General features: G+C 37.8%; 4 protein-coding genes and 2 long non-coding RNA genes across 6 annotated transcripts in view; 4 read left to right on the top strand and 2 right to left on the bottom strand.

Annotated features, from left to right (window-relative positions):
* Positions 1-2965: 2965 nt before the first annotated feature.
* On the top strand, positions 2966-20802 carry LOC139135126 (uncharacterized). Its single transcript, XR_011552934.1, has 3 exons — positions 2966-3298; positions 18325-18653; positions 19864-20802. It is a non-coding gene; the product is annotated as an uncharacterized lncRNA (long non-coding RNA).
* Positions 20803-22581: 1779 nt separating this feature from the next.
* LOC139135124 (uncharacterized) lies at positions 22582-48805 on the top strand. The gene is made up of 14 exons (XM_070702376.1): positions 22582-22792; positions 28823-28984; positions 29215-29273; positions 30509-30611; positions 31224-31343; positions 32548-33259; positions 33777-33957; positions 34909-35104; positions 35524-35910; positions 44551-44610; positions 45209-45290; positions 46008-46054; positions 47573-47764; positions 48237-48805. The coding sequence occupies exons 1-14, from the start codon at positions 22705-22707 to the stop codon at positions 48290-48292; spliced, it is 2445 nt and encodes an 814-aa protein (XP_070558477.1). The 5' UTR covers positions 22582-22704; the 3' UTR covers positions 48293-48805.
* Positions 48806-55050: 6245 nt separating this feature from the next.
* Positions 55051-70642, top strand: LOC139134295 (uncharacterized). Its single transcript, XM_070701187.1, has 13 exons — positions 55051-55181; positions 58418-58581; positions 60741-60806; positions 61792-61888; positions 62226-62336; positions 62821-63520; positions 64052-64235; positions 64752-64941; positions 66357-66413; positions 67024-67111; positions 67617-67663; positions 68442-68599; positions 69174-70642. The coding sequence occupies exons 1-12, from the start codon at positions 55115-55117 to the stop codon at positions 68594-68596; spliced, it is 1926 nt and encodes a 641-aa protein (XP_070557288.1). The 5' UTR covers positions 55051-55114; the 3' UTR covers positions 68597-68599; positions 69174-70642.
* Positions 70643-88968: 18326 nt separating this feature from the next.
* LOC139134381 (uncharacterized) lies at positions 88969-111952 on the bottom strand. The gene is made up of 13 exons (XM_070701241.1): positions 111688-111952; positions 110933-111105; positions 109672-109938; positions 108910-108985; positions 107876-107937; positions 107145-107262; positions 106425-106483; positions 105442-105562; positions 105163-105266; positions 100223-100387; positions 99561-99662; positions 98084-98143; positions 88969-90488 (listed from the first exon to the last, which is right to left on the bottom strand). The coding sequence occupies exons 1-13, from the start codon at positions 111827-111829 to the stop codon at positions 90405-90407; spliced, it is 1533 nt and encodes a 510-aa protein (XP_070557342.1). The 5' UTR covers positions 111830-111952; the 3' UTR covers positions 88969-90404.
* Positions 111953-112106: 154 nt separating this feature from the next.
* On the bottom strand, positions 112107-116956 carry LOC139135127 (uncharacterized). Its single transcript, XR_011552935.1, has 4 exons — positions 116822-116956; positions 115432-115549; positions 115020-115054; positions 112107-112137 (listed from the first exon to the last, which is right to left on the bottom strand). It is a non-coding gene; the product is annotated as an uncharacterized lncRNA (long non-coding RNA).
* A 26312-nt stretch (positions 116957-143268) lies between these two features.
* The window catches only part of LOC139134296 (uncharacterized), a 37416-nt gene continuing 36505 nt past the window's right edge, over positions 143269-144179 (top strand). Inside the window, exon 1 of the mRNA XM_070701188.1 lies at positions 143269-143359. Within this exon, the coding sequence (XP_070557289.1) occupies positions 143293-143359 (67 nt within the window). The 5' untranslated portion in view covers positions 143269-143292. The remainder of the gene's footprint in view (positions 143360-144179) is intronic.

Consider the following 144179-nt stretch of genomic DNA (forward strand, 5'->3'; position numbering starts at 1 on the left):
GACCCTGGCATTTCATCAAACGTAAAACTGTTTTCAAATGCACACGTATCAGCTGTTATCATTTTAAGTACAATCCGGCAGTAAATACTAGAGAACTGATACAAAACAGGTCCAGAGGTCCTTTGAGATGCTAAGAGGTTACATTTACATGTAACGCATTCATGACATTTAGGGAACCTGAAAAGATTATCTTAATACTGCAAAGCAAACAGCAACAGTTAGTTTACCAATACACATCGAACCGTCGGTTAAATCTCATGACGGAGGCATACTATTTTTTCCACGTGTATTACCTACCGTTTTGAAGGCAATCAAGTGCTGACTGTCCCTTGAAAGCAGTACCGTCTTTAAACTTATTGTTTTGCACTACACGTTTTACTTGCAGGCAACATTTGCAGAATCTGTAAGTGAGACTCGAAGTTTTCGCAATGTAAAGAGTCAATGGAAGTTCATCGACAACTTTGCCTTTTGACACGGCTAGAAACGACTGAACACATGTTACACATTCAAATTTTGATCGTTTCATAACAGAAAAATCTGGTTTCGCTACAATGAACAACACTACGTTAAGTACAACTTCAGGGAACAATACCGTATGTTCAAACTTATGATAAATCAAAGGCCGGAGCAGCACTTTTGAAGTCGACATAGAGTACTGCATGCGTTTTCATCTTCTCTGTACGGAAGATCTCAAACAAGTTGTCTGTCTGGAGGTAAGATGTGCAAGTGTAAAGGTGTACACGTGCTCTACATCAACACCTATCATGTATAAGCGTATCTGTCTGCACATGACTGTCCGTCCGTCCGTACACATATGTATGTGAGCGTATGTATGTATGCGTATGTATGTATGTATGTATGTATGTATGTATGTATGTATGTATGTATGTATGTATGTATGTATGTATGTATGTATGTATGTATGTATGTATGTATGTATGTATGTATGTGTGATGTGTGTGTGTGTGTGTGTGTGGATGGATGGATGGATGGATCGTTACTTCGTTATTTCTTTGCTCCCTAATATGTGCATGAATTCACACATGCATGCTTATATGTATTTATACATGCACATACACGTATACTTGATAGCAGGATTGATTGGACTATGGATGAATGAGTCGATACACAGATTGATGGATACATGTACAGGGAGGCAGAGATTCATGTATCTGTAATTCAACAACACCTGAACCTGTTGCTTCAGTCCGCCTGTACGCTCATTTGGTCAATAAACCAATATTCCTTCTGTTTGTTTATTTTTCGACATCAGAGAAATCACTACAGTAATTTCGGTTCCTTCCTTAAAAAGGGCGATTGTTATCGACCATTTGCCGACACCTGGCTGTATTCCAAAAGAAACTCCAGAATGAAGTCATTGAAGCTTGGCTGCACAATGACTCAAATTGGGTCCAGTAGTGGTATTGTTTTTTCCGGAATTCTCTGTTTGATCTCACTTGAGGCGGTGAAACTGTTAAGTCTTTCCTGAACAATTAGCTACTTTATTCGTTGCCAGTGGCTGTTAAAAGAGAGAGTTTTTTGACCTGCCTATCAAAACACAGGAGAGTGTCAAGGAAAATCAAGCGAAGCCACTGTTCAATCTAATTTTGTGTTCACCCGAATACTTCGGACTTTCTGAAAGTAAGCTCAAAATTAAACTCTCGCAAAACCATAGTGATGACGCAACATACTATGTTGGTCCTCTCTGATTCCAGCTTTCATAGTATTGCGTACGGTTTTGTGTCTAAAACTGATTGAAGTTTTCAAAATGCATGAAACTTGATTAACTGATATAATTACTTTGCATACATACATACATACATACATACATACATACATACATACATACATACATACATACATACAACGCAGGAGTGAACAACAGTGAAGGTATCGTTGGCCCAATCATCCTTCCTGTTTCCGTTTACCAGCGCCATGAGATCGAGATGGAGTGTTGTTACATTTTTCAAAGCGCACGTGGGCGAAATGTACAAACGAGTGTTGTTTTTCGGTAAAGAAAAGAAACGAAAGTTATAAACAAGAGGTTCTGAGAGACATTGATTCGAAATGTGAATCTATACCATCACCTCTTTTGAGTCTTTAGGATTTCGTGTTTGCAATGTACACAGTCCAGACAGTCGCGACTCTAAGAGGTCATCAGGGGGTCAGTGTGCTATGGTGTGAGGTAATTGATGGCATCGCTTTGTCAACACTGTTGCTCTTTTTTGCATGAAGGGTACCGTCGGGACAAGTGCAGAGTTAATGCCGTGCTAAAAAGGTACGGCGAAACTCGATAGCCACAAATATGCGATGTGCGCCACTCGTGACAGTATGGAGCTATTTTTAAAGACCGTAATAAAATGGAACTGGCTGTTCCTTCTATTGCCTGTAACCCATACACCCTGATTTCACATCGGCATGAAAATTCGACGGCAATCACTTAATTGTAATTAGGAGTGTATGCGTATTGTGTATATAAAGTGTCCACTTCTGTCTGTGTCATTATCTGTGCACAGGTCTAAGGTATCTATCTGGCTGTCTGTCTGTCTGTCTGTCTATCTATCCATCTATCTATCTATATGCACACAGGTATATATATATATATATATATATATATATATATATATATATATATATATATATATATACATATATTGATTTATTTATATATAACACATGTTCGTGTGGTTATCGGTGTACTTTCTCGACATTATTGGAAAATGAAACTTCGATATAAACTTCGATTCTCAACATGCCTGATCTCTTCAATGACAGTTGTCATTTAAGCTGTCCAGAAAAAACTAGTGTGATTCGCAGATTTTGTGGCATCTGAAAAAAGTCACGGTTGGCCACTTCTTCGTATATGAAACGTAATGTCTTAGTTTGACGAGATTCGAAAATGAGGGGGAGGGGTGAATAGAAGTAACTGTAACAGCAACTAAACTGGCCAATCATACTTGTGTGTACACCAAAGTACTTCTGTCACGACGAATCAGTTGGTATTTCGATCACACACAAGATAGATAGCCTTGCTCATGTCCGTTTACAATTAACCTCCTCATTGGCGCTGGGTAGTCGGTAATACGCGCGGTGTTTGCGTTTGCTCATTTTCGGAGATCGTAGTATCCACTGTATCGACAGCGACCCTGCATTTCCGTCGGAACCAGCTGCGAAGTTGGTGATTTACCTTTGGTATCGTTACAGCAGCTATCGGGAAGTCGGCCGTTCACCTGCTGGCCGCAGAAAAAACAACAACAACAACATCAGAACTGCGCTTCAGAGAGATTCACGGAGGAAGGTATGTTGCACTCGTAGAGTTTAAACACTTGCTAATGGCCACAAGTGATGAAGACTATACTTTAAACATTTTCTTTCTTGCTTCAGCGAAAGGCCCTGAAGCATTAGGTGGCTGATTCACAACAAAGCACCAAGGCCTGGTCCTTGATTATTATAGCCTCCACATTGAAGCGAAAACCCCCGTCATATAATAGATAGGTTTGTTCATCGTTCAGTTCGAGCAAACGTGCAATTATATTCAATAAGATATGTAGTGAATGGGAACTGGGCAGGGGACTTGAATTGCTCTACCCTATTGACCAACAGAAAGTGCATCAAAGTTCCTTACCACGTTTTGTTGGGATATGGATGCGGCATTATAATCTACGTTTCACTGCGTACATGACTGAATCCACCAGCGAAGATACACCAGCTGGGAAAATTCGTCCATTTTTCTTGTGTTACCGAAAACTTGCGAATCAAAGAGAGCAAGTCAAAGCGGTTTTCGTTGAAGTGCACGGCACCACACACAACGACTGGACGGGTACGCTGAAATACTCTGCCAGCCGTGCGCCCAGACACGCATGCTGGGCCGAGCAATTAACGCGTCCGGCCTTCCACCTGGGCCGTCTGAGACGCGGATGCCAAACACCAGGAGTTCAAAATGTCACTCAGATCAGCCCTCCGTGGGTCATAGGCCACGCTGATTTATAAAACTTTTGCACATTATTTAATCCCCTTCCAGTTTACAATGGGTCGTTCAAGGTATCGCTATCGGACACAACGGAAGATTATCTCGGTGAAAAATAGATATATGGATTAACTACAGGATTAAGTGACATTTGGATGCTCACCGTATCGCGTCATGCATGTATAAGTTCGTCTCCTTTAAGTGATAAATGACATCCGTTCTATTTCAGAGGTCGCTGTCAATAGTCGAGTATTAAAACATCAGGCATAAACAAAACTGATAGGTTTGTTCGTCATCTTGAGCCTCTTACAAAAAATGATGCGACGACGCGGTTTTTACTTCGTTTTCGTTTTTGTCTTTTCCGTATAGAAGATCAAGATACTGACACAAAAAGTTTAAAAGCAGTTTTAATATGCAGCAGTAATTCTGACAAGAAGCAAGATCGAAACGATAGCTGCTGCACTGCTCAGAATTGTACGATGTTTACATGTGATCCGACTGATGCTAACATTTTCTGCCGGCCTTTGCACGCTGTCATTTCGTTAAGGTAGTATGCGACTCGAAAGTGAAGGACTTGAACTTTCGCTCAAACTCTCCTCAATGAAACTTTCAACCATGCCCTTACCGAAGCAAGAATAAAAATCAGGAGTCATCGTGCAAGTTCAGAGTCAGAGAAACAAATTACCTAACATTTACGGTATTTAAAATTCAAAATGGCCGCCATCCTTGTATTAACTCCAAAGGGAAAAATAAAATTCTCGATTTTCAAAAGACTACGGTGGTGAAACTTTTTCTGTCTAACAGTGTTAAAATGAGCCTCCACGAGTGGTAGATCAGAAAAGTATGTGGAGAAAATTGAGAGACAGAAAATATATAATTCCGAGGTTCATTCTTTCTACCTTTAATAGTTTTCAAGCGAACGTGAGCATAATCTACATTTAAATTGATTGGGCATACACATCACCCAGACCATATCTATGCAACGTAATAGACCGCCCCGTCTGTAAACAAGGAATTTTCGAACAGCGATGGCGATATTGATTTGAGTTGTTCTAATATTGCCAGGTGCCGCCAACTAAGCTGTTCGTGCAAAAAGGTGTTCGTGCGAAGTTCTTCAGCGGGCGGGCAAATTTCAAAACTAATCAGCGGGCGGGGAGAAAATATCGATATTTACTGTGGGCGGGGGAGAAATTTCATTACTTTCAGCGGGCGGGGAGAAAATTTTTGACAGTGGGCACCGGAAAATACGTAGAGGGAGGGGAAAGCGGCGTGGTTGATAGAACTTGAGGAGAAATTAAGCGCCTAACTTAGAGGGGAGCAATGTTCCAAGTATACTGCTAACTACTGGCATGGTTTTGTGTTGATCTGGGTTGCCTAGTGGGCATCTAGTTGGCAATGGGGAATTATAGTAGTGGGGAGAGGGCAGCGGGGAGCTTGAATTGTTGTGGGGAGTGGGGAGCGGGCAGACCATAGATACTGGAGGGCAGTGGGCATCAAAATTCAGCGGGAGGGCATATTTTCCGTGTATGCCAGTGGGAGGGCAGTTACGAACAGCTCTACTTTCCCCTCCAAATTTTAGGTCAAGGTCAAAAATAAGAAAAATCGGTATATCAGTCTTCAAAACATGTTTTGTGATGATTTTGCGAAATTCATGAAATTTACCAGTTGGCGGCACCTGTATTGCATCGAGTAGATTCGTCCTTGGCTGTATTTCAGCAATGGGGAGCGCTTTGGCGTTTGATCGCCCCCGAAAAAACCGAGCTGTCCTAAATTTGGAAGGTTAATTCAAGGGTCCTGCAAACCCAAAAGTACGTTCGATCGCGCGCAGTGCCCCAGTTAGATGGCAAGATTGAGACTTAGATATAAAGGTAAACCATTCGTATGATCGAACTTTGACACAGAATCGTTGACGAGTTTTATCGCTATCATATTGCCACAGTGTAAACCTTACAAACGATTTATCATCAAAACTAAGTTTTGTTTACTTGCTAGTGGAGTCACTATCTACTAACTGAACTTTTACGGCAAAAATGTTATTTCAACCGTACAGCAATCATATACATCGGTTGAATCTTTACAGAGAGAGAGAGAGAGAGAGAGGAGAGAGAGAGAGAGAGAGAGAGAGAGAGAGAGAGAGAGAGAGAGAGAGAGAGAGAGAACGTTTGTGAGTGGCGTAGACACTTTGAGTCTTGTAAACACTTCCATATTGTGCAGATTATCTGTACGTGTTTATTTATTTACAATCGTTTCAATGAAATGAGGAGAAGCAAATATATTAACTACACCATCCTTTACTATGCTTGTTACAGCCATCAACGTTTATAAGACTTGTTCGACAGGTGTGAAAGATTTCTGGTGAAAGATAATACACATCGCGTAAAAATCTTATACATAACAAATATGCAGGTAGATGTATTCTAGACTGCACACTTGCTTGCAACCACGATGAAAGAGAAATACCCAGAGTCTGTTGGATGCACTATTTAGCTCGTATGACTCTCGTCATGTTTAAGGAAGAAGTGAGGCACAAGGAGTAGTAGACAGTGTTGCTTACACAAATCTGACACTGATCGCAATCTATCTCTCTAAGATTCGAGTATGATAGTTATCAGATCACCAATAAGGGCGTAGAGATTTTAAATCAAAAAGAAGCGCATGCACAAGGCATTTCATCGATGAAATGGTTTGCACAAAAAAAGTCGGTCTTCAAACAGTTTCTACCACAGACTATAAATCAGATCTTGCCATCGTCTAGTGTGGGCTTGCTCGTAAACTGAGTTTCGTACGTCTGATACGTGACAAATTCAGAGGAAATGCTGTATGGTACCGAAGACAAGGCAATGCAACAACGCACTATCCCCTGCCCGTCCCCATTTGAAGTTTTTCTTCTTCCCGATATTGATGCATCCAATACACTTTCCGTAATTCTTATTACATATAACCATACCATCTCTATTTATTTATCAATCAAATATGTGATATCAATCTATAAATCTGACTGCCTGTCTATTCATCATTCGACCTGTCTATCTCAGTATGTATGTATGTATGTATGTATGTATGTATGTATGTATGTATGTATGTATGTATGTATGTATGTATGTATGTATGTATGTATGTATGTATGTATGTATGTAGTATGTATGTATGTATGCATGCTGCATGCATGCTGCATGCATGTATGTATGTGTGTGTGTGTTGTGTGCGCGCGCGCGTGCGTGCATACGTGTATGCATGTATGTATTTATCTATGCACCTGTCCATCTGTCTATTTATCTATCTATTCTATCGATCTAGGTATTATTCTATCCATTCATCTATCTATCTATATATGTGTATATGTATATATTGCGTAGTTATTTCTATTTATCTATTGGTTAATTTGAATTATTATACGACTTAAGCAACTGTCCTCGAAATTTTGATGAAAACAGTGTAACATATGAGACGTGAAAAAGACACGTCTAGGCGGGTTAGTCTGTTTGACAAAAGTGAACACAAGGAATGTAACTTACTTTCAAGTTGACACTACAGGATATGTCGCTGGAAGCTGTTACTCTGCCGTCGTCAGAAAAGTCACATCGCATCAACTCTCATCGTTTGAACTCACTTTATTTATGACTATTTGACCACCCTAAATTCCAATCTTCAACAATATATTGTAAAATGCTAAGAAGCCAGTTTCTAATCGTATCCACTGTATATCTGATTGAAAAATCGAAACTGAACTGTGGCTGTGTCCGTATCCTGTCTCAATAATAATGGATACATTAATAGTAAAACCGGACAAATTATTTCGAAATCCACAATAGGCCACTTATCCGAACTCGCTGGTGACGTCGAGAAAAACAGGGCGCACCTGTGGCGGCTCAGCTTCACTGATACTGGTCTGCCTTCATTTCTAGACAGGTATTTATAATGGGAGTTATTGTTGGCCGGAAATATCAACATAATGCAGTAAGGATGACGATATTTTGCATCTATCTACGACTCGACTGACACTTCCCCGGACTATTTAATACTTTGATCCTATCCGAAGTCTCTCTTTAGCAGGATGTATTCTGCGAATTCGATGCATTACCCGCTAATGCATGTATTCACATCTCGATTTTGTTCCTTGACGGCCTTGAAAGGAAATAAAAACTACGCCCCGCCTTGCCCCAGGTGGTAAGGTAGAATTCAAAACAAACTAACCTCACTTTGTGACTTCGCATTCCAATGGGAACACAAGCTGTGCACTCGGTCGACCTCTCTGGGGCCGATTTATGTTTGAAAGACTCATAGTTAAACCCTGGAAACTTCACCAACCGATTTCAGGAACGCCAGAAAAACCACCAAATTACGACCAGAAGGTAGCACTTTTTCCAGGTGCGATACTACCAAAATAGGTCGTGGGGTAGTGGAAAAGAAACATTCTTTCCTTGATCCTGTATTCTTCGCAGATATTGTGGAAATTCTCCGATGATTGGGTTTTCACACTTTGTTGTCAACCATGGGTCAAAGTTCACTGTGTATTATTTATGCAGTGCAGGTGAACTGGGCATTTATCAAATAAATTTACAGGCTGTGTTGACGGAGGACGTCCTACGTAATCTAACCGAGTGGCCCTTGAGTGTTCAAATCACTTTTATGGCTGATTCCCGATTATCGATTGTGAAATTATTTTTGTTTGACCATAAGTTAACCTTGTCTAAAAATTAAGTACCAATAACTATAATGATGAAATTGACAATGACTGCAACTTTTGCTAAATGTATTCATTATTACATCCACACTTCCTTGACAGAAAACGAATCGATTAATATGATAAAACTGTCGATGGGATCACAAGACTGGCACTATGTAATAACTCCAATACGAGTACCAGGGATCGGGAACGGAGGGTAGATCCCGTGAAGCCCTCTTTTTGCCCGTCATTGAAGTCGACTCAGCACACTTTGAAGAAATGTCTATTGTGTATTTTGAACCATCAATTATCTCTCGAACGAATGCAACAAGTGATCGTTGAAATGAACATCCCGCGTCGCGATCCTAACGTTTGCGTTTGCGTTCACGGACATTTTACTGGCCCATTAGAGTATATCAAATTAACACCAAAAACCACTTTTGACCAATTTTCTTCAATTTAAGCTATCGAAACGAATCAATGAATGTTTTTATTTCTACATCATTTTATCTATCAAGATGGTAAATACCAAACTAAAATTAAAAGTTCCCGTCGTGAACCACAGGTGTCTCCACTTAACATGTAACAGGCTAAGCCAAGCGAGTTTTAAATTGTAGCTGAAATATGACTTTGCTTGATTGTTTAGCACAGTATCATGTTGGCGTGGAAATACAGCGATGGCGCGAAAACGTCGCATGTAGGAAGGAACTTTGTAGATGCGAAATCAAGGAGGTCAGGGTATAAACCCCGTCGACTATAAATTCGTCTTCTAAACAGGCGTAAATCTGAGAGCTAACCTGTTCTACTGAGTGTGTTCAATACTATAGGGTCGTTACCATGGCATCACGGGTCCCATGATTTTGGTTGTGAATATTTACAACAAGCTAAACGGCAGCTGGTAGTTGTCGGAATGACGAGCATCTTGCCAGATTCCATTATAGTCTGGCAAAGCGAAAGAAATTGGTTTTGTGAGAGGACTTTGGCATTACCGCAAACTCGGGTGAGAAAAAACAGTTCTGCACAATGTTACTTCAGACACTCTAAAACACTCAGAGCAATGTCCTCTCTATAGTTTTGTTTATCATGATCTTTGCTAATACAGTCTACGCCACGCAAAACATATCACGTCGTAAACCCGAACGTAGTCCTTGTAACCTCCACAAATGTAATAATCTCCACAAATGTAATATCAACCACAATTGTAATAAAATGCACCCATAAATGTAATATCGCCCATAAATGTAACAAAAATCAACCATAAATGTAATAAAACCACCAACCACAATGTAATAAATGGTAACCATAAATGTAATAACCAAATCACCCATAAATGTAATACTTGTCAACCATAAATGTAATAAATCTATTTTGTCGTCGCAATTGAGGAATTAGCCCTTAAATATTGATCTATGTAATAAGGAAAGCAACTCCACACATTATTCATTTCTTAATTGTTTGCGTTTAGTGTGTTTTGCATATTTGAAAGTGTGTTTTACGTTTCCCTGTTTTGTGTTCAGAACTGATTGGCCATGGCTAGACACAGCTGTAATCTGAACGTCAGTGCAGTCTCTACTCCAGAGTGGGGAAGACTGTATAACACTACGATCCTTTAACGCCGTTTTTTTCGAAAATTGCCATACTTTCTTAATCAATCGCCTCAAATTCATCTTCAGTGGATAAATTGTGTGGAATAATCGATAGATTGTCTGTATTCCTATGTTGTCCCACTTGAAGTTTGTTCCTTCACTAGGGATGCCAGGATGTCTAATTTTGTTCTACTGTGTTCAAGGTAGTGTTCGTATTGTTTTTTACTAGATTGAAATATATGTTCTCGTCAACATGTTTTGTGTCGTAAGTTTCTGTTATAAGGTTTTATATTTCTCTGTTATTTGTTCTGAGTCATCTGTCATAAACTTTGTGTGGTATCACTGGTTGATGAGTTATTTTGACGCTCCTTTTTATGTAATTGTCAGTATCTAGAGCTGCTTTTCCACTTCCATTATCTAACGGTTTGATCAGTACCTCGCCGTTTTCTATTCTGTGTTTCGAAAAGGAAACCTAGTTTCAGGAAAGTATGCAATAACATTACACTAGTCTTATTAAAGTTATTATTTACTCAGGGCATTGATAAACAAATGATCACATATGCAAGTTCAAGTTTATTACATTTATGGTTGAGTTTTATTACATTTATGGTTAATTTGTTTATTACATTTGTGGTTGCGGGTTGTTACATTAATGGTTGACTATTTTATTACATTTGTGGTTGATTTTATTACAATTGTGGTTGATATTACATTTGTGGAGATTATTACATTTGTGGAGGTTACAGTCCTTACAGCAGAGGTTAACATTCCAATTCTCTTTTTTCGGTGTCTATAAAATTTCGATCTGAGGAACTTCATCTGAAGAGGAAATGTGACTGCAGACTTCACTCAGGGAACGTTGTGCAAACACACCCTCGAGTAATGGTCCGTTCGGCTTTGCTACTGCGACCTTTTTAAAGTCTATCTTTAATATTCTTGGTACATTTTATTTATCTATTGAGTGGAACACTTAACTGCGGCCGACAAAAATATTCTTAGCTCGTCACTAGGCACCGGTTCGGAGATTATTAAACATCGACTTCACTATGTTTCCAATGATGTCTCATACTTTACACAGATATTGACGATTAAGTTGCTCATTTACCGGCCTTGTTTACAATAATCTCGTGTCCTTCAACTCAATTGCTTTCGACCGCCTTCCAGTATAGACTGCCCGGCATCGCTCAGTTTCAGCCACTTTGTGAAAACCATGGTTTGTCAGACGGCGCTGGTGGAGTGTAGGGTGAGCTTTCTGCTCTCTATGTGTCAGATGTGTGTACGTTCACCAAGTCGAGGGTGCTTTTTTGACCTTTTGATACCCTCTTTTTACCGATATATTGCCTATTGCCGACAGCTCTGCGAACACGGGCACAATAGGATGGCTTTGTTTGTTGGCTTGTTTTGGTTGTTTTTTGCTCTGATGTCCCAGGAGATCATGTCACGCCGAAAAAAGTCACATACTAGAATCTAGAGTAATATGTTGCCATTCCGACGGATTCAGACAGTTTGCAAGATGTGAGAATGGTAAACACAACTCAAAATCTAGTTATGGTTTTGGAAAAAAAGTGTTTCCTTCAAAGACTGAGTTAAACTGGAAGAATGTTTTGCTCAGATTGTTGTAGCTAAGGGAGCACAGTTTAAACTTTAAGCCAGTCTCAGGTAGCTCCGCATGCGTACAGTATGGGCAGCATCACTTGGCTGCTAAGCACGTCTCACTCAACACTGTTATGCTGTATAAAGTTTATGAAGTGTCTATTACACAGATTTGTGATTATACAGCCGATAAACTATTTAACTCTGGGTCAAATTTGGAAACTGCTGGGTTAGGCGTTACACAGTTCTCCGTTTTTACGACCGACATTCGGACAAGCCAAGAGCGACGCTCGGCAGACAGACGTGCAACTTAATAACTCGTCTTAAGGCGACTTGTTTTTGATTTCGATTGGACCGGTCAATTATTTTCTCACTTCCCGTCAAATTATGATGACGTTACCATCGTTAGATTGATCCGGGACAGGTGTGTTAACGAAAGGTTTGCAGATGCTGTATTTGTAGACGCAATGACATGGCTCTGACTGTAAAATTACATGTTAGAAGGAGAAAAAATTAATTGCAAAGCAAAACAAAATCCAACTGCCAAGTCCAATCGCACAGTTGCTAAAGAATTTACTTGTGAATATGGGTCATAAAGCCTCCGTGACTTGAGGCAAACTGTCGGTACGGACGTTACCCGTTCTTAACTATAACGACGACAGCGCGACACTGACGACCACTCAATCACTCCGTGCACCGTGTTGACTGGTTTATGACCGTCTGCCTCCGATAGCACCCTTCCCCTCTTCTACTTTAACCCTGAAAAAGATGCCGATACATTTTCGCAGCTTGGTACCGGTGAGGTCGATGACCCGCACGGCGTGTGTCTTTACAAGCCTCAAAACCATACCTGTAGGGTTTAAGTGTTTACGGTTTGTATAATAATAGGTGTAGTGTCTGAAATGGGGATGTTTTGACGATTTCGCTGTCTCCCAATGTCTTCGGTCTAGGACCTGGCGGCGCCTTTAGAGTTCTGCGAACCTGCAGTTTCGAGTTCGTGGGCAGGAAACTCGCCGCTAGGTTCCAGACTGTCATCTCGTGTGTAGGGTCGTGAAAAGACGATTACCACTTGTTATGACGGCGATTTTTGTTTAAACGTCAGACTCGTTAGGGACCATAGATAACCATACAGTCAGTGAAGCTCATCACAATCGGATTGGTTTAATTTTTTCGGGTTTGTTTTCTCGGCATGTTGCGAGGGACGTGGCACATATCCCATCATCATTTATTTTATAGATTTAACTAACTTATCTGTAGTACCGCACACAGCATTCTTGGAGCTGCAGTGCAAAATAACTTGTTGAAACCACCGATGATATTTGGCTGGTGCCGCCTGCAGATGTTGTGATCAAAATGCCAGTACTGGTTTGTGAATGTAACTATGAAATAAGATGACTTGGAAAATATTTCTACCTTCGTTGCACAAGAGTCCCTTCTCAGATTCTAAAACAATGTCAGTTAATAAAGGATTGAAAGGACAGAAACAGCTCACGTCATTTGGTGAAATTCTCTCGATCCTCACATTCACAGTATCTTCATTTTATCAGAGAGGAAAACGGCGACCTTTGACCGATGAGGGACTCCAAAGATGGGTAGCTATCAAACACACACCGTTGCCTCCCTTCTCATTTATAACCCAAAGAATAATTATATCTGATGATATAAAGTACAAAGAAAATATGCTTCTCCGGAAAATAAATCAAGTCATGCAAAATAGCATATCCATCTATTTAACGTGGAAGATCTTTGTTTGTTTACTGGTCGATCAGTCAACGTATATTTCGATGACGGTAGTAGAGTTTTAGAATAACTAATCTTATACAAGTACTTTTTTCGGACGTTACCGGTAGAGCGTCCCGCCCTCTCTTAGCAATGACACGCTAGTGCACTCGACAGTGTTGATTTGCTCCATGTTTTGAAAACCTTTGAAATGTCATGTCAATGTGGAATAGCAATGTCTTGAAAGGTACGCTACACACAGATAATGATGGGCGTGGCAACTGCCACTCCGAACGGACCATTTATCTATGCGCGAGAACTGATTACTCAAACTGTGGACGAAGCGTTTTCAGGTCGAACGGTTTGCCCGCGCCGCGGCCCGGGTTTCTCTCCATGCTTGTCGTCTGAGCAGCCGATACACGTGATTAGCTTGTATCTCACCAATCTGAAAAGTAAGTGACCAAACAAACTTTCGTCTGTCCCACGGCCCCTCCACAGTTGGAATTCGAAGTGTTCTCCTGCATCTTTTGCTTCGTCGATCGCGGCGACAGGCTAAGCGGTCTGGTCTGGTCTGGTCTGGTCTGGGAGTGGCCGGTGAAAACATTTCTGACTGAAAAGGTAATAGCCGTATTTGTGAACAGAAAGAACGAATTGTTCAGGTATGATAAAGCTGCGTTTAACCCTTCGCCTCCTTCCGTGACCCGAGACCAAGTCAAGTCACGAGACGCCAACACACAGCGAGTCTGGCTGATGACTTGGGCGAAATGCAGGTATTAATTTTTTGACGATTCAAAATTTCAACGTGATGAAAGAATTACTGTTTTATATGAAGGCGAAAAAAAGAAGGACAACGGACTGCCAGTGTACGATACTTATCATTCATAAGAAACCAAACACGAATGTTAAAAAAGTTGTTCGTATTACTTGATGGTGTTTTCCTCGATTTTGTTCCTACTGTATTTGGTATATGAGGTCATTGTCCTTCCTTCTGTGCAGTTGAGTTTACACGTTTACCGTAAGCAACGTTCAAGCAATAGATTTCATGGCGGACCAGTTGTATACCGTGTTAATAACGCATTACTCAATCTGAACTCCCTGCGGACGTTCCTACATAGACTCGTATCACATGAACTGAATAAACAGTGCGCTATTAATCACACAGAAATTGCATACATCTCGAGTATTTCGTTGCATTTCAATGCCTAGATTCCCCACTGATGGAAACATCCAACTGGTCACGTGTATAGCTTGGCCATGTCACTGACCCTACAGATACCCCGCACAGAATTTTGTCACTGTTTTAATACTCGGGGTTAACATTACCTGGCTCCTTCAAGTTGTTCGCTCTGTATTTACCAAGATTGAATTTTAAAAGCAAGCATGGAATTTTTTACTGGTAGGCACGCCGCCTGTCTGTTTTATGCATCATTTCTCTGGTCTCCAGGTTTCTCTTCTTGCTCATGTCTCATCTCTGTCGATATCCACTTTCCCTCGATCACTTCCCCTTCTATGTGCTCCTTTGGACCTGCGATCTGCTGGTAGGTCAGGCTGTCTATCACTTGTCTCCCTATATGGGTCTTTATGATGTCCTTGGATTTGTTGATCTGCCCGTTTGCACTGCAGAGCAAAGTAAATTGCTTCTCTCTGAGCAAAATTGTGTAAGTAGAACAGAATGATGGTCAAGTGAATTGACACACGACATTGGATGTAACGCAGTATCTATTAGGACAACGATTAGCGACACTTTAAGGCTAAACAACAAAGTAAATCTGATTATTTTGTGCTGTCGTTTTCTTTGCTTTTGACGTGTTTGTGTCAATGGAGACGATTATAATTTACTAACTTGCTAATAACAACAACAACAACAACGACAATAATAATAATAATTAGACTGATTTGAGTGAATAATATGGTCAATGTATTTCGATCATCATCATCATCATCATCATCATCATCATCATCATCATCATCATCGTCATCGTCGTCATCATCATCACTATCATGAGAACACCCATTATCATCATCATCATCATCATCATCATCAGCAGCAGCAGCAGCAGCAGCATTACCACCTTCATCACCGTCACCATCGCCACCATTATCATCGATTGCAGTTCAGCGTAGGCTGCCATTCTAACACCTTATTCTTCTTAGGAATTCAGACAGATGTGTACGAAAGTCTAGAAACCCCAGAAGCTGTTCAGGGTATCAACTTACAACAAACTTACTCAGAATAGTAACCGGATCGCAACTGCCGTTCCATGTGTAAGCATGATTTGATCCGCTCAATCATAAAGCCAAAGCACAAATTACTGAAATTATGTGAATTTCCCGTTCACGTGACTTATGAAGAAAATAACAGATGACGGATGTGTACTGTCGGTTACTGTTGAACGGAATGACCAGTAGTTTTCAACACACGCCTCCATAGCGTTCTTTTCTTTCCCTCGCGACAGACGGTTTTTGTATGAACAGACATAGTACGTGACCGCGTTATGCAATAGTGTACACATGGTCGCAGAGTGATCATCTCCATGTCCTGTTGAACATTTCCCTTTAGAACACAAGTCACGCTGAATTACTTTAACAGAATAGGGTTATTACAACTGCTTTCCGTCAGAACGACCAAAGTAAAGATTTTTTTCCCTTCCGGCTACCGATATTACATAAGATGTTAAATCGGTCTGAAACTGCTTTAAAAAGGTATAATTATTTTTATTTTTATTTAATTAACCCAGGTGCTACCGCAAAATATGCAAATTACTGAGAAAGTGAGAAATTCTGAGATTTGCATGCTTTTCCAACTCCTATAAGTATCTAAGTATCTAACAGGAGGTAAACAACTTGCATGTGGCCATGCCGGACACATCGTCTCTGAATCTATAATGGTCAGGTACAGCCCGTTGACTCTGTCTGTCTCGCCACTCTTTGTTTCTGAAAATAGGGATCTATTGTCATATGGTAATAACAAGACGTAGAGAGTAGACGTAATTAATGGATTTCTACATGATGCCATTGTCTTCAACTATGCACGATGTGATTACTAGTAATTATCAAAACCACAGCAGCATGAATGGTCTTTCAAGCTCAAGGAATCTTTTTCGTCTCCGATGAGTAATCCATGGGAATTGTAAGAAGTACGTTGATGCAATGGATTTGAAGGAAACGGCCGATGTAAGACAACTTGTTAAGTTGAAGTTCCCCAGGCTACCATAGAATCATACAATTCTAGGGCCTAGCTACACATTCCGCGTTCCGCGAAAAACGAAGGATAGAGTTATAGGCCAATCGAGCGAGTCTCCCGTGGCTAGACAGTGAGCCAAGGTAGAAGTGGCCAGTTTCATCGCCACAACTTAAATCATAGCCAATCAATTCTAAATACATCTCATGATGATGATGCCAGTGAAATTTCTAGAATCTTGTCTAGAATCTCTCCGTAGTTCTGGTATGATAGCCAAGTAAATGTTTGGGTATCATGCAAAGCTACTGGCGGAGATGTTCTAGACAACTGGACAAAAATGAACAAAAACCCAAACAAATACAGAAAAATTAAACGAAAAACGAGTCATGAAATAGTGAAACATTTTAACTGAAAATCTTGACCATCGAAGTTCCACTAAATATCTCAAGTCTGTGTATCAAATGATAGGACATGGTATTCCATTTGCAGCGTGGATAAATTGTGCATCGACTTCGTAACTTAAAAACTGACCTGATGACATTAACAGTAAGAGATATTCCCCCCTCAGGTATGGGAAGGTGTTCCCTTTGCCGTCGACTCTAAAACTAACTGCCACTATTGTGAGAGTGTAATTATTTCACGGCGCAAATGAGACTCGGGGAGGGGGTACTGTAATTGACGGACACTGCTCTTTCAGGGTGCTCAGTCGTTTGTGAAGTCGGTAAATGACAACTTGTCTCCATGCGAGCGCGGTCGAGCAGACACAACCAGTCTGCACTATTCACAAAGGAAGTCAAGTTACCTCTGATGAGCGCGGAATATATTGATAAAAAAAATATCTTTTTTTCTCCAGTAACGCCATTCAAGAAAGGCAAGTCAAGTCAATTCAGTTCTGAATAAATGACATTCAGTGAATTCCTGAGAACTTCTCCCGAAGTCAAATCACCCTGTCGGGTAATTCTCCTTTTGTAAGCGAAATTCCGCAGGTTTCTTTCGTGAGTCTTAAAGCACCGTATAATTAATCCAAACCTAATTATTACAATTATCTTTCCGAGCTCAATACTATGCCCCGGCTAGGCGCTCACAGCTCGAGGGTGGCTGTTAGGGACATTCTTCAAATCTCTGAGGATTGCAAAGTTTTGCAGCGTGATAGATCTTAGGTAGACGGGACAAATTAATTTTCCGTGTGCGTCTAGCCTGAGCCCAGGCCGATTGTTCGCGAGCGGGAACACATTCGGACTATAACCAATCGGCTCGGCCGGGTACGGGACAGCAACGAATCCTCTTGCCCTTACGCCATTCTGATCTGAAGCAGTGTATGCTGCGTTAGTAGTTTCATCGTTTATTCAGCAATTCGATGCCTACCTTATTCAACGTTTCAATTTGGTGAGAATAACATACTGCATCTTGTTAATCTTTTCTCCTTTGGAACTTCCTAAGGAGGGTTGTGGAATTCGATCCTTCCGGCGCCACAATATTTTCGGCCTGGAATCAAATTGTCTCTCTGATCATCAGGATTGTGGATGGCTTTTGGACTTAGTTACTCCTGTCCGCATGTTTCTATATACAGCTGGCGGTTGTTTTTTATTCCCTCGTTCTGTTTATTTGACAGGAGCTCATCAAAAATGTCACTACAGAGGGATCTCGTTGTCCTTGTTTTCCTCCTTGCCATCACGGTTGCCGTGGCAACAGCAAAGGAATCGGAGGCCATCATAAGGATGTCGTCGACAAGAAAAACAAAGCCGACCATTTGAAGCCTGCCATACGCCGAAGAAAGCCACCTCCCAGACTCGTCCGAGTTCGAGGCCGTCGAGTTACCGACAGCGTTCACCACTTACGATCTTGACGGGAATGGGTTTGTGAATCTGTCGGAGCTGGCCGAAGTCACCGAGACGAAGGAAGCCGATGCCAAGTTTCCGTTCAGCGATGCAGACAGCAATGGTAAAAATTCTAATTTGTTTTACTTTCCGACATTTTATAGAACCCAACTTGTTTTTGCAATGGAACTATAGTAAGCCCGAAGACGTTCGTTTTTACAGACAGGTTGGATTCGTTACCGGATTGCATGTACCGTTCTACAGTTTGTTCCGTTGTGAAAACTGCCACACTAAAAACAAACAAACAAACAAAAACATAACCAAAAAAAGAACAAAACAAAACGTGGCATTGCCTGAAATTCCAGAGATGACAGAACTTCTTCTATAAAATGCAGACATTTCATCGACTGGTTTCGCCAGAAGGGTACAAGACACAACATTCCAATCCTTCTTGACAGAGTCCTTACTAAGATTCATTTTAGAAGTCTCCGCGGTTTTGCTGTTAAAAAGACTCTACCATCATGGTCACGTGTTCGTCGGCAAAAGCCTCTGAGAGATCTTCCTTTCCAAAGCAGAGCAATGATCACTTGGAAGTTTCCGTAAGCACTGTCACCGTTACCAATGTAATCATTGATGTTTCATTGTTAGTAACGTTGTTGGCATGAGCGGTGACAGTGAAGATGTTTGTAAATAATAAGATGATGATAATAATATAGTTATAATGATGATCAAGATCATCATCATCGTCGTCGTCAAGCTCATTATATATATATGTACGTATGTATGTATGTATGTATGTATGTATGTATGTATGTATGTATGTATGTATGTATGTATGTATGTATGTATGTATGTATGTATGTATGTATGTATGTATGTATGTATGTATGTATGTATGTATGCATGCATGCATGCATGCATGCATGCATGTATGTATGTATGTATGTATGTATGTATGTATGTATGTATGTATGTATGTATGTATGTGTGTGTGTGTGTGTGTGTGTGTGCGTGTGTGTGTGTGCGTGTGCGCGTGTGCGTGTGAGTGATTGTGTTGAGCATATGGCTAGCTATATATATGATGATCATAAACACACACACACACACACACACACACACACACACACACACACACACACATATATATATATATATATATATATATATATATATATATATATATATATATATATATATATATATATATATATATGGCTAGAGATCTATATGAATATGTGAACATGGATGCACGCACCGATCCATCCGTCCATACAGACAGCCAGCCAGCCATATGTGCATCTTATAATTGTTCTCTCTTTGATTGTGTGTTCCAGGGGACGGCGTTTTAGATGAAGAGGAATTTCTCAAAGCGCCCTGGGCCTTCAATCCTAAGATAGAAGCTGACTTGTCGTGAGAAGGGAAGCGTAACGTCTTTGTTATTATGTTTGCGCTTTCGTCCGTTCATCTTTGGTGCTATAAAAGACATTCTGGTCTAACTGAACTTGTAAACGTTTTGAAGGGCTTTAAAAGCCACCAGTTCAAGACTCTGTATTTTGAATGCGACAAATAGAATGTGTGTCAAGCATAACGATTTTAAATATGAGGTGAATACACCTAAATTAAAAATCAAATACTTTTTGGTATTTTACACAGAGAAAAAAAAACTTATCTTCACTTACATATTTTCATTTTCTCTTATTTTTTTAAGAATTAGAGCCAAGCTGCAACGGGACTTTTCATTCTACAGCAAACCATTGTAAACTCTCTTTCCGTTTGAACTTTGTATCACAGCGTTCATATTTTATACGTGAGCAGAAAACTACCAGTAGTGACGTCAATTCTCTCTTCATGTTATGCCTGACCATAGACAGTGGACTTCTGTACTGTCTATGGCCTGACAAACCGTCAAAGCGACTGAGCCTTCATGACAATGTACCTAGAGTCTGAGACAAACAAGACTGAAATCAGTGAATGAGGATCATCGGGTTTTTTTGCCGACTTTCGACAAGTACGTATTGTGGGTTGTCTCTTTCGATACTTCTCAATTCCAAGTGTACTGCATATCTGTATTTTTGACCACACTATGCAATAATTGTGATAAAGATATTTGCAGTCCTAATATGAAGACATTGTCGGCGATTCTGTACATGTCATACATGTCACATGACACTTAGAATTCAGGTAATACTTTGGTACACTATAGACCCTAAAAGAGATGTGTACACTTTAAAAGCAAAGGCAAAATGCAATAAAAGGCAGTCGGTATCATTGTACGACAATGTTGGCGATTTTTTGTTTGTGTCATCATAGACAGTAGAAGGAGAAGGTATCTGTGGTGTCATACGCGGTATACATTGATTTCAATTTCTACACATTTCGAATTGTTTTGTGTAAGAAGGAATAGTACGCGAAACTTAATGATTTTGGACTGATATGACCTTCGACCCAATGACGTTGGCAACGCCTACGATCATTGCTCCTAAAAGCTTCTTCACCATTATGTGAAGTGTGGTTTCATGGGAGACGCTTTCCAGGTAAACTGCATCCGGTTCGTTTCCTGTGCATTTAGCAAGGACAAATTCGAGGCCTGTAGATTTTTAGTTTCGTTGGCCCGTCAGGGTGTGTAAATGTGAGCGACGAAATCGTTCCTATTATTGTTATTTTCCAGGTAATGAAATACTTTCTGAAGATCTAGATTTAAAAGTGATCATGCATGGATTTTGTATCAAATGAAACGCAGTTCCGTCAGCTGATATGTGTAGTTTGTAATAACATACACAGATCTATTAACCCGACTGTTATGAAAGCCGGTAGCTCACTCAACATTCCAGACACAGGATATTATGTCACTGCTATCTTAATCTGTTCTGACCGTCTGCATGCAAGGATGGAGCCATTTTTGCCTACCAGTCTTTCAGCAGGTATCAAGGACCATTGTCCCCCCCGGGAGGGCCTGTCTTCCGACCAATATATCTTACTTTCCAAATAAAAAAAGTAGACAAAAGTATGACTGAATGAAACGTCTCTGCCCCTTTAGGTGTGCCGCGTCTTGCTTACGATAATGAATGAAGGATAATTCAAAAGAGGCCCACATTCGTTGAAATGCCCTTTTTGATTGCACACAGCACGGTCCAGACTGCGATCATGATCTCACAGACAAACTTGAAGGCTCCCTCTTCCGTCCACTGTTGAGGGCGCACCTCCGCTGGTGAATAGCTGGGAGGCGCCTATCGTCTTGCACAACATCAGTGTTCATAACGCAGTGTGCGAAGATGCTCGTGCACATCCAGAGGTTTTACTGCGATATTCCCTAGTAATTGTCTTCCTTTCACATGACAATTGATGTAAATTTACTGACATGCATGGAAGAAAGCCGGGAGAGTGGTAAATCAACAGCAATAGTGATGCCAAATGAAATCTCTGGGCAAGACTTGAGGATTTGAAACAAGAAGTCTCAGATCCACAGGTGCTACATCGACATCTGCCTTAATCCATCTCACGAATACAGTAGAACGTTACTGGCTACCAGTCTTCATGTATAATTCACTTAACACATCAAATCTCCAGTGCTTCGTCCAGATTCATTTCCTTTTTTCCTGCGTATTTTGCTTCTCCGATCTTTTGAAAGGAAAACAAATATTTTAACGGCAGGCAAATGAACAATAACTTAGAACACAAGTTATAGGCGACACTGTATTCATTTGTTGACGCGATGGCTACATGATATGTAAGGTCTCAGGTCGATGATCTCCATGTGAGAGAATGGAATGTCACTGATTACAGAGAAGCAAATCCTGCAGTATTTGTCCGAATCTCTCCTCCCGAAACTACAACTCTTCACATTTTACCCAAAAGGCTAGAGATAAACTTAAATTTCACATTAAGTTCGTTGGTACCTTGTTGACAATGACGCCACTTGTCGATATGCATCGTCAATTTATATTAGCAGTCACATTATTATGGAAAAAAAGCTTTCCGCGAAATTGAGATCGTCGATTTCTTATTCGAAGGGTGGTTCCCACTGATGTGTGGTGCCAGAGCAGTATCTCTACATTAATAGAGGCCGCGTAATAATTGACTCCACTTTGAATGGTCTAGCCCAGAGCAAAATCAAATCAGTCGACGGAAGCTCGTAAAAAGTCGCCCGGTCGTTCGTACAAGAGCGTTTAGGAGAGATGCCTGCGAACGAAGACAAAATGATTGTGATGAGGTTCGTCTTCTTCAGTGTAATTGCGAGTCACATCGTACCAGCAAAACCCTCAGGTAAGATAATGAACCTGTGATCACATTCTTCAGTATTGTCTAATAACCTTGTTTTATTTTGCCTGGTTATTATCGAGACAGTTATTTTATTTACTTGTACATTTACACGATAGACAATCTGCAAGTAGACACAATGCTCCCGCATGTGATTATAGTTTTACTTGACAAAAATTTAACTCAACGTTAAGTCTCACATGTAATAATGGGCATAACTGATATTTAAAGTTTGCAAAGATCTGGTGCATCAATGCTTAGATTAGCAAATATAAACTAGCTACAATAATTATTTTCCCGATGCAGAAGTGTTTGAATCGTAACCTACAACATTGACTGCAGTATAGTGTCAGTAAATTACGATGATGTTGCAAACACAGGCCTCTTTACGGCAACAGCTACTCGCTACGCGTTGATTTTTGCGTAAGGTTCGTGGAGCAGAAAAAAACAAGCAAACAAACTCTCGCTGGCAATAATGACACGAAGTAGAATGGAAAGTATGAAGAATGGAAGTAGAATGGAAACTAGAATGTGTTCTTTTTAGCCGAATGTTCTGACAGGATTTCCAGAAACCATCGGTTGTCGTTTTTATTTTAAAAGGCGTTTTTGCCTGAGGCTTTTTAACGCTAGTAAATTGTTAATGTGCCTCTATGTTGTAAAGGTTTAAATGATCACTCAAAATAAAGCATATATATCGTTGAAGGTGATATTGACGTTGACGGGGACCAATTTGGTGTTCATTTCGGTCATCAGAAGAACAACACATATGTGCAAACTCAAAATATACTACAATCCAACCAATGACAAGTTTGTTTTTTATAATATCTTCATAAACATAAAGCACAAACAAAAACTCAACTGTAAACAGCAACGCGGGGAGTATGGGTGTAACTGTTTCATTGCAAAGGTCATAGCATGAACCCCTAATGTAAGCAATGCGTCGATGACCGTCCGTGACTGATATGTTCTTCAAATTAAAAAATATTGAGACAGGGTCCACGGCAAGGTATCTCCAGGCACTAAGAGCACTTATGCAAAACACTCTCCCAGTGGATATACCTTAATGGTGTGTGAATGCAACCCTCTAAATGTCATTGATGAAAAATTTTAGGACAGCGGTAATAAAGAATAATAAGCTACATTTTGATATGCGAAATTTTAGGTAAAGCTTGAAGGCAGAGTCTACAATTTATGAGGATACCGCATTTGGGTAAATTGCAAGGAAGCATATTGGAAAAAACTTATGTTGTATATCTCTTTACAAGCCTTCTGCGCGACACTCTGTTTACGAGAGCTGATTTCAAGTGAGATTGTGCAAAACGTTTTAGAATTAAAACTACCGAAGTTTCAATGAGGATTAAAGTTTTACACGGAGCATCATGTGGAATCTTAAATCATAGGTTTTATTGTCACATGTAGGCGTAGCCTAGAATACATTAACATTGGCAGAAAATCGAAGTTTCTCAAAGGTTTAAAAAAAATAAATGAAGTGTATTTATAAAGCGTTGTTTACGCGTTGTTTTTACTAAGCGTTGTTTAGATGATTTTATGGAATCAGCCAGTCTGTCAACTTGGCAAAATGAGCTGCCTCACACTGTAAATTGGAGGAAAATTTGGCGATTGGCGCTCAAAGTAATAAATGAAAATAAATTAAGAGCTCTTCACTTTAACTTTTCACATAGAACTTGTACAAACAACGAATGGAACAAATGCTTGATTACGCACGATGTGCCATATTGTGATGTTAGAGACACTGTCAAACATCGGTATTTTGACTGTATTGTTGCCTGAAAAGTGGCAGAACGCATGCGCATTTATGAATGCTTTTGTATCAAGGAAATATTGTTTTTACTTGGGTGGATCATCGTATAAATTTTTCTGACACGCGTTTCGTGTTTTTACATGTACTTTCAAATTTTCCCCTATATTCTTTGTTTTTCGTAGTCAGCCATTTCAACTTGATCTGAATCATTGTGAACTCCGCGAAGTTTAATGCCGTGAAGGCCAAGTTAATTTCAATTACCTCGCCAATAAAACCATAAGATACATCCATGAAATTCGTTGCTGAAAGATCGAGAAAGCGCATAAAGTCAGAAAAGGACTATGGGCCAGTCAAAAATTTAACTGTCTACATGTCTTTGCCGTAGGAATGCAGTGAACGCTTTGACTGAAAAATTCCGTAAACCCGTTGATCAAAACCACTATTAGATTGTTATCTATCTATATATTTTATGGAAGAAATCTTCATACAAAACGAAATATTGGACTCGCTATTTTTCAAGCAAGTTGCCAGACCATTTCTCAATTAATTTAGAGTGACGTCAGAAACTCACTATTACTCTCTGGTCGATGAGTGGTATTAAAGTCACACAACTCCGCTTCCACTATCACGACGTGTCACGATAGATCCGGATGTTTGTCATTACAACTATTGACGTCAAGCATACCGATTCCCAGATTTGCAATTATTGCAGATTTGATTAAATGTAAACCGTGCATCAGCCGTTCGAAGTATTATTATTTTGTGAACTTTCATTATGAGTCCATCAATCTTATGGAAGTAGAAAGAGAGTTCTATTCAAGTGATATACATACAATGTAATTGCATGTAACAGGCTGATTTAAGGTATTGTCCCGTGTTTCTAATTTGTTAAAGAAATTATCTCGGCCGCCCGCCGTCTGATGTTATGATTGACTTGAAATTGTTGAAAATTCACCTGGCATTGTAAAAGTTATCGGTGCGCTCAGGGTTGGCCGAGACTGGCAGCCACCATGGAAACACACTGCATAGCAGGAGTTATATACACTGTATAATCAATCATGATTTATGTGTTACAGTAATTTTTGAATGTATGGTCAAACTGGTACATCGTCGTAAACCTACAGGCCTCTTTACGGCAACAGCTACTCGCTTTACCGCACTGCACTCCGTTTGCCTACAACACGATTGGAACTAATTTGGGATAATTGGATGGTGAAGTAATGTCGATTTAATCTACAAATGTAATCTCATCTGCTTTTCTTTTTACATTACACACTTGTTTTATGAGTAATTTGTAATATTGGAACATTCAGCTGTACGGCACCTAACACTTTTGAGAAATTTGAAAAATATGAAAATCCAATTATCCCAAATTAGTTCCAATCGTGTTCTACTGGGCCCGCAGAGAAGAAAAAACACTCTTGCTTGAGAGAATGGATGTGATTGATACCTTTATTCTGACGTGTGGGTGTGGTTGTGTACTTTGAAATAGCTTTACATGATCATTGTCAGTCTCGGACAAGCTGGAAGTCGTTGACTTCCAGCTTGTTCCACCTGTACTTGTAGCCATTTCATGTATAAACTTACAGAAATTTCGAGTACATTTTTAAAACATTCCTGCCGCGTGAACGGCAAGCTGCGGCAATTTCGGTAGTAATACCACTCTACCACTCGAATTTATATCCGTTATTCCTTGCAGGGCTACATGACAACGGGCCATCTTGTTTTCGATTTTATGTTCAGAAACAAAATATGACGACATTTACTGCGTTAAAGCAATGCTGTGTAGCCAGACTTCAAAGGGCATTAGACGCACAAGTCTTGTTGCCGTAGCAACCCCATGCTAGGTCGCTGGGAGTAACTATTTTATATTACACCTCCATGCACAGTAACTATGTTGATTTATAGTTAACAATCCGAGGTGTATTATGGTCATTATCTTGATATGCATACTGGAAAAAAATTAATGTGATAAATAGTACAAGTTGCATTTATCTATGGCGACTCTATCATTAGATTGAGTATCCTTCATAGAATGTGCTGCTCAAGGGGGAAGCTCGTTACAGTAAGTTCAGCCACTTTTGTTACTTTCCTGTTCTCCCGCAATCACTAAATAAATCCAGGCTTGAATAATTTGCATCCGCCTGCGTCGGCATACCGACATTTACAAAAAATACAAAATACTATAACGAGAAGGTAACTGCTAAACAAAGCAGAGAAATTAAAACCTATGTTACTATCGCTCATTGCGTCACAAACTGCCAGGCTCAGCGATCGTGACGTCACTCGTTTTGTATGTGTGTTTCCCGCTTTACCGAAGTCAGAAATTTTCAGTCCGCGGATTCGTCTTTTCATGCTTCAAGTTGTCTGTAACTCTGATTCCGTTGTTCGAAGTGGCGACATATTGAAAATCAACTTCCGAACAACATGTATGTAAGAGGACGTATTTTTTCAAAGTCCGTGTCGTAAATCATCCAATGTCACAAACGCTATATAACTATAAAACCACATTAAATAGACTCCTTTTTACATTTCGTCTGATTTTTGAACAACGCGGCATTGACATTCATTTTCTGAAATTACACAACTTTAATATACCAACCATATTTTCGTACTTCGGATGATTTTTTGTAAACAAAACAGGAAGTAATAATGCCACAAAACAGTCAGTGGGCGTCGGCAGGACCTGGGATCGATTCTGAACGATGTCTAACATCAGAGAAAGCGAGAAATAAGATCACGTCGTGAAACGAACAAAGCAAACATTAATCACAAGTCTTGTCTCCTTGCATTAAATTCTTCTCGGAGTTCATCTTGTTAAGCCGTGCTCCCGAGGAGAAAAAACTCCCAATTATCGTGCTTTGCTGGGATTACTTAACCTTAATTCTGCCGCCATTCATCAAAATTGAAGCTCATATTGCAAGATATTGGCTTTTTCAGGGTGCGCAATACGTGAGTAACGCGCTGTAAGCATAATTTATGTGCTGAAATTAATCCCCCATCGATCACGCGCCAGACGCATTTGAAAGTTGGTAGCGCCAACAGCGATCGCCGGGGTCCCTACTCACAAGACTGTGCCGAGCTTTGTGAACAAAAAGGAAACACATGACCCGCCTTTGTGTGTCAATTCATTTGAACTCATACGTCTCACTATGTTGTAATGTGATTGCGCTGGGTTTTAATATTTTATTTGTTTCTTTTAACGATTCGTGGAACTGTTGACTTTCGCCTCCCGATAAGCCAGGTGCGGGTAATTTCCAACTCTGTCTATAATTACGCAGCAGAACAAATATCTAGGATATTGCTTCCTCTGTGGTGCTGTAAACTTTGATTAAATTTGATTAAATTTTCTGTTTTCTCATACAGTAGCCTGGATACGGATACGTTCATAATGATTTGTTTAACTGCGAGATGATTTTTTTTCGATCCGCGAATGTATATCTGATCTCGAAGTCTGTGCATGTGGTGTTCCTGACTGCCCTCCATCGCCATGTTGTTGTTCTCCAAGCCCTTTCACAGAACTGTGTGCATGCTGTATAGTCATATGCATGCACACGTCCGGGGGTGGGGTACTTTCATATTTCAGATTTTCATACAGGAGTATGCCGCACAAGTTGAAAACATCATACCCATGTATATTCTAAAAGCATGACCCATTGCTAGGGATCTGCTTAACAAATTTTGGAGAATTTTCACCTTTATATAGTTGCATGTGACGGTTTCCCTACATTATGGTACATTTGCTTTGTCATAGACCCTGGCTTAGGGGGTTTTTTTAGATGAAAAATCGACAAGGATTTTTCCGTGACAAAGTGTCTAATACCCGTACATCTTTCTACGAGAGAGAGAGAGAGAGAGAGAGAGAGAGAGAAGAGAGGAGAGAGAGAGAGAGAGAGAGAGAGAGAGAGAGAGAGAGAGAGGGAGAGAGGAGAGAGAGAGAGAGATGATCAAAAAGCTCCGGAAACAGATAACAGAGACCGGCTGGGGTGGAGACAGCGGGGATAAGAAAAAATAAATGGGAGAACTCAAAATAGATAAAAAGCTGAGCAAAAGTTTCCGAAATATGTCGATTTTCATCATCATAATTTGCAAGGGAGAGCTCAGAAGATATTATAAACACAAATACACTTCTACAGTGTCTGTTCGCAAAATTTGAACTATAATATTTTGTCTCGTTATCGTATTTTCCCTGAAAAATGCAGTATTGACAAAATAAACCACCTCAACTGCAATATGTTGTGTATTTGTTCATCTATTTACAAATATGATCTCAGTTATTTACAGCGATGCTGTTGTTAGACCTACCGGAACTGGACCCTACCAAGCAGGAGACACAATTGACTTTGACTTTGAGGTCACTATGAACTTCACTGAAACGATCTATGAACTGATGGTCAAATTTGCCGAGACGCCTACAGTCTTCGCTCAAACTTCAGGTGTGTTGAGGGGTCTTCCGTCTTGTAAAGTTCCTAATAGAATAAACTTTTGTAGAATCACATTGTTTGGACACAGTATCGTAAAAAAAATTATTTAATTTAACTTGAGTGTGAAAGGCTAAGAAATGCAGTGACCCAGTCGCTAGCTCTTGTATTTTGCAGTTTCATATATACTAGGGTATTTCATTAATCATAATTATAATAACTTATGTTATGTTCTTTTTTAACAGTTTTCATCTTTGACAGCCTCATACTACAAACTGAATGGAAACAGGATTACATAGGTCCGGTAAGCAAACCAGATTTTTGAACTTCTCGACATTTTCCTTGTACAACTTATTCGGACCTAATCATAGACAATGAAAGGGCACGGTTTCCCAGGAGTCTGTCTAGTACGCTCGGGGACCCCACCCCCACCCTGCCGCTTTTTATTGGACTTCTTCTACTATCTACTGTACAGTGACGCATCGCTGTGTTTTGGGTTTACGATTGTGAATTTTACAATACTCCACCAGGCAACGTCGGCTGCAGAGCTCTGAAGAGCTCAATTTAAAGGGAGGGGGCTGGATACCACACTGTCAGGCACTCGGAGTGTCCGATATGGTATACGCTGTAAAAAAGGAAGGTATGACACTTTTGTTGCTCTCCGGACCGCGAACCACAAACAGCATGGCGTCTATACGCTAGAGGGTCTACGTCGAGCAGCTCAAATCCTGTTTTATGTCCCTTTTACTTCACACCGAACGCTCCAAGCGCCAGTGTACGATATCATGCAAAAATCAAACTACGTCAGGCTACCTGGGAAACGGTAGAATCAATGATCAGATACAGAGCAGATAATTCGAAATAAAATAATAAACCTGAAGGAACTGAAACTTGTCCTCGGATGTAAAAATTCTAGATATAAAATAAGTATTTTTTGCTGATATCATGTATCAAATATATATATATATATATATATATATATATATATATATATATATATATATATATATATATATATAAATAACACAAAATTACTTCAAGTACAAAGTATTGATATCTGTTACTTACGTTTCATGCATCATACAATCAGCTTCTTCTCTCTGATGATTGCAGGATGCATGAAACTTAAGTAACAGATATTACTTTGTACTTGAAGTAATTTTGTGTTATATTTATAACGCTCTACTTTATTACCAAGCACTGTAATATCCCACGAGGATACACACACACACACACACACACACACACACACACACACACACACACACACACACATATATATATATATATATATATATATATAAAATATTCATGTTGAATTCTGAATGAAGAACAGGCTGGGAGAGATACATTTGTCCAGTATTTGAATAAAATGATCATGTAACGTTTATGAAACAGTCTTTCACACTGATCAAAGCATCGTAGAAAAAACCAGTCAGTTCTTGTTGGTCTTAAATACTTCAAGTATGTCGGCCCAACGGGCATCTAACGAGAAAGACGGCCTTACATGTATATGTCGTTCGTTAACGTTACAATTAGGAAACCGCTGGATTGGGCTCGAACCTTTGGTCCACGCTTATAAGGAGGAGCAGTCAAAGTGAAGACTGTCGTATCGTCGGCAATGTTGTCACTGAAATTCGAGGTAAGAGGACATCACTTTAGGCGACCGAGCACTAACGAAGCTTGAGAAAAAAGACAGACCTAACCGGTCAAGGACGGCGGAAATGCGATACGTTGTTCGGTAAAATTCGGTAAATTCTCGATAGGAATCGAATTCACAACGTCACCTAGCGAAGGCATCGCATAGCGGAGTCAAAACCCCTTGGCTAAACGTGTTTTTGCTGATTTTTTTATAGTTCTGTATCGGTTTCGATTTATTTTAACTAAATGCAAATAATTTGCTAATCACCTTTGACGGATGTGAGAAAATATTGGGAAGGCGTTCGACACTGATTTTAACATCTGACTTATACACATGCACTAGCCTACCATATATTTTACGCCATTAATACTCCTTAAGTCCTTGAGACGTTTAACATGCCGTATGAAAGATGGGCAAAAGCGGGGCTGTTCCGGACATTTCAAAGTATTCGTAACGTCTTTTACTCAGAATAAAAGGTATCGAGGATTTGCATTCGGTCATAGGACTAGACCAACTGACCGGAGGGACAGGTTTTTGGTCTGTTATAATATGAAGTTAAAAGCATGATCTGCTTTACCACATCATACATGTTAAATGTTGTCAATTCGACAGGCGAATTATGCGAAGACACCTGCTACGCCAAGGAAAATGGCAACTGTGACGATGGTGGACCAGGCGCCACGACGTTCAATTGTAACTATGGAAATGACTGCACAGATTGCGGAAAAAGATGTAAGTTACAGTAAAGCCCGCTGAGGGCGACCGTCAGTATAGTCAACATTCCGTGTGCGACAATTGAGTTTCATTTGATTACAGGAGCGTTTAAAATCTTCTTGTACCTCCGTAGTTAATGATCCCTCTACGTATACCAACTCAAACACCGTAAGCTATTGCAAGACCAAATTTTGATATTTTGATTTGTCAACAGTTTTTTTCCCTTTGAACTACAGTATTAACTGTAACTTCGGACAACTTCTTTCACTATTGTGTTCCATGAAACAACTACCAGTTTCTTGGTCTTCATACAGCATTTAAAAAAAAGAATATCAATTATTTTGTTTTGATTAAATCTGCATAAACACATATACTTAGTTAATATTGACAAGTTGAGCTGAGCAGTGGCTATTTCCATACGCTAACGGAAGACGACCTAGAAGCTATTGCTGGCACAAGCAACAATATTCCGAGGATGTCAGAAAGTTACAGCTACTGAGCCTTCAATGATACTGATAGGAGCAGTATTTGATTGGAGATAACTGTCTGTATATGACATATACAATAAACTTAAATCTTGAATTAATTTCAGCTGTCAACGGCTACACAAACACTTTGTATTGACAACAACATCATAGGAAGAGCTTTCCGCAAAACTCTGCCATTCTCCCAAACCCATCTAGTATATTACTGTGTACCCTGTGTCTCTGAAGCTTCGTGCATTCGTTCTGATGCAAAGTCCACCGATTTCATCATCATCATCATCATCATCATCATAATCTTTACCAGAATACATCTCCATGTCTGATAGGTCGACGTCATTAATTTGTACGGATTCGATACGATTTCAATCTTTTCTTTCTCTTCTTTCGTAAGTTCACAGTTTGTACCTGCTTTACATTTGTCTCGCGTTACTAGTATTGGCCATACTAACTTAACGCTCACCTGGCCGTAGACTGGAGAACTGTGATGCACTGGCTATACATGTGAAAACCACCAATAAACGTTTCAGTTTCTCTACCACAGGCAGTTTGTCAATGATTGCTTACAGAGCCAGATTTCGACCGGTTTTGTATTGACAGAGAAAGGAAATATTGTACATGTAATATTTAAAATCGAGTAACGGTTTTGTTATACCGCTGATAAAAAATACTTCCATGCATTTGATTCGTTAGAAGCACTCGCTGATTGTATGTGTCAACATAAATATAACATGTTACAGATACAGTGGGCCCTGGTCAGCAACTGCTGCTGGAAATGGCGATTCGGACAAAAAGCGGTTTGGGTGAGCCATTTGTTACGCAAGCTTCCTACCTATCGCCACCAATAGCTGTCGCTTCGATTTCATTCGATATGTCCGCCACTCACCCTATTACCGCCGGCGGAGCAGCATATATGCACATCGGCGAAACACAAACTCTGAACTTCGCCATAGCATTTCCAAGGGTGTCAGCCCAGCCATGGACGATGGAAATAGACGCCCCGATCGTGAACGGTGCCGCAGTGGCTTCGATAGCAGACATCTCAATCGCTGCCATCGGCCAGAATGTTCCTTGTCCTCTGGACACCGCCGCAGCAGATCTTATTGCTTGCAATAGCGCGCTTTCAACCGCGGTGAACTACACCATGACGACACCAGGGCGGGAAATCAACCGTGCTGCCATCAACTTCCCCGAGTACTTCACGATTACCGGAGGCAACGTCGACGACGACAACAACAGGATCACTTTCCAGATTCGGCTCACATTGGAAGACCACAGCGCCCTCATCAACGGTTCTGACTTCACATTCGAAGCAGGAGTTCTCCTCGAAAACGGTTCTTTTGTCCTGGTTTCTCAAGTCTCGCTGTTTGCTCTGGCGGACCCTGATCGAACACCAAATGTCCATTTCAACGCAAGCCTTATGAATGCTTCAGACGTCACATATACAAGAGGGTAAGTTTCAAGTTCAAATAGCTGCAACTTTTAGAGTATTTTCCAGCAAAAATGACGCTTTCTTTTTTCCTTCTCTTAAATGTCTGTCAAGTTTCACCACTAGGTTTGATTTATCCTCGCGATTTTATTTCAAAGTCACACATTTATGAGTGAGCTAAAATGATGTCGACAGTAATTGTACAGGAAAGTTATTCATAGACATGTGGCCTAGGACATGAAGTTTTGTCACTTTAAGAATATGTTTCCATGCATGATCCTGCACAACACTCGGAACAGTTTTATTGATCCAGTTCGTGCCAGTCGAGTGACAAACTTCAAAGAATATCTACAACATCGTTTGGCTTTTGTCCATTTACACACGGCCGTTAGTGTGTTTCGAATTGCCCTCGCTCATTATAAGGCAACACTATCCTGCCGAGAACAAAACTATGATTGATGATGATAAACGTAACAGGGAAATTTTCGTGGTTCAAAAACATTGTAACAGCAGTCAAATCGCCTCTCTTTTCCAACACAGGGACCAGATAAGTGTGATGCTCACGATGGAACACCAAGAGGGGTCAGGCGCTTATGCACATGACGTCATCATCAACATCATGACACCCATTAGCGTGGTCTACGAGAGTTTTACGTGGAATAGTGACACAATGCAAGCCGAGCCCTTCGCCGAGCAAGTGAATAATATGACGAGAATCCGGGTAAGACGATGGGCGGTAAATATTATAGCCTGAACGATATTGCAGCCGTTACACAATGGTCATACCCCTACCATATCACAGTACAAATTCTCGCATTGTTCGTTAAGTTTGTTACACTGTGTTCGTAACATCAGTACAGCTTAGCGTAACCTATTGAAAAGATCAGTTCTCCCGGTAAGACGTTCGGTATCGTTCCACACTACCCATCTCCCTCGTTATATTCCTGTCAATCAGTCAATCAATCAATACATCAATCAATCAATAAATCAATCAGTCAATACATCAATCAATCAAAGTTTATATAGCGCCAAAATTCAAAACAGTGTTTTGCTCTCTGACGCATTATGGTTTTATCAGTGTGCTCTGGTGAGGAGATGGGTTTTAATTTTTCGTTTGAAAGTTTCTAAGTTGGTTGAATTTCTGATGTCAAGTGGGAGTAAGTTACAAACTTTAGGGACAGCATGGGAAAATTCACGTCCTCCATGCATTTATAGGTTGTAGCTTGCAAAAGTTTCTTACTTAAAAACCTGAGTGGACGAGCAGACCATTCATACATGCAGGTGTCTGGTTGTGGCTGGCCTTGAAAGTTAGCAGCAGAATTTTGTAGTCAATCCTGAAGCGAATGGGTAGCCAGTGCAACTTGATGAGAAAATTTCCTAGTGGATGTTATTATTCGAGGAACGGTATTCTGAGCTCGTTGCAGTAGACGTGGAATATTATCAGGGAGTCCATAAAAAAATAATTTACAGTAGTCAAGTTTGGCGGATAATGTTGAATGCATTAAAGTTTGAAGGGTGTCTCTATGATGGTACCGTCGAATGGATCCAATTCGGCGAAAATGACTACAGATTGATTCACAAGTGATTTACTTGTGAAATTTGTCTGTATTTCTTATACGAATTAAGTCACCAAAATGTCTTTCCCAACATCTATTGCATCTTCCCATACCAGGTGGACACAGTGAAGTTTTCGGAAGAGATGAACGTCATCGTGACCTTTGACATCGATCCGAACGAAGTGTTGGGTTCAGGAACTCACGTCTTTGTTGGAGTTTTCGAAGTGATTTACAAAGGAACGCGAAACTCTGCAGCCTATACGTCCATGCATAATGACATGAAGGCGGTCACGTTTACGTACACGACACCAGGTAAAGGAAGGTGACACCTTGTTTCTCTTTAATTGGCGCCTTATTGTGACACCTTATACAGTGTCTGTGAATGCTCATCAAACCATCATTTTACTTCACTGAAGACAGCTATGGATTTCAATGACCTTACGTTTTTCATTGATTGCCTTATTGACGTGTTTCACCTTCTATACTAGACACGTCAAATTTCAATCTTAAGTGACTTGAATTTTGGATCGATATTTGGCACGGTGTGCAGTATTCCTGTTACAAGGAACAATGATTTATCAGCAATCATGATAAAGTATTGATTTTTATGCCATGATTATGAATTTGTTCGCGGGTATTGCTATTTGCTCGGTCATTGTTTGTGTGCCATTGAACACGAAATTACATTAACAACAGTGACGAGAGACTTTCCTCATTTTCAAACTGTTCAGCCTGCAACACCGGTCAATCTCGTTATGGAAGTAGTTGCTATCTGTCGTCTGATTCAACTACTGCGACTTGGCAAGAGTCAGCAGACGCGTGCGCAGACAAAGGGGGCCACCTCGTCATAATCGATGGACCCGATGAAAACGAGCACGTGAACTTGATGGCGACGCAACTTGCCGGTGAGATATGGATTGGAGCCTCCGAGTGGACTGACAGTTCAGGGAACAGGGTGTATCGTTGGCTTGACGATACCTACCTACAGTACAACCGTTGGGCACCTGGCGAACCGAAGGCCGGCAGTGGTGACGGATGGAAGTGCGCCCTCTTGGACAACGGTGGTTGGACCTCTGGTGACTGCGCTGCGAGCCATCACTATATCTGTGAAATACCAGGTGAATCACATAATCGAAAAGTTGTGAACGTCATATATAGGCAAACAACGAGCTCATATTGTTTAGAGCATATGGCTGGTGGCTGGAAAGGCTATTTTTGCACCAATTCTTTTCTCAGAGTCAATGTCAAGTTTCGAGTGTCAGAATCAAGATATTTTAAATTAGTTCAAATTTCAGGATAACTCCCTTAATAATTTCTCCAGAGAATATAAAAATTGTATATTTGCAGCCATGATTTTGAAATATGACACCAGTGATATTGAAATTTAATTTTTCATATTTTTTTACATATTTGAATTTAATAATAATTGGATAGTACTTAATATTACCAAATTAATTATAAATATGTTGACACTTTTAATTGTAAGATGTATACGGCAGGATTTGTAAATAAAATTTGTTTTTATGATTTCACATGGGTTACATATCAAAAAAATATTTAAAAATTCTTTCAAATTTCAAAATGTGATTTTTCCATTACTTCAAATACAGGAAAAATTGTACCATAGTCATCTTGTCTGTAACCTTGTTAAAGAGGCACTCCCACTTGGTAACATTTTTAAAACACTTTTTTTTAATGCCAACGGTCGATATTTGACGTGGCGACTCCGCGCGGATCGCGAGATATCGATAAAAACATGTCATTTCCCGAGCGTATTTTTCACATCCCGAAGTTTTACGATCGTTTCTGGTTATGACCGAAATCCCCCGAAAGTGTGTGTTGTGCTGATTGACGATATTCTAAGGAGTCCAAAAACGTTCGATTGACGCAATTAATTTACCTCCTACTGTGATGACTTTATATACATCATTATCAATGCCTTTACCTCTGGTAATTCTTTTTTAAAAACTTCTCCTTAGTTTTTGTTGTTTTCATTATTCTCAATCAGTTGTATTAAATTTCTAAACCATACCACATAGATATCAGTTTTTACGTGTAAAATATTAGTTGCCTCTGATGACAACATTTTGTCGTCTGCCACACAATTACGCGTGGTTCGATACATAGCGGCGGTGTAACCTCCACAAATGTAATAATCTCCACAAATGTAATATCAACCACAATTGTAATACCAGATATGAACTGAAAATGCTCACGTGTTTCATACAGTTATGTGTAAATTTGAACCTTTGCCACATGTTTGCAACTTCATTGAAAGTATTATGATCAACATAATGAACAATAATCACCGCTGATTAATTCTCAAAGGTCATGAAGTATACAAATATGTAATTAGCTGAAATAAAAATATTAAAGTTCTTTGACTGCTGTCATTTATATAGCAAGTGTAATTACCGTTGGCCAAGTCCTTCAAGCCATATATGCTGAGCTGTGAAAGCTCATTAGATATGCAAATTGTAAATTAGCTGACATGAAAATGTGAAATGACTTTCGATATTGTTTTAACCAGGTATAATCATCAATGTTGTCATGTTTTGCCAACTTTGATCAAGTAAATCCCAATATATATCCCTAATAAGCAAAGTTCATTAAATATGTAAATTAGGAATTGACTTAAGTAAAATGCTTAATGATTGTCAATAATGTTGTATCATGGTATCTGCAATATATGTAGCAAGTTTTGTCAACTTTGGTCAAGTCAATTCAGATATATATCTCTAATTAGGAAAGTTCATTAAACATGCAAATTAGGAATTTGCTGAAGAGAAAATGATTAATGACTTTCAATAATATTGTATTACAGTGTCTGAAATGTACATAGCAAGTTACATCGATTTTGATCAAGTCAATTCAGATGAATATCCCTAAGTATGAAAATTCATTTAATATGCAAATTAGGAATTGGCTGAAGTAAAAATAGCGTCAATGACACTGTAGCTCCCATCCTGGACTATTTAGTGTTTGTTCTCTGGTCAGATATTTGAACATGTGTGAAAGGGATAAAGTGCATGAAGTGAAAATACTTAAATGAAATGTACTGGAGACAGTGAAATATGTTTAATGTAATTATTCAGAATATAAAATGGAAAAATACAGAATTAGATATATCGAATACTGTGATACAACCATTAACTCAACAAGTCATTTACAATGACATAGTCCCCACTTGTAATAGGAGTACTAGTCTTGATGGGGCAGGAAAATGTGGTCATTAAGAAGTATCATTGGAGTGTATATGTTGAGATCTATGGGCACATAGGTCTATGTCGTTGTTCCCAATTTGAAACACATGAGGCATGTCTAAGTTACGGTTCTAAATCGGGAAAAAAAGATCAGACCTCTAGCAGTATTGGGCAGCCAAGAAATACATATGCGCATTATAAATGAGGTACAAGATGTGACATCTTAAGGTCTAATATCCTATCAAAATTGGAGGGTCTAGAACTTGTGGTTACTGAAATATGCATATATATGTATAATCAAGGTCAATTGTAACCATAAATGTAACAAGGCAGTATTGCTGAAGGCAATGAGTACTTGGGCCGAGATAGAGTAATTTTGAGGACAATATATACTACTATTCAAATATGGTCTTGAATTTCCTCCTGTCAATTAGGCATTTGATTAACTGGTTATTAAACGAAGCAATGGCATGACAACGGCAAAATATGTCTAGCAACTTTGTGGAGTTTGAGGCAGGGGTTCTTTATTTATAGTGAAATTGCTTAAACTCCTTAAATATTCAAATTACAGCAAATTTCTTTTGTTCTCGATGGTAGATGTCTAATATTTAGATGGGCATATTTAGATTCCTACCCTATAGTTATCCCTATATACCCAAAATCGGACATCCAGCTCTATTGGCTTGCTCAGAATTAGATATGCGCATAATTAATGAGGTACAATATGTGGTGTCATAAGGTGTCCCATCATACCAAATATGAAGGGTGTAGCACTTGTGGTTACTGAGTTGTAGACAAATATATATATTTGAGGTCAAAGGTCATTGAGGTCACGTCACATTTTGTCAAAATAATTGTATTGCTAAGTTATTCCTATATACCAAAAATCAGACCTCTAGCTCTATTGGCTCGCTCAAAATTAGATATGCGCATAATTAATAAGGTACAATATGTGGTGTCGTTAGGTGTCTTATCATACCAAATATGAAGGATGTAGCACTTGTGGTTACTGAGTTATGGACAAATATATATATTTGAGGTCAAAGGTCATTGAGGTCACGTCACATTTTGTCATAATAATTGTATTGCTAAGTTATTCCTATATACCAAAAATCAGACCTCTAGCTCTATTGGCTCGCTCAAAATAAGATATGCGCATAATTAATGAGGTTCAATATATGGTGTCATAAGGTGTCCTATCATACCAAATATGAAGGGTGTAGCACTTGTGGTTACTGAGTTGTGGACAAATATGTATATTTGATGTCAAAGGTCATTGAGGTCACGTGACGTTTTGTCAAACAAATTATATTGTTAACTTATCCCTATATACCAAAAATCAGACCTCTAGATCTATTGGCTCGCTCAAGATAAGATATGCGCATAATTAATGAGGTACAATATGTGGCGTCATAGGTGTCCTATCATACCAAATATGAAAGGTTTAGCACTTGTGGTTACTGAGTTATGGACAATAATGTATATTTGAGGTCAAAGGTCACCAAGGTCACATGGTATTTTGTCAAAATGTCTGAGATATCTGCGTGAACCGATGGACTCACTGATGGACTCACGGACGGATATGACCCAATCTATAAGCCCCCTGGACTTTATCCGTGGGGACAAAAAACTGTGTCACTGCATCCTTTAGGCAATATGAATACGATGAGAAACTAAATTTTTAATTTTTCTTGGCCTTATACATGAAAGTCTATGGAGAACTGCCATATACATGGGAGTCTATGGAGGTGTAAACTAAAAAGTCCTCTAACACGGCCAAATCGATCGCATTGTGAAACAAATCGACGTGCATCTGTATGGGGTTGGGTACTATTCTTGTGCAAAGTTTGAAAGAAATTGACCAGGGCATGTCTGAGATATCTGCATGAACGGACGGACGGACGGACTGACACGACCAAACCTTTTAACTCCCCCAGGACTTCGTCTGTGGGCACTAAAACAACGCGACAGTTATTACAGCTACACCGGCGGTAGGTTCATATCCAGAGCCCCGTACGGTCTGCCGCCGTCGCTTGAAAACAATCTCATAAACCTGGCCATATGGGCAACTGTGTATGAGCAGCTGGATACTTGACTTCCCGGAGAAGGCGAGCTGTCACGTTCAAGCTCAGGATTATTTGTCGATCAAATTTCAGTAAATTTACCTTACCTAGATGAAATTTTGTCTATATGCTGAAATTTCGCCGAAGTTTGACAAAAATTGCATCGATTTTTCAGGTTCATATCCGACATTTTTGAGTTTTGAGTGCAGACAGAAATAAGTTTTGAGGCAACATGGCTGCGACCCCATGTTGACCCCTAGCCCTGCGTACGATGCTATGTGCTACAGCTAACACACAGCATCGTACGCAGGGCTAGCGAGAGAGTTGCCGACATCGACGGTTATTTACGAGAAGTGAATAAAAGACTGTCATTTTTGGAAGCGATCGAGTAGCTGAGGTAGGCTGGGATACAACTTGGGCCCAAGAACGCTGAATTTCGGCAGTAATTTGGCTTTTTACGTCAAGTCCCAAAATGTATTTGAAGTCACCGACCCTACGTGCGCGTACGGGTCTTTGCAGGGCTGTGGTGAGCGGGGCGATTTATAGCTGTAGCGGAACACACAGCATCGTACGCAGAGCTAGTTGACCCCAAGTGAAAATGTGTTCGCGATCAAATCTTCCTATATTTTTTTCAGAATTTTCGACAAAATCATTGCTTCTTACATCTTTTGTAAAATATAAAATATTAAAATAAAAATGCGATGTGCCATGTCTCCAGATTTCTAAAATATCGTTCGTTGACCGTTCGACGGAATACTCATTTCGCAAACTTGTGACGCAGTTGAAATTCAATACTGACCGCCAAATAATCTTAATGAGACGAGATCATTCTAGACATCCTCCAAATTATCCAACCATTCGCGTTAGAGTTCAGCTCGCTTAGAGGATCATAACATTCTTCGGCCTTCGTTTAGATCGACCCTAATCTCTCCCATTGAGGAAATAAATACATAAGCTACCTTGACAAAACTTCGTGCACACTACAAATCTGTCTTGACGTCATCATCTCCTTACATGGTAATCGGCATACCGTATTTTTTAGCAAAGGAGACACAGAATACGTCGGAGTATTCAGTTTCAAAACGTATTACATCGTGTGATGTTGTCAAAAAAAGGTAATGTTACTGCAGTGGTATAAATTACAAAACACAAAAGTTCAAATCAGTTTATTTTGGACTGGCTTTACCCAACATTTCATATTGTTTCTTATGCCAGATTTGACCACGTGCTTACTTGCGACCCCTTTACATGCAAATTTTGTGTCAAATGGTGTGTTCTCCTGGAAAAACAAACGTACGATTTCTATATGAAGGAGGCGAAATTTGCCCTCAAAACTCGAAAGCACCCCTTATGGGGTGTACCTAGCTATTTTGAACGAGCTTCTCGAATCTGCAGCTCTGTTTCGAAATGATGGTCTGGTTTTCTCAGCTCAAGGATAAGTGTTCTCCATCGCTGTGGGCATTACTATTCTCAACTGGGGGTACAGTTTCCAGTCGTAATGTTTTTCATTGTGTCCGGGATATAAAACCTTTCCTTTTCACAATTTTACTTCGATTAACACTAGTCCACATCTTGTCAGCGATTAAACATGTTTCAAGTTTAAATGTTAAATTCTGGTCTCGAGCCCTCTTGTTCGACCAAACTGAAATTACCCCTCCCACTTTGGCTCGTCCAGTGGGTGTAGCAAGGGTCGTGCCATCGCCTAGGAAACGGAGGGTGCATTAATTGTTGCATTTCGATGCACATTTTGATTATATTCAGAAGATTTTGTGGCAAAAACTCAGATAGATAAGCATTTATATTCACATCTCACTTATTCATGACTGGCTGAGAGCAGCACTTCCATTCAGTTAACATCATTACGCCATTTATTATGCCAAGAAAGATGAAGCCAAGACATTTGCCCTCCCTGGTCTCAGCCAGGAATGGTTATACCTTACAGAGTTTTTTCCCACGGAATGAAAACAAATGTACTTGGGCTGAGGCCCAAGTACAATAAAAAAATCACCCATAAATGTAATACTTGTCAACCATAAATGTAATAAATCTATTTTGTCGTCGCAATTGAGGAATTAGCCCTTAAATATTGATCTATGTAATAAGGAAAGCAACTCCACACATTATTCATTTCTTAATTGTTTGCGTTTAGTGTGTTTTGCATATTTGAAAGTGTATTTTACGTTTCCCTGTTTTGTGTACAGAACTGATTGGCCATGGCTAGACACAGCTGTAATCTGAACTTCAGTGCAGACTCCACTCCAGAGTGGGGAAGACTGTATAACACTACGATCCTTTAACGCCGTTTTTTCGAAAAATGCCGCACTTTCACAATCAATCGCCTCAAATTCGTCTTCAGTGGATAAATTGTGTGGAATAATCGATAGATTTTCTGTATTCCTATGTTGTCCCACTTGAAGTTTTTTCCTTAACTGGGGATGCCAGGATGTCTAATTTTGTTCTACTGTGTTCAAGGTACTGTTCGTATTGTTTTTTACTAGATTGAAATATATGTTCTCGTCAACATGTTTTGTGTCGTAAGTTTCTGTTATAAGGTTTTATATTTCTCTGTTATTTGTTCTGAGTCATCTGTCATAAACTTTGTGTGGTATCACTGGTTGATGAGTTATTTTGACGCTTCCTTATTACGGTATGTAATTACCAGTGTCTAGAACTGCTGTTCCACTTCCATTATCTAACGGTTTGATCAGTACCTCGCCGTTTTCTGATAGTGTTCTCAAAGTATTCTATTCTGTGTTTCGGAAAGGAAACCTAGTTTCAGGAAAGTATGCAACAACATTACACTAGTCTTATTAAAGTTATTATTTACTCAGGGCATTGATAAACAAATGATCATATATGCAAGTTCAAGTTTATTACATTTATGGTTGAGTTTTATTACATTTATGGTTAATTTGTTTATTACATTTGTGGTTGCGGGTTGTTACATTAATGGTTGACTATTTTATTACATTTGTGGTTGATTTTATTACAATTGTGGTTGATATTACATTTGTGGAGATTATTACATTTGTGGAGGTTACAGCCGTCGCGTGTGGTATGCGCGCATACCACGCGGCGGCCACTATGCATACTATGTATCAACTGCAACTATCTGTGCTAGTCACCTATGCGAATTCTGGTGGAATCAGCAAACTTTGTTTTTCGGGGTTTTTTTGCCGAGTCAGTAGGACTCGGTTTTCTCCCATGGTACATGGCCGCTCACCGACGCGAGTGGTACTGCTGTGCCGCACAGCAGCGTCAGCGTAGACTCGTACTCCATAGCTTAGTTGACAATGGCCCCTGTGCCGAACGTTCGATGTTCGGAAGCTGAATTTAGGTGGGCCACCGGAATTCAAACTTTTACTTTTTGAAGGCATGTTTTTATCGATATCTCGCGATCCGCGCGCAGTCGCCACGTCAAATATCGACCGTTGGCATTAAAAAAATGTGCTTTAAAAATGTTACCAAGTGGGAGTGCCACTTTAATAGGCTGTAAAAATTCCATGTTCATATCTCTTTTCAAAGGTTGGATTAAATTGGCATAAAATTATGTAGGAAAACTATTACTCTGTCAAAAATGTTGAAAACAAGCCATATTTGCACCCCTCTTTGAAGTCACAGAGCAGTCTTTTAGGTAATCTCACTTTTGACACTCTTTGACACTCAAAAGATCTAAAAATGCATTTACAAAAGCATTCACCACTCTGAATGCAAGCACCGCCTTGTCAAACTTTCCTGAAAAACAGCAAATAATGACTTTCCCTTTTCAAACATTTATTAAAAGTTAGGGGACCTCTACCATAGTTAATACACTAAGGACTCCCCAACTTCTCCTGATTTGGTCAGTTTTCAGAAGTTTCAACAGGCTATAACTCTTCAATGCCTTTGACCCCAAACGTTCTAGTTTTTTATTCCACAGAGAATGTTGACTACTTTTATATTTTAATAGTTTTATTGAAGTTTATAACTGACGCTCTAGCCTTTCCAACCACCTTAAAATCTTGATTTTCGCATAACATTCAGACTATGATTGATGACATTTTCACAGTAAGTCCTCATATGAACTTGCAATTTTCCACAGGGTGATTAACTTTTTCACAAATTAACGAAAGCACGTTTCTGAAGTTGAAGTGGCCAGTATGCAAAACATAACATTAACCGATACGCATAAGTTCACGACATGAGGCTAAAACAAAAGATGAGGCCAAATAAAAAAATATTACAATGTTTCCGGTATCATGCCTCCGAAACTTAGGGTAGGTTGGGGAACTTTTTTACTTTTGTTTTTGATGGCCGAGACTCATAATATACAGTAAATTTTAGAGGATTTAAAGTCTAGAAATTGTCAAAAATTTACGGATTCGTGGGAATCTCTTGGGTAGGTCGGGTTACCGGAAACATATTTTTTGTTTGGCATCATCTCCTAACACCCGTCATGGAAATACATTTTATCAACACTCTTTTATAATATTCTCACTTTATTTTGACGCAGATTCAGAGACGATCATTCCAAGGAACACTCCTCAGCGTCAACAGAATGAACCTGTCAGTGGTAAGTATGTGAACGTCCTATTCATGAAATGTTTTACAAACAACCTTTGAACCATGGCTCTCGATCTATCAAACTCTTTGTTTTTCTGAATGTCTACCAATCTGTAAAAGTTGCATTCAAATGCATACATGTGTGTAATTGTATGTACTTTGAGTAGGCACAAATGTATGTGTGTACGTATGCCTGGATTGATGGACGGATGGATTGATGGATGGGTATTTTATCGATACTTCAATAGTCGTCATCCGATAGCAGAGGATATATAGTGTAAAGAAAATGGATACTAGTGACAGAAGTGCGTGTTTGTGAACAACCATTTTTTTAATCAAATGGTACAATGACACTTCAATGGTCTTCATCACACAAAGCAGGGTAACTGTGTGTGGAATCTTTTTCTCTAATATAATGGGGTTGGTTAATAATATATAGCTTAATTAAAAAGATCGAAACAAAGCAGTTGTTTCTAGCAAATGCCTGCTGTTTGTGCTTTCAAATACACGTTTACATCACATACTCAATATACATATTTCAATCACCGTCAGCACGCCAGAGATGACATTGGTTGCTTTTGTTCACTGTTTTATTATTTGCAAAGCAGACTATCAGCCGAGACTCTACATGTCAAGTGGCGGCATTCAAGGGGAACCATGGTTCATCGTTTGTGATAACATCATCCCGGGGTAAGGTGATGTCTGAAGTTTGAGAACGGAAGTTATAGCGAATGACATGATGGCGATTACGAAAATCAACTCAGAAAAGAAAATGAGATGAGCTAAGTAAACGCGATGACGAGTGTGAGAGTATCGGGGGAGGGGGGCACGCTTTCATCTATTGTGACGAAGCCTTATGAGACCATTATAATTCTTTTTTACCATTGAATACAGCCCGTAACTATTGAGATACACCGTCGCCGATCATAGCAGCTGAATTTAGTCTCTCCGATTCACATGATTCTTTATATTCATCTCCAAGCTTTTATGTGGGTCTTCCGTCTTGCATTTTGTTGACTGTATGGTCGACCATTAACCCCCAAAAAGTTTATATACGTTTCCGACCGATATTACATTAGTATAGTCAGAACGTGAACTATGCAGTACTCAAAACAATGGGACGAACTTTGTAACTCGCTCTGCCATTGATTATCCGCAGACGACATTCAAATAGAGAATGGTAATCAGATACTGGGAGGTGGAGGGTGTAATTAAAATTTCGAGGATGTGGGGGATGGAAGACCCCGACAATATGTCAAGGATCGGAACACTGGGAAAAACACGTTCTCATTCTTGCGATCTTCTTCCATGATTTAATTGTACATCCCTTAAGTACTTCAGAGACATCAATACTTTTTTCTTCTTGTTTATGAATATGAGTATCTCGTTTCTCGTTTACACATATAGCGCTCACGGCATGTGTTCCAAAGTACCAACCAACAATAGCATGCAAGGTACGTATCATGCAAATAGTATGCTTTAGAACTTCAACAACGCCAGAACTTCAACAGCTTTCCCGCTTTCAGTCTATTGATTTTACAATAAGTGACTGTGCATCGTAAATAATACGTCATCATGAATTATATTAATGTTTAATGCATACCATGCTTTCCACGAAGTATCATGCTCCCGTTTAGCGGTAGTGTATCGAACTATTCGTAGGTGTCGCTGTTCTAGATAAATTATAAAAAATTCTAAACAATGTGATATATTTGGTACACTCAATGCCAAAAACAGAGGACAACCGAACTCGCTGGCATCGCCTTATCCTGTCTCTGTGAAATCGCCACCAGTGCTTTGAGTGTGATGCTCATCCGAATAATTGTATAATTTATGTAGACGACTGTGGCTCATCTAACAGCTATGGCACTTACAAATATTTTGTGAAAAATAACAAGAATAATTTTCAACTCTGGGAAAGTTCTCTTTGAACTAAGTTGTACAGAGAGAACTTTTCGAATATGTTGAAATGTTATGGTCGAGAAACAGATCATGGTCCGTGTTAAAAGAAAATTATACTACAAGCTATTACTAGGTACTTCATTCTTCATCTCTTCATGAAGGTAAAAAGTTTAGTGATCTCACTGTAATAACCCACACTCGATGTCATGGTGACATTGCAACACAGATACTACAGTACAATAGGTTCGTAGACATTTAGAGGACATGTACTAGTATGTAATATGTTGGACTTGAGAACCAAAACTCAAACCAAAAAGCTCATGGCAACCATTAGGCCCCACTTTCAGTAAGTTTATTAACCCTTCCATCGACATAGTATGGCCTAAACCCATTCTTATCGTAGTGAGTGTGGACCTGTTTACAGGGAAGTGGGGTGAACAAGTTAAGGAACAATATCACTTTAAGTTTGAAAGTTTTTTACATTTTCATGGTATACTCCAAAAGAATATTCAACTGCCCAGCATTCATTTTGTAAAGACCACCTGGATATGTAATATACATTATTATTGTCGGGAAGTAGATTCAAGTCATCAATCTCAATGAAGCTATATGAAGCCTACAGAGAGTTTCAACAAGCTGCACACTGGGCACATTTCCAAACGCTCAACATTTCATCCCATTTTCCTCTGTACAAGTTGAACGCTACAATAATAAACGGATTGTCTTTGATTCAAACCGTGGTGAAGAATGGGTTAAGGGAGTAGGCCATGAAAACACATCACCGAAAAAAAACCTTAAAACATTCACAGTTTCAGGTAACCCTTTGAATCCAACACCTCATCAGCAACTGTGTATGTTCTTTATACATTAAAATGTGAATAACTCCATTGAAAACAATATTTATATCTCTCCGCTGGCATATTTGCTCGGCATGGACTGTCATAATGAATTTGGGTATGATTCGAAAATTTTCTGGCCACTTATGTTGCGTTTCCAGAAAATACGAAAAACGTTAACAATTATTTGTTGTCTGGCCTCATACCTTTCCTCATTTTGATGCACTGTTTCAGCTCTTGGCCCTCGGGTGTCAAACGTCATAGGCTGGAACTCGTACTCTATGGAATATTATGGGATTGCCAGAGACTCGTCGTCCTACGTCGTCAGTGGAAATCATGGCAGAACGTGGTACAGTGTTTCTGAAGAGTTCTGGAACGAGGCTATGTTACAAGAGTCATCTTATAGCGAAACTGCTATTCCCCTTGGTGAGTTAAAGCGCGCTTGAATAACAGGCTGGCAACCTAGTCAGTTGATATTTGTTGACATATATTAGAAAATCTGCTCACGAAACAGCATACTGTAGACATGATAGTTTATCGACAAACTTTCTTGACATTCTGTAAATTTATCAAAGTCAGTACGCACTGCCGATAATGCTAGTGTGTGTTTCATGAATTGACCAGCTTTGCGTCTCCATAATCTCACTGAATTTTAAGTTGTCGCTGTGAAAAAAGGCTTTCTCATACGTAGTCGTGTATATATAAGGGAAAGCAAAAGATTCAAATTGTAGCGAATTAAATGCTGTATGTTTGTAATGTATGTCTGTCTGTCTGTATGTATGTATGTATGTATGTATGTATGTATGTATGTATGTATGTATGTATGTATGTATGTATGTATGTATGTATGTATGTATGTATGTATCCAAATGTAACTTTAACATATCTTCTTTCACAGATGATCTAGCAAACATACCTTCTGAGAAGACGGTGTGGCTCTGTTCTACTTGTTAAGCATCGTCCTTGAACTGCCACTCTTCTGTCAACTGACTTCCTCTATCTCTTCCTGGAAGTTGTAATCGATGTTCTTTTAACGCACTTCCTTCGACTCGACATCATTTATATAAAGCCTTAAGCGCATTAGCATAGATGTGTACTGGCAACATAGAGGACTTATTATCACGTGTTATCGAGGCCTTTATGACTCTTCAGCTATACCTTTTTAGGAAGTGGCAAACGAAACTTAGAGATGTTCTAACATCGAACTGTTTGTACACAATGAACTTCTGTGATTTTTGGTCGCAAGTCGATTGTGGGTAGACAGCTCACAGTGTCCTAGATACGAGATACAACACTTTTTTTAGACTGCATGTCCTTTGGCGTCTTTCTCTGAGTTCGGTCGATACGACTCAGTTCCGTGTGCGGTATAGAAGTGCGTGTTTGCACATTGTTTACAGAAATCACTTTCTCTCCTTTGTATTCTCGATGCTTGTGCGCTATCATTATTAAACACATCCATTAGAGGCAGCTCTGTGTTTACGCATATGGCGCGTTGCTTGTTATTTTTCGGGATGACAGCAACCTCTGAACGTGAGACTTGTGACCCTCGCTGTTAGCGCTGGAAAGTGTGACAAAATTTCCGTCTTCGCACATATAGAAAAGCGACGAAAATGGGACAAGTAAAAATACTCGACAGTAAACGATTCGCCCGTTGCTTCTTGTAAACGATTCTCCCATCGTTTCGATGATAAAACGTCCTTAAGCTGTTAGTCATTGCCCCTTCCACGGTATCCTCTCTACTCGTCCGTCGACATGTACAGTTGCCAAATCTCCATCGTACATGTACATGCTAAGACCGAGCCAGAAAGCTTGCTGAAGCAAAGGGAACTGTGGGATTCTTCTTGGAAAGTTGTCTTTACTATTTCACTTCCAGACCATCATGTTGGCGTATATTGGTACTCCTTGCATTTTTGGTGTTTATGCCCCAGGTAGATTTCAGGATAAGTAAATTCGTTTCACATTTTGTCTTGAGAGATTAATAGATGATGGATTCAGAAATGTGTTATGAATAGTATGTGTCGAGTTCTTATTGACTCTGATAATTTGCATATAACATTTCTACTTGTACAATTGGTCGTTACTCAGGACGGGAGCCAGTGAAAAAAAACAAACGATGAAAGGTAAAAGTATGGCCTTTTCCCAAGTCATATGCATATGCGTGTTCACATTGTCTTAGAAGTACATTTAAAATGGAGCTTATATTTGAAATATACGACTAGTTTCTACAAAACACGATTGACGGATGGTCAAAATGGTCATCTGAACTCTCTGATAGCAATGTGTAATCGCAACATTCGGATGACTTTTTGAGCTGAGTCAAGTTTTAAAATCCTGGAAAGACGGTTTGGCAAGTTATATGATGACAATACGTGAATATGGCGTGTAAAATTATAATCACTAAATTTGGAGTAATGAAACGTGTCCTCAGGAAAGCCGCTATTTTATTTGTACAGTATGATGATGACATCGCGAAATGGAAACAGCTATTGCACTGAGCCTTACCTTTCATGAAAATGTTATCTCGCGTTGCCAAATATTTGTCGCACCTTGAGACAATATAAATGGCCACTCAGTTACTGCATGGTTAAGGCAATGAACAAATGACCTTTTCCCTAGGTCACAGTGCAGATCTACAAAGCGCTAGATGATCGATAGTCACTCTATCTTATTGAATGAAGCACTTTCTGCTACCCGATATTTTTTTTTTCTACGAAAGCGAGATGAACTTTACTTTGTTAGGCATCTCTTGCTACAGTGTGTCTAGGTACCTATAAACATTAAAATGATATTCAAAGCTAGATAAGCAGACGCTCAAAATCGCCTTTGCATTATATATATTGAGGAGCTAGTTTTTCAGGACTGATACTTTGAAATGCAATGACTTGAAAATTAGAAAGAAATTGTTTGAAATACAAACACTTTTACTTTTTGCGTACGGGCTATTGACAGTTCAACGCGTAACACCTTTGCACTCCTGTTTGTACACGCATCATTGACGGTTACATTCGGAGCGAATCCAAGGCGGTTTACCCAACCGGTTTATACATAAAAGTCGCCGAAGTTAAAATAGACCCCGAGGCATGTGGTCTTTTTCATGATACAGAAAGAGTTAGAAAACCTGTTTTTGCAAATAAACAAAAATCCACAAGCATCACATTCGTGTGATACGTGATAATGCATCTACTTGGCTACTAAGACGGATAAATTATTCTACGATTTCTGTATTATTATTTAAATATACAAGTGTCTGCCGTATCAGAAAACCAACCATAAGGATGCGTTTATAACACCAGCCACACTACTCATTTCATTTCTTTACTCATTTAATCAATTTGCAGTCTTCTTTTTTTGCTTCCAGCAGGTCGAAGTTCACGAGAATAATTCATATTTAATAAAGTCGTTGAAATCTTCTTGGTGTGGTGAAGAAAAATACACACAGTTTAATTTGTCGTTTTCAGTCTTTAGTACTGTCTCTGACTGTCTGTTATAAAACCACTTCACTCCATGAGTCATGGAATGCTACTCTGTGCATTTCCATTTGTACATTGGTTTCTGTATGTCGCGGAAGTCTCAATTTTCATAGTGTTGCCTTGTACTGCATAGTATTGCACTAGCAGGTTTTACAATACTGAAGCTATCCTCTTCTTATACGCATACAAATTCATGATCAATATGCATAGCTGTCTCATGCAGTTATAAATATGTCGTCACTTATATGCAAACACCAGTACTTACTGTATGTTCGAATATCTGTCGCCGAGTCCCACTCTACGATAAACCCAAAAGTGCATGCTTGAACGGTAAACAACCGTCACGTGAAAAAATGTGACAATGACCGTGAAATCTAAACTAAATTACAGATATATGATAACGGCAAATCCATTGAGCACACTTTCCCAGCTAAAGCAAGGAAGAAATAATAAATGGCACAAAAATAGAAAATAAATAACACTTTGGCGTCTATCAATTGGTCACAAAATGATGTAAGTCTTTAGCAGTGATTATCATAGTACATGAGATATTTATTTTTCGATGTTTTATTATTTACGGCTTTCTTATTGATGGAAAGTTTACTGGCCAGAGGCTACATGAGAAGACAACCAGTTGTTTTGAGTTCAAACCACCGACAATTTCAACTACGATTGGCTTAAATATGTTGCTCAATTTAGTATTTCAAATGCGTCGACATCTAAGTCGGAATGCTGTTCCAAATTTATCAAAAGTTGAATCAACTGAACTTTTCCATCCTTCATAAAACATTGTCTTTCTCTGATTTAACATTTACCCAGAGATCTTCAAACGTGCCTTTAAGGTAGAATGCCGCTCGGGGACAGACATTCGGACTCGCAAACTTTTACAATTCTTTTCTGATCTATAACTAGTAGGGGTTTTAAAGCTCTTGGTGTTAGAAAACTTAGTTTTTCGAAAATCGATTTTTCTCTCTATGGAGTTAACACAGGGATGGCGACCATTTTGTTTTAAAAATCGGTAAATCTTGGATAATTTGTTTCTCTAGTACCAAAATTTGCACGGAGACCCTGATTTTTATTCTTGTTTTTGAAAGAGAATGGGTTGAAATATTCAATTAGAAAAGTCTAAGCGAAAGTTTAAGTCTTTGACTTTCACTGCCTTAAGCCGAAGAGGAAAGCTGAATGCTGGGTAATGTGTTTACATAAAGTATTTGCACTAGAGCGGAATCGTAAGAATATGTGAATACGATTTTGTAGGAAAAATCGGCCATGTCCATTTCCTATCCACAGCAGAAGCTGACGCAGTGCATTAGCTTTCGTTTCTTCAAGAATCTCTCTTAAGGTAGAACGCACCTCGGGGACAGAAATTCGGGCCTTCAAATATTTTCAATTTTCTTCTGACCTACCACTTGTGGGGGCTCATTTTGAAGCTCTTGGCGAAAGAAAAGTTTTCACCGTCTTAGTTTTTTGAAAATCGAAAATTTTATTTTTTCCCATAGAGTTTACACAGGGATGGCGGCCATTTTGAATTTCAAATATCGAGAAATCGCAAGATATTTGTCTCTCTAGTACCAAAGTTTGCACGGTGACCCCTGATTTTTATTCTTGTTTTGGTAAGAGAATGGTTCAAAGTTTCACTGAGGAAAATATGAGCAAAAGTTTAAGTCTTTCACTTTCGAGGTGCATATTACCTTAACAATGTCGATTTGGCGGTTCAGTTTGCCCCACTTAACATTTTCACGGGCACTTATAATAACATGCATGCCTGTGTTTTGTCGCTGGTTTCGAAGGAAATAAAAACAGGGGAGGCACAAGAATAAAACACTATAAAACAAGCAAATCTCGTCTGCTATATCTTGGTACGAACCTTGTGTGTACACATATTATGCCGAAATATCGCGATAAAAAGTAACTGTCCTCTTTGACTTAAATGGAAATTAGAGCGCATGGAAAGACCGATAACTGCATGTATTAAAATTTCCATAATATGAATATGCACAATATTGTTTACGACAATGTTTTAAGAACGAAGAGTCGACGTTAGTTAATCACGGGGTATTATAAGCGTAGATTGATGGACGGGATGTGGCAATTTTTTGCGAACACAGGCTACTGTGTTTCCGGTTGTTTTCGTTTTTGCATGCACGGAACAGTTCTGAAAAATTACCTTTGACTATTACTAAAACTTTAAAAAAAACATATCCTCTAACACGTTCATCTTCAAATTCATTATCTCTCTTGCAAACTTTGATATTCGAACTTGAGAACATTACATATCTGCCCAAAAGTATCAACGATCAGTTGCACACCCATGAAATTACTCAAACAATTCAAGGTTACTGTCTCATCTGACCAGTGCCTATGGCTGGAACAGCACAAGTGACACACTGTACGGGATCGCAAATGATATGACGTCACACATCATCAGTCAAGATGACGTCGAGTGTTGATGTAGAGTTACTGAAAGATAAAAATATCCTACAAACTTCACAACATACATGTACTTCAGCTATGAGAGGATACATTTACATGCTTACTACCAAAAAGGCGGGTAATTTGTATTATATATATATATATATATATATATATATATTATATATATATATATATATATATATATATATATATAAATACAAATTACTTCAAGTACAAAGTAATAATATCTGTTACTTAAGTTTCATGCATCCTGCAATCATCAGACAGATGAAGTGAAAGGATTCTCAGCCCCACACTCTGTTTTACATCTTTGGGACGTACCATTCTATTTGTAGGTGGTGTTAAAATTTGATAAATAATATTTTTGTTTGGTGGCGACATTTTAAAAACCAACTCAGAGTTTAGTTTGTTTAACATCGCATGAAACGTAAGTAAAAGATATTATTACTTTGTACTTGAAGTAACTTGTATTTATATATATATATATATATATATATATATATATATATATATATATATATATATATATGTATATATATTAATTGAGGATTTTCAGTGAGCCCGTTATTTTTTCCAATGGCCTGTACTCAATTAATGTCTGTCAAAAATGTAGGAAGTATATTCATAACACTTACAATTCGGGAAAATAATTTTGTTTACACCATTATATTTCTAAGTTTAACAACATCTAGAAATAGAATGGTACGATATAATTGAGAATGTAGAGTTAAGATACCTTGCACTTCTGTCCGAAGATTACAAGATACATGAAACGTATGTGACAGATATTATTACTTTGCACTTGAAGTAATTTGTGTTAATATATATATATATATATATATATATATATATATATATATATATATATATATATCATTACACATTTGTTATATTCGAGATATTGTATAAATGATAGAAAATTCCATCTAACGAATTGCTTTCCATCAGTTCACTATTCTAAGAATAATGCTTGGTGTAATTTGGAGAAAAAGGAAAGCGGAATTTCATGAGCTTAAAAAACTGTAAAAGTGATTATATGTGAAGGGATCTATCCTAAACCTTACCTTGTTTCCTATCCTACCTTGTTGTCTGCGCAGTATATACTCGGTGAATTGGCTGACGTATTATTGTGTTCCACAAAGCGGGTTAGAAAATTTCAGTGCTCTTCTGCTGTATTTGGCGTAGATTTGAGATGTAAGTTTACTGCTGCATGCGGTTTTCACTGTGACGTCCTCGCTGGGTGACTTGATGGTGCCATACGTCATTTCGAATCTGATCGAAGACTGACCGACTGTTCACTTCCATTTTTCCGTGAGCGAATGTACGCTCGATCTAAATTTCTTACTGTTCTTGGAGAGTGGTGTGAAGTACGTACTTCTGATACCGGTATAGTGTGTCTTCCTTTCACAATATATGGCCTATAAGATAATATGTCCATTTATAGTCGCAGGCAGCACATTGACGTAACCATACCTTATGGGTCTATGCGTGACACCAGGAAACTCAAAGTGTAAGTCTTGAAATTTTACACGGTTCTTTTATTGTTTGTGGAAAGTACCACTTTCGACAAAACATCGTCACTAAACGCAATGACAAGAACCATGATGGACCAGTAACTACGAGTGTCAACGACTTTCTCATGGTTGAGATGCCTTAACCATTTACAAAGAATATGAAGTTTTCTTTGCCGTATAGTTTACGAAACTAGCGTCGTCGAGAATGCCATACCCTCCACCCCTCCACTCACAATGGCACAGTCTGGTGTAATTGCCGAGAGTCGGATAAGTGGACTCTGTGAACAGACGTTTTTCTTCACTCACTTCTCTTCACAGCTGTCTTTGAAACGCCTCTATTTCAGGCCCTAGACGTAATGCTGCTGCATTTTTCGTCCATACTTGTGCTCCCTCTCCTTTGGAACGTTGTCGTTTCTGCATCAGGTAGGTAAAATTATGAAAACATTACACGGTTGAAAGAAACTCTTCACCGAAAAGCATTTAATACCCATAAAACATTGAACCAATGATGCGGCAAAGCCAGAGCATCGCCGTTATTGCGGTGCGACATTCGATAAAAAGAACGAGACGAAATTGAGTCCCCCGCTCACAGCATCCCCCGCTGAAGAATGCCTTGGTTTCCCAGTCCCCTACACTGCTAGAAAACCACAGGCAAATAAAAAGACGGTTTTATGCAACAGTATGTCACAAATAATCTCCATTTTGCGAAATTGGAGACAGTCAGATGCAAGTGGCAAGTCATGGATATAAAAGCGATATCCGTTGCTATGACCACACAACCTAAACTGATTGTAGAACGAGAGAAGTATCTCGTGTGTTTTAGCGACAGAACTCCAAGTTTCGTTTGAGGTTAAGGCTGTTCTTGAATTTCCGAATTCCTCATCAGGATATCCCTGAATGCAGTTTGGAACAAGTGCAACTAACATTTTCCATTTCTACTTACTACCGTGTCAAAACCACTTGAACTCGTTTCTATAGCTTGGCTACTCAGAACGCTATTGAACATGACAATCTTGTTTACTACTGATTTGCCGTTGAAATGAACTGGCGGGTGTTCATTGTAATTCTGAAAAGACTGTGTACACTGATTGTATTTTTAAGAAGAAAACTAATAATGTGAAGGATAGGAAGGTATTATCTTTAAAGTAACAAATGTTGTCCCCGGGATGGAACTCTTTGCTAACAAAATCCTGAGAACTGTCGTACATCGACTTGGGACAATGAATAGAAATACCTTCTTTCCCTATGTGATAATTTTACATTTGTACGTAAATCAAATAATTTGGAATCATTTGCCTCTCAGTTCATGTTTCCGTGTTTAATATCACTCGACTGAAGTCCTCAAGTGTCATATCGACTTCTATCATAATTGTTGATAAATCGATGACAAAACAAAAGCGCACAAAAAAAGACACACTCGTGATAATATAGAAATAAAGGGCGACGCCCTGACCAGGAACGTTTATTTAAGGACGCGGGCGAGAGGAAAGCCAAAAAAAACCTCGTCCGTTAATTTTAGCTTAACTCTCGCGCCCATAAATACACTTTAATGGTCAGGGCGGAGTCTGGTCTTTCCCTTATATTATCAACGAACCAAAGAAAACCGTCAAAATTTACGAAAATTTCCCCCGCGAAAGATAACAGAGCCCCAAACTTGTCAGTGAGCGCAACGCAGTGTCACGCGCACTGTATAAATATTGCAAACCCGGAGAATTTTTATTGAAAAAAGTGTCTATTAGCCCACAAGTGCTCCATTTTATTTTATGATTGATTGTGATCTTTGTACAAATCACAATTTACGTTTCATATTCATATTCACGGGCATGTAAACAAGCCATTACTGTGTATTTGTGGTCAGTCATTTGTGTTAAGACCTCTAAGGTCTGAAGGTGTTCCCGACTTCAAAGGTGTCCCCATGTTAAATGTCCAGTAAGATAGGGGGTTAAACTCAAGTCTGACAATACCTAACATAAAATGGACGCTTTTTTAGCCGCATGGACATTTTCGAAATAATTCTAGCTGCCCAAGGAAGGCACGTCACGTTCTGTGCTATTCTGAAATTATCATATTTTGAAGTAACATCAAATAGATGTAGAGATGAGGTAGATGAAGATGGGGTAAGCATTTCTGAAATTTAAATCGAAGGCGTGTAATACACCATGAACTTAAAAACGCCAAGACATCACAGATTGAAGAAGAGACATAGCTGTGCAATTTTCGATGAAAAACTTCTCTGCGGACTTATTTCAATGGTGATTATGAACGAACAGTGTTTATTTGCGAAATTGGAACTGTTCAACCGTAGATCAGACCTATGCGAAAAAAAAAAATTTGAAAGCTGAACAGAACATACCCCCCACACCCCTGGGTTTATGACCCCCTGGCCAAATATGTACATGCTTGTAGATTACTGAGGTGAGGATTATTAAAAAAATGAAGAAACCTTTGAACGTCGGGTATTTCAGTTTTAAGAGTGACATCTCTTGCGCAGATAAAAAACCCTTTGAAGTGTGTACCCCTAGGTAGACTTGAACACGTAATTTTCCACTTGGGTTGTGCACGGATCATTGAATGTGCCATTCAGTCACAATCCAAGGCGATTTATCGAATTGATTTACACATATAAAAGATTTGAAACTCGAAATGGACCCCGGGGCGTGACTATACACAATCCCCGCGTGACTATACACAATCCCCGGAGCCGTCGACTTCAATCTCGTCATAAGTTTTTGTGTGAAATGCATCTGTGCTCTGTTCTTTCAATAGAAAGGCTATTCATTGGTGTCAATAGAAGAGTACTTTTATTTTAATTGAATAGAATAAAGTTTTATACCCAAGCCTTCGCATCGTGCTTCAACTACAAAGTGGCTAATTATCCATTCCTATCACGTACATACATCATATTCATTTATAGACTATTTTACCAATTCGACGTTCAGTTAATATGTAAGTATCTATTTCACTGGAATGTGGTGCATTTATGTGTCTGCTTCCGGTGGTTGCGCTTTCCTCAATTTTGTAAACAGTTAATCAATAAATTAATTCATTTAGTGAATCATATTGAGATATTCTTTCACCTCTCCCAAACCGCGATTCACAAGAAAAAACGCACTAACATCGACAAATTGATTGACGATTAGCGTGAGAAAGAATTCTCCTTACTTTTGGAATCGGTCCTTGGGCCTTCGAGGGCATTGTCTGTGTTTGTGACTGTGTATTTGCTAATGCATGCGGATCTTATTTAAAATTGCTCGCGTTTACGGACAGTGATACTGCAGCTCTGCATTTCTTCCCTTTTGCAAAGGCATCGAATCGTTCACACGAATAGAATGCCCCGAAGTAAAAAGGTCTGTCGTTCGACGGTATCTAGATGGAGTGAAAGCTGGCAAACCCACAACCGCAAAAACACCTAATTTGTGACAGTGAAGATACCACTGATTTAACATCGTGTTGATATTTGTTACATGCTAGCAGTTTGTACTTCCTGTTTCCTCTTTTCAAACATAATTTTTGATAAATGTACTTATTCGTTGTTTATGTGATTTCGTTCGTTCGTTCACTCATACATTTGTGTACAAATACACTCAACATCATAACTGTACATTCAAAGTTTGCTCATCACAATTTCCATGTTCAAGTTACTTGGTTTTTTTTCCCAGATTGGAGTATTGATGGACTGTTTGAGCGTCGAGAAGAAGGACCATTTCAGGCCAATGACACCATCACCTGTGATTTTGATGTTGTTGTAAATCTGACGGCGACTATGACCCAAATAAGGGTCCAATTCGCTGATCAACAGTTAAAGTTCATTCCGAAAATTGAGGTACATGTGGTCAGCAAATGTGTTATACGTCTGTTTTGGATTAATGATCTAGTTTAATCGATATCCATACAACCATTGCAGCAACTAGCATTTTTATTTTTACACGAAGAAAAGTCGCCCGCTACATGTCAGTGGGTAATCTGAATCTACAACCGCGTCTTCACGATGGACCATCAACACTTTTCTTTAAGGTAGAACGCGCCTCAGGGGCAGATATTCGGACTCTCAAACTTTTACAATTCCTTTCTGCCATTCCACTTGTAGGGGTTCATTTTAAAGCTCTTGGTGTAAGAAAACATTTTACAGACTTTGTTTTCCCATATTGAAAAATTCTATATTTCTCCATAGAATTAACAAAGGGATGGCGGCCATTTTGAATTTTAAATATCTGTAAATCTTGGGTTATTTGTTTACTAGTACCAAAATTTGCGCGGTGACCCCGAGTTTTATTCTTGATTTTGAAAGAAAATGGTTCAAAAAATTCCTTATGGAAAATTTTAGCAAAAGTGTAAGTCTTTCACTTTCGAGGCGCATATTACCGGGTATAGATGTGGCACTGTAGGTTTTACCCACTGGGATGGCATTTGTCGCAGAATGAGATACTTACAGTTTCACACTGGCCAGGTTAAACTTCAAAACAAAAAATCAACAATAATTATTCCTCTTTAGATTTGGGAGTCAAATACTGGCACCAAAAACTCTATGTTATGTAGAAAAAATGCAAATACATACCAGCTCAAAGATCACGCTTAAAGTGGCACTACCACTTGGTAACATTTTTAAAACACATTTTTTTAATGCCAACGGTCGATATTTGACGTGGCGACTGCGCGCGGATCGCGAGATATCGATAAAAACATGTCCTCAAAAAAGTAAAAGTTTGAATTCCGGTGGCCCACCTAAATTCAGCTTCCGAACATCGAACGTTCGGTACTGGGGCCATTGTCAACTAAGCTATGGAGTACGAGTCTACGCTGACGCTGATGTACGCCACAGTACCACTCACGTCGGTGATCGGTCATGCCCCGTGGGAGAAAGCCGAGTCTTACTGACTCCGCCCCCCAAAAACTCGAAAAGCAAAGTTTGTTTATTCCACCAGGATTCGCATAGGTGAATAGCACAGTTACGCTTGGTTGATATATAGCGGCCGCCGCATGGTATGCATAGATGTATACCACGCGCGGCCGCTATGTATCGAACCACACGTAACTGTGTGGCAGACGACAAAATGTAGTCATCAGAGGCGACTAATATTTTAGACGTAAAAACTGATATTTATGTGGTATTGGTAAAAAATATAATATAACTGGTTGAGAATAATGTAAACGACAAAAACTAAGCAGAAGTTTTAAAAAAAACTTACCTGAGGTAAAGGCATAATGCTGTATATAAAGTCTTTGCAGTGGGAGGTAAATTAATTGCGTCGTTCGAACTTATTATGGATACCCTAGAATATCGTCAATCAGCACAACATCAAACCTTCGGGGGATTTCGGGTCATAATCAGAAACGATCGTAAAACTTTGGGATGTGAAAAATACGCTCGGGAAATGACATGTTTTTATCGATATCTCGCGATCCGCGCGCAGTCGCCAACTCAAATATCGACCATTGGTATTAAAAAAATGTGTTTTAAAAATGTTACTAAGTGGGAGTGCCACTTTAAGTTTAAAAAGAGGGGTCGAAAGTTAACATTTCATCGTAAAATACTCAGATGAAGGTCAACATGGAGCGAAGGAAGTCAAACCGCGGAACGTATGAGCACACTCGTCCAAAGGTTTTATATTTTGTGGAATTCATGTGTTGATGATGTCCAAAATTTGACATCTACAATAATGACTGTTGGTTTAAACTGTCACTAGAGAGAGATTAGAGATAAATAAAATATAATTGAAGATTTTAAGAAGTATTGTGCAGATTGAGCCTTAAGTTTTAGACGCTCTTTTTATTAGTTAACATAATAAGTCGTTATCATTTAATCTCAGAAATTACTTACATTCCGTCGATATAGTGCTGCACGATGAAAAGTTGTATCTCAGCTGTGATCAATATAAGTCAACTGATAATTATTTTGTTGCCCTCACACATCAACAGCTGGCTCTTATTCTGAAAATGATGATTCAATGAAACCTTCTTAACATGTTCCACTTTTTAAAAAAGGTGTTGGACTTCAAACATGAGATATTCGAACTTGTGGATAACAGTTGGAGCCTCATGACAAATGCGGTAAGACTTTGTTTTGAAAGCTGAAGTTTACTGTCCACTACTGAGGTACATGCCAATGTTTTCAATTGAGGGGAATCATTATCTTGGGACATGAATACTGCAACATATTCATTATTGGTAAAAAGTAATCTGAGTATCAAGTAACCTGAACAGCCTAGGTTAGTATCAACAACAGCGGTAAGATTGTAACAACAGCCATAAAACAACAAATGAACTCACCTATTGAATAATTAACATACACACTTGAGAGGTCAAAGCCTATCCTATTTCATTGCTTGTAATAATGCAGTCATCTTGCTTTCATGGCCATTCAGTTTTTGATGAAGGCAGCAAAAGTTTCCGATGGCATCCAAACAATGTGAAAGCCCTGATCAGAACAGTAATAAAATCGGCAATTGTCAAAGTTTTTGTTTTGGTGTGTCATAAATGCCTGCATATACTTACGCTTGGAGTTGTTACCGCCAAGTACAAATTTATACACTGTTGGTATGTATGTTGTTAACTGATGTTTGAGGTTAAATGATGCCGATCTTAGATTTAAATGAACACGGTGCGGTCACGATTGACATTGGTACCACGTGGTGCAATGCACTATCTATGCACATTGTCTGTGCAATGGGCGCTGATTCAGATAAGTCTTGTCTCAGTCTTTGTGAAAATAGGAGAACCTTATGATAGGGACCATTTAATTACATCAACCGCTCGTTCCTGATTTTGCTATATTGTATACGAAACATCCATTGTTGGAATCCGATGGCAGAGAGTCCAAGTTCACAGGGATAGAAGTCACTTTTCGTGTATGGATTCTCTCTATGTTCCGAATGAGTGTCATGTGAAAATGTCTCTGTCTCTGTCCCTATTTATCTGTCTGTCTGTTTGCCTGCCTGCCCGCCAGCCTGCCTGCCTGCCTGCCTGTCTCACTCACATAAACAGAAACAACATTTTGTTTTTGTGTTCCTTCATATCTCATATGTACCTCTTTCAGCCACCAGCACAAGCTTCTTCAGTGCAAGCATTTGTCGACTTGTATGACCATGGCGACAGCTTTCGAATAGTTGGAAACCTGACAACAAAAATATTAGGTTGGTAAACGATTGACTTCCATAGACGTTTGTCCCAATCCACGAACATTCCGAGTTCATCTTTTAACTGAAATCGGTAGTCGTTAAACCAATCGTGCGTTTTGGTTAGTTAAATGTATGGCATAGTCATGGACAGATTTTGGCCGTGGTCGGGCTCTAGTAGGCCAGCTAAAGAACGTTTGGTTGTCCTGAAGTGAAAGTGAAATGCCGAGTAACGTTTATTCATATCTCCATGTAAATATAGCAGTAGCTTGAAAGAACATTTTCAAGAAAGTTGAAGTTCATAAAATTACTGTACTATTCACAAGTGACTGCTTGATGATACGTCATATTGCAGAGGCTAACCGCTGCAGTGACACTTGTCAATACAGTAGCAATGGAGTTTGTGAGGACAAAGGAGTTGGCCTTTGCAACTTTGGCACTGACTGTAGCGACTGCAACATAAGAGGTAAGATGCGAAAATACACTATTCATCCTTGGTACGGCCACACTCAAACCCTAACTTTCAACCGGACGTAAACGACAGAAGTAAAATCCTGGCTCCTTTGAGTAAATACAAACATACGTTCAAAGTTTCAAGGGTGGAAATATTTTTTTATATTTTTCATTATTTTCATTTTGTTTGTAAAATACAGATTCTCATAACCTAAGTCTCATGCCCAATGTTTTTACCTCTTATTTGATTGTTTTTGTTTGAGCTAGAACTCATCTGCGAACAACATCATATTGGGCAACGTAGGTTGCATTTGAATTGTGTATATTTTGTGTCAGATTACTTTGAGATGGAGAACAAGATACTTTACCAATTTTCTATGACAAAAATTAAAATAGTCGACAAAAGTTACATATATGTCGTCCAATCAAGTAATGCAGAAACTATGTTAAATAAATCAGATCTATATTTAAGTTGATATCATTCCTTAACTTTACAGGGACCATCCTCGTCGGAAAGTCCAGGGACCTGTCCCTGACCATCAAAATAAAAGCCACATCTGATGAACCAGTTCTCGGCCAAGTAAAGGAATTTAGAGTCGGTGTCCCGACACAGCCATTTACGTTCGACCTTATTCCCGAAGACGACGGCGTCGCTTACGTCGGCCGGACCAAAGCGTTTAACAACACTATGACATTTCCCAGAGCGTCGTATGTCGTCCCCTGGTCTATGAAGGTGGAAGCGCCGGTTGTAGATGGGTCTGCTGTACTGTCTGTAACGAGCTTTCATGTGTTGCACTGGGGTGAAAACGTCCCCTGCTTCGTGAACCTCACGGTTACGGACACTGCAAGCTGCTCGGCACTGTTCGACGGCTCCGTTGAGTACATATCAGTGACGCCCGGCTTAGAGGCGAAAGCTGCCCGAACACCTCCATTGGACACGTTCGGTGTCATCAAAGGAAGCCATGACGACACCGAAAACAGGGTAGATATCCGAGTAGAAGTTAGAGTGGAGGACCACCCGTCTTTGACAACCGACACACAAGTTCTTCTGACAGCGAAGTTGTACGTACCCCATACAACATTTTCCTTTCTCTCCACCACAGCTCTGGTCAATATCGCCGTTGTAGAAGGTCGGCTGCCAGAACTAAACTGTACTGTCGCCATGTTGAACGACTCTGAAAGTACGTACAAAAAAGGGTAAGTTTTGTTGCAAGTCAAATAAATCTCAAACCGCACGGAATACTTAAGAGATTATCCAAAATCAATCCAACGTGAGCTATCATTATTTTAGAAACAATGCTGAGTGCTGTATTACCATGAAAATATATAACATAGAGAGATATAAAAGTATGCTCGCTGACAAATAGACTAAGCTCATACACAAGTCAAATAGTCACTTGGCGTTTGCCTATTTTTCCGATTGAAACCATGAACTGAAATCGTTGTTCACAAGACTTCTCAGTACGTTCCGTTTTATTTCTTCCGCTCAATTTTTTATTGCTTGCTCGGTCGTTGCTACCACTGTTTGGCCATCGATGCCATTCTATGAATTTAATCTTTCAATTGATTCAGTAAAAAACACTTCTTTGGGCAAGTGTGGTGTAAATATATGTCAATATATGACGTACATGTCACGTAGGTATATGAAATACTGAAAATTTTGAATGGTTAAATGTATGTGTGGTAGCTGTAATTACAACCTATATATTATCTGTTTCATTTATATAGTGACGAAATCGTTGTTCAACTTTCGGTTAAACATGAGCACCAATCCCCTTCGTACGCTCATAATGTCATCGTTAACGTCATGACAACACCATTCGTTAAATACACTGGTTACAGTTGGAACGAGGAAAAGATAACAGGCAATGTCATGAATCTTCCACAAACAGCTATTCCATCCCGGATGGTCGTAAGTTCGTGTGCCAAGGGGTTTTATCTAGGTTGTTGAGACAAATGCAAAACTAGTTATATCATTCACATCAGACCGAAGACATGCACAGGAAACCAGTAGTTTTACCAGAAAATATTCTCATTGGGTTAATCATTTTTCTTTCAATTGTCTACTGTCTAAGAGAAACCAATTAGTACTTAACTGGAATGTATGTATGTATGTATGTATGTATGTATGTATGTATGTATGTATGTATGTATGTATGTATGTATGTATGTATGTATGTATGTATGTATGTATGTATGTATGTATGTATTAATGTATGTATGTATATATGTATGTATGTATGCATGTATTTATGTATGTATGTTACAAATACAGGAACAAGTGTTTGCGTTTCTCTTGTGGCTGACAAACATTTTGCTTCTTGCCTCTCTTTTAAAGATTGCCTGGGTAATAATCTTGTTCACTGCTAGAAATTGTAAACGTTTTTCAAGAAATGTTGAGACTCGTCAACTCGTCTCTCTATTTCAGGTCAGAATCATCAAATTTGCCGAAGAGTTGAGCGCTATGATCAACTTTTTAATAGATCCTGATTCCGAACTCGCAAACGGAAATCACATATTTGTTGGAATAATCGAAGTCATCTACCAAAATATATCGTCCACCTACCTTCCTTACAGAAGTTGTGCCCACGCATTTTCTTTTACTTACACAATAACAGGTAATTCGTAACTGAGGAGCTTTGTTTACCCAATGTGGATTTCAGGTCAGTACCGCGGCCATCCAGTGCGTCAGACAGATGTGTTGCTTGTAAAAATATAAAGGATTTGCTGAGAGAACATTGAAAAGTCATTCATTGATTATGGTAACCCATCATTGTGTGAACTAGTCTTGGTACTACACAGGTGATCGGTTGATTGCACTTGATCACAGACACTGTGTTGATATTCATAAAATAAATGTTTTAACGTATATTCAGGTGTATGAACTTAATTTACTCATTCTGTAAATGTGACGTGCAGAGCAGTAAATGTGCTGTATTGCATGTAATTTTTCAACTCTCAACTTCTTTCACTGAGAAGAGCTGGACTTTTTGCATCAAGTACAATCAATTGTTCAGCTGTCAGTCCATCAGGTAGATTTGCCCAAAGCCGGTTTTCTGTAATTAATGGATTGGTCGATGACTCTGATTTGTGTCGTGTTACCAAAGCTGATCGTGTATATTGTACATACAAAGCACCTGTCTCGCACATTAAGTTGTGGTACTTATCTGAAATGCTCTCTAGAATAATCCATCGACCTCATTTTCGTTGCTTGCATATGCTCTTATTTGTGGAAGCGAGTCTTGTAGTTTTTGAGTTGAAGTTAAAAGAATAACTATCAATCGAGGCGAGAAATTCTGAAAACTTTTCAAAGTCAGGGGAAACATTACGAACCGCAGGAGGTAGATGTCAAATTTCTGAAGGGTCTATTTCAGGATGAAACCAGTATCATAAATTTAACGTTGATCCGGACATCGACAACCTCAGGCAACGATGGCATCTGCACCGGTCTTCTTTCCATAAGGTCCAGTGCATTCTCAATATGCGTTAATGCAAAACAGAATATGTTTCAAGGAAACTAAAATGTCTATTTCTTGTTACTTTGCTTCTATACACTTTGCTTCTCTTTGGACCAACGATATAAAATTTATCGGTTCCTACTAAATGCATGCCTAGCTCAGTGTCATCTCCTACAATCTTCATTACTTTAACCTTACGGGTTTTGGTTTAATCTAAATGAACGTTAATAGAATGGTCGCTTTGCAAAATGTTCATTTTCAATCACCCGAGACATTTCGGATAATTTGTTGATCATAAAAAAATTAAAAAAGTGCTTTGATCTAATACTCAGCTGTCTTGCACTGTGCTATGACCCGTTCAAAAAAATTAAAGAACGAAAAAATATGAGTAACTTAACGTCAATACCATGATAGAGCTTAGTGTGAATTTTTAGCTTGGTAAGCCAAAGAAGGTCTCATAAATTATCCAATCTTCACTTGTGACAAATAATCTCATTATACGACTCCTTTTTAAGGTGCAGTATTCACAGTTGTACATGAAAATTTATAAGAGATGTGTATTTTATGTTCGGTAGATTCGGAAACGTTCGTGCTTTCTTCACCTGCTCCACCGGGACTGGTACGAAACGAAGGTAATGCAACTTTTGTTTTTTGAAATTTGAACCATATACTTTGACGATGCGTATAGGGAGTAAAATGATACCAATATCGTAGGAATTCCGGCATTATTTCTAGGGATATGTTTTTTTTTTCAAATTTGTCATTTGTTCTACAAACTCACAGTGGTAGGAAACACGTTGAACTACTGACATGGCTACTTATCGACGGAGAAACTTTACTGTTGAATTGCATTCACGTACGTAAAAAATGAGACATCAAGTCATTTATAAACAGAAAAAATATCCAGTAGAATCTTCAAACTATTAGAATTAATCAAATTTGTTCTGGAAGCCACTGGAGTCAAGATGTTTGCATTGCCTAGCGCGGACTATGATTGAACTTTTTAACTCCTACTCGCCTTCATAATAAGGAATATATAAGTGCTTGTTTTATTTTTTGTTTTATTTTAATTTTATTTTGGTCATTATATGTCCAAAGAGTAGACGTGAGGGTATGGTGATTTCAAATTTGGGAAATAACTTACAACGAATTACTCGCAGATTGTCATCTATTGTATACATCGTACTCGAAGTATCTCTTCAAATTTCAAACATTCGCCCTGTCAAATTGGCGATTTTGCAGACCTTGTTTACAACGTAACTTTACCGTGTCACGAAGTGGGCGTGGAACAGTGTTATGTGATGTGCCATAATGTCATCTCAGCCCTAAGGTGAGTAGATTGTATGACCGCTGTTACTCCGAGAAACCACATTTCTCTGCCGAAGTGACATGTGACTCTAAAAGTATACCAAGACCACCACTAGAATCGAAGCTGAACCTTCAGAGAGGCAAATACAACGAGGAAGAAATCAGGAAATGTAAAAAATCTAAATTTGCGTGTTTTCAAGCGTAATATGAGGAGTGTTTCCCTTAAGCGTTTGTTCAGTTGTTTGGAATTTCAGAGTACGTGATCGATTTCGATTGTTGCATATTTTATGTATTATGGCTGGTTGCATAATATTGATTTCCCGGTCCCTAGTACATTGTGAGGTTATATATAATTTTTTAGAGCTCACACAACAACAAAGTTGAACAGGACGTCATGAAATCGTCCTCTTCGATGTATAGCAGAGGCAAAATAAAGCACCAAATTTCTGAAAAATAGACTTTGCATGGAAAAGGATCTTCTTCATCACGGTATTGTGTATTTCTTCCCTTTTGCATGTTTTCTGTAGGAATCCACGAGGATGCTTCCAAGTTAAAGAGAACATCAAAATGTTAGGTAAAGTCTTCAAGTTATGATCTATGTGTAACAATTCAAAACCAAGTACATATATATGTTGATATAATGTACTGCAGTGTTGAGTCACAGCCATCTCTCGTGTCTAGCAGCATCAGAAGCAAGGGGGATTTTATTGCAAAACATTTTCAGGTCACCAATTATAGTAACGCCGACAAGGTTTTGCAGATATAATTACACACGTGTATATACAGCTGTTTCGGCACGTTGATTTCTACTGCTTATAAAGGCAAACCAATTGGACAGTTTTCTCTTGTTCTCAATCTTGGCGGGTAATACAAATGTATACATGTGGGCACCATGCCTTTAATTTTACCGACTGGCGTTCTAAACTTTTATCAATCCAAGATATGCCGAGTTGACAGCGTGCCAACCTGCCAGTTTAAATATTATTCGAGGGGAACTATCGATATTTGCCCACGGCAGTGTTAGTACTTTAACACGGATCAGGTAGTTGAAGCCATACAAGTATTCTTATCTTGATACAAGCAATCATGCTCCCTTTTCCAACTATGATTTCGTATTTGTAGTCTGTATTTACTTAGGCTGTTTTATAGGTTTGCTAGTTACTTTATATGACGTACTACATATCAAATATACACATTTTCCTCCAAAAATGAGAAGAGTTTCGAGTACATTTGAATCAACTTTTGATGCTTAATGTGTATCCGCCAAATGTTATCTTAAAACGTAACATTTTTCTAGAGCACCAGCTGTTGTCACAAATTACAATGTAAGTGAAACGACTCTTAAAATTCAGGGTTACCGTCTCGTCTGGCCAGTGCTTACGGCTGGAACAGCACCATTGACACACTCTACGGCATCGCAAATGATATGACGTCGCACATCATCAGTCAAGATGACGTAAGGTGCTGGTACAGTGTTAGAGAAGAAGATTGGAATGAACTTGTTTAAATGGTAAGTGTTCACATGAGGGCAATTCCAACCTATGTAAAAGGAACATCAATGCCAGCGTACTTCAAAGCTGTCTAGGAATAAATATGCATTAACGCCATGAAGATATCAGCCGAATAAACGTTTAATTATTTAAAAACAGTTTTCTTCTGATTAATCGATAAAATCAATAACATACATTTTTTCAAGTAGAAAGTAATAATTCATGTTGGATAAGTTTCATGCATCTTGAAAATATTCAGACAGATTTGTCTGAAGATTGCAAGATGCATGAAACTTATATATATATGTATGTATGTATATATATATATATATATATATATATATATATTATATATATATATATATAAATATTTTATATATATATATATATATATATATATATATATATATATATATATATATATATATATATATATATATATATATATATGAAACGTGTGTGTACCATATGTGTAATATATGTATGTATGTATGTCTGTCTTTGTCCATTCTTAATTGCGTTTATTCTTCAGTATGAGTCGCGTTGTTTGATATCTGTACTTATACACACTTGAAATCTATTCACCCTCTGTAGGAGACATTTCACCGATGTTTACTGTTAACAGAGAAGATGGCGAAAGCCACACGACTTGATGTGCAAACATGTTGTATCGATGGATTTCAAGACAAGAATTTTTTTATCGTAGAAAGCAGAACACTTACATTTACATGGAGGTCAAAAATGAAACTTTGCCAGAAATCCGATAACATATTACAAGTTGTTTTTAAAGTAGTCACCTGTCATGTACATGTATTTTCTATTGCTGCATTACTTTGACATTACAATACACAATCGACAAAGTGCACGAGCGAAAACCTTTTCCTCCACCGATCGATAAAATAATTCTAAAAAGCATATCAAAGATTACGGAAGTACCTATCTTAAATTTGTGTGAATCAACCACTCGTACGCCTTCATTAAGAATGTTAGACGCTCATATAATTTGTTCCATATTTGGTAAAACTATTTTTGTTTTAAAAAAGAAAAATCTGGGTAACACGTTTCCTTATAGTATGCTAAATGGCTTCCTAAGATTTAAAAGATGAGCGAAGGAGAGCGTAACATGGACCAGGCGTGACTAATCGAGAGGAATTATCCGATCAGCCTTATTAAGTTTACAGAGAAAGAGCATGTGTGTTCCTGGTAAACTTAATAAAACATTCGGACTGGAAAGACCAGACTGGAAAAAGCGTCTTTGAGGCCAGCTACCTACAAAAAGAGGATTTTGTATCTGCGCAACAACTAACAACCAAACAAAGGAAGGTACGGTGACTAACAGTGTTCAGTGAAGATATTTGTAACGTTTGCGCAAGCAGGTGGAGCTTAGGCCATTCTCGTGTGTTTGCTGCAGCTGAGCTCTGTTGTGTCGAAACCATCATTGGACTTAGAAGTATGTACCAGGTGAAAATTGAAGAAAATAAAACGAAGGAAAAATGGACACATGGATATTACGGTACTTTACTTCAAATGTGAAGAGCACATTTCTGAAAATTCGAAACGCATTAAGGAGCAGTGAGCTTTTCTACTAAACACCATGAACTAAAGGAGCTGAAAGAAGAGTCCATGTATGTCATACTTTAACGAAAAGTAAATGAATATAGAACAAACTTCTATAGGACAGTTAGGCAGCGAAACTGAGCCTTGTGTGTAAGCGTTGATAAAGACACTGTGGAGGGAGAAATACAATGTTGTCAGAGAGACCAAAGTTTAATCTGCAAAGTTAACTATTGAAAAATGAAAAACCGCATGAGTGAGAGTGGCCTTTGGTCTGGTCGTTGTAACGTCTGGAGTAAACCGTGGTGGTCGTCGTCGAGATTTACATAGTTTGTTATGTTGAACGTCACAAGAATAAATTTTCACAATGTGCTAAACATTTTGTTTATCTCTTCTCATATATGATATACTTATTTTACATGGTTCAGATAGAGACGACATTTAAAGATTTCCACCTAATTGGTTGGTTTGCTTCAAGAAGGTATTTAATCAAACAAAATGGGACCACGAAGAGTGCATGAAATTTATTTTGTTATTGGATAATTATGTGAGACGCCTTCGGAATGACCTAGTCATGATTTATCTTTAAGTGATAAGTTATAGCTAACTTTAAACTGGTTAAATACCTTGAAAGTGCTTGCTTCAGTTCATATCACTCCAAGTAGCTTTCATTATCGATGACACTTTCCTATCTTGACACTTTTACCACCAAAATGAACCTTGACACTGCATTTAGGAAGCGTTCAGTTATTACCGCCGGGGGTGGGCCGGCATAAGGGGGTCATTTATTTTTCAAACAGCTCAGAGGAGGAGGGGGTCACTTAATTTTCATAAGTATGATTTCATTCTCTGAAGTCATTTAACTGTACATCTGAACAAAAGTATAATTATCTGTCATATGAACATCTTGCCTTGGCAACTCTGAGGCTTGTCTTGTCGAGCTCACTGAGGGCAATGAACAATTCCTATTACTTACATATATATAGCAATATAGAGATATAGAGGTAAAGAGATATAGCAAGTTTTGTCAGGGAAATATTTAACAGTTACCTGTAGGCTACTAGTACCATGAAAAATGAAATTATACTTTTAGGTGAAATTCCAATGTCATAATTGTTGTCCACATCTGAACTCTTAAATACTCTATTTGAATCAAGTACATTTATATAATTGTCAAACACCTATAAAAGCACAGATTAAGTTAATTTAGCATTGTAAAAAAGTTATTCATAGTTTTCTCATAGACTCCAATGTATAGTGAATAAACATTTCGGTGAAATTCCAAAATCAAATTTCTTGCACACATATCAATTTTTAACCATCCTAGTCGAACTAAGTACTTTAAAATGAATTATCAAATGTCTATGAATACACATATTTAGCTAGTTTTGTATTGGAAAAAAATTATTCATAATTTCCTCATAGACAACATGTATAGTGAATCAACATTTCGGTGAAATTCTAAAATCAAATTTTTGCACACATATCCATTTGTAACTAATCTACTCTAATCAAGTACATTAAAATGAATAATCAAGAGTACATAAATACACAGATTTACCTATTTTTGTGTTGGAAAAACATTATTTATAGTTTCTTCAAAGACTACTGTGTACAGTGAATCTACATTTTGGTGAAATTCCAAAATCCAATTTCTTGTGCACACATCTATCTGTAACCACCCTAGTCTAATCAATTACATTAATATGAATAATCGAGAGTAAATAAATACACAGATTTACCTACTTTTGTACTAGAAAAAAAATATTCATAGTTTCCTCATAGACTCTACATTTCGATTAAATTCAAAAATCCAATTTCTGGCGCACAAATCCACTTGCAACCACCCTAGTCTAATCAAGTACATTAGAATGAATTATCGAACGTCTACACAGATTTAGCTTGTTTTGTATGCTGAGGGAAAAATTAGTTTCCTCATAGACTCCCATGTATAGTGGATGGACATTTTCAGTCACAGTGTAATTCCAAAATCAGATTTCTTGTACACATAATATGCACCTTTAACCATCATTTTCTAATCAAGTACAATTATGTTAATTATCCAATGTCTGTATACGCACAAGTAAAAAAATTATTCACAATGTTATCATAGACACCCCTGTATAGTGGATGAATATTTTTGGTGAAATTCTAAAGTCAAATTTTTTGTACACATACTAGTTGTAACAACTCTATTCAAATTAATTACATTTATCTCAATTATCAAATGTCTATAAATGCATAGATATTGCTAGTTTTGTATTGAAAAAAGTATTTACATAGTTTCTCATAGACTACCATGTATAGTGAATCAACAATATCAGCAGCTGCTTACAATTAAATCCAAATATAAAAAAATCGTACACACGAGCTTGCGCAAAAATATTGCGATCCACCTGTGATTTCTGTCAAATCCCTTGAGGGGTAATTTCAAAATTATAGCAAGCCAGAAGGGGAAATTTTAACATTGATACCTTGTGAGTTTGTAAAGGGGGTCATTTGAAAAAATCTGAAACTAATTTTGGATTCTATCCCCCGAGGTGTTTGTGTGTGCAGCTTTATTCAAGCAATGTTTTTTGGGGGGGAATGTTTCATAAAATGTTTGTCATCTTAAAAGGGGTTCACCAATTTTTTGGTTCAATGGGTAGGGGGTTCACTCATTTTGACTGATGCGCAAGAAAATTTGCCGGCCCGCCCCCGGTCATAATAACTTAACGCTCCGTCAATGTTGATGGAAAACATCTCGCTGACTTTTGAAAAGTCACGTGGTACCGTATGATATATGGGAGAGTTGAGGTCGACTGCTGTTCGGGATTTCAAATGAGGGAATGATCAAAATACACCTTGACAGCGTTTTCATCTCCAGTTAAATCATTCAAGTGTTGAAGAGTTAGGTTGAGAGATCCGTCGCTCGAGGGCGCTCGCCGTACAGCATAGAGAATAGGGCCCTCGACCGACGGATCTTTCAGTCTAATATTTGTCTAGATTCTTATATTTTCTCGCTAGCATTGTTGTCCATTCAATTTTACAGACAAGGTAAGTAATGTCAGTAGCAATACAGGCTATGTCAACTGAGATTTGGTGATATATTTTCAAAGCATAGACATTTGAAAAGAGATCGCCCAACCTGAACACTGACCCATTTGAATTTTTAGTGAAATATGTCAATTCAGATGATACCGAGAGACTTTCGACGTAAAATGACTGTACCAACATTATTTATCTTTGTCCGACAGAATTAGCCAGAGTTTGTCGTTTCAGAATTTACGTGATTATTTTGTACGAACCAGCATAAACTTGCACAACCTGCTCAGGCCAAGGATTCTAGAAGGTGATTGTGTAATTGAAACAAATTACTTATTTTTCAGATAATGCAAAATGATTTCCATAATTCTAATGTTGTTATGTAATACCTGGTAAGTTGAAAAAGGACTATTAATTTTTTTTTAAACTTGGTATTCTAATCGTACCCAAATAACCAAATAATGGGCTCGTGTGGAAATAGAGTTTTTGTACTTCAAGTTTTTCTGAAGTTTTTATTTTTTGTCTGAGTTTTTTGACACAGAACAGAAGGGCATCGTCGAAGAATCATCCTGCATGTATGGTAGGGCCAAGTTCAGAAAGATCATGTGTCTCTGGTGTTAAAATTAGACATATTCATGAAACATTTGGCGTCAAAGTCATTGCAACTAATCCTCAGTGCATTCTTTTAGTATAACCTTTCTCAACAAATGGTGAAGTGTATATGCCAATGGATTAGTGGTGAACGCCCTGGTTGTGAAATATTCACGCACAACCTTTGCTTTCGTAGAGTTGCTCTTAGAGTACGTCAAAAACGCTTAGTGAGTTTCAGTTTCTCTTCATAAAAAGAAAAAGAAAAAACCAAATACGCTACAACTTGTTAAGTTGGTATAACTGACAATAGGGATCTATTTGACACCTTACCTTGTACTCTGTGTTTAACGTATATTCAAAAATTTTCTACACTTTAAGCTGTCACTGTTTAACGTGTCTGTCCACAAATTTCCAACGCACTGCTACAGTTTAGGTGGTTTTCTTGTGACAATATATGTGGTTTTATTTGCCGCAAGTTCACAGACGAGACCAGAAATCGATCCTTGAATGAAAGTAGCCGCTGCTTCCTCTCGATTTGAATTTACGAACGTCATTTCATTTTCGCCTCTTTGTATATAACTATCCTGATGAACGATCGATACAAATTAGTCACTGCTCTGCAGGAAGTGTGTACGTGAGAAATTCTATACGAAATATACTTTTGCCTTCTCATTATCGATTATCGGCAGTATCATTATGACGCTGCCTGCGTGGTTATGTCAACATTGCTGGGGTGTTTTTTCGCGACGTTAGAAAACTTCAAGTTTAATAGTCGGAAACATTTTATTCTTTTGTTGGTGGAGGAGTGAAAGACGTTGGCGAAATTTGTTACGGATGGAGTGGACATTACAATCATCGCTAAGAGAATAAATAAACACAAAAGATAAAACTGAAGTCGATGTTGCGAAACGTGAGCCTCTCTATATGAAAATGAGTGATTCTTACCTCATTTTACTACACCCATACCAGAGAATGGTATTCCTTCACCCCTCCGCTGACAGTAGCCCCACCTACGGAATTTGTCATGATCTCGAGTCAGCAACTTTTCGTCCATGAACGGACGTCTTACTTGAAAACATATCATGCTATTTTACGTCCACTGCACGTCATGTTACCATATTTGGTCCGTGTTGTTTCTTCTTCTCGTTTTCGACGCCGGTGTTTATGCCCCAGGTAAGTGCCATTTTAGGCAAAGTAACCATCACGCAAAGTAACCTGCGTCTGTTATTTCACGTCGTGAGAAATTAATCCATGACAGTTTCAGAACTTTTTCACAGATATTTCACGTTTTGAGATGCACAACGAGACGAACGTCAATCAAGAACTCTTATTATCCTTGCATGCCACATATTCAAGGGAAGATTGCATGAAGTGGATCTATTTTTCTCTGGTTGGTTATATGTAATATGATGTGTCAAATATCACCGTCGGTTAATAACGTTCCTGCCAACGTGAGATAATCTGTAAACTTGGTAATATTTCAGAGCTGTAATTAGACGCATATGGCAAATAGTTTACATTGAGTGACATGTATTCACCACTTTGATGACAAAACTAACATGTTGAATAGACAGAAGCGGCTTGGTCTTCCACGTTTACCTTTTTCTTATTCAGTACATTTACCTGGAGGAGAAGTGCTTATAGATGGAATGGCTATAAAATGCCTCCATTCCATACAACTGTCGTCGTATCGCATCTCTTGTGATATGCGTGTTTTGTCGAAACGCGTTAATAGTACCGATTAGGAGTTTTTAAGGTAATATGCTCCTCGAAAGTAAAAGGCTTACACTCTTGCTCAAACTTTCCTCAATGAAACTTTCGACCATTCTCTTACCAAATCAAGATTTCCCGATATTTGAAATTCAAAATGGCCTCTATCCCTGTTTTAACTCAATGGGAAAAATAAAATTTTCGACTTTCGGAAAACTAAGACTATCAAAACTTTTGTTTCATCAAGCCCCCACAAGTGGTAAGTTGGAAGAGGTATTGTTAAAACTGGAAAGCCTGAATTCATGTGCCCGAGGCGCGTTCAACCTTAATTTATCGGTTAATTTCTGGCAACACCGTTTTGAACAAGTGTGACAGTAATGTTTTCCATCATCACATACTTTCTCCTCAAAGTAACTTGGGTTAATATTGTAACCTGGTTACCGGACAAAGAGAAATTCACCACATATTGATATTGCTTTCCACTATTGATAGCCGTCGTGATGGACTTGTGAGGTTGTTGATAATTGCATATATCAAAGCTAATGTCCGTCAAGGGATTTTAGAAGAAATGTAATGCATTTGAAGATGGGGCGGCAAAGTTATACAGTCAAAGTAGTAACCTGGCATTTGAACACATTTGAAGGCAGCTCAGAATTGAGAGAGTCATTTCTATCAATCGGCTGATGTACTGACAACGTCATTAATTATGCTTTACCTTGACATCATTGGTAAATCAATGAAGATAAAGACAGTGAATTTACTTCAGTCTGATATCATTTATTCCATATGGACTCCATGGTACAGAACGATATATATAGTTGTTGACAATTATTGAAAACAAACATGACACGATCACATGACTATTATTGTAAATTTCAACAACCAAATGATAAACAACCGTATAAGCTTACGACTAGACGACATCAAGTGATGTCACACATTGCGTTAACATTTTATACATACTATTGTTGATTTGAGCAGTTTAACATTGAAAAAAATATAATTTAATAGTTTATCTTCATGTTTATAAAGCTATGTCAACTCTGAAAGATCAAAGACGTATAATAATATAAATTTAATTGAAGGCTGAACATCATTGAATAACTATGAATCGATTTATAAATCTTTTTTCCGTTAGGTCTATGGACTCTAGTGGTAGCTTCTTGGATAACTACGATGCTTAATACGTAACTGATGTATTGCTTACTAAAACCATTTGCCTATTCTGAATTAAAAACAGAAGAAGTAGCATTAAACTCTTGTGTGGGTAGCAAGACCGCTATGCTTTACCTATACATTTTAGATAAAATTATGATATTTACATTCGAGGTTGTTATGTTGGACTTACAAACTATTGGTTACAATTTAAGGGTTCTTTAAGTATACATGGGTAAATTTGCCGGATAAACATGCAGGTTATCGTGATCTTTTCCACGCACACGGTAGTCAATTTGACTGACACATTCGATACAAATGTAAGGCAAGGTACTTTACTGAAAAGATCTATGTAGTGATGGATTCAAAACTCGACATAGATTCTATTAGTAAAATTTCAGTAGCTGTTCACAACAATCTCAAGGGGAAACTTTACGTACAAGTAGATAGAACCAGTGTGTGTTTGTGTTGATAACTTAAATTTGTTTAAGGTAGAATGCGCGTCGGAGACGGACACTCAGACTCCCAAACATTGTAACTGCTTTGTTCGACCACTTGATATGGCTCATTTTAAAGTTCATCGGAGTAACTTAAGTTTTCATTGGCCTATTTTTTATGAAAATCGAAATTGAACATTTCCTCGGAGCGTTAACACCCGGATGGCCACCATATTGAACATCAAGGGTCGGCCAGCACTTGGTAATTTATTTCTATAGTGCCAAATTATGTGCGCTGGTCACTGATTCTTATTCCTGACTTTGTAAGGAAGTTATTTAAATTTCCCTCACAGAATGTTTCAGCAAAGGTTTTACGTCCTTCTATTTCGAAGCACGTACTACCTTAAGGTAGAATGCGCCTCGGGGACATGTATTTAGACTGTAAAACTTTTTCACAGTTCTCTTTTGATCTACCACTTGTGGGGGTTCATTTTAAATCTCTCGGAGAAAGAAAACTTTTAACCGTCTTATTTTTTTTTAAATCGGAAATTTTATTTTTGTCCATAGAGTTAACACAGGGATCGCGGCCATTTTGAATTTCAAATATTGGTAAATTTTAGACTATTTGTTTCTCTAGTACAAGAAATGTCCATGGTGATCCCTGATTTTTGTTCTTAATTCGTTAAGAGAAAGGTGGAAAGTGTCATCAAGGAAGGTTTGAGCAAAAGTTTAAGTCTTTCACTTTCGAGGCGCATACCACCTTAATAAAATGTGCATTACACTGTTGCGTTGAGATGACTATCCAGTTTTCAAGTAATGTAAGTGAGTATACATGACTTCGAATGATAAACTATAATTTAATTGCCCAAGTTTTCATTCGATTCTGGACTTCATGTTTGGTATATTCAGAGGACTACCTAATATGAAGAACCTTCCACAACATCGTATTGAATTGACAAACAAACTTGGCTCCCTGATTTTTCAAGTCTATATTGGTATTCATTGTACGTCAGTCTGTCGGTCTACTCTTTCATGTGTAAATGTGTTGATCATGTTTCAGAACAGGCAATAACATCTTACTTTTATTATTAGTCCTATTCGCACAAGCATCTGGCTTTTCTCACGCACTGTGTTTCCTGTACCAAGGATGTCACTTGATCGATTGTATTACAGTCATGAGAAATTAGGTTGGGAGCAAAACTAAGCTTTCCTTTCATAACAGTACGGTGTACTCTGAGCTAATTTCATACACACCTTGCCACAAACGTTAAAGAACTTTCCTTTTCAAACAAATGTGCAAGTCGTCATAAATTCAGTAAAACTCTCCAACGTCCTTGTATGTAATAATGTTTATTAATATCAATATACATTCAACATATGTAAAGTTAATTTGATTTTCGGATTTTGATTTCTGATTTCTTCTAGCCTGGAATAAGATTACTGCTGGTCAGATCGAGAGCCGAGGAGGATATGTTCCAGCTTATGATACCGTGACCTTTGACTTTGATCTTGTTGTGAATATCTCTGAAGTACAGTACCAAATAAGTGTCCAGTTCTGTGATCAAAGACGCTCTCCAGTCCATGAGGTCAGTGCGCTCAAGTATAATAGGTGTCAATATACCTTGAGTCAGACATCGACGGCCCTTCATCTAACGATCCATTTATTCTCCTTACACTTCAGGATCTGCCGGTTTGAAATAAGGCCATTTAAAGAAAATTCTTTGTCTGCCTTCCTTATTGAAAAATCTACTATAGCCAGCCAGGGAAAAAACAAACACAGACAAAAAAACACAAGAGTATTAAGCTCATTTTATATTAGGTTCCTTTTGGAACAATAATATTTTTATTTGTAATAGTGTTAACCTTCTGTTTCTTCATTTTCTCTGAAAACATACCGGCACGCGGACGGCGAACAAAGAATTTTATTTGAAGCGAATAAGGGTTTTTAGCCCAATGAACTTCATCCATGATGGCGAGATTCCCTCTTTGTTTGACAGTTTACCTATTCGATAGCCTACCTACCAGTTTTGCATTTCTAATGTGCGTATGCAAGACTATACTTGTACATTAATTATGAAGGGTCTCAATCGATCGCTAAAACATACATACTGTCAGTATTTTTACTGTCTACTTGAGGAAAATGTTTGGACTCTTCTAACCAATGTGGTAAGACTCTCTTGTAATCTTGGCTGTCATCGACCATATCCTCTATGAAAAACTACGGCGGCAACAATTTTCAAACTTGGAACATGTATACAGCACCATTTGACAGCACACATATATTTATATATATATATATATATATATATATATATATATATATATATATATATATATATATATTATACTTATCGTGGTTTAGTAAAATTCAGATGAATACATGTATCTATGATCTCGAGCATCTAAAGTAAAGCATTCCTTGAAATTGACATTTTTATAGTATTTAAACTCTCAATTAATACAAAAGCAGCAAAACAGTGAATTTCAGGACTGAAATGAAATGACCCAAAAAGCATAAAATCGTTTTCAAAGTTACACTTCGTTAATGAGCGGCCGAGTTCTTAACGGGTAGTTTTCATCGGGCTCGATAAATACTTGTATATTAACGAGAGAAGAAAGTACACATAAAAATAAGTTATCTACAAAGAAATATTCAGTTTAATAAACTAGTTCAGCTTCAGGTTCACCTGCAATTATACAATATTAGGAACATGTCGCATATCATTTGGCGGAGAATTCCAGAGTTTTGTGGCACCTCAGAATATAACAATTTTGTCTCTTTCTGTCTGTCTGGCTGGCTGGCTGGCTGGCTGTCCGGCTGTCTGGCTGTCTGTCTGTCTGTGTCACTCCCTCTGTCTCTGCCTCTCTGCCTCCCTCCCCTTCCCTCCTTCCCCCTCTCTCTCTCTCTTTTAGGCATAGTATAAGAGATCTCTCTTATGCCACCAGATATTATGTTTATTCATCTTTCAGTCCCTGCCGCATATTTCTCAACTGAAGGTGACAATCGATCTGTATAACCATGGAGAGAGCTTTCGAATGATTGGAAACCTGACGACAAAAATATTAGGTTGGTGAAGGATTTCGTATTCTCTACCAACGCGTATCAATAATCCTTTAGCGAAAATTTTCCAGTCGTTGGCTTTCTTTCTGCTATGATTGATAGATTTAACAGCAGCAATATTATAAAAAGGAGAGTTGCCGTAAATTAAGGGGGAACTGACAATTGTCCGCATATCGAAGGGTAAGCTTACATATTGAAAATATTTATGTGATAGACTAGCATGCTGGTAAAATACGAATGCCAGATAGAGTTAGTGTAATGTAAAGAGCTGTCTAAAAATACAAATATTAACAGCTTATAAGTTCTCTTGACTTCCCTTTGGCTTTGAATGTGTATTGCATTTCAGAAGGCGATCGTTGCAGTGACACCTGTCAATACAGCGACAATGGAGTGTGTGAGGATCAAGTAGATGGCATGTGTGGCTACGGCACAGATTGCACAGACTCCAACCCCAGATGTAAGTTAAATGAATCGATTACCGTTTCTTCCCATATTTTTTAGGTTTTCCATGACGACAGTGTTGTTTTAATACGGCGTGGAAATGTGTGTAAACTTCAATGTCATGTATTACCGAGCATGTTCAATCAATGAGTCTGAAATACAGTCCTTGTTTTGCGTTTGCAGATACCATCTTTGGCGGAGAGAACGCTGCTATGTACATGCTCTTGAAAGTCAGAAGCAATGAATCAGCAAACCTAGCTAAAAAGAAGGGTTTTAGAGCTGGTGTGCCAACTTACATAGCGGCCTTCGTCATGGTTCCCGAAGAAGATGACGTCGTCAACGTTGGTCAAACTAAAATGTTTAATCACATATTCGCATTTCCCAGAGCAAAATATTACTTCGCATGGTATTTGCAGTTGGACGCACCGATCGTGGATGGCGCTGCAATTCTGTCTGTAACAAAGTTTCACGCGTAGCATGGGGAGAAAACGTTCCATGCCCGTGGAAATTTGACGTGAATGTCACCACGGACAGCGCAAACTGCGTGGCATTGTTCAATAGCTTAGTGGAATGTGAATCAACTACCTCCGGGTTAGAGGCCAACATTGCCAGGTCTACTGTCCTGGACAAGTTCAGTATTTTTAAAGGAAGCATTTTCGACTTCGAAAACAGGATCGATTTCAGGGTAGAAGTTAGAGTGGAGGAAAATCCTGCTTTGACGATCAACACCCAAGTTCAGCTGATGATGAGGGCGTACATACCTTCGATCTTATATCCTCCACACACAGCCTTAGCACCAGTCAATATTGTGGTCGTTGAAGATCGCCTACCGAAGATTAACTGCACGGTCACCATGCTGAATGATTCGGAAATTGCATATAGGAAACGGTTAGTGATAAAATTGTACATGTGAATTTGACGATCTGAAATAAACACCTACATATACAAACACAAAGGAAATAGCCAAGTTTAAAGGAGGGTGAACGATTTTCTAAAACAAATATTTCAGATCAATGATTCATTTTTTTTAAATTAACAAGAACAGTGTAAGGCTATACTGAGCACAGCACTGCAACTCTTGTTAAATTGCACTCTCCAGTTGACAGCAGTTCGAAGCAGCCAGAGTTGTACCTTTACAGGAAATATCCCACTAGCTAGCGACTAGTTACTTTTGCTCTCTAAATATAACTGCTCTTTAAGTTCAATCGAAGTAAAAAATCTAACTTATGTGTAGCTATACTTATAGCTAAACTACCCTTTCTAGAAATTTTTAACATTATTTAATTATTAACATAATTATATCACTTTTCCGGGAAGTTCTCAACTAATATTTAATTACATAACATTAATGTAAAGTGCTCAATTAATATCTAAATTACAGTGCTGTATATAAGTTACTTGTATTAATACAATCCTTCTACAACTCCTACTTGACTGGTCGCCGTGATAGGATGACCTTATCATTACAGAATGTCGAGACTTTTCGATGTAAATGTATGCATAAAATGATAGATAATTGACAGGAAGACATGCATAAGCAGAAATGCAGACGAATAGAAATATATCACGCAAAAGGAACGGTGTACGTAGGTTTGTGTAGTTGCGTTGATGCACCAAGTGCATGCAGGGGTACGTGATCAGGATGTAGATGTATATACATATATGCATGTATGTTTACATCACTAGTCTATTTAGCATCGATTACAGATACAAACTGTGCTTTAATCTTATTCTTTTTGCTAAGCGACGAAATCGTTGTTCAGCTTTCTATCAAGCATGAGGACCAATCTACTTCATACGCACACAATGTCACTACCAACATACTATCGACACCATTCGTTAAATACAACAATTACAGCTGGAACGAGGATATACGGATACGCTGATAGACAGTGTGGTGTGTGTCCCGTCGGCGATGAATGCCTCCCGGATCTTTGTAAGTTCAGATGTACTACTTCGTTTAGATATTTGGCAATAAGCGTGGAATATTTTTGCGGAAAATGGGAATAACGTCATGAAATTTAGCAGATGAAAAACCCCATTTGCTTTTAAGGCTTCATAAGTGTTGGCTCAGTTCATTAAGTTCATTGTAAAATGTCGTGATATCGTCTGTTAATTAACATGAATACGTGATGCTTTATACGAACGATTGATGTTCCTGTCCACATGCTACAATCTATGACATTTGAATGCCTGTCCTTCTTCCGTTTATAAACACCACTACTCTGACTCATAACAATGCTTTTTAGTAGTATTAAATTCAGGACGCTGCATCTTTCAGATTTAAAATGTCGAAACAAGAGTGCAAGCAAAGCTAATCCTGCGTTTCCGCCAACCGGTAGCGGTCCTTCCTGGTTAAAAATCAGAGGAACTTTACAGATCAAGAACTTGAGTAAATCTCTTGAGATTTTGATGGCCAAAATAACTCGCAACAACTCTGTCTGAAAGAATGGTCTCTAGATCCGTGCATGCGAACGGTACAAACAACTTGAAAAAAACGTTTAGTGCTTGCACCTGAACAAGTACAAAATATTTCCTTCAGTTATGCAGCGATATATAATTTGAAGTAATAATTCCTCCCTTTTCAGGTCAGGATAATTAAATTCGCAGAAGAGCTCAACGCTTTTATCAGCTTCGTCATTGATCCGGATTCGGAACAGGCGAACGGAAAGTACGTGTTTGTAGGAATACTTGAAGTCATCTACCAGAATGAATCCTCGTACTCCGTACCGTACATGAGCTGTTCCCAACCATTTGCGTTCACGTACACAATAACAGGTATGCCGGCGGTGAGAGGTTCTCGAATCCACTAATTATCTGTGGTCCTTCCACGTGGCATCATTATCGAATGCGGTCCTATAGAGTTTGAAGGATACAGTGGTCTTACCTCGCTGGACACAGAAGGTTACTGAAGCCTATAGTTGACACAAGATAAACGCCATTATGGTCGTGTGAAGATAAGAATGGACAGTGAAATTGATCCAAATGTTATCACACTTGTGTAATTGGTTTGTAAAGTTGTTCCAAAACTTGCTGCAGTATCAGTACTTGTAATTAACTTGAGGCAAAGAACAGACGGATGATAGTGTTGTTTCACAGCAGGCTTCAGCTGTAATTGCTGAAGTAAAGCAATAAAACCTGTCGGCCGGTAGGAACTGATCAGTGTCTATGTGTGGGATAAATGTTTCCTACAAGTGTACACACACTTGTATTTCAGTAGTGGCCATGGCCGAATATATGTTCAAAGTCGAGTTCTCGTACTATTCCCAAACACGGATAGTGCCCGTCTTCATTTCTGAGGATGACTTACACAGCATGTATAACGCTGATGACTTGCCAATGCCGGTCACCGCTGATATCTGTCGAAATGACTTTCCATCCACGTACATTTCGAGAACTTTCTCACGTACTGCTTCTGGCGTATGTACACCTCTTTTCCCGTGGATCATGATTTCTTTTGCACAAAGAACTTCGTACAGTGCGAAGACAACAAGAGTCTAATGACAACTAGACACTGACTTGGCTGTGACACTCAGGGCGGCGGTAAGGAATGTGATTCTGCATATGTGAAGTGCACCGCAAAGTGTACTCCCATGGTGTGTGTTTATTAGGGGTCCATAAAAGCTCTCTGATTTTCACCGCAATTATAACAAGTCAGTGCAACTTCTAAGGCAAGTTTTGAAACAACTTCACAAACCAATTACACAAGTGTGATAACATTTAGATCAATTTCACTGTCCATTCTTATCTTCACACAACACTAATCCAAGTGGTCAATTTCGGGATTACCTTAGCTTTATAGTAGTAATCCTGAAAAATGTATGGCCCGGGATGTATGGTCAGGGTATGGTATTTGGCAATACATTTTAGCGGTTCTATATAGCCCTTAGTGTACAAAGATTGTGATTGTTTCAGTGGGAAGATTATTGATTACTTCTTACAAGTCTTACAATCCTGTGGTTTGATGTAAATTTACCATATTGTAACTAAATCAGATACTTTCCTGTGTAAAATCTACCACAATCTACATAACTATAACATACTCTGTTTACGGTCTTGAGTGTTTGTCACTGTTTGTTTCACACAAAAAAATTTCATCATGAGAAAAGCGTATTTAATCAACACCCAAACGACATAAAACAGTATAACATTCTATATTACTTGAACATTAGAAATACTATAAAGTGACTTTGAGAAGATGAACAAATCAATGAACGTTCCCTAAGTGTTATGATTATATCCCTATTAGAACCTAATGCTTCATAGGATTTCAAGTGAAAGAGTTAGTAAGAACTATTCTCCCTGTGTCTGTGGTAATAAAATGTTACTTATGCATGCTAATATTTACACACACACACACACACACACACACACACACACACACACCACAGCAAGTTTATGTGTCAAAGTGTGACACGCTTGTTCATATGGTACAAAGTGAAAATACAAAAGTACAAAGTGAAACAATGGGTAAGGAATGGTTATTTCTAGATAAAAATTGCAGAATCTGACATAAAAGAGGTTGCTGAACAACGTGGGCTACTTTTTTTCCTTAAAAACGGCTTTTTTAAGGATCCCACTTTGTACGTACAAAGTGATGTAGAGGCAGGTTTACGTATCAAAGTGAAACATCAGGGACCACCCACGATGAAAACTGAATACGCCACTGTGATCGCAATGTTACGTGTAATTGTGCATCAGTATTGCTAAATATAAATATTTATTGTACATAAATTGATATATTTCGACAAGACATTCTAAAATGTCTATAAAGACAGTTGCATTGGCACAATTAGTATATCTAGGCAGTTTATGTGATGCAGTCAATGGATTTAAAACGCCAATGATAACACCACTTTGTTAGTATATAATTAAGCAAGCATTTCAAACAATAATATTAAGAGTGTCATGCTATAATCAGATCATTGTTAGACAAGTATCTGCAGTAGGTTTCTACTAATTTAGCACTGTGAATTTGGACAAATGTCACTTATCATAAACGTTTAAGTAATATGCAAATAAAGAGCCAGGGTAAGTGCCTAAATTTTATTGGTGCCATACACACCATGGATTGAAATCGTAACATTTATGAAGGGAAAATAGCTTGATGAAAAAATATCTACAAAGATTTAAACCTTGAGAAATGTTGTCTGATTTAACCTTACTCCAATACAGAATGTGAAGGATGTAGGCATTGTTCTTAGTCCCAACCTGTTTTAAATTTCTAGCCATGCATACTTCTACCGTCAAATGAAACACAAGATTCTACTCATCAAAACATTACAATTGTATGAAATACAAAAGTACCTTGAATATGCTTGTTCAGGATGGTCCTACTTAAATTTGTAAATCACAAATGTCTGGTAATGTATAACCTTGAATGAAAATGATTGTTGGACCAGTTTAATGTCATATTGTCCATTGGAATTTGTCACAGAAATCACAAATAAATCTGTACGAATGCATTCAAAATATATATACTTAGGGACCGTCTCAGATTGTCGCAGAAGTTCAAGAAACGAAATTTCTTCGTTTAGATCAAAACCCCCTCCCCCCTCCCCCTAAACGAAACTTCAAAAGTGCGAAATGTTCATGTCTGCCTGAGAGTACAATGTTGCATTTTGCTATAGCTACTATAGACGTATTCCCCTTGCCACATTACAATTAAAGTAATCGATCAGATTTGAGTACTAACAGGGCATTTTACCGCATAAAAGTTTCATTTTATTTTACTTTCCCTTTTTGCATCTCTTGTGCTGTTCTTTGTCTTTGTGAACACGCAATTTGTACTTGGTAGGGGCGGTAAATAAGCGAGAAACTTTGACAAGGGGGCCCAGGCATGTTCAATCATATTGAAACGACTATGACCAGGTGCATAACAAGTGAGAATAAAGACATCTAGTGGTTAGAGCAGACGCTTATAAATAGCACATTTTTAAAAAAATTATACTTTTTGTCTATGTATATAATTTGATGAATGAAATGTTTAGAATACAATGTTCCTATCGGTAAATTGTGTTTGGGGCACAAACGAGATGGAAACAGTTACAAATTTGTTGGCACGAGTGTGCAGTTTTTCTTTAATTTAAATAAACACACGAAAACTTGTGATCACAAAATAAAAGTGCGAAAGTGAAGTTCACTAATTGAATGGAGGTCAAACCCCCTCCCCCCCTAAACGAATAAATTTCGCTTTTTGAACTTCTGCGACAATCTGAGACGGTCCCTTACTTTAAAATTTTAAAACTTACAGCTCTAACAATACCTCTCAGTATGATACCCTCTGAGTGTTTTAAACCTTACAACGTTGATGCAATGAAGGTATCTAGACATTGCCCCTTGATATCTAAATTCCACTTACTTATGCCCCTTTCAGAACTCCTGGTAGTAAGTGGATGAAATTGTTAATCTCTAATCGATTGATACATGAATACTTAAAATGAATTTGTTTGCTCCTTTCCAGATATCGACCTTTGTAGTAACATTAATAAGTAAAAGGCTGACATCTGTCATGTAGTTTAATATTCTGTATTGTATAGACTTTTAGTACATTTCTGTCGGTTTAGATTTTCGCAGAATTTTTTTGCACCTGTCTATTCTATTGTATATTGTTTGCTGAGCTGGTAAAGCGAACTTCTTTTCCATAGGATTTCTAATATAAAAAAACAAACAAAACAAAAAATACTATCATTCTATCTACATCTGCTGTTCTCATATGCATACCTGTAAATAGGACACCATTTCAAAAGATCTCGCTGCCGCTGAGGCATATTTGGGTTCGCAATATTCATTGTTTGAATGCTAAACATTGATTCTTCAAAACGCAAACACAATCATGTCAATGATATCAAGTCACACACCATGATGTGTTTACCTGGCAAAGTGAGGGACCATACACATTCTGATTGATGATTCAAAGTGACATAAAGCCACACACAAAGATGTTTTTTCCTGGCAAAGTGAGGGACGTTGCACACTCTGACTGATGATACAAAGTGACATCAAATCACACACCATGATGTGTTTACCTAGCAAAGTGAGGGACCATACACACTCTGACTGATGATACAAAGTGACATCAAGTCACACACCATGATGTGTTTACCTGGCAAAGTGAGGGACCATACACATTCTGATTAATGATACAAAGTGACATAAAGTCACACACAAAGATGGTTTTCCTGGCAAAGTGAGGGACGATGCACACTCTGACTGATGATACAAAGTGACATCAAATCACACACCATGATGTGTTTACCTGGCAAAGTGAGGGACCATACACACTCTGATTGATGATACAAAGTGACATCAAGTCACACACCATGATGTGTTTACCTGGCAAAGTGAGGGACCATACACACTCTGATTGATGATACAAAGTGAAATCAGGTTATACACCAGGATGTGTTTACCTGGCAAAGTTAGGGAGCTTACTCACAATCCTGTTGTTATCACAAAGTGAAACCAGTTTACATACTACAGCTAGTTTTCAATCAGGTTCGAACCCACAACATACAACATCAGTCGCCTAGCGGAGAGGCAGCAGACAGAACCGCTGGGCTAAATCCCCACTCTCAAATAAAGAGTGGTTAATAACATGAATATTGGCAAAATTACCGTAGAGCACACATTCAGATTGGTGCTACGGTAATAATTAACATCAGGTCATCACACAGCATATACCAAGCAAAGTGAGGGATAGGTACAAAAGCATCCCAGGTGTTGAATACCAAGTTTCTTGAAGAAAAGCATTCTATCAACATGCATAGTGTAGTAATTGTACCAAGCCTCTCTTGTTAGACATGCCTTATTCCCACACAAATACAATGTAAAATTGATTTTTGCAGGTGTTGTTTCATCTAGCTGATGCATGCCTGGATTCTACAAGCATTACCTTTAATGCACTGCACTTCTGTCATCTTGAAAGTAGGGTTATACCATTTATGCATACTGTCAACTACCAAGTTCCCATATGGAAGCAATCAGAGAGCTCTACAATCGCATGAGTTAAACAAAAGTTTTGGCCCACATGACTGTAAATATCATTGAAATACTTCCTGGCACTGTATTCAGAGACTGTTGAGTTATTCAATTTTGGGTGAATACTGTTTTCATTATTATAGAAAGTTGGCTTGTGTTGCCTAGTTACATAAAAGAAATCGACCCTGTAAAATGAAGCGTGTTTGATCATTGCTTTGTTTGTGTACTGAACAATGCAAAGAATTTTTCAAACTGTAATTTAGTACATATGATATCTCAGTGGCTTCTAAAAAGTCCTGATGTGCCTGATGGAATTTGTCTTGTGCATTTGCAGCAGCAAATGCCCAGAAATATATGGTATTTTCATGACAGCCAAAAACTCCCTTCTTAAAGAAGATAATCTGACAGTCATAAAGCAATGACAAATAAAGCCCACTTTTTGAACAACATAATCTACTTTTATTCCATTTGCTACATGGTCATCACATTAGTGAAAGCAACACACCTAACACATGAAATATGCTGACTTGCATTGGCTTTTACGGGAAAAAACTCATTCCTCTGTAAAGGTTATGTGGCAAACTTAAATATTATGTAATAATTTTCAACGTGAAATGCTATCAGTTTACTTTGCTACATGGTCATCACATTAGTGAAAGCAACACACCTAACTTTTATTCCATTTGCTACATGGAAAAAAAACCCATTCCTCTGTAAAGGTTATTTGGCTAACTTAAATATTATGTTATAATTTTCAACGTGAAATGCTATCAGTTTACTTGTTTAATCAATTCAGTTATCCTTTGGTACATACAATGCTCTCATCACAGCATGATGGTTTCACATCACATCACTTTAAACATAGCAGTAAAGGGACAGGACTTGACATGAGTGAACAATCCTGCAAGGACCAGAGAGAACTGCCAACAAGCAGTGAGAGATTCACTTGGCCACATACATTGGATTGACAGAAAGCGATTGGAACTAATTTGGGATATTTGGATCTTCATATTTTCAAATTTCTAAAAAGTGTTAGGTGCCCTATAGCTGAATGTTGCAATTACTCATATAAACAAGTGTGTAACTTAAAAAGAAAAGCAGACGAGCTTACATTTGCAGATTAAACTGGCATTACTTCATCATCCAATTGTCAAAACTAAGTTCAAACCATGTTACAGTTGAAGACCTTGCAAAATGTGAAGGCTCACAAAGATGTAAGGATGTAAAATGATGTGTATATCCTATTGTGATCAATTTAAAGAGTCAGCAACTGTTCAAGTGTGTCTGAGAAAGAGCAGTGGTCTTAAAACACAGTGCAACAACAATTAATGACAGTTGTATTCCAATTCAAAATTCTGACCTTAAATTTGGGAAAAGGCACTCAGGTTCGTCTATCGAATAACGTAATGGCATGCCAGCTATATCAGTCTGCTTTAAATGTCCATGTATAGGTGACAGAAAAGTTTTTATGGCAACATCGAAAGAGTTCTTTTTGTTATTTAATTCTTTGCTTCTTTTCCTCCATCTTACTGAGATAACAAACTTTCCATTTGATCAGTTTCCAGTCTCTCCTTCCAAGTATCTCTGGGTGTTTCTGCATGCATTCTTTACACTCCTTCTGACCTGGTGCCTGTCTGAGTTTAATCAAATCCTTGAAGAACAATTTCAGTATGTTAAGTTCTTTTGGTGTCCATGGTTCTTTTTTTTTCTTTCGACTACTCCTACCTAATTCTTTTTCCCTCTCCTTATTCCCAGTGAAACCACTAATACATTCTTCCTTCTCATTCCCAGTACCATCACCACTAATGCATCCTTTCTTCTCATTCCCAGTACCATCAATACCAATACATTCCATCTGCTCCTCATTCCCGGTCACATTACCAATGGAGTCTTCTTTCGTCTCATTCCCAGAACTACCACTGCCACTACATGTACCAGAGTGATGCTCAGAGGGTACTATATAAAAATAAATATACACAATAATTACATATTACTCTCTTAATTATATATTACTCTCATAAGTGCAGCTCAGGAAGACACTGTTGACAACAACCTGCCTGGCAATATCATATTTGACATAAAAGTCTGACCTATGGCCAAAAATATATCGTCTTTGGTGCCTTTACCAGTGTTTTTGTCATCAGAATACACAATGAAGCTTCTTAATACATTTTTACTAAAAAGTAGTCATTCAGCAGGATAGAAGCTATGCATTTGTACAGCATATAACACTGTAAACACTGTATCCCTAAATGGAGGTATTCTTTAATACTTTTATGCTATTATGAACACTAATGGTTTGATCATAACACACTGGCCAACCTCAATTTCATCCTCACAGAAATCAGGCAATCCCTTAGGAAAGATCATAATTTGCCACAAGTTTGCCACTCCTTATTTGTTACAAACTTGATACAAATTCTGACATCCAAACAAGCACCAATCTTGCTAGTCAGTTATATACACTTTGATTCAAACGTTGGCTAATTTTGCAGCAAGTATGTGTGGAGAGTTTGATGAACATTGCACCAAGTTTGTACAGAGAATGTAGAGGTCATTTTGTTTTTGTTTGTGTGAGTGTGCACCAAGCTTGTAGATGCGAGGGGGGGGGAATTCGATATCTGGGGCGTGGTATCTGTTGCCTTAGCAACAGCAGACATACTATTGCCCTGGTAAAATTTCAGGGGATTTAGATGATTGTAATTCCTGACAGCGTCTTTTTCAAAGTAATGCTCACACAACATGTGGTACATGACATCATCGTGCTGCTACTCCCCATTGTATTGTATACAAATGATTCTTCTAAACTGGCTTATAAATGTACACTCTTTAGATATGTTTACCATGTGAGCAGCAGATTCTAAATTCACCTTCAAGTCATGTATCCAGATGCTAGGTTGAACATCTATGAAAAAGTTGAGAGGATATTACTACATCCAACACGCACTCACCCTACAACACATTCAACTAGCTGTAAAAAGAAAAAACTTCTCAGACAACAAATTTTGTTGACTAAAAATACAATATATTACTGTAGGATAAAACAGTATCTCTTCTATAATAAACATACAATCTTTGTACTTTATACATAAAATGAGCTGTAAAATATATTCTTTTTGGCATATATGTACAGTACACTATATTTCAAAACATTCCCTGACAATGGAATTTAGATTGAAAAATGGTAAATTCTGTCTCTTTGAAGAAGATACTACAGATCACAATTTTTTTAAATGTGTACCAAATAGAAACTGAATGGTGAAAAAATATTACGTTAAAGTCTCATAGATAGTTAACTATGAAAAACTTATTCAAAAAATTTTGTAATTTTTGTGACATATACTTTTGTTGACGAATAAAATTCACTTTAAACATTTCAAAATACCTTTCCGATGGAATGTACATGGAAAACATGAGAGTTTTAACTTAATGTTGTATTATTACATGTTCAAATCAAAACGCAAAATCATGGAAAAACAATGTCCATAGCTACAAAAAAATAAAAACTTCCATGGAGTATGTGATGACCTTGACTTAACAGCGATATTTGAACAGACACTTAGTGCTCAGTCCAACTTCAAAAAGCAAACAACTAAACACAACCAAATTCCCATAAAATTTTACATCACTTGGATGATAGATTAGTTCTGCCGAGTCCAAAAATATTTCTTCCACCGTAAGATACCGACAACTGTGACGAAAATAACTCTGCCATGTCCGATTTGTCCAATGCACAGCATGCAGTGGAGTTTCTATCACAAGTACCAATGCAATGATCGATACGGACAGTCTCACTTCTTGTCATCATGATGTTCTCAAAGAACAGTGGTTGGTTTGAAATAGTCCTCTGTGGCATGGAAAGTGTCAAACTCAAAGCAGCAAACTCTTGCTTGAAACCTCACTGAAAACCCGCGGAATTGTCCAAGGCCATTTGAGTGTATAACGGACATCCATGATCCACTGTCACTGAATGTGTTTAACTTACATGAACTCTCGGTGTCGAACGCAGACATTGTCCTTCAAACAACAATCTCTTCTTTGTTCCCTTAATCGTCCCATGACAGAAAAAATTATCCACAATTTCTCCCCAAAACGGCGGGTAAAAACGTTGTAAATGTGACAGCTGAAGCAATGCATGACTTGCTATGGTATTGGAGTTCAAATGCTGGTGTTGGCAAAATTAGCCAATCAAGTGTCTCTCTTCACGACATGTGATCTTGAAAGGTCGAAGTTCAAATACATAATTATAATCTGTGTGACCTGTGACCTTGATGCTCTCATTTATCTGAAACGTCGGTTCTCGAGAAATGGGAGAGTATATTACTTTTTGACCAACTTTTATGCACTTGAAATCAATCATTTGAAGACATTTGGTGTCAGCTGGGATCCATGGTCTTTGGACATGTGTAATAATGCAAGTAACGATCATGATTTATAGCCTTGGCAATGACTTTTCCATACTCTGAGCATACTGGTATGTCAGTGTGAATGTGTTTTGGCGGACACATGACAGGTACTTTCAGTGGTTACGACTTGTAAACGGAACAAAAAAGTCTTTAACTGGAATTCGAGTACCATTTTTGGATCCTAATCATTTAAAATGTGTCCAAGGAAATTGTTTGAAAAAATGGCGGATGAACTAAGATTTAGTTGACTTTTTATGTTTTTCATTCATGATGTTGCAATGGTTAATCATGGAAGTAGCTACCTCCATGTTTTGATAAATTTGTGCATTCCACGCGTAACCTAATTCATATGTATTTAACGACCGAGAGTATTTAAAATTTTTTTGAATAAAAAAGAATTAATTTGTCATTTTGTACGATGAACACAGGGTACATAGTTCGATCATTGTTTCAATTCTGTGACAAAACAGTGCCACGTGGGACAGCTAAAAAAATCGAAGTTCGTACCAAACTTGATATGTATTTTACATATATCTACAAGCTTGGTACAAACTTCACAACTACCATGGTGAAAATCCCATAGTGTGTACCAAACTAGTACAAACTTGGTGCATATTTCACATGTTCAATTAAGTGTGTATCAAATTTGTAACATATATGTACTAATATGTAGCAAGTTTTGATCTTTCGTACGGGATTGACCTGTTATGTGGTATGATGAGACATAGCCTGATTGATTTTTTTTCTTTTTTTTGTCATTATTATTGTCTACTTATACACCAGAGTGACAAGGGTAACACTTGAAATAAGATTTATCTACAGTAAACTTGGATGATGAGAAGGCAAGCGCAATGGTCCTTTGAATGTTCTAGTGCTGAAGATGTGTTCATACTTGCAAACCCATCCTGCAAACATTGACTGATGTGCCAACCATGACTTGTGACTGGATGCAATATGCAAATGAGCAATTCTTTCACAAGCCATGCCTGACTGATAAATCACAGTTACAATACAGTACAATTTGACTTTCTACAAAGTCATATAAAATTTGTAAACTTTTTTTTTGAAATATGGTCTGACCAAACAAAGTCATTGAACATGCAAACAAGTCATTGACAATGACACAGTCCCCACTTGTTAATGGGTACTTTAATTGCAAGTCCTCTGAGAGGAAAGAGTCCTCATCATTAATTAGGTCTGTGATTAAAAATACTGCGATACAGATGGGGCTTTATGGCCAAATATGAGTTCCATGGTGGTGAAAACATAAAACCAATGTAAGCCGCCATACTAATTACAAAAGGTCATTAAAATGAATCAATTATTAGTATTTAATCGACAGGATACTGACAAACATTTTTGCATCCTATCCTAACACTGACAGATTATCACCAGTAACATATTTCATAAAGTTTGACAACAAAAATTAATTATGTAAATGCAAACTAGCAATTAATTTATATATATAAATGATACCACTAAGTGTCATCGATTTGTATTTACAACACTATGAGATCAAAATCTGTACCAAGTTCCATCAAAATTTAATGCAGTATTTGTGGATATATCACTCTAATTAGGAAAGTTCATTACATATGCAATTACAAATAAATTAACTTGACACTGATAAATGTCTTTTCACTGTTAAAGCAATGTGAGCTTAACATCTGTACCAAGTTTCATGAAATTTGATGCAGTATTTCTTGACACATCAGACTAAGTACGAAAATTCAATAATTGACATGATACTGCTACATGCCGTTAAACAAATTGATGTGCATATGTATGACATAGGTCAATGTCCTTGTGTCAACTTTGAATGATACTGGTGGACATGTGTCTGAGTTATAGCTCTGTACATGAAGAAATCATAACAAAATGGCAACAAGGCAGCCATTATATTGCATTGGACTGTGAAACCAATAGACATGCATATTTATGACATAATTGGTCAATATCCTTGTGCCAACTTTGAAAAAAATCAGTTGATACATATCCAAATTATGGCTCAGGATATGACAAAATCATAACAAAATGGCCACAAGGCAGCCATGTTGCATCGGATTGGGAAATCAATTGACATGCATATTTATGACATAGGTCAATGTCCTTGTACCAACATTGAATAAAATCCAATGATACATGTATGAGTTATGGCGAAGGACATGAAAAATTGTAACAAAATGCAGGGCTCAAAATTAGAGGTGGTCCAGCATCCACAGACTACCAACTTTTCCCTGGGACTACCAAAGTCCATGAAATGGTAGCCCACAGGGACTACCAAAGCCTGGGACATGAAATACAGCCAGTACTTGGCGTGCCATGTCGCGTCTTTCACTTTTGGACAAGCTAAATGCAGTCAAACCCAGCTGGACACAGTAAGGCCGGACAATGTCTTTGTTTTATAAATTACAAAGACGACCTTGCGATGAAACTTTGCAACAAAGTTTCAATATCTCAACTGATGTACTTGGTTGACAGGCACAGAAAATGATGGCCAATGAAAACGTGTTCTCATTGCATTTTGATCAAAATGTATCAAGCACAAACTCCTCCCTACTACAGAAAGCCCATGGTCTGTATTAGCCCTGCTGAGGTGGTGGCCATTGCCATGATGACTATCAAAATTGGCATTCAACTTTGAGAATGAAACGGGTTGTCAATACAATGAAAGGTCACCAAACTTGTTAGTGTCACTATCGTCAATTACACGGGTTTCCTTTGGGTAATAAAAGTGTGCAAGTATTCACATCAAATGACTAACAAATTCACTTCATGGACAGAATCTTTTAAAATAGTTTTTTCTTCTCTCATTAATGAAAAAATCCCTAAACTAAAATATGCATGGGCTACAAGCCATTGCCACTGAGCTACCGACTTCAAAAAATGGTAGCCCAAGTTGACTGCCTGGGGAAAAGTTAATTTCGAGCCCTGAAAATGGGCGCCATGCAGCCATATTGGATCATATCATGTAACAAATTGACGTGCATATGTATGATATAGGTCAATGTCCTTGTACCAACTTTGAATAAAATCGGTTGAGATGTGCCTGAGTTATGGCTCAGTACATAATGAAAAAATTGTAACAAAATGGCCTCACAGCGGCCATATTGGATCGCATAACAAAAAAATTGACGTGCATATGTATGACATATGAAGTAATCCTTGTACCAAGTCTGAATGAAATCAATCCAGGCATCTCTGAGATATCTGCATGAACAGAAGGACGCATGGACACACGGACATGACCAAACCTATAAGCCCCCTTGGACGTTGTCTGTGGGGACTAATAAACTATTACTTTACACACTTTGAATACCAGAACTTAAATGTTTGAACTCTATAAGACCATTTATGTAGCTGCAAAGTCACATTAAATGCGGTTGAGTAATTTTTGATATATAATATGCAAATGAGTAAGTATTTAGCAAGTCATGCACACCGAACGTTTTTCCTAGTGACAATACTACTGTACCGGTATGTCCAGGGTACTTTCAAAATCATATCAAACATGGTTGAGTAATATTAGACACATGGCCCATTTACAGCAACTCATTAACTGTGCAAATGAGCAATTAGCAAGTAAGTCAACCCCAACAAAACCTCTTTCATCAAAGGCTGCATTTATGAACACCACTGGAAGGGGAGGAATCATGATTCTGATACTTTTAAATGTCTTTTCTAGCAAATTCAAAAACTGGTGAAATATCCCCCTCCCAAAGCTGACAATCTCTTGAAATCAGTGTGATACAGCTTATGCAGGGAATTGGCATGGAAGATGATTCCCTCTCCCAAAGAATAACATTTACCATATATTTTAAGATGGCCAAAAGTTGCCTTCTGATGCTAATCTTATGAATTTCAAAGGTGATTACAAAGTACACACTTACAATGAAAGAGGCAATCATCAGCAATACCAGAAAATGACAGTGTTTATAGCATGGCCAAAGAAATTAAATTCTTTTGTTTTTCTCTATGCATGCATAGGTTCTTTGGAGGTTTCATGAAAAAACACGCTGTGTGTCTGAATATTACTGTACCGCTTAACTTTTCTGCCAACAAATCTTTGTTTTAAAATTTTGTAAAATGTGCTCAGAAATACCTGCTTACAAAATGTCACATCACAGTGTACATTATGGAGGTGAAAAGGATGTTTCTGCTTTGATTCTTGAATAGGTACTTTCACAGAAACAATCTTAGACTAGTAAATGTCAAACTCGTGTTCAATTTTCTGTGTGTGGTTTGAACCATATACCCACTTACTAATCCCATTTTGATTGGACATAAAAAACAAATTACTCGGGCTGAGTGAGTGACTGTAATAGCTGTAGTGATGCAGCCATGCCTACCGGTATGTGACAAGGGTACTAGAGTATATTTACTAGGTTTGACAGAAAATACTTGCTAGGGAAGAGTTCACTGGGGTGGGGGAAGGCATGCGTTGGATTGAATGTTGCTCTCCAATCACTGAAAACTGTTGTCATTTTTTAGTCAAAATGGTGGCTTCTGATGCATTGTCAGATGTGCAAAAGTATTGAATTCATTTCAAGGCATACCTAATATATACAGTGCAATAGACAGGCCCTGCAGTTTGCAGATTTAGACAGTGGAAGATTTGGCATTATGTGAAAACCAAGGACCAGAAACGTCAATGACATATTGCTCATAAATGGGCTTGAATTTCATTCTTTCTAATGTAAGTCATGCTGAAATTCATGAAAATGGAGGACATATGTGAAATTTGAGTCTTCCTCAGGAAAGTGTATTTTAAAAAATAAGGTCAAACATCCATACAAAAACATTACATAGATACATAGGTGATGAACACTGACTGATTCTATGAAGTCCATGTGGTATACATTTCAAAAAGGAGTTTATAATCAGTTGAGACATACCCATATGTATGACACTGTACTAAAAACTTCTGCAAACTAGCGGCAGCATGTCTAGTGATAAATCTGGAATGCCACGGCCAACAAGAAGATGCTGCAAATACACCCATTTTACTTAACATTTAACTTCATCAGTTCTTTTTTGAGCATCAACCCAAAGACATGCTATATTGATACTCTCGTGATTGTTTCTTGAGAACAAAACTCCACAAAATTTGGTTTTGAACTTCAATGTCATACAGTGATATCTTACCTGGTTTGACAATGTCAGTGTCATCAGTATCAGAATCACTCTCTTCAGACTCAACATAATCTATAAGAACAAAGTTTATGAATTTAGGTTTACTTTCTATCAGGAAATCTGAAAATTATTATCAAAATCTTTGGCAACTTGCATGCTGTTCATATAAGCTTGAATTATTGAATGTACAAGCAAGTACAAGAATGTATGCACTATGAACTCTTAAATATTTAATTGTACCGGTATGTATGTTTGTATGTAGGTACATGAATGTACTGGTATGTGTGTATATGTCCTGAGATTTTGATTTTTGAATATGTAAATTTTTAATGATAGCTGCATAAACAGGTGAACATGACTTGAATTTCTGATGGGTATGAATTCTGTTTCATCCATATACATACCAATATAAAGGTAGATACTTTACAAGACTACTCAAATTCATATTGGAGCTGAAAAATGCTTTAACTTGGTGCTTGAAGTTTCCAAATCCAGCATGAAAAAACTAAACAAGTGACCTGATACCCAGTACAGCTCCACTGAATTATTTGATGTACGGTACATTCACACACATAACATACATTGTACATACACACCTTGGACAGATCCCTTACCATACTGAATAGGAGCTAAAACATTTATTTCAAGATTGACTGCATGTATGCCACGCTTCCTTTAACCCTTTTCCTGCAAAGTCCATATTTTACCACCAGGTCAAGATGGTTAAAATTAATGAAACACAACATATTCCATATGGTGTATTTAATATAATACTGTACATTTGAAAGCTGTTTAAAACATAAATACTGTAAACTTGAATTATTTGGACTAAAGATGCTATAACAGATCAAGCCAAGTAGGTGAAAATATGTAATGTTTGGGCTCAATACTGCTTTTTACTGACTTGGCTGATGGGGAAGTGATACTGTCTTTTAGAAGAGATGTGGACCTGTTCAACTTTTAGTCAAACATCTCAAAAGCTAATATACAGGAGACTGATACACATTCCAAATTCTTGGTAACAGTAATTTTCTTTCAACAGTCATTTGGATTGTCACCTTTAAAGACTATGAATGAAGCCAACCTTTCGTGCTATAGGGTGTTTTACAGGGTTTTACATGAAAATACCCATACATTGTCAAATATATCTCACTCCCTTAACCCATAAAACCCTGACAGTTTGGTCCAAATCCACTGTTTTCAATGGTGAAGTTTGACCTTAAAGCACAGATATGAGAGTTGCAGGATTAAGATGATACATGTACCAAAGAAAGCTATTGCTTAGCAACAGTTGTTGGGGAGAAATTTTAAAAAGCCATGAAAACAAATTTACTTGCTTAGCAACAGTTGCTGGAGAGAAATTTTTAAAAAGCCATGAAAACAGGAATTTACTCATTTATTTGAAAATAGCTAATAAGTCTGGCTAAATGGGTACATATGCAATACAGATTACAGACTGACAAATGGGAGGAAAGACTATGTTGTTTACCTTTTTAGCGCTGCTACCACTAGATCCATTACTTGTACGTTCCATCAGTTTCTGCCTTTTCTTTGGCACTGACAAAATCTTGCTCTTCTTCAAAAGCTTGATCTGCAATTTAAAATTCAGGACACAGACAACATGTAACATCAAAAGTCCTGTTATCAATTACATCAAACATGGCTAATCAACGTTTGGATCTAAGACAGATGTACAATATGTGACATAATTATGGCAGAAATGGGCCAACTTAATTAAAGTCATACCGTGTGTTGAAAACAACATATAAATTCACATGCTGTATATTTCATAAAGCGTATTATCAGACCATTACAGCTATATGCAGATACACTAGAAATAAATCACTGCCATTTTCAGCTCAAATGTCAATGATGCAGAGCTTTTCTGATAAGCTTATAACATGGTCTACTTATTGGCCTGTCATCTGTCAATCGGCAACAGATTCATTCTCTGTAATTACTTTGAAATTGATTTGTAGGTTCCTTGACTTCAGTTCTGTTATCGCAATGGCTAATTTTGCATCTTTACCTAAACCACCTGGCTCATTTGCTAGTAATCCACTGGCACCAATGGTATCAATTAAGCAATACATAAAAAAAAAAAACCAGAAAAAGCAACACATGATGGCACTAATGTTTTATGTCACGTGCCTTTTTACGACGAGTTTTCTTCTCGTTACCATCTGTGAATTCACTTTCACTTTCACTCACGCTTGGTGGGATATAATCCTCATCTCTATCATCATTGCTATCACTATCCGAGAACAAACGTTCTTGATAACAACATGCCATTGTGACTTCATTCTTTGTGGTATCCTTTAATAAATGATCCATGTCCCTTTAATAACTTTGTAAGATATAAGTCTAGTCTGAGTCATATGGCAATTTGAATCTTTTTCTCGGAACAAATTAATATGGGATTTTGTAGCATGCTATGATCATCTGAATGTTACTAGAGTAGCACAAGCTTTCAAAGATGGGCAGTCTCCTTCATCAGATGCAAGAGTGGAATGAACAATTGAAGCAGAACTCCCCTTATGCTTCCTCGTGAACACTTTTCATTCTGAATTTTCTGTGGCTTTCTGCTTCAAATGGTTCATTGGACCCATGCATCTGAGGAAGGAGACTACACGTCTTTGAAAGCTCATGCCCTAGTGATCATTCAGTTGATCACAGCGTGCTACCAAACCTTGGCTTATATTGCGTTGAAGATCAACAACGCTACATGTCTCTTGGAACAAATTGACATACACATATACATACATGGCTGCATATATGTCTAACAAACAATGCATATAATAGGTTCAGACATGTCAGTGTAATGGATACAGATAAGAAAAAGTAAAAACAATGCAATCTAGAATGCAATAGAGATCCACTGTTAGTGTTGCTAAAAATGGACCACTGAAGCGGTTTCCTAGCAATGCTTTCCCTAACAATGTCAAGAACTGCCCTAAAATGGAACAAGTCATCGTTGATGACACAGTCCCCGCTTGTCCATTTTGTTATAATCTTTGGTGTCTACGTAGCTGTGGTCTAGGTAGCTGTGGAATGACATTGATGCAACGGGTGCATCAGGGCTGTGACTTGCATAATAAAGTAATCTGAGGAACGTTCAATAAATTTGACCCATCTCTGCCGGTAATGACCATTCAAGGAATTTTTGATTACATCACACATAACGATGCCCCTCACTGCCTCTAGTGTCATGATGACACATACTATACACATGGTTTGGTGGAATTTTAGAAATGGTATGGGATCGGGTATGTTGTTGTTATCAGCCATTTCGGATCATATAATGAAACAAATTAATGTGCACAAGAATGCAGCCATATCACGTTTAAACAAAATTAGTCCATCGATGGACAGTGACCTATGTTTATGTTTCAAAGACATAATCACACCAAAATTGAAATCAAATGGCGGTCTATTGACTATACGGATCATAGCACAAGATTAGTAGACATGCATATGTATGCCATAGTACTTTATCTTTGTACCAAGTCTCAACAACATTGGATAAGGAATATTTGCATATGATTAAGCCTCAAAGACATGAAGAAATCCAAAAATGACCATCTGGCAGCGATACCTTGGAAAAATATGACAATCTGGCAACCATATTGGAACATGTCACGAAGTACATTGACATGTATATGTATGCCATAGTGCATGATCTTTGTGCCAAGTTTCATGTATGTAGGAGTATCTCAAACCATACACTCCGAGTTCCAAATCCAAGTCGGACTTGCAAGTCTGAGTACTCGGACTTGCATACTCCAAGTAAAACTGCTTACTCGGACTTGTATACTCCGAGTACATGGCCTACTCGCACTTGTATACTCCGAGTACATGGCCTACTCGCACTTGAATACGCCGAGTAATACGTGTTCCTAGAAATGCATATTTTGCAATCCCGGTCAAGAAACGATCGGTCGAAAAAAGGTATTTTATTACTCACAGAGTTTACGCCTAGAGCGGATCGATGTGTCAAAAATCTGCTCTTTTGATAAAAAGAATTTCATTTTACGATGTCTTGCAATCTGTTGCGCAATGTATATTTAACCACAGTCCCTCCACAAGGAGCGACCGTCATTTTACCCTCAGAAGAAAGCTGCTGCCACGGCCAGCAGCGAAGTTTTTTGAAAGATGACTTAGACTTAACATTTACAGTAAAACCAATAAACTTCTGGCAAGTCAAGCCAGTTACTCAGTTCGATATCACACATTCGTGCCTTTAGCGAAATAAATGCATGACATCACTGGTCAAGTCAGGTCATTGTTTACGACCAAGTGGTCACTCACACTGGTTTCATACTATACACGAGCGCACTGTGCTCATTTTATTTTGAAAAATTATTAGTTTAATTATTTTATCAAGACATAAATATGCCTAAAATGCTTGGGCAAGTCTATCATGGCCTCGCCATGCTAGCAAACCAAGGCCATGACATCACAGGTTGACAGGTGGTGACATTCGATAATGGCGTCCGTGTTCTAATGTTCACGTGTAACTCGCCTCGATGCATCGGGGTGATCAAGAAACGTCGTTGTGCCCAATTCAAGTCATGTATCAAATCAGGATCTGATCCGGTAATGAAAGGAAAAGACAAGACAAACTAATAATTTGCGTGACGGTAGCTACTTTCGACAATGACTTGCGTGTGTTGTACAAGATGGTATTTTACACAGGTGCTCAAATCAACCAGTGATCGCGAAGCCCCCTGTAAACGTACATAAAAAGCTCTTTATTTACGTTTACAGGGGGCTTCGCGATCACTGGTTGATTTGAGCATCTGTGGTATTTTACACAGATCAGAGAGCTAGATCGCGTTAATAACTCTTTTCTCTGAGCGACTGGAAGTATATATACTGTATACGCTGTTTGCAAATTTTTATCACAAGATCGAATATTTCCTGTGTTTTTCCAGCATTGTTTTTCTATAAGCAAGTGTAACTCGGCGTATTCAACTCCGAGAAGGTCATGCACTCGGAGTATACAAGTCCGAGTAGTCGGACTTGTAAGTCCGACGAAGGCACTCTTACACACCTCCAAGTTTGGACAAAATCGGTGTAATGACCTTTGAATTAAGCTTCAAAGACATGCAAAATTCCAACAAAATGGCAGTTCTGCAGCCATATTGGCTCCTATCACAAGGTTAATTGATACATGCATATGTATACCATAGTGCTTTGCCTCTGTGCCATATGTTTGAACAAAATCGGTTCAAGGATGTTTGAGTTATGGTTCAAAGACATGAAAAAATCGCAACAAAATGGCTGCCTCATGCCCATATTAGATCGTATCACTATATAATGCGACATGCATATGTAGACCATAGTGTTATGCCTTTGTGCCAAGTTTGAACAGAATCAGTTCAAGGATGTTTGAGTTAATGGTTCAAAGACAAGAAAAATCGCAAACAAAATGGCTGCTCACGCCCATTTTGGATCGTATCGCAAAATAATTTGACATGCATATGTAGGCCATAGTGTTATGCCTTTGTGCCAGGTTTGAACAGAATCGGTCCAAGGATCTTTGACTTATGGTTCAAAGACATGAAAAATCGCAAAAATATGGCCACCTTGCGGCCATATTGAATTGTATCGCAAAGTAAATCAATGTGCATCTGTAGGTCATAGTGCTATGCCTTTATGGCAAGTTTGAACAAAATTGGTTGAGCAGTGTCTGAGAAACCGCTGCAGACAGACAGACGCACAGACGGACGGGACCCAATTGATAAGTCCCCGCCGGACTTCATCCGCGGGGACTAAATATTCAAATCATACAACAATTTGTGTTACTGATGAAGATGACCTCTGGGAACCTTTGTAGACAATTTTAAAGCAACGATACGAGTTAATCTCAGAGTTGACTTTTCAGACGAAACCAGCAAAAATAGCTTCAAAAGTAGAACATATGCATTCCTCCGTAGCTTGAAGAACTTTTCACTAGGGCTTTCCTTACAGACTTGCAGACAGAATTTTAAAGTAACTGAACAAGTGACTACATAGAGTTTTTGCCCAAAATTGGCAGGAATTACAGAAAATTTACCCCGATGGAATAACTCTTAATAAGGTCAATTATTGGAACTTGCATGACAGTAGCGGGACAGTTGTCAGAGAAGAGATATTTTATAAAAAATCGTAAAAACTCACCACCATCCAAATCCAAACAAAAATACAAAGAAGCAAATTTCCTGGTTTTTTAAAATATACCAAGGAAATCAATTTAGAGAAGAGTTGACAAAAAAATACAATAATCCTTTAATTATCAATCAAAATTCTTCTGAACAGGTTGCCTCAAGTTCCAACACAACAAATTTCACAGCAATCAGATTAGCAGTTTCAAAGAGGCAGCAATCAGATTAGCAGTTTCAAAGAGGCAGCAATCAGATTAGCAGTTTCAAAGAGGAAGTATCAAAATGTTGATTGACAAGAGATGCTGGACAGACAGCCAAACACTGTCCACCTAAGTTCAAAGTCATTAACAGCATAGGGAACATAGCAAACTACGTGAAACATTTCAGCATGCAATATATCACTTATACATATATTTCTATTTGCCAGTCTGGCAAATTATACCGGTACATCAACTTGGTTGACAATCAATGGTAGCTACCCCTTTACAGTCTGGCAAGGGGACATTTTAGTTAGCACTCACTGTATTGCATCAAATAGATCATAAATTGATTTTACAAACACCAGCTGACATGCAGAGCATATAATGGTTTTATCTTGCAGTTTATGACACCTGGTGTACACATATTTGCAGACAAGTTTGGCAAGAAAATTGACAATTAGACAAGACTGCGAAAGATTGCATTATAAAGACTTGATTGCTTTAGCTTAAATGCTTGTAATCAGATTCAATGGAACAACTTCCGACTTCAACCTCCAGCTTCAGAGAAATAACATCTGCATGCATAAAAATCAGAGATAAACAAGTATGTGTGCAAGTAGACATGCAGTAATATTGACATTGTGTTATCAGAGGATGTGGAGGCTGGATCCATATTGAGCTGATAACCACAACATTAAGGCAATTGTTTGTCCACTTTGATCTCCTTCCACTCAAAAAGACTGACCTTGCTGCAAGTTGTAACACCACTGACACCATTCTCCTTTGGGATAATTTCTTGAAATTCTGCCAATGAGACTTCATTCTCCTTTAGGATGTGTTCTTCAGATTCTACAGATAAAACATGACAGGCATTTTCTATGCTGTTTCTAACATAATAAAGTAATGTTGTTATCAGAAAGTATTCCAATTGAAATAATAAATCATAATGCAGTCTTTTAATGAATGGATTAGAAGATTGACATTGCACATGCTTGTGATTTTATAATCTTGTGTACTCACTCACCTGTTGTATAATTAGCTTGTCCAATTGCACCATCAATTCCAAGCAGAATTATCTTAGGACTGACAGACACAGGACTATGCTGTGGGTTTTCATTAGTGTCTTCTTTCTCAATTCTTTGTTCCTAAACAGTAACAGTATTTCTAGTTTTAAGCTGCATACTTTTGTATTGAGATATGTATGTACTTCCACGTCCACTGTGGTGCAATACCAAAAACATTACAGCATTATCTGAAACAGGAATATACATGACCATTTGCATGTCTATTGAAGCAGTATAAGCGATGTTCTTTTTTTTTGTCTAAGCAAGGAACTGTTAATTGTAAAACAAAAGCGAAACAAAACATCAGCTTTGCAGGACATATCTCTCTTTAATGAGTATTTGTGACAAGAACATTTATTCTGTAAACATACAATTCCAAGAAAGCCTGACACTCATAAAATCTTTATATCTTCAAACAGGCACAGTGGCAGGACTCGTTTTGGTACAAATTTCAATATTTCTGGTGAAGTCGTATAAAATGAATCAGAGACATGATTCTGGAGATATACTTGTACACCCTACAAATACAAAAATTACTCTTAAAGAAAGACAAACCATGTGTACAAAATGTCAGTTGTAAACAGCAGTATTGATTTTAACAAAGAATCAAAAATACAGAATGTGAATTCTCATCACAATTGGAAAAAATCTCAATATGGTTATCCCAGGAGAACTGATTACTGTCAGAGACAGATGATGACAGATGATGTGGGCAACCAAACATTTGATAAGCACATCAATGCTGATAATAAAGATAAGACACATACATTGTTTCTGATGTGCAGATATCTGTGACTATTGGTCTGATGTAAATAGAATGATGCAGATATCAATATGCACATCACTACATTAAAGCACCAACTGTGTTAGCAATAGAAGTAACACTTAGTCATATCTAGAGGTAAAATTCTCCAACTGACACAATGGCAAACTTGAAACTGACCTTCCTTTCTAGTATATCAGCAACTGCTTCATTTTCAGTACAGACGCTCACTTCAGAATCTGTATAAAAGTTACATTTACATTAAATGGATTACAAAATTTCAAAATTTCTAATGTACTGGTGCATGTAAAGAAAACTTATTGACTCCATGAGCTCAGGCTGATTGCAAAATTGTCAAAATTTCAAACAGACTGTGTGTGTAAAGACAAATTTTGACCTTCATGAGCTCAGGCTGATCACAAAATGTCAATATTTACAATTGACAGGTGCACCTAAAGATAAATTATGGCACTCATGAGCTCAGGCTTTTATAAAAACCATGGACAAAGTCAATGATAGTCAAGGGGAAGGGGATCCAATATACAGCAAATTGAGGAAAACATGTTTGTACAGAGTCTGCAAGTAAGTCATATGGACTATAGAGATCACAGCTTCCTTGGCAAATACTTTTACTAGGTCAAGCATTAAGTAACAGAATGGCAATTAAGACTGCATCTTCATGGAAATCTCTGATCATATATGGAATAGAATTTCTTGTCAGATATCTTTTTGAAACAATTGTCCTGGCATTAAGTTAACACTGCGTTGAGTCATCAAGTACATGTATGTATGGATTATAATCCAGACTTTGCCTATTACGCACCCTAAAGCTGTTTATTGATTTAATTTGAACAATTTCACTCCAAATAGTCACTTGTCTGTCATTTATTTTTTGCTTACCTAGCAGACAATCTTCTTGTCCAGATGCCACATTTATTCTTTGTAGAATTGTCGATGGAGAGACTAACATAGAAGTTGATGGGCCATCACCATTATAGGCTTCTTGCTTGACTATTGGCTATAATTATTTTATAAAATCAGGATTACCATTCAACCAGCATAAAAGTTGTGACAGCTTGAAATACAATGCTAAGAAATTGTTGATCCAGGTGGTAGCTAGGAATTGGAATTCATCTCACACATACAAAAAAGAAATTTCAAGGTCATCCAAAACTTTGAGACAATGATGAGTCTCTGTGCTTGTCCACTATGAAGACAACTTTATGCAACCCTTAGTAACTAAGACTACCAGTAGAATCTGATATGCACATTATAAACACAACCACCATAAGTAATTACCATTGTACATTCTGTAATTTAAGAATTAAGAAGAAATACATAATACTGTGAAGAGAGGGATGATGAAAGGATATCAAATGTGCAAGTCTCAAACTGGAATTGTAACTGTCAGTCAGATACAGCTACTTATGATAGCAAGTTTAGATATCATTATTAACATAACGTTTATGTCATTTAAATGCAAACTTAACATTGCTATTGGCTGATGCTAGGTGCAAAACCTCCTTTTCAATTTTGTTTGGAAAAAAGAGGTTCAGCTGTACATTGTCCTTGTAAATCAGACTTAAGTTAGATACTTTTCAATTTTGTTCAGTGTTATGGCAGGGACTTACCATGATGATCTCAGATATATTAGCAACCACTTCATTCTGACTGGAGATGTTTTCTTCAGAATCTATGGGTAAAAAATAGCAGACAACATGCTAACATACCCCAGTAATGTGACTATCTACATAAGTTTATCAATTCCAATGATAAAGTCCAACTAACTCAACTGCAACAGATTCCCTGCTCTAATACTGAATAAATTGATTAGCAGAAAGAAGTCAACATTGTTCGACCCTTTGGCTTACTTTTACATCAATGTTTGTCAGGTCTAGACATTTTGCAACTATATTAGATTGGTTGTCACCATTTATTTTGAACTTGGATGATAACAAAAGAAATTGACAGACTATATCCATGGCATATGGTAAGTTGGTAATGTAATGTCTTTGTGATAAAGTTGACAGATTCAATCAACACATCTTAGTGATACTGGTTTTTGACAGATGCACACACACTTAAAAACATAGATCAATATGTGGAAATACCTATTCTGGAGTTTGGTTTGGGAAATGACACAATTTGAGATACATATCATTTTTTTCAAGCTTCACTCATTAATATATAGCCTCCTTGACAAAACCCAACAAATATACAATTCAGGGAAATAAAATGAAATGAGTCTTTCCTATTTACAATTTCTCATGGACAAGTTGCTTATTTGCCAATGAACATATCAGACGGCCCTACATATTAAATAGTTAAGCTGGGTTTGCATGCCTTTTCTTTATAAGTTTATTCCATCAAAGCTGGTCTGATGATAACAGAATGGCTGCCTCCAATCATTGAGCATACTTAATTATAATATACATTGCTCCTTTGCCATTTAATATATGAATACCAGCAAGAGAAGTGTCTGATATTGTTGTCTGATATTGTTCTCAGCTGACAGATGGACAACAGATTCTGTAAGCACCGAGCTAAAAATCCAAACAGCACAAATAAATCTTCAAATAAACACTATTTAAGAAGACAAGACACTTGGTTTAGACCTCTGGTAGACCATACATAAAACTTTGTTAGGCAGAGTTCTTTCACATACCTTGTTTTGTTGTTGGACAGACTAACACAGGCGATGGTTGTGGGTTGTTCTTGTTGCCTTCCTGCTTGACTTTTGCCTGGGGAAAATAATAGCAACGATGACAATTCTATTTTTATCAGAATCATGCATGTAAATTTGTTCTATCTTCTCTCTGGAAGCATTGAAGCACAACATTTCTTCAATGACACCAGCAGCAAAATACATGTGTTTCAGTTATGAATCTTCACCAAGCCCTTGGATTCCCAAACATTAAGTTTTTCCTTCTGATTAACATATTCCTGTATTTGGATGGTGGCAAGATTGGAAGATGTCACAAAATAAATCAATCTGTATCTACAAACTGTATGGTACATTACCTTTATGGTAATGGCTCTGGATAGAAAAAAATTATAACAAAGTGGAGAGCCTTGTTCCCATCAAAGTTCAGATATGTAAATTGTGCAATGGGTCTGAACATGTGAAAATTGTGATAAAATGGATGTCCAATCGCCACATCAGGTTGTATCCTAAAACAAATTTATCTATGTCTATATGGAAAATAATTTTATCCGTGTACCAAATTTGACAGAAATGACTTGAGGAATATCACAAAAATGCAACAAAATGGCTGACTTAGCGTTGTATCACACAACACACTGACATCAAGTACTAGGTACTTGTACATGTACCAATTTGGAAAGATTTTTTTGTCAAATTAGGGATGAATATGAAATAAACATAAGAATGGTCTAATTCAGGTAGATAGCAGTGTAAGTTACTTACGTTCATTTGTTTGTTATATCTTTCAGCCAAAATTGTCTTGAAAACATCTAAGCATTTTCCAACTTCAGGTCTTTCTTTTGGTTCAGAGTGTATCATTTGTTCAATGAGTAATCTCAACTCAGAAGGAACACCATGGAGTGGATGTATCTTGTAACATCCTCTGGTAATATTTCGTCGCAGCCCAACAAGGTCATCATTAAATGGAGAGGTGCTCTCAAAAGGATGATGTCCCCTACTTAGAATGTAGTGCAGGATACATCCAGCAACCTTTTAAGGAAAAATTTACAAATTAAGTGATACAATAAACTTTGGGATAATCACGTTCTTGAAAGACTACTAAAGCCTGACTGTATGACTGGCCTTTAAGAAATCATGCATTAAATGTGCTAGCAATTCATACTTTGCTTACAGCAGATTTAACAGCTATTATATTACCATGCCCTGCCCATCGCATTTTGATTGGTTGAGCTGAACCACGTGACTGACCACAAATACACGTAATGGTTTGTTTACATGCTCGTGAATATGAATAATAAGATTAACAACTCAAAGTATCATAACTTTACAGCTCAAATGTAAATCATAAACAATTACAAAATAAAATGGAGCACTTGTAGGTCAAGTTGAGATACTTTTTTCTGAAAACATCTCCGAATTTGCCAATTTTTTACAGCGCACGTGACAGTGCGTCGCGAAGTGCTCATACGCAGTTTCTGGGGCCCAGTTGTTGTTTGCTCCAGAAATTTCTCAGATTTGAAGGTCTTCTTCTGTTCGCTTATAATATAATGGAAATAGCAGACTCTGTTCTAACCAATAACGTTTACGTATGGGCGCGGGCTCGAGGAAAACAAAATTAACAGGCTCCGCAAGTCTTGCCCATTAATTTTTGGCTTTCTTCTTACCCTTGCCCACAAATAAACGTTAATGGTCAGCACATCACCCGTTATTTCTATAATGTACTGATGTAAATGTATTGGATGTCTATCTGCCCAAATCAATACATGTGTGACCATGGGAGACACAGTCTGACTACATAGGCAGAGTACTCATGTATCAGTATTGCAGATGTACTTGACCACATCTATACATATGTGACCATGGGAGACTTGACCACACAGGCAGTACGTGCATATACCGTATTGGATGTCTATACCTTATTATTCATATTCAAGGGCTTTGACTTTCATGTGGTTAAAAATAGTTCAGCTTGACCTAGGACTCAGTAAATGTAGCAATAAAAAAGCTATATCAACATTCATACCTGTACATCACTAGATTCCTTGTTTTGAAACTCACGCCCAGTAAAAAATGCACCACATGCCTCTGGAGCCACCCATGCACAAGTTCCTGCAAACGTTGTCACTGTTGTAGTTTTCCCAAGGTGTAAGACCTTGCTCACTCCAAAGTCAGCAACATGCAATTTTCCAATCACGTCTATGGATTAAAACAAATAAAGCTTTACATCAAACATTAAAACTGGAATTTTCTCTAGACTGACAGATGTGAACTTTGTATTCTAAGTTGCTCTGTAAATTTCATAGGCCATTACTGTATGTAGATTACAGAGATTATGGCTCATTGAGAATTTTAGTATGAAATGACAACTTCATTTAAACAAACTCCATCTGCAATAACAAACATCTTCACACAAAGCCCCAAGTGAAATGTGCAGTAGTGCTCATGTATTTGCAGTGGACAGATCAACATACAGGTACATACATATTTACGTAATTGTATGTATGAACATACATACATATGTACATACCGGTACATACAGACAGACATACATTCATACTCAGACACAGACACAGACAGGCAGGCAGGCAGGCAGACAGACAGATGATGGATGTCACATTATATTTACCAAATGGGATCTAAAAATATAGATCAAAATTGAAAAAGGCAAATTCCTTCAATGGGAAGGCATAGAATGTCCATTTTGGCCAGACCTACAGTACATAGCTCCAAGAAACATTTGTCTTGTGATACATGGGAGCAAAGGAAACTATCACTTACCAATGAGAAGATTCTCCGGCTTAATATCATGGTGAATTATTCCTAATCCATGTAGATAATGAATTCCTTGGAGAAAATCACAACATAATTCCATGCAATAGTCACTTATTAGTTGAAATGAGCATGTGGGCCGCTCTATCATTTCCTTTAGGTTATATTCACAGAGCTGTGAAGCAAGGTATGTGAAGTCCTCATCTTTTTCAACACAGATCTGCGGTAATATGTTAGCAACGACTTTGTTGTCTAACAGAGAGGAAACTTTCAGTCATTCTCCATCAGTTTGTCTGTTTCTATTCTCTTAACTGCTATTGGCTGTCCGTTATAACTACCAAGGTACACTTTCCCTCTGCTTTCTGAAACAATCTGGTCTTCTTTAGAGAATTTGATTGTGTTGACGGTCTTCATTTTTCTCTCAGTCATCTTTAATATTCTTTGACTCCATCTCCCTCCCTGTAACAGTAGACAAAGTAATCACTTCATCTGTAGACAATTAGGTCACAGTCCCTGCAGTAAGTAAAGTCATTCACATTGGATATTCATTATTAAAGTGCGAGCCCTGTTTAGCCATAAAATACAGGAGGCGAAATACCCATCAGGTGCCCATCTTTGATTGCATTGTGAAAAAAAATGGGAAACTGGCAGTGAAATGCCAGTCAGGTGGCCATCTTAAATTGTATTGTGGACAATAAAATGGCCAACTGGTAGCCATATATTGGATCTATTACAACGAAAATTGACATTCTCATGTATGACTAAGGTCTATATGTCCTTGTACCAATTTTGAAAGAAATCAGTTGAGATATGTCTGAGTTATGGCTCAAAACACACAAAAAAAATCGTACCGAAATGGCTGCTATGACAAAGATCTGTGCCCTTGTACCCAATTTGAAAGAAATCGGTCCATCTTGGATCATATTACAACAAAAATCAATATGCATATGTATGACATAGATCAATGCCCTTGTACCAAATTTGAAAGAAAATTGATTGAGACATGCCTCAGTTATGGCTGAAAACACAAAAAAATCATAAGAAAATGGTCGTCTGGCAGCCATCTTGGATAGTATCACAAAACCAATCAACGTGCATCTGTATGGGGTAGGATACTATCCTTGTGCAAAGTTTGAAAGAAATTGACCATGGCATGTCTGAGATATCTGCGTGAAAAGATAGATTCACGGATGGACGAACGAACGGACGGAGATGACCCAATCTATAAGCCCCCTGGACTTCATCCATGGGGACTAAAAACTGTGTCACTGCATCCTTTTTGCAATATGAATACGATGAGAAACTAAATTTTTATTTTTCTTGGCCTTATACATGGGAGTCTATGGAGAACTGACTTATACATGGGAGTCTATGGAGAACTGCCTTATACATGGGAGTCTATGGAGAACTGCCTCATACCGGTACATGGGGGTCCATGGAGGTGTAAACTAAAAAGTCCTCTAAAATGCATGGCCAAATTTGATCTTATACATGGGAGTCTATGGAGGTGTAAACTAAAAAGTCCTCTAACACGGCCAAATTTGATTGCATTGTGAAAAAAATCAACGTGCATCTGTATGGGGTAGGGTACTATCTTTGTGCAAAGTTTGAAAGAAATTGACCATGGCATGTCTGAGATATCTTTGGAACGGATGGACTCACGGATAGACAAACGGACGGCTATGACCCAATCTATCAGCCCCCCGGACTTCATCTATGGGGACTAAAAACTGTGTCACTGCATCCTTTTTGCAATATGAATACGATGAGAAACTAAATTTTTATTTTTCTTGGCCTTATACATGGGAGTCTATGAAGAACCATTGTGAAACAAATTGACGTGCATGTGTGTGGGGTAGGGTACTATCCTTGTGCACAGTTTGAAAGAAATTGACCATGGCATGTCTGAGATATCTGCGTGAACGGATGGACTCACGGATGGACGAAGAGACAGACATGACCCAATCTATAAGTCCCCCCGGACTTCGTCCATGGGGACTAAAAATCCCTGCTTACCTACCAACCCTATTTTTGAAAACCATGTTATGGGAACAGCACAATTTATTTTTTTGGGTCTAAGTTATACTGCAATGTCTTTGCACCAGCCTTAAAAGAAATCTTTCAGAATAATCAAGGGAAAGGTTAACTTGCTAATAAATGGATGTCAATACAATTTGTATGGGAACACTGAAATGAAATATGCTCATTTTAGTCACTTTCACTCATTGATAGTGCGCTAGCAGAGATTCAAAAACATGGACTCATATATAGGCAGAACTTTATTTGGCACCAAGGTAAAGTTTCTCAGTAGCAGACATGTAGTTGACATGGCTGGCTATCAGGCAGGTGGATGCATAGTCAGAGTTGGCAAAGGAATGGGGTAAAGCTGTTTTCAAAATTTCCAATCCTTCTGTGACCAGGTGAAATGAAAAGACTTCTGAAAACTGGTTGTGCAATATTAGAATAGATCCTGGCCTGTCAGGTGCGGGGGGGGGGGGGGGGGGGGGGGGGCAAAGGTTCCCAAGTCATTTCTGCTTTAGCACAATGTTTTGAATTGCTACTGGCGCACTATCAATGGATGAAAGTGACTAAAATGAGCCTATTTTGGCTGTTTCTTCATATGAATTTTATTGATATCCATTTACAGTTCTAGATTAATTCTAATTAATTCTATTAAAACGTTAAAGTCAACAGATTTTGGTCAGATGGTTATGAGCTCTGCAAAACTTTGTGGGAAAGATGGACAGATGGACCGACACACAAAAGAAATAACATTGGCCAGAAGTGTACCTTTCGCACACAAGGCCCAAAATTACAATAAAATTGTGCTGTTCAGCAGGTACCGGTAGAACAATAAAAGATAACATTTCATGATCACTGTACCGGTACATGGTCTCTGTGCCAACATGGCTAGAATGTAGAGAAACATTTCCTACAAGTTAAGTTTGAAAAAAATGTGTACAGGCATAACTCAAAGAAACAGCTCTGGATGGACACATTGACAAACAGAACTAAATGTGTACGATCATCCAATTTCTGGCCCTCACCCTGTTTTACTTTCTTTTGAGGTGAATATAAGTCACATATCATGTACTATAAACAGGGAAAGGGGCATCATCCAATAAGTCATCGGCAGGAAATATATTACTTTGAGATTTCTTAAGAGCACAGATACATGTAAAATGTAACTTGAAAGGACTGCAGAAACAATAATTTCCATTTTACCAGGTACAATATATACCACTGATCATTTCAAAAGGAGTGGTAAATGAATGAGGTGATTTGACAGTATTATAACCATTCATTAGTTAAAAATTCAGTGTTATCAATGGATGACTCACTTTTCTTGGGTATGGTCCACTTGGGAAACATACACCTGAAAAATAGAGGCCATTAAAAGTTTGTAAATAACTCAAAATAAACATTTAAAATACAGATATACTCAATGTCCACCTCTGAATGATGGCATATGTTGATAAAAATGGTATTACACTAATGTCATTACTTTGGGCATCTTTATTTTTCAAAAACCAGATATGGACTGAAAATGGTCAAGCTTTAGAACAAAATAATATACATGTATGTTGTGTAATTTTTGCCTGAATGCTTGCAATGAATGTACAATCAAACTTACATTTAGCAAATGAAAGATACACCAGTAAACAATATAGTTTTGTAAGAGGCATAGGTAACTAATCAATATTCCAATCATCCCCTGTATATTGAAGAGTACACATACATATACTGGCCTACCTGCTGAATGATACTGCTGACAGTTTTCAAGATCTTCTTTACAGAAGAACTCCTGGTCACATATATAACATATCAACTTCACAACATTACATGTACCTGCATCTTGTTCTGAACATACCTACAAATTCAAGCACAATTACAGGCCCATGTTAGTTATACAGCCAGTGTCATATTGTAAGTAGTAGTAAATCATGATACTACCGGTACTGTTTCATTTTGTTATATTTTGCGAGACCTGAACTATTGTCAGAATACGTATATTGTTTTGGATTGATCTTGTATGATTTCAAAGAATGTGTACCCCTGCAAATTTACCATCAGCATTAGCAAAGGTGTAAATTGATCCCATCCTTAGATGAATGAACATGACAACATTCCTGCTCAAATTGTCCCTGTAGTGGTATATTCATATTTTGAGTTGCATACATTTAACACCCTTAATTGTTGCCATGGTAAAATGAGATGTGCATGGATGCAAAAGAATCTGATGAGTTTCCTAACCGCTGGGTAACAGATACTGAAGCTGAATTAACATTAGAATTTTTTTAATATAGCTTTGAGACAAAGCTTCCAAAATTCTTGTACAATGACATACCACTGGTTCTGTCAGTGTCAAATCTATTATCGCAGCAATATCTTCCTTGGTATCTGCTATCGCAGTAATGTTTTCCTTGGTATCTGTCATCTCACTGATGTCTTCCTTGCTATCTGCTATCTTACTGTCTTCCTTGCTATCTGCTATCTTACTGTCTTCCTTGCTATCTGCTTTCTCACTGTCTTCCTTGCTATCTGCTATCTTACTGTCTTCCTTGCTATCTGCTATCTTACTGTCTTCCTTGCTATCTGCTTTCTCATTGATGTCTTCTTTGCCATCTACTATTTTACCAATGTCTTCCTTGCTATCTGCTATCTTACTGTCTTCTGTAATCTCAAAGTCTGATTGAAAAGTCCCACCCTTACACCACTTCAACTTTCAATCACTTTCCGAAATCAAAGAAATTTAGGAAGAAAAAAAGAAAAAAAAATTACATTCTCACGATTTCCATGAACTTGTATTCCTTGACGACAATTTTGATGATACTAGTGATTATTGACAAACGTAGCGAAAAGGCAGCAAACTCAGCGACGATTTAGAGCTTGACTGCCACAGAATTTTATTTTGCCTACAAGTCCGCTGGCCTCCTTACCTCCGAGTGGGTTGGAGCATGGATGGTGGTCTATTTCTTACATCCATGGTTGGAGGTACAGTGGCAAGAGGACGTGTAGAATTCTCAGGCTGTACTGGTATTTTATATCGCTATCAAATCAAACACATTTGGACGATGGATCAGTGATATTTTGGTGCATTCTGTGAAAACAAAAACAGAGCAGTGAAAGTTGTAATAGTCACCGTCAAACCTCTTCATAGATGATAGGAAATCCGCTTGAAACAAATAAAAATGCATGTTTAAAGGATGAGAACCATCGCAACGTCGTCATGGACGAGGCGAATCCAGTGGCAGACATTTTTACATTGCATTATGGGAAGTATACCTGAGGTCATGGGGGTCATTCTTGCGAAACGTTGTACGTACATATGGATGGCATCAGATATCAATAAGACATCAAATCAATTGCAGCAATCATTATCATTCAAGGCAAGTAAATCACCAGGTCCAACAATCAACAAAGAAAACAACATCTCAGTTTAAAAATTAAAGTCGAGGTGGTTGAGCAAGATCGGAAACGACATCCTCGTGTATTAGCAAACAACAGAAGATCCTGTCAGAATTTCAGGAAAAAAGCACTTTTGTATGCCTTTCAAGTATCTTACGCTTAAACTTGTAAAAATTAGCAATTTACATCACGTAAAACCTTCCGAAATGATGCGAGGAAAATGACCATGTTTTCCGGGGCAATTTACACTGTCGGAATGACTGTAAAGCTTATGCTATGCTAACGGCGGTCGTCACATTTTGAAACAATTCTAAATCTTGCGTAATGAGCGCATAATGAACCCTTGCCCGTCTAACATTTCATGTACGCGGTCATTTCATGTCAAAATGGCTCAGTTCCACGCACATGTACGGTTTTAACTGCGTTTGGTCTAGAATTTTCGATGGGAAAGACTTTGAATTAGTTTCATCAAAGAGTTAAAGTAGCCTAATGCCAAAACGTAGGCCTACAAAGCTGAAGGAGTTAAGTCCTGAACTAATGCCAGGGACACAGAGGGCTTCATCAATTCCAAAGTGAACACTAATTGTCGATATCTTCCAGTGATGAAGACCAGAATGGCGACAACTGAATACGCGCGCAAACATACGGGCGCGAACTTTTTTATGGAGGGAAGGTGGTGTAGGCCAACTATCGTGCGAGCACAGGGAAATAGGCACTGTTTGTCCCAAATTAGGCCTACCATTTACAAACAATTTCTTTTCTTTCCTAAATGTTTTGGTTAGATATCGACTCAAACATCGGATATAGAAGGGTATTTACGATATTCATTCGATTCATTCATGTTCCAGTTCCGTAGACTACGACTTACCCAGTCATTCTGTGTGGTAGCGACAGAAAGAACTAACACCCATGATATTCCTTTTCGAAATTTCAAACAGATCAACAGATCATTAGGGAATTAAAACAGTGGGCTAAAAGTCTAGAACTACTAAAAATACTTCAGTCCCATAGTATTTGCAAATGACGTACATATTGCTGTAAACTGATATACGACATGACATTACCTTTCCAAAGTACAATTCTTTTGTAAAAGCCGTCCTGATCCTTTTTATGGATGTGTCTTGCCGCTTCTTCATCAGGGGATAGACAACGATGACGTTTTCGTCGACCGCGAGACATGGCTATATACTGCAGGTACTCATGCTCCGACACTCCACACACAATACAGGAATGTGTAGCGCGACAAAGCATGCTATCGTTTGCGCTCTGAATTGTGGGTAGGCATATCGGGGTACGTATGTGGTATGGTTTCGCCATCTCTGCACTTCAAGAGACTAGATAAACATCACCATCACGTTCTCGTCATGAGGTATATATATATATATATATATATATATATATATATTATATATATATATATATATATATATATATATATCATATATATATATTTACACTATTCATATGTGCTTTTAAATTATTTACCTTTTAATCAGTAATCGCAATCACTGAACCGTGAGCAGTGAAACCAAAATGTCAATGCCATCGCTTTGTACTATATACAAGTTTACATTGTAAGGATTGTGTATTTGCAAGAACCTCTAGTTTGTAAAGCTAGAAAACTTAAATGTCTTTCACTTTGTACCGTGCGTGTAATCACTTTCGTGCCTTCACTTTGATACATATGTTGAATATATCAATGAACGAAAAAGTCAAAGACAGCTCGTCCTGTATCATTGACTTTTGATTTTTGACATGTATCGTCTCATTTTTGTCCTTGTTTATTACTTACCATGCATACTTTTCTATTTTGCTATATACCTGTAGGTACTTTGTAAGATTCAATATGTAGAATAAAAAGTTTCAAATCTTCCTTTTTTAAATTGTCAACTTTAACAATATGTCACGCTGCCTTCACTTTACTTTAACTTACTGAACTACCTAAACTCATGTCAGTGGCAAAAACGCACTAAGTTGCTTTTTTGTTTGTCGATTTGATTTTGCTTTCTTTTGTTTTGGTAAATAATACACAATCTTTATCACTGAATAACTCTATGCGATTGTAACTTAGGTAATTGAGTTAGAGGGTCAATGTTCTGATTATACCATCTGTTTGCTTGAATACTCTCATCGTCATAGGACACGGAAAACACTGAAAATGCGATAGTTGTTGAGAGTTTAACATTATCATTCAATTTTAAATATACCTTGTTGCATATTTTATGCTACAAACCGCTGCACAAAACTTCAGCTCATGGCAATACAATGTCAATGCCATTGCTTTGTACTATACACAAGTTTACATTGTAAGGATTGTGTTTTTGCAAGAACCACTAATTGGTAGAGGTAGACAACCTACATGTCTTTCACTTTGTACTGTGCGTCTAATCACTTTCGTGCCTTCACTTTGATACATACATATGATATATCAGTGAACTAAAAAGTCAAAAACAGCTCGTCCTGTATAATTGATTTATGATTTCTCTTTCCAACACGTGTCATGTCTTATTTTTTCTTTTTAGCTACTCATGAATATTTCTCTACTTTTAAATATGCATACAGATACCTAGTAAGATTCGCCCTGTGGAGTAGAAGCTAATAAAACTTCCGTTTTCGAGTTGTCAAAGTAGGCATTTTGTCCAAGTTTCTTCACTCGACTCAATATATAGACTCACACAAATCATGTCAGCGACAAAAACGCTCGGAGTAGCGGTTTTGTTTGTCGTCTTTATTTAGTTGTCTCTTGTTTTGGTATATACTACACAATCTTTATCGTTGAACAACTCTATACGATTGTAACTTAGGTAAATGAGATAAAGGGTCGATGTTCTTATAATTCCATCTTTACACTTGAATACTCTCATCGTCATTAGACATGGAAACACACTGAAACATGCTATGGTTGTTAAGAGATTAACATGATAATCTATCAACTGTATTCTTTGTTGAGTTTTTTATACTGAATGAAAAATCACTGCATCAAACTTTAGCACATGGCAATATAATATCAACACCTTCACTTTGTACTATATACAAGATTACATTGTAAGGATTGTGTATTTGCAAGAACCCCTAGTTGTAAAGCTAGAAAACTTAAATGTCTTTCACTTTGTACCGTGCGTGTAATCACTTTCGTGCCTTCACTTTGATACATATGTTGAATATATCAATGAACGAAAAAGTCAAAGACAGCTCGTCCTGTATCGTTAACTGTTGATTTTTGACATGTATTGTCTCATTTTTGTCCTTGTTTATTAGTTACCATGCATACTTTTCTATTTTGCTATATACCTGTAGGTACTTTGTAAGATTCAATATGTAGAATAAAAAGTTTCAAAATCTTCCTTTTCTAAATTGTCAACTTTAGCAATATGTCACGCTGCCTTCACTTTACTTTAACTTACTGAACTACCTAAACTCATGTCAGTGGCAAAAACGCACTAAGTTGCTTTTTTGTTTGTCGATTTGATTTTGCTTTCTTTTGTTTTGGTAAATAATACACAATCTTTATCACTGAATAACTCTATGCGATTGTAACTTAGGTAAATGAGTTAGAGGGTCAATGTTCTGATTATACCATCTGTTTGCTTGAATACTCTCATCGTCATAGGACACGGAAAACACTGAAAATGCGATAGTTGTTGAGAGTTTAACATTTTAATTGAATTTTAACTATACCCTTGTTGCATATTTTATGCTACAAACCGCTGCACAAAACTTCAGCTCATGGCAATACAATGTCAATGCCATTGCTTTGTACTATACACAAGTTTACATTGTAAGGATTGTGTTTTTGCAAGAACCACTAATTGGTAGAGGTAGACAACCTACATGTCTTTCACTTTGTACTGTGCGTCTAATCACTTTCGTGCCTTCACTTTGATACATACATATGATATATCAGTGAACTAAAAATCAAAAACAGCTCGTCCTGTATAATTGATTTATGATTTCTCTTTCCAACACGTGTCATGTCTCATTTTTTTATTTAGTTACTCATGAATATTTCTCTACTTTAATATGCATACAGATACCTTGTAAGATTCACCCTGTGGAGTAGAAGCTAATAAAACTTACGTTTTCGAGTTGTCAAAGTTAGCATTTTGTCCCAGTACCTTCACTCTACTCAATGTACAGACTCACACAACTCATTACAGCGACAAAAACGCACGGAGTAGCGGTTTTGTTTGTCGACTTTATTTAGTTGTCTCTTGTTTTGGTAGATACTACACAATCTTTATCGTTGAACAACTCTATACGATTGTAACTTAGGTAAATGAGATAAAGGGTCGATGTTCTTATAATTCCATCTTTACTCTTGAATACTCTCATCGTCATTAGACACGGAAACACACTGAAAAATGCTATGGTTGTTAAGAGATTAACATGATAATCTATCAACTGTATTCTAACTTTGTTGAGTTTTTTATGCTGAAAAATCGCTGCATCAAACTTAAGCACATGGCAATATAATATCAATACCATCACTTTGTACTATATACAAGTTTACATTGTAAGGATTGTGTATTTGCAAGAACCCCTAGTTTGTAAAGCTAGAAAACTTAAATGTCTTTCACTTTGTACCGTGCGTGTAATCACTTTCGTGCCTTCACTTTGATACATATGTTGAATATATCAATGAACGAAAAAGTCAAAGACAGCTCGTCCTGTATCATTGACTTTTGATTTTTGACATGTATCGTCTCATTTTTGTCCTTGTTTATTACTTACCATGCATACTTTTCTATTTTGCTATATACCTGTAGGTACTTTGTAAGATTCAATATGTAGAATAAAAAGTTTCAAAATCTTCCTTTTTTAAATTGTCAACTTTAGCAAAATGTCACGCTGCCTTCATTTTACTTTAAATTACTGAACTATCTAAACTCATGTCAGTGGCAAAAACGCACTAAGGTGCTTTTTTGTTGTCGATTTGATTTTGCTTCTTTTGTTTTGGTAAATAATAAACAATCTTTATCACCGAATAACTCTATGCGATTGTAACTTAGGTAAATGAGTTAGAGGGTCAATGTTCTGATTATACCATCTGTTTGCTTGAATACTCTCATCGTCATAGGACACGGAAAACACTGAAAATGCGATAGTTGTTGAGAGTTTAACATTATCATTGAATTTTAACTATACCCTTGTTGCATATTTTATGCTACAAATCGCTGCACAAAACTTCGCTCATAGCAATACAATGTCAATGCCATTGCTTTGTACTATACACAAGTTAACATTGTAAGGATTGTGTTTTTGCAAGAACCACTAATTGGTAGAGGTAGACAACCTACATGTCTTTCACTTTGTACTGTGCGTCTAATCACTTTCTTGCCTTCACTTTGATACATACATATGATATATCAGTGAACTAAAAAATCAAAAACAGCTCGTCCTGTATAATTGATTTATGATTTCTCTTTCCAACACGTGTCATGTCTCATTTTTTTTATTTAGTTACTCATGAATATTTCTCTACTTTTAAATATGCATACAGATACCTTGTAAGATTCACCCTGTGGAGTAGAAGCTAATAAAACTTCCGTTTTCGAGTTGTCAAAGTTGGCATTTTGTCCCAGTACCTTCACTCTACTCAATATACAGACTCACACAACTCATGTCAGCGACAAAAACGCACGGAGTAGCGGTTTTGTTTGTCGACTTTATTTAGTTGTCTCTTGTTTTGGTAGATACTACACAATCTTTATCGTTGAACAACTCTATACGATTGTAACTTAGGTAAATGAGATAAAGGGTCAATGTTCTTATAATTCCATCTTTACACTTGAATACTCTCATCGTCATTAGACACGGAAACACACTGAAAAATGCTATGGTTGTTAAGAGATTAACATGATAATCTATCAACTGTATTCTAACTTTGTTGAGTATTTTATGCTGAAAAATCGCTGCATCAAACTTAAGCACATGGCAATATAATATCAATACCATCACTTTGTACTATATACAAGTTTACATTGTAAGGATTGTGTATTTGCAAAAACCCCTTGTTTGTAAAGCTAGAAAACTTAAATGGCTTTCACTTTGTACCGTGCGTTTAATCACTTTCGTGCCTTCACTTTGATACATATGTTCAATATATCAATAAACGAAAAAGTCAAAGACAGCTCGTCCTGTATCATTGACGTTTGATTTTTGACATGGATCGTCTCATTTTTGTCCTTGTTTATTACTTACTATGCATACTTTCTATTTTGCTATATACTGTAGGTACTTTGTAAGATTCAATATGTAGAATAAAAAGTTTCAAAATGTTTCTTTTTTAATTGTCAACTTTAGCAAAATGTCACGCTGCCTTCATTTTACTTTAACTTACTGAACTACCTAAACTCATGTCAGTGGCAAAAACGCACTAAGTTGCTTTTTTGTTTGTCGATATGATTTGCTTTCTTTTGTTTTGGTAAATAATACACAATCTTTATCACTGAATAACTTTATGCAATTGTAACTTAGGTAAATGAGTTAGAGGGTCAATGTTCGGATTTTACCATCTGTTTGCTTGAATACTCTCATCGTCATAGGACACGGAAAACACTGAAAATGCGATAGTTGTTGAGAGTTTAACATTTTAATTGAATTTTAACTATACCCTTGTTGCATATTTTATGCTACAAACGCTGCACAAAACTTCAGCTCATGGCAATACAATGTCAATGCCATTGCTTTGTACTATACACAAGTTTACATTGTAAGGATTGTGTTTTTGCAAGAACCACTAATTGGTAGAGGTAGACAACCTACATGTCTTTCACTTTGTACTGTGCGTCTAATCACTTCCGTGCCTTCACTTTGATACATACATATGATATATCAGTGAACTAAAAAATCAAAAACAGCTCGTCCTGTATAATTGATTTATGATTTTTCTTTCCAACACGTGTCATGTCTCATTTTTTTTTTATTTAGTTACTCATGAATATTTCTCTACTTTTAAATATGCATACAGATACCTTGTAAGATTCACCCTGTGGAGTAGAAGCTAATAAAACTTCCGTTTTCGAGTTGTCAAAGTTGGCATTTTGTCCCAGTACCTTCACTCTACTCAATATACAGACTCACACAAACCATGTCAGCGACCAAAACACCCAAACACAATAATGAGGTGCATTTCGTGGTTTGAACTATTAAAAAATAAAGATGATGAAATCAAGACAAATTTTACTTTTATTTTTTGCCTAACTTATGTACTTTAAAAATCAGTTCGGTTCAAAGTTAACTGTCATATTTAGTTAGTTACTGATTTAATGCTCAGCACAAGCAAGTGTGTCAAATTTGCCATAAAAATGTACATTACAAAAGACATATTGAGAAGTTATCTGTTATGAAAAGTTTAATTTTTTACATGCAAGAACAGTAACTATGCAAAATCAGAGGAAGACATTGTAGTTTAACAAAATGTGATCAACTGGCATATTGTCTCAAGTATTTCACTGAGCCGGTTTTCAAGAGCACCACTTCTGTGGCGCCCGACCAACAATTTCAGTTCGATGTCAAAAGTATGTTACGATCGTATAGTATAAGTTAACAAATAGACAGCCCGGAACATTTTAGTTTTGTCTCACAAAACAGTCCACTGAATACTTAAACAAGCTAGGCGACTGATGCCGTATGTTGTGGGTTCGAATCCGATTGAAAACTAGCTGTATACTTAAACAAAACAGCAAAACGCTGAAGATGTTTATCGTATTGAGCTTTGAATGTCAATGCAAATGTAGCAGCCATACATAGGTAACGAACATTTCAAGACGATGACACTTTTTCCGCCTGATGTAATCTTTATCCAATCGCAAATTACACACTGAATGGGGTTGCTTTGTATATGTGCAAGTTTAGAAAAGTACAACGTTCTCCAAAAAAGTATTTCCCTAAGCCTGATTTGGACATGTTTTTCATCCAAATGCAGACTCCATAGCTGGATAGATAATGATAAGATGAAATAATAGGCATGAAAAACAAGCCAATGCCGGTAACACAAAAATGTAGTCATCAATACTTCATTATCTTGTTCTGTTAAGTTGTAGCTCTTGGAACCATGACCTAACCCTAACTATATTACAAGTTAATGTTCATCAAATATTTAAAACAAAGGCAACAACTAACATTTTAAAACAGTAACGAATGTTTCATGGAAAGTAAATTTTTCTTCAAAGTTTACAGGCAGTCAGTAAATGTGCTTGCCAGTAGTGCGTTTGTATAGTTCGGCCCGACACTTGAAAATAAGGTTTTGAAAGGCATGAAAAGTCGCCAAACCATAAGTATGAACAATGTTGAACAGTTATTATCTTAGCCGGTAACGAACATTTCAAGGCAACTGCGTGAACTTTTCGAGGATACACTCGCGATCCTCCGCGTCCAATTTCACCATTCTCTTTGACTTCCCGACTGGCAATGGTTCTTTCACTTTGCATATTATGTCTTTTCTATCACACCAGATGACGTCTTGTCTTGATGGCCACTGAAATAGTTGTTTTCTCTTTTCCATGAAAGTTATTTCAACAGTGTTATGACTTCCGTCAACGGTTAACACTTTTCCGATGTACCAGTTTCCATCATAAATAGCTGCTACATAATGACCGACTGAAACATCGATTTCTAAACAGCAATCGGTCGATGGTTGGGTATCCTGTGTGCCAGCATTATTTTCACCTTCAACGGCAATACTATCAGCATCACCTGCACCACTGTACGTTGTTGCTTGTCAGATATTTCCGTGGTTTCATCTTTCCATTTTCCACATATTTCCCCCGAAACACAGATTTGGCAATAGCAGCTGACTTCACTGACTGCAACGACTGAATTGCCTTTTCCAACAACTGCATGCAACTTCATGGTTCCTCGCACTGCTTGCAACTTTTTTCCCTTGACCTGATCGGAATTTCCTGACACTCTGCCGCTGAAACAAAGACAAACTTTACAGCTTTCAAGCTAGATTCTGTTGCCCACTTGAAGAAATCAGTGCATCCTGAATGGCACATTTACCACTACGAACAGCTTCATCAGCCATGCGCTTGCAGGTGCCTCCTAGACCGTCGCATGGTCCTTTACCATGCCCTGCTTCGAAGTAATTCCAACGTGCTTTCATTCCAAAAACAGTTTCATGGTTGCAACAGTATTGAATATGACTTTGTTGCGATACTGACTGGTGGGACTGTCTGTCCAGTAGTGTACAACATCAATGTCTTTGACCAATGACTTAATGTCGGGCATGACCTTTCCCAGAATGGCAAGAACTGTTGGTGATGGATGGGACATTTCGTCGGATACTGCGATGAACTCTGATGCTCAAGCTTGTTGTCTTGTCCTCTGAAATACACCACAATCGGGTGCAGTGTAACACCTACTTGGTTCCAGTATGCACTTTGGACCTCATCAACTGTCTTGCAGGAGTAATTTTCTGCAAAGTCCATATGAACAATGACGTCATGCTGTGGGAGTTGTTCCTTTGGGAGTTGTTCCTTAACCTTCTGATTTCAGCATACTGAGTTTTAACGCGTTCTACCTGATCCTTGAAATCAAAAGTTTGCTTCTTAAACGCTTCAATGAAGTCACCTACTTTCATCTGCGAATCAACAATTCTTGTAACGCTTTTGCTTTTCTCTTTCTCTTTGATGATGACTCTTTTCCACTGACTTACAACAATAGTTGACGGGAGTTGCTTCACTAAGTCATCGATGTCGTGTTCTTCTTTCAGAAATGTTTCCGGATTTGATGGTACAACCACCCCTCTCGCCTTAGAGTTATCATCTGAAGTGCCATGTTTTGATGTTTCGTGCAAAGACAGCTATGTCGGCTGATGAGCGATGTCAATAAGATATATCTTGGTCGCATACGGCGAAACGTTTCTATGGACATTTTGATGTCTGGGTTCTCAGCCTGAAACTTGGCAAACAAATTTGATATATAGTCTGTCAAGACCCGTGTTTGCATTTTCTCACCATTTTCCACTTTCTTCGCATCAGCTTTGCCGGGTTGTGATCTGCTGTTGTCATCCCTGGTAAGAAATTCTAACACAGTGGCTTTATTTTTCTCCATGATACGACATCGTTTACTTTTCGACCAGGTCATATTTTGCTAGTTACGTTTGATAGTCGATTGCGACAAAATCCGGTAAGACATGCTTAACGATTTTATACATCGGTATTTCTTTAAAAATTTTGCCAGCGACTGTCTGGTGTAAAACCCGAATTCTTTGACTTTTGAGCACCCTTGTTAGCTTTGTTGACTTCAGCTAGAACTGCATTACCAAGAAGAAGTTGCTTCCTCACACTACTTGCTTGCTGTCTATTCAAACGTGCAGCGCGAATAAGTGACTCTGTTTTACTTCTGGGAGAGTTCGCTGTCATGGCAGTTTTCTTTTCACCTTTCCAGGCGCTTTTTAACTGCTTCGTGGTTCCTCTGGAGTTGTGTATATTTACCCTCTAACTTTGAGATTTTTCTATATGCGCTTGCTAATGCCCTCTGTGTTCTTCGTTTAGGACCTAATCTGCGACCACTTAGTCTTGCAATTGTAGTTTAACAATGAGCGGGGTGGTTTGCGAAGAACTGCCTTCCCCACGAGTTTCCGATGATACCACTGCTTTCAACTGGTGAATCTGACTGTGCCTCTTCGGCTAACGCTTCAAGCATTTGTCTTTTTTTATTTCTGTGTTTTCTCAGGCGCATTCTATTTTGCTCGTTTCTTCGAATTCGCTGCACACGACTTAGCTGAGAAGATGGAATGTACTTTCGTCTTCGTCTCTCGCGTTCTTTTGCAAAGTAGGCATCTCCCTCCTTTTTTCTTTCTTTCTTTCCCTGTAGGCCCGCTGTATTTCTGCCCTAGACTTTGGCATTCTATCTACAATCAATTACGTTTTCGTTATGCTACACAAGATTACTTGGTATCCAATGGCAATGGTAAAATCACGTGGTAATTAAGTTTGTAATGTACGTGATTAATTTATGAAATGTCTGTTACCGTTATAGCATTTGTATTGCCAAGAGATGATATATGTATTTCAACAAAGTAGCATAAATCGGTGATATGATTTTACTTCAGTTATACAAATAGTTATATTTCATTGTGTAGAACGTTAGATACACACTAAGACGCTGTCTCAAATGCAAGGGAACTTTTATCTCTAGTCGCAGTAAGTTTTTGAATAGCAAGGAACTTCTACTATCGTGTTATTGAGAGTGATCGAGAAAATTAAATCATTGCGAATTTTACAAATCTATTGAAGAATTTAACGTAAATCAATACGTAGAGTTTTAGTTCATTTTGAACAAATAAGTAGCTTGTGAAGACAAAGACAATTCTTCTGAAATGTACGTTACCTCCTGTAACGAACATTTCAGCAACAATAACAGCATCAATATATGTGAGGCGCGAGTTTTGAGTGATTCACATAGATGCGCTAGAATTATTGTTTCATCAGCATCTTAAAAACCAATTATCATTGCCAGGAAGTACTAATTGAACTGTCTTCAAATACGGTGTATGCATCATACCTTTTTGACTGAGGAAACTTCCGTTTCTTACGTAGCCAGAAATGACAGCTGGCTCAGATCAAAGAGATTCTTTTGAAAATGGCAGGCGAAAGGAAACACGTGATGTTCCTAAAATGAGTTGGTTTATTGTTTTTTTGCTCCAATTTGAAAATTGGTATCGTACATTTCAGTAACGTACATTTTTTTCATACATTTTTCGACTGCCTCCTGAATATTATGTAACGAATTTTAGTCCTGCTATGCAACATTGCAAAGTTTTACCCCTTAGGTGTTTCAATGAGTTGTTATTAAATTTGTACCGTATTTATAAAATATCCAAGTCGTAACGCACATTTCACACTAAAATTACGCACCCAATCATTTACCTTCACGACTTACTGGTTTCCACGAATGAAATAATAAAGACTTTTGACTATGTTCTGCACTGATTCCAATATTAACCACATATTCTGCAGACTTATTTACCAGGAACAGAAGAAATATTAATAGTATTTTATCGACGGAAATTATGTGTAACGTACATTTTGCTTGACCTAGGGACAGCCCATTTTTTGCTGATTGCAAACCCATATTGTGATATCATGGCCATTAATCTCGAAACTTTGAGTACAAGGACTGGTGATAGCAGATATATGACAGATTTGGCTTTATGAATGGTTTGTATACAATGCCACTGTAAAGTGTGTCACACTTTCCTCGCCGTAGTCTGTTTCCGCATCACAGGGCTAGCTCAATTGTTATCCGGTATGCCGCAAATCGAGGAAGAAATTGCACATTAAAAATAACGAAAAAACATGAATATCTTTGAGGATGTCACTATATCATTTATCCAACTAACAACGTGCATGAATGATCCATAGTTTATATCATGTTTTGATACCTAATGGTGAGAATAAATATGAACGTTTACGAAGTACGTAAAAACAGCTGTCTCCACGTAAATAAGCGACGCCGGCTCCGCGTACATGCATCGTCGCAGAAATTCGTGACGTGACGTGTTCACGTAAAACGTGTTTCCCAACTGTCTATTGCTGTATAAATCTCAGATTGCATCGAAATTCCCTGAAATTTTGATAACGGTTTGCGATTCTTGCTGTATAGCACTAAAATCAATCGTACTAAAGTCTTCATCATGGATGAAAAAGAAAATTATCATTCCGTTATTATTACAAACACCTCAGATCAAATTGCCAAAGAATGTTTTCCTTCTGGAAACAAAAATAGAAAGAAATTTACCGAAGTTCATTAACAATATTTACTGTATCTGGGTCGGAAATCAGTTTGAATATACTGTCTTCTATCAACTACTTGTCAGAGTTCGCTGTCTGGGCCAACAGCCAGTCGGAGCTTTGCCAGGAGAATATTGGGCCTTGTCTGCCGAACAATTTGAGGAAAGTACCGAACGGTCGTGCCTCTTCCTCCTTTTCGGTCGTTTTACGAAAAACTGCTTAACGGTGTTGGGGTAGAATGCGCCGGAGAGACAGATATGAGGACTCAACCATTGATTTTTTTCCTAGTAGAAATAAAGCCGCAATTTGCAATGATACCTTACAAGTTTTCTTATCTTATTTAGCGGAAATCATCAAGAAAATCTAAAATTTACTGCACATAATTGATGAATACGTGCACATGTAGAAGTGTCGTTGAATGATTGCGAGAAAACTCAACTCTTTCACTCTAGAGAGGCACACTTCCTTGATTGCAAACATTCATCCGCAAAATATGACTATCACAGGTTATACGTTCGTTTAACTGATTTATTTAATTGAAAAAACCAACACTAGTAAATCGTTATCTGATTAATACAATAAATCTATAACACTGCATCTAAGTTTTGAGCAAACAGATTCATCTAACAGTGAGTTGTCGTCTAATTCGTACATTAAGTTATTTTAATGTCGAACCAACTGATTAATTCAATTGAAAACAACATCTAATTTACGCCTTCAATCCACTGTACTAAGTGCACCGACACTTGGCTGCATTAAAATTGTGAATTATGGCGGCGTTCACGTTATCTATCTTAACGCACAATGGTTCGTATTCGGAAGGACGGAACCATCCCGTCTTACCTCCGGTCGTATTACAAGAACCTACACACTCTGAATAGTAGAATTTCGTACTGTTTTCCAATGATGTGGGTTCTAAGTTCATGAAATCAGTCAGAGCGATGCGTCTTTCGACCAGTTGGCATGCTCCGGTGAAAAGAGCCCGTATATGACAAAATAAATAGCAATGCCATCGCTTTGTAGCATTTACAGGTTGACATTGCAATATATGCTTTGCAATAAATATGAATTTGTGAAAGAAGAAAACATACATGTATCGCGCTTTGTATTGTTCGTGTAATCACTTTTGTGTTTTAATACATATGTTGGGTAGATTCGACAACTGTGAGTACAGTGATATCGGGACTGAGCTGTAAGGTAAAAAGGATATTGTCTGCATGGTAACTTTATTTTGTGATTTATCTTTCCAACGTGCTTGTCAACCCATCATAAAGCTAACTTTGCTTACTTCTTCACTTAGCCCATAGATCCTCGAGTTTCTCGAGGGTCTATGCTTAGCCATAGGTTTGTAGGTTACATTGCTGAATGCACTTTTGTTTCCGACAAAAGGGTAAACCAGTTTAGACTAAATCTTCAATGTTAGGACACTTCAGTTCAACGATAAAATATTATCTTTAAAACAGGATGTTGTTGACGAACCCTGCGCCAACCCTAGCGCTATATATAGCCTCCTTTAGTCAGAATCTCTGACTTTGAAGAGCAGGATGTAAGAACAATTTAGGAGACATATTTTAATGGGCTACTCAAAATATTACTGGTGCAGATACCCCAGCATGTTCTCAAGGAGTTACTCAACAAATATCCACATTTTGGGAGAGTTTACGTTTAGAAAAGGTAGAAATTTTACGAATATATTCCAACGTAGTGAAAATTGTGCCACGTACCATACCAGTACAGTGGACGTGCGCGTCGTATAGTGTATCCAATTTTAAAATACAATGTATCAGTTGTTGACTGGTTTCCATCCACCAAAGTGACACCTTACACTGATGTTTCACGTAAATGGGCTGAAAATGCGCGCTCGTCGTACAGCGGCTTGACACAATGTTGCAAACTTATCCAATTTACTATTGTTGGCGAGATAACCCTATGTGCCGTGTGTGTAACACCTGTGTGTATTTCTCATATTTAGCAGAAGGTGGCAATAGACAAGATAGTACACACACGGGCGAAAGTATACACACGCACACGGTGGGTTTACCGGTCAAAGTGAAACATGCCCTAAAACTTCACAGGATGGTAAAATAACCATCCAGGAATCGATTCCAATTAAAAAAACAAAGTGAGTGGTAGTCACTTTACCGGAAGGTCGTCACTTTGTATTATTGCAACGAGTGCAAGTCGTCACTTTATACCGTACACATACCCACACACACACACACCACACACACACACACACACACACACACACACACACACATATATATATATATATATACAAATTGTATACAATGTGCCCTCCCGGTTATCACCATATGGCTTATGGCAACCTCTGAACTTGGGCACAGAGGAGTACGGTTACACAGAGATACGAGTATATATATCTCGATATATAATATATATAATATAATTATATATATATATATATATATATATATATATATATATATATATATATATATTCCTTCTTGTAGATTCGGTGACATTGGTACCATTTTCACTTGCGCCATCGGAAGCACGAAATAGAGGTAAAATCTTTCCTTACTTTAGTCTAAGTCCATTGAAGTATTAACCACCACAAACGCGTTAGTGTTTGCGTAGTTACCCTGACTAATATTGCTTTGAATGATATTTGAATGACATAGCCCGTTTCATCCTTTTAACTGGCATTGTTTAACCAAAATAAAGTGGCACTCATTCAGTGCTTTTATAAAGTTATTGTCAGGTAGGACACATCGAATATTACTCTTTGAAAGAGTATCTGTGTATATAAACAGTAGTTTAACCCTTTGAGTGCTGTAATTTTTCACACCAAAATTTGAGTATAACATTTTGCCGATTTTTATGAATTTTTCTATAAGTTTTTGATAATTTTTGTATTACATGGACATCACATTTCATTGACTACATTTTCTTATCAAACTTTTGGCAAAAATCTGAGAAATCTGAATGACTGGGAAACATTACATAACTGTAAAGGCAGCAAAAATTGACTTTGGCGCTCAAAGGGTTAAATCTCCCAAAATATTTTACATAAATATTTTGTTCAGTCAGTCACTCAGTCATATACTTTTGGAATGACTGTTTTTTTCTGAAGGAGATCTTTTCTTCAATGAAACGTTGCCATGTCATATCTTGGGTACAAAGGAGTGTTACCTAATCTGTCATCATGTTCAATCAAGTCGAAGGTAAGGGAAGATATTGTACCGCTGTCATTCCAAAATACTCATGCTATGATGGTAAATAATGCGGCAAACGAAAGATTACAAGCATATAAACACAGCACGAACGTCGTAGACATTGTGATCAATTGTAATTCCGAAAGAGTTCACACGAATCAGAAGATCAACTTATTATTCATAAATCTCGCTACATTTAATCCTTGAACTGGTTCAACAATACCGTCAAAATTATTAAAATAACTGCCCGTGAAAAAATATTCCAGAATGAAAACTATTCCTCTCTTTATATCTTTTCCCAAGACATCAGAGAATGTGTTATAAAGCTGAAGAGGAAAGCAGAATGCTAGGTAAATGTTATTCTAGTTTTTGTACTAGGTCTTAAAGGTATACTGTCACCTGTTCCAATTTTGCCAAAGTTACCATGAAAAGAGCAAATCTAACAAATCACAGATTATAAGCGGGTGGCTGCTTTAAAAAGAAACAGCGCCCTCACATGGGCATTTTGAATAACAAGAACCATATATTTTGACCGTATATGGGCATATTCAGATTACAGGTGACTGTATACCTTTAAGACCATAAGGTCTGTATCCGATTTGCAAACGATATGAACCAAACCCCTTCCTACACTGCAGCATAGTAAGACACTGTATAGTTAGTTTTTGCTACTGTAAAAATTGGTCTGTCGCGATAACTTCGGTTTGGCATGTTCTTCCTCCGCTATTCATTCTCCGAAGCAATAACACATTAATAACAATCATTACCATTTAAATGACTCTTATATAATTCAGGGTTACCGTCTCGTCTGGCCAGTGCCTATGGCTGGAACAGCACCAGTGACACACTCTACGGCATCGCAAATGATATGACGACATACATCATCGGTCAAGACAACGTCAGGTGTTGGTACAGTGTTAGAGAAGAAGAGTGGAATGAGCTTGTCTAGTGGTAAGTGTTCACTTTAATGCAATTACTACAAACTACAACCGTAGTAATTAAAGTATACCCTTGAAAAACGCTCGAGGAAATCTGTTAACGAAGTAATGCCATTGAGCTATTAGGGGTTATATATTAAGGAGAAATCACAGTACCATAAGAATGATGTAAGGCTTACATAAGACCTTTCATTTGCTTTATTTCAGCAATGTATGTATGTATGTATGTATGTATGTATGTATGTATGTATGTATGTAAGTGTGTATGAATGAATGTACGTGCAATATATATATATATATATATATATATATATATAATATTATATATATATATATATATTATATTGTGGTGAATGAAAGTGACCCATGCGGGACTCGAACCCACACCCCCGTAGACATTACGGATGCTTACCAACTGAGCTAATGGATCAGTCGGTCCAATGTGGGCGGTCCCTGACTCTTAGATGGGGCTTTTCATTCGTTGTGCGTTGATGGTGAGTAAGGGCGGCTAAACTCATCACCTAACCTTTTCAACCTAAGGATCCCGCGGGATTCTACAGGGCTCGCACACAAGTCACCAACTTAGGAATCAGTTATAGGTAATGAGGATCAATCTTATGAATGATGCAAAGCCAGAGCAGGGTAAATTTGAAATGACTCACCATACGATTGTTTTATATGAAATATTGTGGTGAATGAAAAGTGACCCATGCGGGACTCGAACCCACACCCCCGTAGACATTACGGATGCTCTACCAACTGAGCTAATGGATCAGTCGGTCCAATGTGGGCGGTCCTGACTCTTAGATGGGGCTTTTCATTCGTTGTGCGTTGATGGTGAGTAAGGCGGCTAAACTCATCACCTAACCTTTCAACCTAAGGATCCCGCGGGATTCTACAGGGCCTCGCACACAAGTCACCAACTTAGGAATCAGTTATAGGTAATGAGGATCAATCTTATGAATGATGCAAAGCCAGAGCAGGGTAAATTTGAAATGACTCACCATACGATTGTTTTATATGAAATATTGTGGTGAATGAAAAGTGACCCATGCGGGACTCGAACCCCACCCCCCGTAGACATTACGTATGCTCTACCATATTATATATATATATATATATATATTATATATATATATATATATATATATATATATATATATATATATTATATATATATATATATAATATATATATATATATATATATTCTGTTCACTATTATCAGCAGATGCTACTCCTTAGAGTATATGGTGGTTGGTGCTGTTTCAGAAGATAACACATTGTAGAAGTACTGTGAATTGGTACCAGAACTTTGCCGGGATTGAACTGACGATCAAGGAACTGGATATCCTCACTTAACTGAAGTCAAGCGTACATTCGGGAAGAAATCTCTGGAAATGATTGATGCATGTTAGCTTAGAATCGAAAAAAGCTTCATATCATCAAAAGTTGTTATTTTTTTTGTAAAGCTATACACTTAAAGTTATCTCTTTCTTTGCACCACAGTTTGTGAGAAGTGCAGCCTAAGTGCAAAAACACTTCACATACATACGATGATACGTTTCATACCCCTTAAAATACATATATAGGGCTAGGTACATTATTTCTATTTTTGCCAGTCCGATACAGGCCAAATGAGACGAGTTCTTAAAGATATAACGACATTATCTATTGCATTGCACCTTTAATGGTTGGTTGCAGTAGCATAAAAAGTAAAACCTTACACAAGTACTCATACTCAGTTGAAATGTACACTTGAAATTCAACTTTGCTCTTTGGATTCAAAATAAAAACAAAGTTGTTAATTTTAAGAAAACATACGGCGAGCATCTCATTTTTGGATATGACTGCACCTGTCATAAAGTTCGCAGTCAAAGCTAAATTGCACGCATTTACCACACCAGCAAATGATCTGCATAATTTCAAGCGTGACGAACTTACAAGTTCTTCTCTTTTAAATGGCATATGTTTCGAAGACGTGAACTGTTTGGAAAGGAATGAACTTAAGGATGATTACCTTGAAAAAAGTACGAAACAACTTATTGGTTGCTTTCTTCCAAATGATCCGTCAGTCTGTGAGTCTTGCTGAATCTGTCTCAGACTTTCTCTAACTCTGTTACTCCGTCTCTGTATCCGTCTGTCCTGACCGCCTCTGTCTCTGTCTCACTGTCTGTCTGTCTGTCTGTCTGTCTGTCTGTCTGTCTGTCTCTCTCTCTCTCTCTCTCTCTCTCTCTCTCTCTCTCTCTCTCTCTCTCTCTCTCTCTCTCTCTCTCTCTCTCTCTCTCTCTCTCTCTCTCTCTCTCTCTCTCTCTCTCTCTCTCCTCATTTATCTGCATGTAGCCGAACGTGGCGTCGAATGACCGGAATGACAATATTTACGTCAAAACTTGTACATCTCGTAAAGAACCATATCACTCGCCATGTAAATTAGTGTACAATAGTGGTATAGGCAATACTTTTGATGGCAAACTTTTACGCGGCAAACATTTGTTGTTTACTTTCAATACTGTCTGGGATTTCACTCATAATATTCATTTGCAAGAATTTAGCTAATGCTCGGGGCAAACATTCTTATGCCTGACTTGTAGCAGGCTATTCTTCACTGTAAAACACATTCATGTTAAGGTGGCTGGAAAGGCTATTTTTGTACCAATCCTTTTCTCAGAGTTAATGTCAAGTTTCAAGTGTTAGAATCAAGATATTTAGTTCAAATTTTCAGGATAACTCCCTTACTTAATACTTTCTCCAAAGAATATAAAAATTGTATATTTGCACCAATGATTTTATAATATGACACCATTGAATATAAAAATTTAATTTTTCATATTTTTTACATATTTGAATTTAATAATAATTGGATAGTGCTTAATATTACCAAATTAGTTATAAATATGTTGACACTATTAATTGTAAGATATGTACGGCAGGATTTGTGAATAAAATTTGTTTTTATGATTTTACATTGGTTTACATATCAACAAATTATTAAAAAATTCTTTCAAATTTCAAAATGTGATTTTTTAAAAAGTACTTCAAATACAGGAAAATTGCATAGTCATCTTGTCTGTAACCTTGTTAATAGGCTTTAAAAATTTCATGTCCATATCTCATTTCAAAGGTTGGATTAAATTGGCATAAAATTATGTAGGGAAACTGTTATTCTGTCAAAAATTTTGAAAACAAGCCATATTTGTACCCCTCTTTTGAAGTCGCAGAGCATTCTTTTTTGTTAATCTCACTTTTGACACCTCTTTGACACTCAAAGAATCTAAAAATGCATTTACAATAGCATTCACTCACTCTGAATGCAAGCACCGCCTTGTCAAATTTTCCTGAAAAACAGCAAATAATGACTTTCCCTTTTCAAACATTTTATTAAAAGCTAGGGGACCTCTACCATGGTTAATATACTAAGGACTCCCAAACTTCTTCTTATTTGGTAAGTTTTTTCAGAAGTTTCAACAGGTTATAGCTCTGCAATGCCTTTGACCCCAAATGTCTATTTTTTTTATTCCGCAGAGAATGTTGACTACTTTTATATTTTAATAGTTTTATTGAAGTTTATAACTGACGCTCTAGCCTTTCCAACCACCTTAAGTAAATGAATATCTTCTGTAGTTAATCTCAGACTTAAGAAACGTCAATAAAAGTGTTGATATTTGTTCAATCATGCACAAACACTAAAAGCATTGTCTCGTTACAATTTCCAAGCGCGATATGGTAACAGCGCCCCCAATTTCTGAACGTGGGGTCTGACGGCAACCATGCCTGCGCCCGCCTTCATTTCAGATGAACTATTCGGGTCTCCGCGCCCGATCAATCAAAAGCAAACAGCATGGTCACGCAGATCAGGCTCAATACCGTGAGATGAATATGTGATTTTATTCTCTACGGAATCCACAAACATCTGGAGGCGAACCGAGCGACAAATCAATTTTGTTTGAAAATAAATGAAGGATCGTGTTCTTTACCGAATTTATGACGTTGTCAAATATCTGTCCGTTAGGCTGTATGTACATGTAATTATTCATTTGATTATTTTAAACACATTTCTAAAGAGTATGATATTCAAGTAATTTGGCGATTCATTTAGTTATAACGCGTCATATTGCTGACGTTAAGTAGCGACTTACACACAGCGACAGCTGCGGCTTTCGAAATTCAAAACACCATGCATAGCAAATGGCGTTTGTTAATATTTGTTAATGTTGATTACTCATTTGAAAGAGAGTACTTCCAGATTTACATATGCATTGTTGACCGTATGGGGTGACTTATTTTTAGAAACAAATCGCAAATATCTCCATCTGGACGTATCAATGAGGGTCGATGCTATTTTAATGTTCATAGCTTATCAGTGAATTTGTTTGCTGAAACATACTTTCCCATTGATTAAAGTTAAAAAGTAAATACCAAAGGAATTGAAAATGTTGACGAGAATCAGTTATCGGTACACTTAGCTACATATTTTTGCTTTTTCGATTTATATGCTTGCTGGAACACTTGATTTAAGGTATTAGCAGTCCCATTTTAGCCACAATCGAGGTAGTATGTGCCTCGGGGCAAGATATCCGGACTGCTAAATTTTAACAATACTATTTTTGTCTACCGACTGCGGTGGCTCAATTTTAAGCTTTCTTAGAAAAACAATGTTCACCGTCTTAGTTTTTCGAAAATCGAAAATTTCATTTTTCCCATAGAGTTAACACAGGGATGCCGGCGATTTTGAATTTCAAATATCTTAGTAATGTTAGGTAACACGTTTCTCTAGTTCCAAACTTTCCACGGCGACACCTGATTTCTATTCTTGATTTGATGGAACAATGGCTGAAAGTTTCATTTACGAAGGTTTGAGCAAAAGTTTTAAGTTCTTCAATTGTGAGGTGCATACTACCTTAAACGTACCAGGACTACACATGTCACTCAAGCAGGCACTATATACAGGTAAGCCAAATTATACGCAACAAAGTGACTGAAATGGACTAAAAGTTTAACCTTAGCCCTGCTCATGCGAATTCGCTCGAACTTTCGATGTTTATAGTTCGTGGTGACATGACAAATGTTTGAATATATCGCTACTAACTTGTTGATGCATTATCACTGCTCACTGTCTCCCTTCAGGGAATGGCTAGAGAGAAGATATCGGGATACGGAAACAGAGTTGTGGGTCAAAGTCTTCAAAGATAACACCGTTTATTTCTTATACATGGATGTTAAATATTGCCAGGTGCCGTCCCTTCTTCCTTCTCCCTTCTTCTACCTTCTGTCTGCTCCCCTCTCCCCTTTGTTCCTAAAACCCTCTTACACACAGTGGCTATTTACGTGAAATAAAAATTTAAACTCGTCATGTCATTCGCTGTACATGTGGTGATCAGACCCTCTCACACGGTTACGCTTGACGTATTAATCTCTAGGCGAAAGGTAACAAGTGTAGGTATTACGTAATAATAGCAAAGCTGACGTCAAAGTGAATGACCTCTGTAACAGCATGACAATTTTGCAGGAAATGAATTATAAAACGTCGAGAGAGTGTGTTTATAATCACCACTGGTGGTTCAAAATCACCACTGGTGGGATTTTTTTAATATTAAAGGATTTAACGTTTTTCGCCGCGGTAGGCAGAACATATGAAATCACCCCTCCCCCAGGAATTCCGCATCTTTCCTGGTTGCAGCAATCAAAGCAGAAAAGGCTGAAAATTAAAAAAAATAGCTTTGCTCTGCCCTTTCTCTTCGTTCAAATTCCTTAACACTATCAAATGGTCGATCGCCTACTTTGACAACTATCATGTGCACAGAAATGGGACGATTATGAATATTTATCGTAGTGCTATCCATCAACCTTGCGTATGTTGGTTCATTGAAACATTTGTGCCAAGTGTTTATCAGTGATTGTCCAATGTGAAGCAGGTTGGTGCAATCAGCATATGAACTAGATGAACCGCGCCGCCCTTGAAGAATATTATAATTTTGTCTGAGACTTGTTGCCACGAGTTTCCGATCAACATGTTGCTACGACATCTAAAATGTACTGTAAAGCAGTCGCGTACGCCACAGAGACTGCTATTGAGTGTCACACTTATTCTCTTGACAATGAAACGATAATGCACTACGCAAAGCTAATCAACCGATATGTATTCGGAAACTTTTGAAAGGCGCGCCTCAAGTGATTGCACTCATGTCGCGTTTTTCACATACTCGTCCCCGTACACAAAATCACTTGCATATTTCAATTCAAAAATCTGCAAAAATATAATGAACGGGGAGAAATGATCAAATCACACACTCACTTACCGATAAACATATACAGGTAGATGTGTTGGTCTGAGCGAGACCAGTCATTATGTATACTAGATAGTCATCGATCGATGCTCTTTCTCGACTGATATTTGCGTAGTCGATGACTGGTTGAAAAGCCTCTGGCAGTAAATTTAAGCAGTTATTGTATACTTAGTATGCCTGGGTAAGGTGTATAGTTTCGATTGGAAGTTTTACGTTACCTCGCAAAAGTACACACTAACTAACTTTTGCAACACAAGGGCAACAGGACAATATACACGATTTGAGCAGTTTGCATGCCGTTGCAGAGTGATTTTGCTCATAATTAGTAAGAATACTTGTATTGGTCCCTCAAAATCCAAACTTTCCGTCAAAGCAAAACTGTGTCCGATGTATTACTGTATTCCATTATATATCAACTTGATCATAATTATATACAAAATAAAATTGTAAGAAAAGATAGAGTAGGTGCATATTGACTCTCTACATTTGACCAATTGCACATTAAAGTGACTATGTGTTAGCCATATTTCATCATGATAGTATCACTATCACCAAAGAAAGTTAGGAGCATATACACATCATGTACATTATTCTTAAACATGATTTTAAAAAGTGGGCCCAGAAAACCATATTTATGAAGGCTATTTTTTCGTAGATAAGCTTCTACTCTTCAATAGAAGACATTTGTATTAGTGGCTTACTGCAAAGAAAAATAATCACAATAATATCCATCCATAATCCAATAACAATATATAGGTTGGGGACAGATATTTGGACTCTCAAACGTTTCCAATTCTTTTCTGATCTACACTTATGGGGGTTCATTTTGAAGCCCTTTGAATAAGAAAAGACTTTCACCGTCTCAGTTTTTTGAAAATCGAAAATTTTTATTTTTCTCCATGGAGTTAACACAGGAATGGCAGCCATTTTGAATTTCAAATATCGGTAAATCTAGGACAATTTTTTTTTCTCTAGTTCCAAAATTTGCACAGCAACCCCCGATTTTTATTCTTGATTTTGAAGTGAACGGTTCCTCGACGAAAATTTGAGCAAAAGTTTAAGGCTTTCATTGTCGAGGCGCATACTACCTTAAAGGGTATTAACTTAAAGATAGAGCTCATGTTGGTCAACATAAATTTAAAGGAATCGTAGAATAAATCAGAAGAAATCGACGTGTCATTGTATATGAAAGTTTTAGTCCCTGTACTAAGGTGAACAAAATCGATTAAAAAAGCATGTTTGAGAACGCAGACACTTGATTGACGCCTACCTTGTGACAGATTTTTTGGTTCAGAGGTGAATTCACACGTTTTTCCTCACTCTGTTCGTATAGGTAGTAATTAAAGTGTAAACTGGACTTTTAAAACACGCGTGGAAGCGTCAATGTAACCGAAAGTGATTACGCAAAGGAATCAGTCCTGAGCTTCATTTTTACCCCTCCCAACACCACGCTGCCAAAAACATTACTGTTCTACCTACATACACTATTGATTACTATTAAGTACACCGAGAACGCTAAAAAGATTACGATTTACCAACATTTAAGGGCCTAAATTCGATAATGTCTGGGATGCGCAGTGAATTGTGTCCATTCGACTGGTAAAAGATGAGTTTGAATATTTTCATCAAACTATTTCATCGAAAAGAAATTCTTTAATTCACAAGAAATCGTTCTTAATTACTCTCTCTCAATGGTGATGGGTGTCTGAATGAATGCAAGTGATGCATTTGTACTTGAGAGAAAATTACTGGTTTGAACGTCATCGCGGTTTCAATGGAGACTTGCAAGTAGAGCCATTCAAATAATATGCAGTAAATTTATTGTGCAGCCTGTGGCAAAGTGCTATTGTGCACAGTCTCTTTCACCTCGCCTCTTCATCGGAATGGAATTCTGAGTGATGGAAACGTAGCGCGTGAATGCATGAATGGCATAGAAGAATTGCAGTAATTCAGACCAAGTATTGACGGCACACAGTACTTTCAGTGTTTTTCTTCAGGTTTCTCTTACAAGGTGATATGTCGTCCTCTGCTTGAATATTTTGGGGTTTGGTTCTGATAGAGGGGACTGTCATAATGCAAATTTAAGTTATGAAAATTCATATTTTGTTCAAGGTATTAGCAAATTAAGGTTACGGCATTGAACAAATATCAAATAAAAGAGAGTATTCCAGCTTTGTCTCATCCTTATGCGGATGGGAAACTTGTATCACTTTACTTTGGTTACAGATAGTAGATTCATCATACATGTAGGCAGTAATCATGAAATGGAATGCTACTATAAATACTCTATGTAAATAATACTCTCAAACCTCATTGTAGAAGGGCGACAGTTCGCGCGTTTGTTTGATGGGGTAAATTGATTAAAAAGTGGGGATACGCACAATCGTGCGTCCTGTTATAGTTTAATTAAAGCCATCAAGCAGCAAGCAGATGAACTGAGCTGAGGACATCGAAGGAATCAATACTCGGTGCAACACAAACTTTGGTAAAACTCAAAAGCGTTGTCGCGATTATTACCACACACACCACAGCAAATAGACAACCCCTTTGTGTAGGGATGTCCATCAGGCACAGTCAATACAATTTGATAGCCTTGTCAGAAAGTTTGCCAACATATTATATACAGTCTTTACAAATGCTATTGATCCAGGGAAAATTACGTTTTGAATCGTATTTTGAAGTTGCATGCTATGAAATGGAGCTTATTTTCTTAGTAACTGGCGAACACAGAACTCTACATCCATGTTTTCCTTTTGTTCTGCCTAGGGTGGAAACAATAAAATTTTAACCATACAATAACAAATGACAACAAACGCATTTGACAAATAAGTTTCCAGTGATTTGAATGAGAAAATTTTCAACATTTAATGTACCGGTATCAATTGCTTTCGTTCATCAGACGTGCACTCATTGAATGTCGTCCCTCCAATGCAATCCTCCCACCCTGGTCTGATCTTTCTGTGACCCAGTCCGAAGTACGGTACATTCAAGACATTGGAGCATGCGCATCATCAAACAGATCTCTCATGTGGAATAGGTTCTTGCCATCTGTAGTCACACAAACCATGTTGCATTACATTTTGCTCATCGTGGTATTCTTGGTCACTTACAACGGCGCCGATGCAAGTGAAGGTAGGTGTAACCATATATGATGAATACATAACATAACATAACATAACATAACATAACATAACATAACATACATAACATAACATAACATAACATATCATTCTTCTTAACGATAGATGATGTCTCCATACTTTCATTGTAGAGAACACGAGACAAAATAATTGTTATCGCCTCAGACATTTAAACATTGTGCGTTGACGTTTTTGCGAACTCTAAGGAGTCTTATGACAAGGGGCTGTTATTTTTGCTTGAAAACAGCCTCAGACGGACGGACGTTTTCTCATTTCTCTAGCCGTTAAAACTAAAGGGGCTCAGCTGGTAAACATACAATATCTCTGCTCCTTCATTTGTAAATAATATTGCTCCATCCTTTGTAAATAATAATCTAAGTTTTTTTATTATGCACGCCTCTTGTAACTCTTTTACTAACGTGCAGATACACTGTGAGTACACATATACAGTGTCAATCATAGTATTACATATGTGTCCGAAACCATGAAAACTCAATCATTTTCGCCTGGGTTGTTTTGTTCGTGATGCCAGTTCTTGTCACTTGTGATTTCCACAACGTAGCTGTCCATGACGTTTCGACAGAACTGATACGACAAATCACGAGGGCGCAAGATAATGGGCACAAAACACATCGCATCGTTCTGGTTGTACACGATAGGATAGAAACGTTTAGTAGGTCATATCCATGTCTTCTCTGGAAAATATGCACTTTTTCAACGTCCAATTATCATATTGAACTAAATCCTATCACTACTTTTGAAATTGCTTCCATAGTAAGAAACCTACGAATAGTTATTTCCAAATCCCACCG

Source organism: Ptychodera flava, chromosome 6 (assembly GCF_041260155.1).
Source record: "Ptychodera flava strain L36383 chromosome 6, AS_Pfla_20210202, whole genome shotgun sequence".
In the NCBI taxonomy this organism is placed as follows: domain Eukaryota; kingdom Metazoa; phylum Hemichordata; class Enteropneusta; family Ptychoderidae; genus Ptychodera; species Ptychodera flava.

Excerpts from the sequence above, each read along its gene's own strand:
- LOC139134295 (XM_070701187.1), top strand. The coding sequence starts at position 55,115 with ATGCTGCTGCATTTTTCGTCCATACTTGTGCTCCCTCTCCTTTGGAAC. Across the intron at positions 66,414-67,023 it reads GGGACTGGTACGAAACGAAG|ACCTTGTTTACAACGTAACT; the intron begins GTAATGCAACTT and ends GCGATTTTGCAG. Across the intron at positions 67,112-67,616 it reads AATGTCATCTCAGCCCTAAG|GAATCCACGAGGATGCTTCC; the intron begins GTGAGTAGATTG and ends TGTTTTCTGTAG.
- LOC139135124 (XM_070702376.1), top strand. The coding sequence starts at position 22,705 with ATGCCTGCGAACGAAGACAAAATGATTGTGATGAGGTTCGTCTTCTTC. Across the intron at positions 29,274-30,508 it reads AACAGGATTACATAGGTCCG|GAAACCGCTGGATTGGGCTC; the intron begins GTAAGCAAACCA and ends CGTTACAATTAG. Across the intron at positions 33,260-33,776 it reads GACGTCACATATACAAGAGG|GGACCAGATAAGTGTGATGC; the intron begins GTAAGTTTCAAG and ends TTTCCAACACAG.
- LOC139134381 (XM_070701241.1), bottom strand. The coding sequence starts at position 111,829 with ATGATAGAGCGGCCCACATGCTCATTTCAACTAATAAGTGACTATTGC. Across the intron at positions 107,263-107,875 it reads ATATATCTGAGATCATCATG|CCAATAGTCAAGCAAGAAGC; the intron begins GTAAGTCCCTGC and ends AAATAATTATAG. Across the intron at positions 106,484-107,144 it reads ACAAGAAGATTGTCTGCTAG|ATTCTGAAGTGAGCGTCTGT; the intron begins GTAAGCAAAAAA and ends ACTTTTATACAG.